At 38.9% G+C, this 144,179-nt stretch overlaps 1 protein-coding gene across 1 annotated transcript; it reads left to right on the top strand.

The window, feature by feature from the left end:
• Positions 1-32,322: 32,322 nt before the first annotated feature.
• On the top strand, positions 32,323-137,571 carry TRPC6 (transient receptor potential cation channel subfamily C member 6; the record flags this gene model as incomplete). Its single annotated transcript, XM_082304994.1, has 12 exons — positions 32,323-32,465; positions 97,354-98,128; positions 106,034-106,219; positions 108,361-108,525; positions 113,228-113,441; positions 115,299-115,526; positions 120,269-120,533; positions 123,371-123,566; positions 125,233-125,436; positions 133,767-133,850; positions 135,810-135,885; positions 137,420-137,571. The coding sequence occupies 12 exons, from the start codon at positions 32,323-32,325 to the stop codon at positions 137,569-137,571; spliced, it is 2,688 nt and encodes an 895-aa protein (XP_082161120.1).
• Positions 137,572-144,179: the final 6,608 nt, after the last annotated feature.

Here is a 144,179-nt window from a genome sequence, read left to right as displayed (position 1 = left end):
GTTTGTTTCAGAGTGTGTCTCTACAGGCATGTAAAGACATAACTACTAGATGTGATCCTTCCTTAGTTCAGAAGCCTGTAACAGCATTGCCCTTGTACTGAGCTCAAGATGAAGCAGAATCGTACCCCTCCTTCGTTATGACCATAGCACTTCTGGAATAGCACAAAGGAAGCATATCAGCATGGACTGATTTGATTTTTCGTTGAACATACGTATACCAGCTGGTCTTCATATTTATTACAGTAGGATTTCATGGATTTACTAACCTCAGCCTTACATAGTTGGTGACAAAAAATATGCTTTTTCTTAGCAAGCAGCTATATCTTAACAGAAATGTTTTTCAAAAGCTCCCTGACCACTTCTGTACTGCATATTTGAATAGCTGTTCTCATGGAGATTAAAGGCAGGTAATAGGAAAAAAAAAGGAATATTATAAGTGATGGATACCCTTCTAGACTCGGCGCTTTCATTATTCTTGATTTTTTTTTTTTTTTATCAATAGGTTTTCATTCAAAGGGGATTGCACCGAGAAATTTTAACACATATTTGGGATACTGCAAACTAATGCTGGGTTAGAAGAACGGCACTCTGACATAAAAAATGCAGGTGGGATCTGCATAAAACTTTTGAGTATTGCACAATAGAGTCATGTAGATATGAAATTCATGTGTTGTGGATTGTGGACTGACAAAACAGAACCTCTGAAATGCCTGCAAAAGTGAGCTCTGAAAAAGAGATCCCTATTTGTGGATTGCCACAGCAACACATACCAGCTTGTAGCAATCAACACTGAAGTGTCTCTGGTCATACTCAAGAAATCTCAGCTTTGATAAACACGTTCAGGTTTTTAAGGTAATTCTCTTGTAAAACAGAAGAAAAGGAAAAAAATGACCATGGCTAATAATAATTTACATATGCTGAAGATATTTAAACTAGAAAATGCTTTTAATCTCACACCGTACTTGTGAGATACAGTGTCTAGCAATTTAAGTCAGAAAAGGTTGAGCAATGGGAAGATTGGCATATAACTGTTTTACAACAGATTGCCGAGAAGGGACTGGCCTCCATGAAGGTGAACGCTGCTCAGAACCACTGTTGGAAGGGGATGGAGATGGGGACAGAGACAAGTGTGTGGCTTTATCCCTCCATAAAAATATATGAAGCTTTTTAAGAATAAGAGGGAAGTTGAAGAAGGCAGATGCTTTGTTCAAGTGTACCTTAAGAATTAATTAGGCCATGATCTCTTTGTTAAAATGTACAGGCCAGTACCCTGCAGAGAACCGGTGCACCCTCAATGCCAAGAGCCAGTCCTGCAGGTTCTTATTAAACCTTGGCTGCACAGACGAGTCACTGGGCTGACCCTGGGGCTGACTGGAAAACATGAATATTGTAGGGCCACATATTTCAAGAACTTATAATTGGTTTTCATTCTGTAACAGAATGGAATTAATCTCTTTTTTTCACTTTTTAATGAAAAATCCAAGGAAAGCCTAACATAGCTAAAAATCTTTAGTATTTCTTTGCAGTACAGGAGAATTAGGATTTAGACTGGTGGTTTGAACCTATATTTTGTTTCTGTTGTGGATAAACATTGGATTATTGACTCTTGTAAAGATGTAACATCAGTGTGTCTTGCTGGTCTTTCTCACTTCCCTTTTTCCCTCTCTTTCATTCTCTTATTTTGACTAAAATCTTCATCCAAGACATAACAAACCTTTTCTGAACAGAAAATTATATGTTTCAGGGAAACATTTTGGTTTCATTAAAGAACAAGTTTTCTTCAGGTCTAGTTGACATTGCAAGAATATACTCTCCCCAGACCTTCTGGAAAAAAAAATAAATCTAGTTTTAGACAAATACAGCAGAAGAATTCATCTCTTTCTGCTCTTGACTCACCCATTGATGGTTATCTTCAGGGTACTCTGCTTCTGTTTCTGTTAATGTCACTGATTGCACGGGGAATTGTTGAAACAAATCATTTTGCTTTGTTGAGGCAATGCTGAAATGTTTTTATTTTATTTTTAAATCAATACAAAATATATGTTTTAGGACCTCTTCACCACATCAAGAAGTAACATTTTGCCATTATCAGACTAAAGTTTTTCAGTGCTGTCCAGTTTTTCATGGTGGAAAATATCAAAATTTTGATCATGCATTCCAATTTGAAATTTAATTTTAAATGCCATTTTATCTTGAGATTTTTTCAAACTGTTCTCCCACTGGGGGCAAGTTAGATCAACTTATTCCTGCTGTGAGAGGCACAACATCTGAGAAGAATTTACTCACAAATCTATATGAGCAGTTTTAGTAGTCTCCTTCTAGAGTCTTCAAGGCTATATTACTGCCCAAGGCTGTCTTAGGTTCCTAAAAAGAGGAATAGGCAAGTTGAGGAATTGTTATAATCCTCTAAAAGCATTTAAATACTTAAACTACTTCTGAAAATTCCACGGCATGCTTGTTTTACATCATTAGATACACATATGCTTTTGAAAGACTTTCCGTTAGGAATTAATAGTATGACCACTTTGTTAAGCTCACATTATCTCACATGTGTTTATAAAAATGATACATATAATTTGGGAATTCTGTATTTGTAAATTATTTTATTAATCATAGTTCATACAAGTTCTGTTCAGAAGAATGGCTGAGCATATCTGGTAGTTTCTTTTTGAATTGATTCAGTTTGAGGCTTCGAGTATCTTTTGTTTCTTAGAAGATGCACTTATGAATATTATCCTTATGAAAACAGATGTTCTTTTTCATTTTAACAGTGTTAAATCCCTTGAGTGCTGGGACTGCTCTTTTCTGCATTTGGCTGACAGTAGAATCATTACTTTTATGGTGGTTAATTCTTTCTCTTTTAAAAGATACCAGGTAGACAAAAATTGCTATTTTTCGAAGGCCTTAAGAGCTAGTCCTTTACTGATGAGGATAAACATTATATATTAAAAACAAAAAGATATCTTATCTTTCAGGACACCTTAAATACTGTCTTAAACTGGATGTGCAAAGTAATTATTTAGCACTTTTAATTTTTTAGACTGAGTACAAACATCACAGTGAAGATCATATCTTACTAGAATATATTTTCTATTAAACACCAATATTTTGACATGCCCATCTATGACAATGGATTTCTTTGGAATCAGAGTTTTTAATCTGAAATAATAGCATAAAAGATTGTAGAATGAGTACAGGCATGGAAAATCAGAACTGTGTGATCATTTGATATTTCAGTTTTTCCACAAAATTTAAAACAAAGTGTATTTGGTTCATTCAATACAAATTGTCTCAATCAAACAAAAAAAAAAAAAAAAAAAAGAAGCCACCAAAAAGGGATATGTTCTTGTTTGGCCCAGTTGCTCATAATGATCAGTCAGGAAGTTAAAAATGTAGGATCAATTTTAACTCATTTACCAAGGTATTCTTAAAAGTATCTTCCTTCTCCTATGAAAGTGGTCAAAGAGACAACGTTATTACGAGACTCACATTTCTGTGCTTTTTGTCAACATTAGTCCACTGTCTGAGAACAGTTAAGCATTCACTGGGGCACTTAACTAGGCACTGAGATCCAAGTATCTCCCTTCCGCAAGGCCTGAACTAGTGGGGTACGGTATCATTCACCTTTTATTCCCCCTGTACTCACTGAGCGTTTTATAAAAAATCTGAACCATTCCAGCAGAGAAATTGAAATTAATACCCAACTGGCTGATGATGAGATGTACATAAGTGACGGAAGATGTAAACTTTCTTAAATACAGAAGAGGAATTGAACCTAGGTCTCCCATATTCTGAATATGTGGTACAACCTATAATTGTAGGATAATAAAAGGGCAGCATCACACAGAGGTGAGTCCAAAACCTTAATTTAGGTGCCAACATGTGAGCGAGGTGTCTAGGTTCATATCAATGGGATGTCTAGCCAACAGGGAGCCAATGGACCCTGGAGAGTAATTAATTTGTCTTTACAGAGGAATTCAAGTGCTGCATCCTTCATATTAGTAGGAGACTGGCAGATGCAACACAGGTCCAACAGGAGAGTTGTATCCTTCTGGAGTGACAGGGAGGCCAGGAATGACGTAATGAACTATTTCAAATGGCCCGAGGTAGCGCTGAGTGAACAACTTTGAGAAAGATCTCAGAGCTCTCTGGGTCTCTTCTGAGCACGATGACCATATTGCAACTGATTGCAATGGGAGCAATCCCCAGATACGCAGCTCAAAGGTAGAGGGATTAGACACAAATTTATATTGATAATAGAAACTGCAATTTGATTAATAGTAAATTTAGCTACAACATTTTGTCGGGCTTGCGCAAAGTGAACGAAAGCCTGATAATAAACTGTTATAATAAGCGACAATTTAAAAGTTATTAGGGGATGCTTTAGAATGAGTATTATCTAGTTTAAGAGTAATTTTTAATCTGAAAGATGTAGTCAATAGCACTTCAATAAAATTTGGAAGCTAAGCCACAAGGCATTGCTAACACTAGTTAGGACAGGACACCAAACACAGAGGAGGCACTTCAGAAAGGAACGTAGCAGACTGTCAGGAAACACGTCAGACACTGGACTACAGGAGTAAGTGAAAGCGATGTCTCTTGGATCTAGGAGGTGAACATTAAGAGTTAGTGATGGGAGCATTCTGTCATGCAGGAACTGAGTGAACCAAGGAAGTCCCCTGTCTTCTGAAATGTCACTTGTGCTTCACAGTAAGAACTGAATGTTTTAGGGAAAATACAGGGATTTGCCTTCACTCTAAGACTTATGAACATGTTCTAAAAAACAGGATCATAACTGGTTTTTTACTCAGCTTGACTCTTACGGAAAGGTCTTCCCTGCTCTGCTAAAGTAATTTCCGATGTAGGTGGTGTTTTACTTCTATCGCACATGACAAGATGCAAGATTCGGTTCATTTACCCAAGAGAAATCTATACATGGGTTAGTTTTGTGCCAGGCTGTTGAGTTAAATCAGCTCACGGAGGGATCTGCACAAGTTGCCAGAGCCAGCAATAGGCAAGTAGATGGTCAAGAGGATGGAGGAGCGTGGAGCTGAGATGAGGGACGGAAACTCTTCTGCTTGGAGGCAGGGAGCAGTTTGGTTAGCTCATCCCCTTTCATGAAACAGCATCTAGAGTTAGGTGGCATAGATGTTTCATGCCCAGAACTGGATTTGTAACTTCGGTTGTCTGCATCCGAACAAGAAAGTCCAGACGTGTGGCAAAACCGCTGTAAATGATGAGCAGTGTCCAGGTCCCTGACAGATGCTGTAAAGCAGACTTCCTGGCTCAGCTCTGAGGAAGGGCAGAAGTGACAATCATTATAGCTTGATTTTGCTAAAAATCAGAGAAGCATTAATTATTACATTTTGAATAGTCATGTATAAGTGTGTACTATTAGGTACCCCCTAATGATCAAATGAGATTCCACAGAGACTTTTTAAGAAATCATTTTTGTGCAGAGAAGGTCATAAAAGGTTTTTCAACTGAGAATATTGGAAAAAAGTTATGCCTGTATGTACATGACCCCTTCTACACATCTGAAGATGAAACACTGAAGTTCAAGACAGGCACAGATTTGTAATTGCTGCTGAGTTTCACTAAACTATAATAATAATATTTTTAAACCTTCATTAGGCATTTGCTGCTTTATGTAGTGTTGGGGAGTTTTGGTAAGGTTGTCTTGGAAATGTGCTCAGCAGAAATCCAAGAAAATTAATCACAAAAGTGGCTGGCAATGACATGTGATGCGGATATGAAATGAAATAGCCTTGGGCTCCTCCCTCCAGGTCCATTTCCATAAAACAGAGCAAAGGTAGGAATCGCCTTGTTTTGCTGGCCCTGCAGCAGGCTCTGGGATGTGGGGATGGGACTTGTCCTGTCCCTTGGTTCAGGTCAAAGTCTCCACAACTACAAAAAAGCCCAGCACAGTGGAGATGGGGCAAGTGGTGCACAGTGAGGGAACTGTAGGCAGGCAGGGCAGGAGAAGTGCTAATGCTTCTAAAGAGTTTTTATTGCCAACTAGCAGAGTTTCAAAGTATGCTTTGGTATTGGGGGCTGTGTAGTTACAGAGAGCTGGCTTTTCTCCAGGGAAGTTAATCTCCACTTTTCAGATGTCATTGCAGACTTGAGCACTTTCATATCAATTTGCCTTTTTTAAAAGGCAAACTCTGCTCCTATGAATGGAGAAAAAAATCACAATTGTACCATGATGTACCTGATAAAGTCCCACTGGATAAATACCGTCTTGTTTCAGGCCTGAAGAAGTTTGTTTCTTTGTGCAACTATTTCCTTAGCTCTTTGCCAAAATGTTTTAATGAAATATTTCTCTGTCAGAACGGCCACAGGCATGAGTGGGCACTCTCAGCTCTCAGCCCACCCTCTCTGGGTAGGATGGGGCACACTGTCTGTAAGACAGGGTGACTTCTTTGCGTAAATTGAACAGGAATCAAGCGTTCTCAGAAGAATTAAACATTTTGGGTTAATCTGAAGTTTTCTGGAGTTTTAAAAAAGTGCTAAAATATTCCCATTTCATATCAACTTTGTTTCAGCTGCTGTTCTTTTTTTTCTCTTTGTTTGGGCACTGAACTAAAGAGGCATTATTCATACAGCTGTACATTTTAAGTCACTTGTATATATTACGGCACACATACCATCATTGAGGATAAAGACTTTTGTCTCTAGTCCTTTCTAAACATTAGATCATATTGTGTTTATTAAATCCAAGCCAAGGAAAATAATCCAGAATTTGAGTATTATGATATTTCCAGGATAGATGAGTATTAGTATCTCTGGATTTGCGGGTGGAATGCCTGAAATCCCCAGAGATTACGGGACTCACTCTGGGCCACACAAATAGCCCAAATGGGATTCTGCATCATTTTTCTGGCTTTTGGCGTAGCACGCAGTCATCTGTGTTTCCTTCTCTGTTGGGAGTGTTTATGCAGATAAAACTTCAAGTACACATTAGCAAATGATTTTTTTTTCCCGAGGTGTGGCTCTGGGAAATCAACCTAAACAAGCAGCAAGTAACAATCTATTTACACTGAGTCTTTACTAATGCCCGCCATATTTTTTTATATTGTAAATTTTCTTTATTTTATGGCACTCTGCAACTTGATGATTTCGATAGGAGTACATGCGTAGTTAATTTGGCTCAGAAAATGCACAAAGCAACAGCCTTTCATCTTACTCTGTGAAAAAATTGTTTATTGTCTGGTTTTCAAGCAAACAGGCTGGTGATGCGTAGAAGCCTCATATATTTCTTTATTCTTGTTACTTTTACCTTTCACTGTAGTATTTCCATGATCAACAATTTGATTTATATCTCTCAGTTGCTGTTCTTTTCCTTTACAGGCAAAAACATTGTTTCAAGGCTCTGTTCACTTTACGTGTATTATGGCCTGCACATTTCTATCCGTGGGATGCATTTTAAATTGTCAGATGAAAAAGCACTTCATGAAGTACTAGAAAAACAAATTCAAACATAACAAAGTCTCTGTCAGCTTGTGAAACGTCTCATTTTGGGAATGTTTGTACAAAAAGGAAATATTGTGTTTGAATTTTCCAAAATATCACATGATTAACTGAAATGTAACTGTAGCCTGCTACTCTTTCAAGGCACCACTACAACCAGAAAGAGGAAGGATAGGTCTGCCAGAGGCATTCCTGATTAATCATGGGTAAATCATGGCACTTTGCTCTTTCTCCATTCTTGGTTATAGACTGTAGATAATCTGGACCTCATAAATACTTGACATGCTTAGAAATATTTCTTTGGAATCCCTTCTTAAAAGTGGATATAGAATAAAGTTCAGCTGGAGTTGAATGATTTTTTCACATTAATTTTTCATGTAAGTATGACCTTTTTTAAAAAAAATCAAAGCTTTTTCAAGTTTTATTATTCTTTTCATAGGAATATCTGCAATGTTGTACGTAAAAATTTGACTATAACTTTACCAGAAATCTTTTCTCCCCCAAAATTCTGAGCTATACACAAGCCAAAACCAGATTTGTATGGTTTGCATATTTTGCATCTCAAAAGTTAATGATCTGTAAGTCTCACCTGATTTTGAAAGATGGTTTGCTTGTGTAAAATAATAGAAAAAATAGTAACAATGATGAAGATGAAATTTCTGAATTTTCTTTCTTCAATAAAAGATTTTAACAACACCAAAAATGCTCATCCACATCACAGAACTATAAGCATTTCAGAGCAGTAGCAGATCTGCAAGACAGCACAGCACATGAAATAGTTTCAAGAAATCTGCTGAAAATTATTCTAAGGCATCGAATGCTTCATCAAGTTGGGGAAATGAGCAAAGATAAAGAATAGTTAGTCAAATCAGACTTTTGTAAAATATTGTCATCAGAAAGTCGAATTGTTGCATAAAATCAATGGAAACAAATGTGTTCTTATCTCTCAGTGCTTGAGTTGCTGTTGTTGTGTTGGTGCATCATCCACAAGTCTGTATGCTAAAAAAACAGGACTGAGCTTCTGCATCAGCCAAGTAAGGGAGTTCTCTGTTCCTGCTGCTGTAAAGGCCATGAGCAGCTCTGACCAGGGCAGCGCTTTATGCCAGAGGCCAGGGGGAGATGACAAGGAAGCATTAAGATATATCCCATTAGAGGAGAAATAAGTCTGGAAATGGGATTCCCCTTTTAAGAAGTTGTTCTACACTGGATAGTGGATATCCAGCCAGGGAACAATTGCTATTATGTGTCTGGGGTTGGGATTCACTTCATCCAGCCTCAACTATCTGGTCTGTGCAAGTTGTCTAGTGTCAACAACAGAATCAATATGGGAGAGGAAAGGAGCTATGAAAAAGTAATGGAAACAGAGCAAACTTAATCCTTGTGTGCCTGACTGCAGCTCTCAGGCCACCAAAAGAGAAAGCAGAAACACTTTAATAAAGTTTTAAGGTTTACTATTTAAAGGTTCTTTCTTAGCAAAATGAACTTTTAAAGTTCCTTTAATAAAACATAAACAAATTTACTGTGTCCCATTAAGGAGTTGGTAGTGTTTATCTAAGTCTGTGTGCGTCCACGGGCTCGTGTGCACAGACACTCATATAAACACATGGAGACAGCTCAGAGGTTCTTCCTCAGCCTTTTCACACCCAGAACTGAGAAATGTCTGAAATGAGTTTCTTGTGCTTGAAGACCTGTTTTCAATGGTGCCAATAGTACAGGGCAACTAGTGCACTGCCTTCAAATTGTCTTCCATGTGACATAAATAGGACATTGCTGTTCTGTACAGGAGAACTTTCTCAACACACTGGTTGCTTTTAAAAAGGCAGCGTGTTAGAAGTACTTAAGAGGTAGCAATGTTTTTGTATACTTTGAATAGGAAACAAAGGTATTTCTCAAGAAAACAAATCTAATTTAATGAGCAAAAGCATTACTGTCTTGAGCAACTGTAATGAGATCAGACCTCTGCTCTTGAGTTTGAAATTATCTTTAATGACACTCATTGCCATTTTGAAAGACTACAATAGGATGAAAAATGCGGTGTTCGAACTAAGGTAGTCACCTCTCATGAAAGCTGAGATTGGCTGTAGCTTTTATTGAACAAGCCATTACATTAAATATTTGGACAGATTACTTTATATCTAAGTCCTCTTGCACATTGCTTTCTGCAAAGTGCTCATAGCTTGATCTGTTTTAGCAGAGACTGCAGCATCCTTCAGAAAAAAGCAGGATGGGGAAGAAGGATGTGTGCAGACCTCACAGCATTGCTTTATAAACCTCAGTAATGGGGGACATTTACAACCTGCTGCTTTCTAGGCTTATTGACAAAAAGTTAATTGTCAGCAATATTTGCTTTTCTTTGCAACAACCTTTAGAAAGATAAAATTTTTAAATTCTAATTACACAGTATTATTGTGAATTATTATGAGATTTGATAAACCATTCTTCTTATAATCTCAGACAGCCCAACTGGAAAATTTAGCTTTTCTCTAAATTAGATGCTTAGTTTGTGCAAATCACACATAGAGCATCAGATGAGCAGCGTTTCTGTTTTTCAAAAGCTGACTACTGAATACACAGATACCTATTTGCAAGAAAATTTTGAAAGAGTAATTGTCTAAATCTCATGCTTTTCTGCTATTTATTCCTAGGTGGGAGCCCAGAAGAGACACAAATGAAACATATAGTTCAGTTTAGATTAATTCCCTAAGGGTTCTCCCTGCACCTCTGGGGTCTATGATGATGCTGTTGAATCCCACCAGGCCCCACATGCACAGGGACCAAGTATCTATTTATTAGCTCCTCATCCAACCTGTTGGCAGTTTGAATTTCAGCGTTTTCCTGGAAAACTTTCAGAGGAACCAGGAAATTAGATTCACAAAGAAGTAGCTCAACTCTTCTGTTTTTTTTCCTGTGATTCCAGTAGGGAAGCAGGAATGATGAATTGTCTCCGGGGTCTCTGCAGATTAATGACTTCAAAACACGTAGAGCCCTGGATGTGTGGTGGATTTAGATGTCTCCACAGGTCTGTGGAAAGGTCAAAATGAAGCAAAGAGAAAAATGTTGGCTTGTTTCACCTTCTCTTTACTTCAGATCATATTCATATAGTGGATGCCTGCTGCACAATCATCTGGACATGGAATAAAGCAGAATATGAACCTCAGAATCTGATTCAATACTTCACTGTTTTAGTTGCATAATTCTGGGGCCTTCACTTCGGTACGCCAAATATGGCTCTAATATGGTTGGAGTCTCATTCCCCAAAGCTAAATGTGTGCTATTCCTCAACACTAAGAAGATGAAGAGATGCTGATGAGTTGATTGGTAATTGAGTTAATTTTGAATGGCTTTGGCCTGATCATTTTGTTTTGTTTTAAGAACACTTTTTTTTCAGTCAGAAAACAGAATTTAATTGCTAACCAGAGTAGGTCTCCTGAATTTAACTGTGATAATTTTAAGCAACTAGTTTTATCCAGATATTTTAAAGCATTGATTGCTTGTCTGAAGAAGGTCCAACAGGAGAGTTGTATCCTTCTGGAGTGACAGGGAGGCCAGGAATGACGTAATGAACTATTTCAAATGGCCCAAGGTAGCGCTGAGTGAACAACTTTGAGAAAGATCTCAGAGCTCTCTGGGTCTCTTCTGAGCACGATGACCATATTGCAACTGATTGCAATGGGAGCAATCCCCAGATACGCAGCTCAAAGGTAGAGGGATTAGACACAAATTTATATTGATAATAGAAACTGCAATTTGATTAATAGTAAATTTAGCTACAACATTTTGTCGGGCTTGCGCAAAGTGAACGAAAGCCTGATAATAAACTGTTATAATAAGCGACAATTTAAAAGTTATTAGAGGATGCTTTAGAATGAGTGAGTATTATCTAGTTTAAGAGTCATTTTTAATCTGAAAGATGTAGTCAATAGCACTTCAATAAAATTTGGAAGCTAAGCCACAAGGTGTTGCCAGATATTTTAAAGCATTGATTGCTTGTCTAAAGAAGGATTTAAATACATGCGTATGGACTACACAGCATTGCACTAGCAAATGTGCCTGTGTGTAACAGCTTTCCTGGCTCCACAGCCTAATGGCTGTGAAGGGGCAATTCAATCTTTTTTTCAATGTATTTGTTTAATTGTTTTCTTTTTTTTTTAAAGATATCTTTTTGCTATATAGATGACTACATTTTTCATAGATTCCTTGACTCTCAGATTTAGGGAAAATAGATTGAAAATTGACTGAAATGTGTTGCTTATTATTTTAATTAGCATAATTAGAAATGTGGTAGCAAGTACCCGTATCCACTCTTTGCAAACTTTCTATCGGCATTTATCACTACACTGGTAAAGGAAGCATCTCTCAAATCATTTTCAACCTTCCACTGTGGACACTTCAGAGGGAGCAGGGAGGTAGATTCACTCAAAAAATAACTCAGAAATAATATAGGCTCTTAAGGAAACTTCAGCTAGCAGCAACAAAGACAGAAAGGTGTAAAAGCCATTGATTGTACTGCCAAAGGGTTGCTAAATAGGCATGAAGGATAAGCTAGCTAAAGAAATGAGATCCAGACCTGCATAGAATTCTCTCAGAAAGCTTGCCATTTCCACCATGGTCACTCAGTGTTACCCCTGCAAGTTTTCAAGCAGTTATCTTGCCAGAGTCCAATTAAAAGTGCATTTTTATTCCATACTTAGTTAGCCTTACTCTCATTTGCCCCACTAACTGGGCTGGGGCAATGCAAATGCAGGATGTAAATGATGTTTGCAGTCCCTTTCAAACAGTTTTACATTGCTGAAGTGGTGGGAAGGGCTCCTTGTAGGAGAATCAGGCCTGGCATATTTGTTAATATTTTGTTATAAATTTATTGTGAAAGAGATTATCACTGGAATGGGTTTCAGGAAGCCCAGCAGGAATGTGCTTGCATACAATTGGGGACTGCTGCCTTTGAGAGGCTTTTCAGGCAAAGACTCATATATTATGCGAAAGATTTTAATACCGCATGGACAATAGTGGTAAGTCATGAAATGGAAGGAACAGGGAAAGAGTTAGTATTCATAACAGAAACAGAGAAAATGTATTTGGGTGAGTTGCAAAGACAACTAGGAGTCTTGATGCAGACAGTGCTGTTCTTCATTCTGCTCCTCATTTGCTATTGAAATTTAGCAAATCAAAATTCTTCTGTGTCTTCATTTATCCATAATTCATTCCTGGCTCCCAAAGTTGCTTCAAAGATTCATTAATTAATTGGTGTTCATGTAGCAATTAAAGTCCTTAACTGAAGTAATTTGTAAGTGCTGTCATGAAAGAAAAAATACATATTGGACCCTGTAGAAACTGATGGGGGAAGTTCAGTGATAGTGCTTTTTATCAAATATCAAAACAAGGAGTGTGGGATTGTGGGCAGTTTTATTATTTGGATTGTGTGAGAATGGGACTGTCAAGTTCAAAAACATGGATATAAAATCAAGCAAGTAATTGTATGTGATGAAAGTTAAACATAATAGCACACTAGACTTGAATTTTTTTTATACAAGGCATCTCTGAAATGCTAATTCCCCAAAATTAATTATTTAACACAGATGATTGAATTATTCAGATTTAACAATATAAAGCCATGCACAAAACTTGTTGCGTGTTACACAGGAGGTATTAAATCCTCTGGGACAAGCCCTGAGATCTTTGCTCAGCCTTCACTCAGCCCGGACTCTCATAGGAAACTTTTAGTGGAAGCTTTGTTGAGTGAGGGCCACACCGGAGCCCTCTGTGAGGATTTTGCAGTAGCTGGAGAAGGTTTAGGTGAAAATCAGTATCTTTTGTTTAGAGTTTGATCATTAAGAGAGGAGAAACAAAGTTCTTAAAACTTCTCAGATCTAAGGATTTCACAGGGAAATTAAAGTTTGGCCAGGCTGTTCTTCCAATACCTTAATGCTAATTAAGAATTAAGCGTTTAATGTGACAGCTTTAATGTGAATATGTAAACTGTGATGCAGCACTAAGTCAGTGTCATAAAACACTGGAACAGACTCGTAAAACATTGAGGAAGGAGTGCATAACAGCTTAATACTATGTTTCAATATCTTCAGAAACAGATTGCATAATGATGACTTACTGCTAATGGATGATTAATCAGGAACTTCGATTGCCTTATTTAAATACCATATATCATGAAGTCACTTAATTAGGACTGTTGAATGCGTTCACTCTTTACTGCATACCAGAAGTAACATCTAATAGCCTAGTAAAAACCAGTCAATATGCTTGGGAAATGGTACAATGCTATGAAATACCACCAGCATTTCTAGGCTTTTGTCACAGCCTCAGAACTGCCAGTGGTTTCTGCCTAAATGATACAATGAAATAGCTAGCAGTATTTTAAATTTTTGAGGGTTCTTATTCAGATAAACTTTGGTACTTCCTTTCTTTCCTTGAATAAGATGAAAAGAAGCAGTTAGCTCTTTTTCAGCATTTGTTTTCGTCATGCCTGAGAGTGTCACCTGTGTCATACAGGTGGAGAATTTAAGGCGTGGAGAAACAAAATGATTTGCAGTTAATGGCAGAATTCGGAACAGTTCCCGAGTCAGGTGCCAATAGGTCCCAAGACAATGTTCAACCCAGTAGACTCTGTTTCATCTGTTATGAGCTCCTTTTGTGAAGTTCAAATAAATGGCTTCAGAGGGACTGAAGAAGAGAACGGGAATCCTTTCCATAACTCTCCTGAATGAATACTTGGTAATCCCTCTGTTGCTATGGTGGTAAACGAGATCCTGTGCATCCTATGAAAAAGAAGGATAAATATGGTAGTCAGAGATCCATTGGCAGATGTCTTTGTACCAAGGCAATTACAATACTTACACCTGAATCTTGGTGTTGTAGAGATGACCTTTTTCTCTTTTGATTCAGCCTGTTGCTAGCCTTGTCACTAGCCTTGTCACGACTTGTCATTCCCCAGATGAGTGCATTGTCTACAGTCAGAAGGGAGGCAGGTGTTGGTGTTCAAATGAATCATATGAAAACCAACATTACCACCAAAATAGCTTGGAGAGCTGCCATACGCCTGTTCAACTCACCCCTTCGCTTCAGGAAGAACTGCTACAAGACAAGGTTTTCCAGGTGGATGTTTCAATTCTGAATGGGAATGTAGGAAATTTCACTTCAGGTAAAACTTTCAAAAGTATCTAAGGTACAGTTTCAGAAGCCAAGCGGCAAGGCAAATGACCCTGTGACTGTACCATTATCGGTACTGGAACTGAATAACTTAAACCTAATGCCTGTAGTTCTTTAGTACTCTGTCATCAGAGATGTCTGATCTGTACATGTTCCTTAGGAGATCAGGGTGCTTTCATGCATTGGTCTGTGCAGAGAAGTTTATCCCACCTTCAGTTTGACTTGGGCTCAAAAATGCATACATCATTTTTAAAATTGTGTATTGAATGTCTAAGTCAGTTCACCACTTCTGAAAATCTGTCCAGGATCTGTTTATCTGGGAGGGAGACAAGATACAAAAGAGAATTCCTGACGTGTGTCATGCAAATCCCACGAGTATCATATTGATTTTTGTCACAAGGGGCAATTGTTTCAGTGAAGCAGAGCTTAGCAACACATTAAATCTAAAACTGAAATGAGAAATGTAATTAAGGAGCAGCAGGAGAAGAGGGAAGGAGCTGTGACTATAGTGGCAGTAAGATCAGATTTAAAATAGAGAGAAAAGAAATCTGGGAAAGGTGACTTCATGAAACACCTTGCTAAAGTATATCTAGACTGCAGCTGGGTTATGGGATCATAGCGTCTCAGCTAGATTTAACCAAGCTAACACAGATACTGATGATGATGACAAGACAAGATCATGAGTTTCATCACAGATACCATCAAAATACCAAGGAACATCAGCTTATATTCACAGCCTATTCCAAAGCCTGCGCTGTTACCTGGGCACTCAGTCCCCTTCGCATTCCCCCTGTCACAGAGTAGATGGATGTGAAAATACTTTTGTAGATACAGATGACAAGATGCTCTCATCTTTTCATTCTCTTTTTTTCTCCAGCTTGCAAGGTCCCTGTCTTCTATAACCCAAATGAATATCAGTACAAACAGATATTGTCAAACATAATAGCTGTAATCTGGCTGGATGACAGAATAATAATAATTTCCTTCATATTGGGAAAAGAAAAAGATCAACAGGTAAGTAAGTTCTGCTAATGTGCAAGAATGGAATCAGTTGGAACAAACAGAACCGTAGCATTTAACACGCTACACAAGCATCAGTGATGATATATTGTTAACAAAAATGTTAATTCTTCTCCATCTTTTCCATACAAACTCTACTTGCTGTTGCACCTGCCTCTTGATGCCACAATTTTGGCATCTGGAGTTTACACAGCTAAATCCGATCCATGTTTTTTTAATGTTTACAGTCCTTTTTGCTGCAATAACATGGGCATATTATGATTATGATTCAGCATTATCAAAATCCATTACATCAATTTAGAGAATTTGTATAGCTTGCAAATTCCAGTTGGATTTTATGAGCCAGTGCTCTTATCCTTTTCTGTATTGAAGAGGGATAGGAAGTAGTTTTCCTGCTTTCTGAGGATTTTCAAGTTTTCCAACATTTTCTTTTTTGTTTCAGGAGGAAATTTTTTAAAAGTTTTCCATGAAAAAAAGTGAATGAAAACAGTTTTACACCTCTTGGCTGAAAATGAGATTCAAACCCCTTCTTCAGAACAAGGACTTGTGTTTGACTGTTTCACATATCCTTTCATATTTTTCTCTTTTTTGTTTTCTTTCATTTTAAAAAAATTCTACTTTCCAACCAAAAAAGCTAATTTCATTTCAATGGGTAAACCTCTACATTTTTTACCAACAAATTCCCAGCCAGTTGCACAACCAATTTTTAACATTGTCTTTTATGGTCTTGTCTTTGGAGACAGCAAAGAAATGGTCTGGGGTATGGTAGGCATGGGTGGGGTGGTGAGCAGCCAGTTCAAACCTACTGCAAATTGAATAGAGCTATCTGGAAATACAATATAGTTCCAAATGAAGATCAAGAATGTTGACAAGTACGTAAGGAACAGGACCACGTGCTGAATCACCTAGAGAGAATTTTGATCAACTGATGAGCCTGATCACTTAAAAGATGTGAAAAAATCTCAGTTGGCTTTCTGTGGTATGAAATACTTTTTCCCAGACAGTACTGATTGCTGGTTGCAAGACAAACAAGACGGCAAACACTCAAGCTACATATATTTGAAGAAAAAAAACCCAAACAAACCAACAGGTACAGGGAAGAGACCTGGACATCCAACCAAATCCCAAAGAATAATTTTGAGTGGTGAGAACAGAGAAGCAACAAATGATATAAATTGTTTAAATGGTTTTCACCAGGTCTTATGATATTCAAAAGAATCAATAGCTGTGTTAGAAATCTTTGATGTGATGAGATTTAGCTAGTACCTGTCCCTGGGAATACCTTTACTTTAATGCCATCTGGTACCTGCCCTTGCCACGGGGGCCCAGAGCAAATGGACAGGGAGTGGGGACTCCTGACACAGAAATATCCCAGAAACACAAAGAAGGCACGTCAGCTCGAAATGCAAGTTTAGCACTTTTTGTGAGTGTCCAGGCAAAGGGTCAGGACTAAAGCTGTTAACACCTGTCCTATTAGGGTTTTTCAGGTAACTATTACAAGACAGCAAGCAAGTATAAGTGGGCTCACAAAACAATCATAACTATAGGAATGTATCCCATAGCTGTAAGAGCTTTGTTCATTCCTTGGCTTGGGGACAAACTTCTTTTGGACTTTTGATCCACTTGCTGCTTATGGCTTGTACGGGTTGTATCTATTTTCTAGAACAGGGAATTTTGCTCTCAGTTACTCATGAGAAGACAAGGCGCTGGGGGAGGCTGTGCAGCCTCGCGGCTCTGGCACAAGAGCATTGGTGACACAGGCCAGTGTTAATTACAGAGGCTGCTGCTCCCTCAGTTCCCCTAGAAAGTAGTTCTGGACTACATTATCACAGTTGTGTTTTAATCAGGATGAAAGTCAAGAGTGTAGAAAAAAATATTTACTAGTATTGCTAAGAGTGGAATTTGGAACATATGAATTTTGGACTACCCAGTTGTCAGAGAAATAAAGCTTCCCGAACACAATATTACATTGTGTATTATTCTTATATTTCCCACTTGCATCCCATCCAATGTAGCAATATCTCTGTGTTTGGAAATTTAGACTTTCTTCTGTCCTTGAGCAGCTGCTACCTGTTCTCAGCGGGATGGCATTATATGTTGCTTAATGTACAATTTTAAAAATAACTGTATATTTGTATTTACTACTGATAAACTGTATTGATTTTCTAAACCTATTACAACTGATTGTCAAAGACCAAGTTTAAGACTTCTCAATTGCACAACTGGAGATCCAGCTTTTCTGATTTAAATGCCAAAACCTGTCAAAAGAGCATCTCAGCTCTTCTCAGTTGCAAGAAGAACTATTCTCACTTTGAACACAACACTTCATAACTGAGTGGAATTTAGTGCTAATTTTAACCTATGTGGAAAAAAGAGCTTCTTCTGGAGTACTGTTGACAGAGCTTGAAAGGCCCTTTCATTGCTGCATCACTGGGTAAGAACAGAGGGGACACACACAGGGAACTTCCCAGAACTGTTGTCTCCAAACTGGAGGTCTACTGCATTTATTTTCCCCTTATAACTGGAACCAATTCCGGCTCCACTTGAAGTCAAAATTAATTTTAACATTAAAACCTGAAAATTATTTTTAACATCAATCCCAAGAGGAATATGAAGTGGATTCTTATTTTCAAGTCTGCCTTGCAGCCCAGAGCACTAGAAGCTTTTTTCAGTGAGAACTCTCATGCAAGTAACATGACCCCAAGAGATGATGGGTGAAGAAGATGAACAGATGCTTTAAGACTCAAGTTTCTAAATGGCAATCTTCAATATGCAACACTGCTCAGAGACAAATAACAGCAGCCTTGTGGTACAGACAGCAGTACCATAGGAGTTTTATCCAAGAATTTATTTAATAAATCAGTTAAGCCACAACAATTTATTGTCTCCAGTGAAAACAAACTTCTGAAGCAAACTGTTGCCTGGAAAATCCTCTCTAGAATGCTATTGCGGTCTTGGCAACCTCAGCACTTCTTCGAAATCTCAGTGTTTCAGTCAAAAACTGAAGGGGACAGAACTTGAGGATCTGTTTTTGCAGAGATTTCCTGTTTCCATCCCTAGAGCTCGTGTGTTCAGTTCCAATGGAACAACGTAGACTCTCAGAAACGTATCACAGCTGAAATGACTTACAAACTTCTATCCACTGTATGTACCTTAGCATAGAAAATGGATACAACTCATTATTAAATATGGGATTTGGGGAGCAATTCCAAAGACCTTCAGTCCAGCAAAGATGATGTATTTAGCTCTATTGATGTACGTAGTGCCACCACAGTGAACAAGGTTGCCTATATAGACCTAAAAAACCCTGCAGGATTTCAGGTATTACTAGGCATAAAATGTCATTCTATAGAAGCCCATTAGGTCCTCTGGAATTTGTTGGCTTTATAACATGATTGGATTTATAATGATGATTCTGAAAGCATCCATTCAATGTTCATTATATTACAGAATATAATATTGCAATAATTTTCAAAGTAATTTTCAACAGTTCCCAGTAAGTGAGGCCAAACCAATAAAATGGAAGTCCACTGGGCTGGCTCATACTTGTGGGAGAGTTTTTGGTGTTATTATGAACTATTAATAACAGAAAGATGCTGATCTAGCTCATCCAGACAGCTGAGATTTGCTTAAAGCTTTTGTCCCAGTCCTGCTAACACCCAGGAGAAACTCTTGGTTCTGTTGTGGCCCATTGATGGCACAATTTCCATGGATTCCAATGGGCTCAGAATGTCATATCAATAATTAGTTTCCTGGTGCACTATCTATGGAGAGTGACAACCATTAATTTGTTTCTTTATCAGTAATTCAAATAGTTCAAACTAACTGTCACTGTCTGAAAAGATAAAAATATTCCAGTGCTTAATTTATGGGAAAAAAAAACAGGTTTCTTTGGCTCCTTGAAGTATTTCACTCTGAGAGGGTTTAAAGTACTTCATTCTGATTTCAAATTTTCAAATGTAATTATGAAAATTGAAATAATCACAAAAAAATATCAAGGGGATACATTTTGAAGTGATCAAGAATGGCTGTTTTTCAGTTGGTGATTTAATTGCTTTCCAAGAAAAAAAAAAAAAAGGAACTGTCAAGTAATAACTGAACATTTTGGAGACACTGGATCTGCTGAAAATTGACAAAGAAGAGTTTTATGTGAAAAGTTTCATCAGCTTTAGTCAGGATATAATTAACATTAAGCAGGTTAACTCGTGTTTCTTGGATAAGATTCAGCATTTACGTATTTTTTAATTCTTCAATATCTTTTCTGACTCTTTCTTAGAATTGTTTGCTCAGGACACAAATTGCTTTGACAGAATACATGTATCCCTTTTTGTATGAGTTTATTGATATTAGTTGATATTATGAAGTAAAACAAAGGGTATTGCCTGCTAGACACAATATGGATAATTTTGTGGGTGTTATTTTTCTCAGGTAAGTTTTTAGTTTGTCCTTGTTATACACATTTTTGTCAGCTAGGTGAGACCTACCAAAATAATCTTGGTACAGAAGAATATTCTGTTAGTCATATTTTCAAAGACACCATATAGAGTTAAAAATACCATGTTCATCTATTTATAACAATGAGCAGGATTTTTCTAATCCAAAAGAGGAGATTAATCCATGGTGTAGTTTGGAGGACCCAGACAGGATTAAAAATATATCCTACGACTGTGGCTCCATATAGATGGCATGGAATTTAACAGTCTGTGCAGGTCAATTACAGAGTTTTTATTGCAAATGTGCTCCCATTGGATCTCAGTAAAATCTAATTCAGTAAAAAACCGTCTCAGAATCGAGGTGAACTGTGCAGAACAAACTGTTCCACATAGCTGATCTGTGTATAGCTCTGTGCAGCAGACCACTGCTGTAGTTTGCATACATTTAAGGTACTTTTTGCAGTCTGTTTTCTTAAGCACTGAGGAATCAGCAGTCTGGCGAGAAGCTGAGAACTGTGAAGTCTGGGACAAGATGTTTTGCAACTGTAACTTGTCTTGCAACTTTGGCTTGGTGAAGAAAACGCAGAGACCTGCTGCCTAAACAATCAAAAATCTGTTAAACTTTACCTGGAAATACTGAGTGAATAACTTCAGCTTGTTTCTCAGTAGGCCTGGTTTATTCAATATTATTTTTTTAAACTTTTTTTTGCCCTGAGAAAATTTCTGTGGAAGAATTTCTTCAATGTATTGAACATCAGTACTCTTTTAAACATTGATCATGTCCGTAAGACTTAACTTTCAATCCAGTCTTGCTTTTTACATACATATTTATCCATTCCTCATTAATCCTACTTGTCAGGAATGAACTGAATACCCCAGATTCCTTTTGTGGTGTTTGTGCATATTGATACTTTGCAGAATCTCATTACATGTGGTACATCTGGTCTCAGGGGATAAAAGAAGATCCCTGCATATTTATTAAAAAGCAAATGAGCATAACAATTAAATGCATTCATTTTCACACTTTATTTCTTTCCTAGCATTATTTACAAATACACCAACCGTGCGGACATTTTGCAAAGCCTGAACAAAAAGTATCCAAACAGATTTTAATATTGCCATTTTATGAATTATTGCTACCAAATGTAAAAGATCAGTATTTTGGAAAGATTTCTTACTGCATGTCAATTTTCATAAGAAAATGGTAAAAAAAACCCCGAAACTCTAAAGATGTAGAATTTCTCCAATTCCTAATGAATATTTTTAATCAGAACAGGAAAATAGTATTCCTCAGAGGTGCTGTGTCTGTCCCTCTACCCTAACCTCATCCTACTCCTTTAGTGGCCTAATTTTACATTAAAAAGAAACTCGGCTAAATCCTAGAATTGCCTTTTTTTTTTTCTTTTGAGGGTTAAATGACTGTGGCATGAAATACAGATAATACCTCATTATAGCCATTTGCAAAAGAGGAGTCTGGAAACAAATATTCCTGTTTAACACGTTTCCCAGTTTTGTGCAGCATGACTTCATGGGACGTGCATGCATCCGTTACTACAACATGATCTAAGTTTTATGTGACGACCATTGTGTGAGGGCCTAAAAGGTAATAGGTGAATGCTGAACTGTGGAGCAGAATTTATTTTGCTTAACTTCCATACATTTGCAGTGTCAAACCCTCTACTTCTGGGGTTATTATCTAGGCTTCCCTGAAGATCGGTGGGGGAAAACTTCTGCCTGCACCGTGCAACTAGCCTTAACCTGCACAGATAGACAATTACCTATAGAATAAGCCTAAATAGATATATATCTTTGTTGTAAACATCTAAAGGTAAGTAAAAATGACTCCCCAACCACATGATATTTTTAAAAGCCCAAGGATGATGTATCTCTGCTTCCAAACATGCCTCCCCTCTTCCATACCCAGCTGGTATCACTTCAGTGATACTGCAGATGATAGTTTGGTAAAGGATTAGGCAGATGAACACTGCGATGCATTTTGTAAAGTCCATCAGAAGGAAAGTTTTCTTTAGAGAAACTGCAGATGTGCCATGATCTGTTTTATATTTTAACTTTCCTAGATTGAAATTGGTTTTACTTACATGATGCTGTGTTTAATGAATATATTTCTGGTAGCTTTCCATGGACTGCAACAAATTTGTATGTGCCTTAAACTTCTGTTCTATGTTATGGTGTTATCTAAATCCTTCCATATTATCAGAATTTTCACAGAACAAATAATAGCAAATGTCTCAAAGCAAACTTCCTGACTACAAAATGGTAGTGATCCAGTTGAAAAGACGTGTCTTGTATCCTGAATGGAAATGAAAAGTCTATGTTAAAGCACAGTCCGTTTTGTGGGCTCTGCCCTTACTTCTTGGAAATATTATGGAAGGAAATCATCAAACCATTAGACTTTACCATTGCTTGTAACACCATAGTTATGCCAAAACTAGAAGCAGCAAGCTCAAATCTGTCCATCAGTTAAGCCAATAATACCAGCGTAGTATATATAACACACTTCAATACTGGAAGTAGCTTCATTGTATCTAACAAAGCAGTACGAGTCATTGTAATTTTTTTAACTAAGTGGTTTGGCCTGGATCAAAGAAATTTCACAAGCTGTATAAGTAGTGACTGTCATTCCTGAAGGGCCATGATGTAAAAGTAGTGCACAAATGTTATGCATCCTGGTGTGGTCAAACCAGAGGTCTGTGACACCTGTGAATTACTAAAATAGTGTAATCAACAACAGTGTGAAGTATTTTGTGACACTGTGGTGGCATAGCCAGACACATTGAATAAGCATCTTGCACAAGTATGTCAGCGATGTAACCTCTGAAGGGGATAATAATTTAATGTTTCAAGAATGATCGTGTTTGACAAGATCAGGTAATCTGTCAAACGTAGCGTTCTGCATCTGACAGTAATAGATGCCTGAAGACAGTGCAAATAAGGCAAACATAAAATGATATCTCCTTTTTTTTTTTCCTAAAGGTCCAGTGAGTTGTGTCTCAGAAGCATTTCTGGAGTCAGAGTTAAAATCCTTTTGCTTAGTGAAACTTGGTATTAATGCATTTAACTAAAAACTCAGCTGCCCGATTAGCATTGTTCTCTGATGATAAAGACTGAGCTTTCGCCATCTGGCAGCCCTACAGCGCCCATTCGCTAGCACTTACACTGTCTCAGGGATGCCCAAGACAGTAAGGCTGGCACTCATGGAATAAGGTATATGATTTTCCCTCCCAGAGGTGCACTGATTGCTAGATCTGTCTCCCGGGAGCAGAGAAATATTCCGAACAGCTGTGATCATAGAATCATAGAATCACAGAATGCTTTGGGATGGAAGGGACCTTTAAAGCTCATCTAGTCCACCCCCCCTGCAATTGGCAGGGACATCTCCCACTAGATCAGGTTGCTCAGAGCCCCATCCAGCCTGGCCTTGAATGTTTCCAAGGATGGGGCATCTACCACCTCTCTGGGCAACCTGTTCCAGTGTTTCACTACCCTCATTGTAAAAACTTTCTTCCTTATATCTAGTCTGAATCTACCCTCTTTTAGTTTAAAACCATTACGCCTTGTCCTATTGGCCCTGCTAAAAAGTCTGTCCCCATCTTTCTTATAAGCCCCCTTTAAATAATGAAAGGCTGCAATAAGGTCACCCCGCAGCCTTCTCTTCTCCAGGCTGAACAACCCCAGCTCTCTCAGCCTTTCCTCATAGGAGAGGTGTTCCATCCCTCTGATCCCTGCTTTCTTCCTCAAGATATATATATGGCTCCATTATATATACTATATATTATATTTTATAATTCAGTCCATAGAATTCAACAATTAATGTATGCAAACAAACTTCATCCCAGAGATCTGGGTTTGAGTTTTTTTTTTCCTAAAGTTACAATAAGCAAATAATTATCCAAGATTTACGGAATTATTTCTTCTTCATGAATGCATGGTGGAACTTCCAAAAAAAGGAAAATAATAACAGCAAGTAAAGGATAGTAAATGTCTTTTCTTGAACAATCTCGGCCACATGTAATCACTGATGTGTGATTGCAAACATGAATAGTCTCTCAAAACAGTTATTCAAACAAACTCTTACTAATCTAGAAATATGTGAATGCCAAATAATGGAAGCCGTGAATGTAGAGGAACCAGAGAGTCACTCAGATGGGAAGGCTGATGGTGCACCACATAACGGAGGAAAGCCCGTGGCCCTCAGGTGGAGCTGTTTTAGGTGGCACATCCTTTCGTGCAACACAATATCCTTTTCCTAACTCACTTTTCCCTGATTTCTAAACAAAACAGATCAGGCCAATGACGTGCAGCAAGAACACAAAGACAGGGTGACAGAACTACACTGCAAACATATAAAATACAGGCCTGCCTGCAGGAGCCAGCAGGGAAAGTCTCTCTGATAGCTGGCAGATGTATAGCATCAACAAACAAATAAAAGGACGTTTCTGAATTCAAAGACATTCTCAGCTTGATTCCAGTCAACACTGCATCATGTTTTCTCTGCAACACTGATGCTCTCAGACCTTAGAATTACAAGAAAAAAAAATCAGCATCTTATGTTTTAGAGGGTGGAATCCCCTAAAAAAATTCATGCCAAGAAGCATTGAAGTCCTCTACTCTACTACTGAAGTCACTGAATAAGATGGTGCAGCATCTACTTGTAGCAAAAGAAACAGAAATGCAAAATGGAATATAAATCCAGACTGGATTATTTTATTTCTTAGCACATTGCTAACAAGAAACTTAGGGTAGAACCTGATTTACTGTAAAGGAACATGATGCACATATGTTATTCAGAGAAAATATAAATAAGAGATCATTTGTGGATAACTTAGAAAAGACGTCTTTAACAGATAAAGTGTTCTGAGTTATTATTTTTAATACAGTAGGATGAAATCAGGATATCAATGATTATAAATTCCATCTTGAAGGCAGCATTGCAACACTAACATCCATCATGTCAGAATCTCTAAATGATAAAGTTGACACAGCAGGAGACATGTTCAGGAGGTACTACAGTTAGTCTGCTTTGAAATATAACAAATCTCTTCTATTAGTCTCCTGTCAACATATTTTTCACATTTTGTGTTTTTATCTGTTTCTCAAAGGAGGCAGAAAATTGCTAGTGTTATGCTGGGCAGATAACTGATAACCGTTATATGAGTATCATCAATAAGAATGGGGAACCCCCTTCCCAAAATCACAAAATAATATCCCTATGCATGATATTTGGTTTGAGAGCTAGAGTAACCACTGGTGTCATCTCTTAATATGACATAGAGACAAACGTGAATGTTAAACCAAGAGGTTTAACTCAAGATTTCTAGTACTCACCAGAAAAAAATGACCATTCTTTTCTCATTATTAGAAGCTTCCCACCTTCAACTTATAAAGATCACTTAAATTGAAATGAAAAGGAAACAGAAAACGAAAATGTTACAACCATTATGAACCACATCATTTTCATGGCTGTATGTGATCACGTCAAGCTAAACTTGTTTGTACAAACACACTTTTTTGCCAGTAAAGGTTAAATGTCAGCAATAGTTATTTGAATTTTTAAGAACCTCTTTTTGTTAAAGATCTAATTTATTTGTCACTATTTCTGATACTTGTTTATCCTTTATACATTGGTAGGTCTAAATATCAAATCTCCAAGATGAGTATCATATTTATTCGGTAAAATATTTATGTGAAAGGCTTCAATGTATCACTTTCTTTACTTCTGTGATAAAATTAGGTGACAAGTGGGGATGCTTTGAATCACTTGGGCAGTACACAGAAGTTAATATAGTATCTTGAGTGAACACGGAACCCACATAGAAAAGCTCTTATGTTAGTCATTAAAAGGCAAAGGGTTATTGAAAATATTTTCTTTCTTTATGTAATGACAGAAGGTAGACAAAGGAAAAAAATCTAATTTTGATCTCATTTATACTGATTTAATAACGTTGTAATTCTATTGATTTCTGTCAGACTACTCTTGCTTTTCACAACATACATAATCTCTGGACCAACATCCCTTTACAGATACACTCTTTTTGGAAGGTTAATACTTTTCCACTTCCTTGGAAACTAGCAAGATATTTTCCACTTAATTCTATCTAGTTTTGACTTCAAATATCCTCCTACTCACTTATAATACAGAAGGAGTATCTTATTATCTGTAATGGGAATAGGGGTTTGATGACTAGTAGTGTTCTTTATCTTTGAGCAGCATGCCTCAGACTACTGGGTTGGAAACATGGTATTTATCCAAAACCCACAAAATTATGTGCAATGAAACTGCAATGGATTTAATGACAATATTTCAGTTGCACTGACTTTCACAGTGTAGATACAGTACAGGTGGGTGTTAGTGCATTTCAGATTTTTAAAACTAATTGACAATAATTAATTATACCATGTAAACCACGGCATGACAGACCTTGTGTGAAAGTGCATAGAGAAGAACTGTATGTTTCTGACAGCAAAAAAAAGGATAGTGGCTGAGTGGGATCCTGTAAGTCGTGTATGCATACACGTGTAAGTGATGGTTGTAGGAGCATCCCTTGCAGTCCAGCAACCATGATGGTCCTAGAAATCTCTGTCTCCCCACAAACTGGAGTCCTGACTTTAAATGTCCAGGTAGGAACACGCCCTTAAATTCATCCCGTCTCATCACAGACCCTACTTCTCTCCCCTTTCTCTTAGAGTGCAAAAGTCCTTCAGTATCTCCGGCCCCTGAACACCCCAGAGTCTTCTTAGCTGAGACATTTTGGACAGCTTTTGAAAACGTTTCTACTGTTTCTGTGATCCAGTCCTAGTACTCTCATCTGGGTGCTCATATCCACCAGCCATCTGAGCCCACCTCCTCATTGAGCTCTCCTTTGCAGAAAAAAGGCCCAGCTGTAATTTCTGACACTGCTTAAAATTTGCACTTCAACTTCAGAAGTGTATCCAGGCAGCATTCTGTGGGAAGCAGCACAGGTATGAGAGCCGAATGTGAAGCAGCAGGCTGGATCGTGGCCAGAAGAGACTATACTAGGGAAGATTTTTAGACATAGAGGTTTCCTGGTGGCACAGCATGATTCTGTCCTCTTTCACATTTAGACAAAGGCAGAGGCTAGTTGTGATTAGAAATAGTAGCTGACAATGGTTATTTCATTTTTTTTATGGACAGAACTAAGAAAACTACTGAGTAGCAATGGTTCACTTTGCTGGCTTTATAAAAGCAAGTCTTGAGTCCTGTACTATGCAGTAGGAAGGAATTCCAGCAGGCAGGTTACACATCTTTCACACCTCCAAGAACTAGCATTCCTTCGCTGTATAGCATACTTCTTTTCTTTCCAAGTGGTGCTCACACTCACAGCAGTGACACAGCTTAGCCATGGCACAATTACACTGACTTGCCCCTTTCCTGGTTTATTCAAGTGTATCTTTGACAGTATTCCCAGCGCAGAACAGAGAGCCAGGAAACTACGGCCGTGGCGTCTGCCGGAGTACCCCTGTGAGTGCAATCTAACCAGCTCACATAACAAGCCTTTGGTTAAACATGAGCAACTAAACATCATTCTATGAACCCTTGAAAGCTTCCGGGCTACAAGTAGAGGTCGATGTTGCTGCTTCCTTTTGTTCCTAAACAGGTTTAGATTAGTCTGCAAGTGGGCAATACAGTTGCGCCTATATTTTGCTGTATTGAGATAACCTTTACGTAAGTTATTCAGTGAGGCTGAATCACGGTACTGTGCTATTCTGCATGGCTGCTTTTGCAGCTTTCATTGCCATGGTACCCAAGTGACTTCTAGTAGTGCATTAAGCAATGTGCCTGTCACTCCTCAGGCGAGTTCACTCTGTCTCTCATCCTTTCCCCTGCATAGGGAATAGGAGCTTTCAGTTTCTGTTTTTCATCTTTCTGAGTGAAATACCTCAGTCGCTATACTTGATTGAGTGAACGGTGATGGAACAGCCTGTAACTTGCTGTCTGTAATAAAACCAATTAAGCCAGCTCTAAACTAACATTTCCATTTCATACTAAATACATCAGTTCTTTTTATCTGAGAAGACAGATGTATTTTCAGATTATGTAATAAAAAAGGTGCACGTAAGGGAAATATTAAGCAGGAAAATATTGCAATTTTTGTATCATCAGTCACGGTTATAGATTTTTTATTTTGAAAGGATGAAAGGTTAATATGTGTACAAGTCAGACAAAGACTCAGAAAAAATAGCTCCTTTGTCTAGTTCCATATTCACTCTGATTTAAAATATATATCTGGGTGGCAAAGACTGCAGTGAAGGTCTGATAACTTTTTCTAGGACACGTACAGCAATTTCACTGTAATTAGATTCGCAATTTAAATGTCCAATGAAACACTGCATAAATATCAATAATGGGTAATTCATTAAAAAATAGCATATGTTGTTTATCTTTGCAACAGAAAGAGCAAGTCATGAGAAAAGCCAGAATAATATATAAATTTCATTTTGGTGCTGGAAATACTTGCAAGAAGTGTAATGAATAGTTAAAGTCACACTCTCTGATAGGAATCTCTTTTCTTGTCTCTCGCAGAAGGAAAGGACCGCTCCCTGCTTCTTCATCCCAGCATCTTGCCATCCAAAGTAATTCGCTGTAACCTCACTAGCTTTCAGATAGTTACAGAATGGATCGCTATCCCTAGACCATTACTCAAAGAAGGAAATACACGCAAGTTCACTCCTATATCCTGAACCATTCAGACACAAATGCATCCAAAGGACCCTAGGTGCAACAGGACACACCAACTTTCGACAGGGTTTCCATCATCTTGTGAGTCTTGGAACATCCACTGACCTCAGAAGGTGTGTGCTTGTCTAACCTCTAGTAGAAGTACGGCCCACTCCCAAAGGTCGGCATGTTTTCAGTCTGTTAGTGGTCAATGGAGACTGCACAGTTGCTACAGTTCGTTGAAAGAGAGTTTTTTTTAAATGAAGTTGTAAAGATTCAGAGTTTCAGCTCAGCATCTTTTTTTTCTTTCAAGGATGATGAACATTTTTTGTTCCTATGACTCGATCTCCTGATGTTTCTGAAAATCACCAGTCCTTGAAGAAGTGAAACAAAACTGCACCATACTGATGTGGTTTCCTAGAGTTAATTTGTTCTTGAAAAGCACGTAGGGACAGAACAGCATATTTTATTTATCATGGGAGTGAATACAAAAAGACAATATAAATACAAGGTTTTTTTCACTGTTCCCAAGATAATAGGTGCTTTCTCTGTTCTAGAGAAAATGTATTGTCCAGTGCCTATTCAGTTGTCTCTCTGTAACGATTCCTTTTTCTAGTTCATTTTGACAGCAGTGCTATGAAACACAAAGGGCCAAAACAACCAACCTGTATCACAGAAGTCATGACCATGACCATCACATGCTGTTAATCTGAAATCATCAAAAATCTTCTATTGCAGTGACCAAGAACTGGAAGAGTTCACAACGCTGCCACGTTTCTGAGCTATCAAATACTCAGAAGCAGCTGTTTGTGGTTAACTTTCAGTAAGCAGTCACTAAAAACACTGATGTAGGTTTCGCTGTCGAAGTTGGTTGACATTGTCACGGTATATCAGTTCTACAGCACGCACAAATAAAAACACCATATTGTTTTATTTCACTTTTCACTAGTGCCACTGTTGCAATATGATCTGAAAGAAACCACGAGAGTCATCACTGCAACTTAGGAGTGTGGCTTCAGAATCTGTGGAAGATTTGGGATGGGTGAGAAAGTAAGAGTGCCTGGGGTGATACCAGAGCTTACGAGGCTGAAATGAGAATGAAGACCAAGGAAGGCTTGGGATCTAGGAAGGGAAGCACCTGAGAAACTGAGAAATGTCACCTGGAAGCTGAGTCAGATGCACAAGTATCAGGGGGAAGATGGGAAATAATCCTAGGGGCATTCAAACAGCAAGTAGAAGATTGAAGAAAGGAGCAGAAGAAACCAGAGAAAGTGGCTGAGCAGGCTCTGAAATCAAAGGATCTGATAATCCATCACTAAAGTAGGATGGTATTAGTTTTAAAAAAGAAGTAAATACACCAGAGGGTGAGCAAGAAAGAACAGAGAAAAAAAATAAAGGGACCCAGAAGAGAGGATTTTGAGACACCAATCTTGTATCAAATAGAGCAGTTGAAATAAAATGGAGAAATAAAAAAAAAAAATCTGCAAATACTTTAGGAACATACAAAAAAGACCAAGTGGAGAAGCACTATATAACAGAGTAGGACAAGTGAAATGAAATGGTTATGGACAAGAGCAGTGGAACACATCAGAATTCCCCCCATCGCAGTGTACTCTGTTACTGGCAAACAATTTTCTTACAATTAAAATGTGAGGTATTATCAACAGCATATTTCTCAAATGCAAAGCCTGCACATAATTATATAGTATCTGTTTTTATACTAATATGAAATAAGAATTAGCATGAGAAATATAAACTACACATGGTAACGTTGCTACTAAGTCTCCTATTTAAAATAAAATATTCTTTAAGAGAAAAAAAACGTTTTGCAAAGAAAGGAAGATTTCTAAAACCCACTAGACTCTAATTTTAAGAGCCATAACTACGAGGACAAAAGAAATTTCAGAAACTTTGAGCAACTGTGGAATTGCCTTTGACTGCAGGTATTTCTGAACCTCATCTAAAGACCACGTACTGCTGTCGTAACTTCAGTGAGCTGTGGATCTCTTTACATACCTGCTCCTCTTGCAGTCCAGGAGGTGAAACGAGTCTCGGTAGCTGAGGCAGTCACTAAAGCCATGGTCTGGCACAGGCTGGTGGAGAGCACGGGCAATGTCAGCCTGCCTGCGGGCTGCGTAAGGGGTTGTGCTGGGGTTTGCCCAGTTCGTTTCTCAGCATATCACCAAACTGGGGGAAGGTGTGCATGCCTGAGCAGTACAGGGCTGTGCCACTCAAATACAAACACTGGCGATACTTTAAATATGTGAACACGGCTGGGGATGAGGGAGAGATTTTATTTGGATGCACTCAGTTTAGCTGTACAACATTTAGTTATAAATATTCCCTTATGAAATAGTAAGTCTATTATGTTTAATGTGAAAGATGCCTAGAGGTCATACATTATTTCTTCAGTGCCTTACATTTTTTTCCCTAGAAGTTTGTAATTATTTTAGTAAATTTAAGCTATTACAGTCTACATCAGTAAAATAAGAGTATCATCAAAGTGCTGCCAGTGAAGCAGAACTGAGAAATACAAGCAGACTGAGTTCTGCTAAAGTGTTATTACTGCAAAACTATTGGGCTTTTTGCTAAGGTAGGTGATATTTTGCCCCTGCTCTTATCTGAAATTATTCGAGGAGATAAAAACAAGTTCTGCTGTGAAACAGCATTTGTGGAAGGACAGCGGCACAGCGCACACCCTATTTCCAAGCTACAATGAAGGAGGACCCGCTCCTGCTTCCCAGCCGCGGCAGCTCGCCGCCAGCCGCCGCCCGCAGCCGGGCCAGGGTCCCGGGGGAGCTCTGCGGGGGTCTGAGCCCACCGCCGGCCCTGCCGCGTACGAAGGGGCTGAAGGCGAGCGCTTCCCCGCCGCGGCTGTCTGGAGGATGCGGCCCCTCTGGTTTGGGCTGCTCGGGCGCGCAGGTACGCACGGCTCCGCTCAGGCGGCTGCACCCTGCCAAGCGCAGGTGAGACGGGGCCACCGCGGCGGGCGAGCCGCCGGCCCGGCCGCTGACCGCCACGGCGCTGCGGCGAGGCGCTGCGGGCCCGGCGGCGGGAGCCGGGGCGGGGCGGGATCGGCTGGGAGCCGGCGGCCCCGGGCGGGAGCCGGAGGGGGCGGCGGGACGGCGAGGGCGGCGCGGAGGGCGCCCCGCAGCCCCTCAGGGGAGGCGAGCGGAGCCCGCCGCCCTCCCACCTCCCGCCCCTTCCCGCCGGCCGGGCACAGCCGCGCCGGCTGACGCGCCGCAAACTTTCCTGCCCCCGTGCCGAGCTGCGCCTCGCCTCCGGCGCGGCGGGCGGCGGCTCCCGGGGCGGCGGCACCGGTTGACTGAGGCACCCCGCGCCGGGCTCGGCGGGGCGCGGAGGCAGCCGGTGCGGGGCGCGGAGGGAGGCGGTGCTGCGCGCTGCCCCGCCGCCGCCGGGGGACGCGGCGCCGTGAGGAGAAGGACCGGCAGTGCCGCGCTCTGGCCGGCTCCGCGCTGCTTGCGCGGCGCCCCGAGGGAGCCGCTGCGCGTCCGGGCGCCTCAGCCGCGGGACACCATGAGCCAGGCGCAGCCCTACGCCCCGCGGAAGAGCAGCTCCCCGGCGGCCGGCGCCCGGCGGAACGACAGCCAGGACTACCTGCTGCTCGACGCGGAGCCGTGCGAGGAGAGCGCCCTGCCGCCCTACGCCTTCTACCCCGTGTGAGTCCCTCCCTCCCTGGCCGCCTCCCCGCGGGGAGAGGCGGCGGCGGGACAGGTGCTGCCGGGCGGGGGGCCGCTGCCCGCCCGGCGGGGGCAGAGCCCGTGGCGGGGCGCGCTGGTGGGCGGCCGCGGTGGGGACCTGGCCGCCTTCCCTCCTCCTCTTCCCGGTGGAGGAGCGGGGTCGTTGTGCTTGCGAGGGGCGGAGGGGCGGCGGTGGCTCCCGTGCCCGGCGGGCAGAGGGCTCCTCCGGGGCGCGGGCCGCGGTACCTGCCCCGGGTGAGGGCGGCGAGGACGGCTTCGGTTTGCTGGGGATGCGGAGCGGTGCCGGCGACCTCGGTTTTACTTAAAACTAGCGGTATCTAACGGGTTTAATATAGTTACAGAAATTTTAACTCCTACGATCAGTTGCTCCCGCAGAGAGAGTGCACGTTACAGGCGTGTTCATAAGCCCATAATCCTTTCATTACTGCATTTTGTCAAAACCATGTAGCCTCGTGTAATTTCATTCTCTAAGTTTTGCCAGATAGTTATAATTTAAAGTCAGGTGTAAGAGCATATGCAATAAAAACGAAATGAAACGTAAAGGTTCCAGGAACTGCAATTTTTAACGTCCAGGTCAGTTGACATTCAGTGTTGACAGCATCCCTCTGGTTATGTGTTGTCAGCATGACTGCTGTAATTGCCGCTTGTTAATGCTTCTGAGGAGAAGCTATCCCACGGAGGGGGAAAATGGGTATTAAGCAATGCAAGGTGAGTCCTGAAATCTCAGATGATTACCAGAAGATGTGTACTTTCTTTTGTACAGATTTTATTTTATTGCTTAACTGATAAATTGCAGTTATCAACCTCTCCTAATTTTTGCCGTTTATCTCTGAGCAATTTACCAGCCACTTGCCAACTACCTGGATATAGGGAAGGAATAACAGCAACGAAACTGGCAACACTCACAGTGTTTTATTATTTATAAACTCAGCGAAGAACAACCAGAGTTTTCAGAATTCACTGTTGTATTGCTATTCCTAAGTGTCTTTGTAGAGTACTAATTCAGTATGCTCATGTAGCTATAAGAGCATACATTATTGAACATTGGACTTAAACCCCATCTCAAAATATGTGGATGCATCGGTCTAATGAATGCTTTCTGAAGAAAAACCTCATGATGGTTGGTTCAGAGGTTGGTTCTGACTAGTGAACTTCAGCTTTGAACTAATATGGCAATTCTGAAGTTCTTTTGCTATGTACTCATTCAGAATGATTGTGCAGCTATGAGAGGATATATCTTGCGTAAGTGATTCAAAGCATCTTGTAAAACAAAATCTGCAGGCTGTGGGGTGCTTATATTTTCACTTTGGCAGTATAAGCCTATGCTAGCAGCTCTTGGTCCAGCACACAAGTGTGGAGATGCCTCTTAGCATCTCACAGTGGCTATAAGGAAAGCCTACATCCTAATCAAGTTGCTTTGTAGAACTAGGGTAGCACTAAATGCAGGTATTTATCTCCAATTATGTCATGTCAAGGCCTTAGATGGCTGATTCTGTGGCACAGGTAGGTCCAGGACCCCGGAGTCCCTCCCTGATCTAAGGTGTTTCCATCAGTCTTTGAGAGAATAGACAGAAGCTACCTGATACCCGTGGCGTGTATAAAATTGAGGAATGTGTCCCTTCTCAAATTTATATAATTGCTACTAAAAAGGGTGCTTTAGTGGGCCGTGCTTGTTTTTTACATGCATGTTACGCATGGGGAAGCTGTCCTTTGGGGCTTCTCTGGATGTGGAAAGGAGCCAGTTCACAGGCACCCGTTGACTCTGCCTACACGCAACCGCTGCAAGGTCTTCCTTGGCTGGCAGGGATGAATGCAGTGAGTATAGGCTCCTCCAGGGTATCATGATTACTAAGCACAGGTTTTGAATTTTCCTGCCTAAATTCCACCTATGTCATGTTTTACGTATGTTTTGCAGATCTGTCTTTTCAGCCAGAAGTCATTGGTTTTACTAGTGGCCTTCATATGGCGAAGAACATAATCAGATGGCCCATGTTTAGGATATAGTGTTTATAATTTTTGTTACCTACGCAGTAAGAATACTTTCCCCTACTTTATTTGAAAATCCTCAAATGACCAGTATTTCCTGATATTATTATGGTAGAGTATTATATGAATCTTACCTTGTATCTGTAGAGTCATAAAGTCTCTGGAAATCCCGAGGATACTGCTGATGAAGGGCATATGTTACCGTGACAGATAAATTATGTAAAATCAGTATTTCATGTGCTGTGAATCTACTTGGACTCAGTGTGCGTGCCTTGTCAAGTCTGTCCATACATGGTTTGTCAGTGTTTATTCTTTAGCTCCTTCTCCAGAAATATGGCGGCTCAGGAAGCTGGTCGTGCTGTCAGGTGCCATATTTGTCCTTGAAGTCCTTGTATGAATCTTGGGTGACCATTTGATTGTAAGTCTAAACCATGGGGTTTGTGGGTTTATCTGTTGAGATAGAGCTACATGTCCCTTGAGATTGAATGGTATGTCTGCGCTTAAATACAAACACAAGAAAATAACCCTCCAGATTACATCAGTTGGTGTATTAAAATGTTGTAACTAAAGCTACTTACATTTCACTTGGAGTATTTGTTGGTATAACCAATTGCTAAAGGTATTTTTTTCAAACTGACTGGAAAAAGATAGGCATCATGTGCACGTGCAAAAATGCCCCAAGAACATCTTGTGTGATGGTGATTAGTGCAGAACAGTAATGCAGAGTACAGCTGAGGCCCAAAAAAACCTGAAGTGCACCTCCTTTTAAACAGTACTGAGAGCGTAACACGTTGATGTAATATGGCATGTGACTGTCGCTTGAAAAGTAGTCTGATACCATGGAATAGTTTTCCTTGAGTGACGATTTAGTGCTAATGCTGATGTTATTGCATGTGGTGTTTGTAGAACATGTTTTTCATGTGTTTTGTGACTGCCTTTCAGTGGTGTAGTGGCTGGATTCTAAAATAACCATTTTTAAGCAAACTATTTCTTGTATTTGTAGCTAAAGCCCTAATCCATCAAACTACTACTTTAATTCAGTGGTATTACTCCTGAGCCTTGATACACAGTCCCTTTATAGCAGCAAATAACTGTCTGTTTAATAAAAGACACTGAGTTTGCCTTTTTTTACTCCATATGATTTTTCAGATGATTCATTAATTGTAAAATAGCATGGTCACATTAAAAATCAGAATAATTGTCAGTGATCAACCCAGCTGGCTTGATGTTGTGTCATTGAGTTCAGCAGTGCTGATTGGGTTATTCTGTTACGTTTAGGCTGAGACAGGATAGTGTGCTTAGATATTACATCACCTGTAAATTGGGAAAATATTTGAAATGCTGACCTATCGATGTTAACTGACTCTGCGAGTAGCAAGAAACCTGACAGACTTACGCATACATTTGAGGCTTTCTTTGAGTTTCAGCACTCATGCTTAACAATGTGCATCATATCGAATGAGTATGAATTCAGTACCACTCTTTCTGAAGAACAGCTTTACTGTGTCCGAGGTAGCTGCCACCTTTGTCACAGACAAGACTTCAGCAAGGTACCTTGGGCTCAGCAGCCATGCCAAGTAGGGTCACACAGTCTTTTGGCAGTCAGTGGACTGAAGACTCTTACCTTTATTTGTAGTATGGTGCAAAACGAAATTCTGGTGGGATTTTGTGCTGAAAAATCTTGCTTTTCAATTCAGAACCTTTGGTAGGAAAAACACACTTCAGGCTATCTGCAGAATTTGTAATTAAATGGTTTCCAAAAGATGAGGCTACTTTTTAGAAATTTAATAATCGTATATTAGAAATGATATGCAAGTAAACACTTTCTAGTGGTCGTCTTCCATCGAGTTGTCAAATCTGTCCCCTAATGTATCAAAAAATACATTGTGACATACATGTCAGAAGATTGCCTCCTGAAATACAAAAATGTGGATACGTTTTTTTTTTTCCCCTCTTGTGCAAGTATTTCATTGGCAAAGAGCCTGGTTTTGTACTACTTTAAAACAGGATGGAAAGTGCATTTTAAGGTCTAACCCCAAATCTGAGTGCTGATGTACAGTGGGATTTGAAAGTGATAGTACTTGTATGTAAACTCCCCTGCTGAAAAAATTTTATTGAAGAACAGATTGTCAGCGTACTAAGCTAGTGAGAATACGCTAATTCAGTCAGACATCTGGTTATATTGCTTATTTATACTTTGAAATATTTTGCATTGTGAAAAATAAACATATTTTCTTATACGTGTGAGGAAGGACAATTGTGCATTAAAGTGTCAGTTGTAAAGTAAATGAGGCACACAAATTATCAGATGAAAACAGGGGAAGAAAGGTTTCTGATGTGCATAACTGCCTTGAGGCGCAGATTATTCCTCAGCTTTTGTGGTTTTCAGATCAAGTGTTTCTCGGCACTGTCAAACCCAATGCGTACTTTAAAAACCTTTCTTTGTTAAGTAATTTGTTTAATAATTTCTTTCCTGTCTGCAATATAAGGGCTTCTGCTATTGGCATAACATCATTTTTGTCTCCAGCCTCAACTATCTTGATTGAAATGACCTGTAAAATTATCTTCCAGACTCTTCATTAGACATAATCTCTTCAGGGAGTACAGTGCAATGTGGCAGCTGTGTTTCAGATTGCTAGTCTCTTTGCTGAGATGCTATATCCTCTGAAAATACATTGCAATAGTTTTGTTGACAGCAAAAGGTGGAAGAGTTAGTATGGAGGGGTGTAATTTCCTTTTATAGCCTAGTGGATGGAACACTTTCCTATGAATTAGGGCTAATGGATCTACTTCCTACTGGGCACAGGAAAAAAAATCATGTCTGGATCTCTCATATTCTGGGTGACTGAATTTAGTCCCTGAAGTCTTGGGTAAAAGAACATCACCATTATTACCAAGCCGCAGAAAATCCAGCTTTTAGTTCCCTCTGCATTTCCTACAAGTATCTAGAAGAGAATGCTTCACTTTGAACTAAAGATACGCTTAATGTTGAGTTCTGCTTTTTTTCCCAAAGTACTTTTTTTTTTCTATCTAAATGAAGAGTAACAAATAAATATTTTGTTTTAAATCAAAAGGAAATATATATATTTTGCTATTTCAGCCTGACAGGTTAATTAGGAAAAAAAAATCAATCTTGTGGTCTGATGTTTCCTGCCTCATCAGAAATGAGGAAAAAAGAAACCATAAGACATTCAATAAAGGTTTCTTTTAAAAGAGCAGCAAAGCAGATGGACAATATTTATTTCACCTTGGAGAGCTGAGGTCTGTTGCTAGTGAGTACTGCTCTAGCTTACCCGTGCAGCTCAGTCCATGAAGTGCATGATACTGGCCAGGGTTAGGTGCTGGTTTGGTGGTCTTCAACATGCTCCGCTCTGGCACATCCCTGGAGCAGACTCAGTATTCTGTACAGGGAGTTTTCTATCAGATCGTTTTATACTTTGAAGCTGTTTGAAAAAACAGTGAGCTTATGCAGAAACTGGTACACAGCCTGAAAATTACCTCTCAAAGGTGAATTGAACCACATATGCTCGTTTTTGGTGAAGACCTGCGGGATTTGTTGGGTTTAGTTGTTAGGCACTTTTGTATTCACTGCATATGCTCACTAATTTAACAGTGAGCTTCCTTTGGTCAGCTACATTACCTGAACAGTTTCCTATGCTAATACTTCATAATCGATTTTGCTTGTCCCATTGCAGTATTTCTGTAAGTTTATTTATACTCATTCTTAAGAAAAGGGTGTATTTGTGGATCACTCTTACGTAGTTACCGAACAAATGAAAGTCACCTTCCTGTGGGACCTGATTTTATTAAACTGGAAGCTTTCCATGTAAATATAAGTCATTTGTTAAATTTGCATGAGGAAGGTAGAGTGGTGATTAAGAAGAAATGTGTGGGATATATATGGCATGCTTTTCACTGTAAATGTTAATAACAACTGTGTTCTTTGTCAAACACCCTCACAGCAGCATTTGCCACCACAGAAGCTGAAGGTTATAATAACTGGCTACTTGAAGAATTCCTGCCAACTATAAGTATCCCCAAATAAAGGTGACTTGGCATGGTGGGTCTACCTCATCATGCTGTGTTTAGGCTTTCTAGCTCTGCAAACATGTGCAAAAGAAAGTTTTGGCAGTTAAACTGTATTCGTCAAATTCTTTATAACTTGGTTTCATACCTCAAACTGTGATGCAGTGCAAGGCAATGACTTAGCAAAGGGCTTCAGTCTTAAAGTGCATGAGTCTTACATACATGTTTGTGCACCTACTTGTGAATGTAGACACTCACACACAGAGCCTACTCAACAGGAGGCTTAAAGGATTTACATTGATAAGCAGTATTTAAATGTAAGTTTCGATAATTAAGTGTGGACAAAAAGCTTAGCGATAATTAAATTACATGCAGTTTTCTCTGTAATGGCTTAACGTTTTTATCTTGCAGTAGAATGGTTATTTGTTTAGCAGTGACAACTTAAATACATAATCATGTATGCTATTTTTAGCGAAATAGAAATTATGGAATATAATGTGAAGATGACTAATTAAAGTCTGGGTTTATTTTCTGTATCCATTTCCATACAACTACACTTTTTCATACCATTAGTATGATTGACAGCATAGCTCTATTGTCCCCCTCCAACCTAATATATCTAAATAAATGTTTGTCGATATTAAAAAAAAAAAAAAAAAAAAAAAAAAAAGGCAAGCCAAGAACCCCAAGTAAGTGGAGTAGAAGAGGAACAGCATAACAAGAACTGTCATTTTAGGTGTGTTCTCAAAGCTATGTGCGATGTGTGGATAGCTTGTTTTCTGCAAGAGTTGACTGTAACTTCCTTTTCTTTAAAAAAGTCACTAATTTGACCCAAATGGCAGTGTTGTGGATGTGGATTTGCTGGGTGAAACCTTTGTTGTGGATGGGCCAGTTTCTTTTAATGTGGAATAGTAGTGATGAAATAAAAATGACAGATAGTAATAATAATAGTAATCGTGAATCACCAAGAAGTAGATGTGATGCCTGCCTCCTCACTCAGACATTCCTTCAGTAGTGCCCTTAGTCCTATCGCTGTTAATGTTCTCCCTTATACCTCATTAATTAAAACCAAAACCAGCCTTGCCTGCTGCCAGCTCAGAAGAACATGACTGGAGTTCTTTTTTGCCCTTAGAAATTAATTAAATACTGTTTTTGATGTTAGTATTTACCTTAGTGGAGGTTAAAGAACTGAGGGTTTTTAAAAATTATTTAGTATCTGTGAGGCCTTCCCATGCTGGTAGAAAGAAGGATCATGACCCAAAAGATCACGATTGATGCAAATTGGATTTAAAAATACCCCAGAAAACAGAGTACAGATCACAAGGTCTGTATGATGCAGCTCTAGCAATTTTACAGAATATTCAGACTGGAGAATTTCCGTGAAACTTTGCTGCTTTCTTACCAAATCTTGAATGAAACAGTGCATCTCTTACAAACGGCACCTCATGTTCTTTTGAGTTAAGTCGCCATCTATTGAAGGTAGTGGGAGTTTTGCTGGATAGCCCGGGTGTTTGGCAGGTTCATATTACAAATTGACCTCGGTTGTAAATGACCAGCAGCAGCCACCCCTCCTGACTGTGTGCACAAATAGCTGATCCAACAGACTTAGGCTTAGTGCTGTTGTGGTACGCTGATAGTTGTGCACACGGCAGATTGTAATCCCTGAGCTGCACAGGAGACCTCATATATTTCTAATCAGGTGCTGGTTAATTGCTGCTAATAAGGGCAAACTACTATGGAGCCAGTTGAATTGTGACTTTGAAAAGAGAGGACCTTGATTTCACCATGACACATAGGGACCCACCACATGCAAGCAGGCAGCGTCTAACTCGGAGCTGGGCAGCAAAAGGCCTGAGACCGAGGAGGTGTTGAAAAGACTTGGCAGCCACAGGTGTCCTGGTTCCTCCTGAAACGTTAATTTTACGCATCCCGATCAGCTTAACTAGCAAACAGGTATGTGCCCAGCGGACTGACAGGGTGGACTACAGTGCTGGTCTGTTGCTTCCAACCTTCTGTCAGCACGGGTGTTAGTTCAAATGGACATTTGGTTGTGCTGATTTTCCTCTTGGCCCAGTCTGGGTTTCTCCTGTTGTGCACATTGACTGAATGTAGAAATGATGACTGATTTCTTAGAAGCCTTTCAAAAGGGAAGATTCTTCTTCTTCTGTAAGATTTTTGCCTGTGGTGTGCATGTTTCAGCTGTTCTAGACATGATTTTTCTCCCTTTTTTTAGAACAGGTAGCCAGGTCAGACTGCTAAACTTTGTTCGTCTTACTCCGGGTACACGTCTTAGGCCTGCCAAGTGGTAATAATCCAATACTTGGCACTTTTTGTAAGGCTCTTGAAGTGCATTGCAAACAGACGCGTTGCACACAGTCCAGCTGTCAGCCTTCCAGCCGCTGGGTGCTTGGCAGCAGAGCGAGCGGTTCTTAAAACAGCAGTGTTGTAAATGACGGATTGTGTCAGTTAAACACCTCTACAGCAGCTGGCCCAGCGCAGGAGGGCGTAGCAGCGGTACCGCCAGCGTGAATCCAGGAAATGCTTTTAACTGAGGTGCAGCTTGTGGGAGGCTGCTTTGGAGACTGGCATCGCAAGGCTCAGAAGCTCTGTGCCATTGAGACTCGGGCCGTGAATGTCATGATTACCATTTCTCCGCTCATCGTGGTGTGGGAAAGTGCTCTTCCTTCCCCACGAGCCCACAGACATGCCGAGTCACACGTAGCAGAAGCACACTCATGAGTGGGGGCTTGTGATGGGGATGGTGTTTGATATGTCTGATCACCTAGCAGTGGGCTCCTGCGTCCGTCCCACATGAAGCAGCTGAGCTCAAGAGAGCTGTGCGTTGACTTGCAAACCCCACCACACCGAGAGCTTAGTGCCGTGAAAGATCCAGGTATTAGTTAAAATGGTGGATTGTAGGGCGTTTTTTGTCTAAGCATTTGCAGTATGTGCCAACATTTACAGTCACATTCTGTGAGTTTCTAACCATGTTTAGTGATTTATGTGGGATCAGAACTGTTGTATTGATTTGGGGGGGGGGGGGGGGGGGCTAATCCTTTCAGAAAACACAGTGAGCATCTTTGAGAACTGTTCCTAACCAACTGTTTTTCATGATCGAAGACTATAAACCAATTTTCCCTTTTGTTTTGCAATGCAATAATTGTTTTACTATATTAGTTTAGTTCCACTCTGATAACCTTTGTTTTTATGCATTATTTCCTTGAGCTAATTTAAAATTACTTTAAATTTTCCAGTGTTTTTTTGAATTTATTAATGAAATATCACATATACTAGAAATTTCTAGTTTATTATCTGCACTTGCTAAGTTTGTTGGATTATACATGAGTTGAAGACATATTTCTTTTTTTTTTCTTGCTGGATTTATTCATTTATCGTTAACTCCAGTAAAGCATTCTCACTTCAGGATCTTAAAAACTAAAACCACACAACATCACCATCACTGGAAGGTTTGGGCTGCAGTCCTTGTTAGTGTCCTGAGTCCCATGGAGGTCAGTGAGGGTGAGAGTCTGTAACAGCCTCTTGCTGGCCAGGAAAGGCTGGGGAATTACAGCAACATGGCAGATACTGTCGAGGAAGAACAGCCATATCTTGAACTGACATCTAAGCAACAAATAAACCAAGCAAAAATTAAAGTGGGAGGGGAAGATAAGTTTCTGAAGATATGGTCTATTCTATTTAAGACATTTTGTAGAGCACTGCTAACAGAAAAGTCAGCAGTAGCAGTATCTCTAGGAGGTCTCCAGAATTGACCATTACCTGTGGTATGAAGTGGCAGAAGTTAATGTTCTCCACTTTTCTTCAGAAAAGAATTTTGGAGGATTAAGTCAGAAAGCTATTTAATCATTTAGCAACATCTGATGTGAGCACACTGGTAGATAAACAGCAACTGATGTGATAGTGAAATTTCAGCACTGCTTTGTATGATAAAATAATAATGATCTTACCTAACAAGTTGATATATAAAATATACACTGGGATTTCTTACCCCACAGCCACTTCCAGCCTAAAATCAGCAACAGCGTTAATACATAACAGGAAGGGAAACTTTAAAAAGAATCTAGTGAGGGATTCACAGAGACAGCAAGGCTAATGCCTCTAGTCTTACACAGCTGTTGGAGGATATTTAATGACCTGAGGTTTCTATGTTATTGATTTTTACATCAAATCTGAAAAACAGCAGAAATTTCCCTTGTTATCCGTGAAAGCATTGGTAATGCCTTAAAGGGAAAGAATATCCTTTGTGGATTAACCATCTTCTGTTCGTGCAGGATTTGTGACATGTCTCCATGAATCAATGAGGAAGGTGCTGGTACAGGGGTAGCCACGCTGATGGGCATCTGTGTGCCTTTTCTGACCTCTGGCTGTGACAAGACTGACTTACTCCCAGCATGCAAATTTTGATATCTCCAGAGGGTCAGAAAAATCGTGGAGGTACACAGCGAGGAGGAGGGGAAATAGGGGGACGCACTGAGGGGGATATGGATATGGTGCAGTTCCTATCTGGATTTCCTTTTCATTGAAACTCGAGTAGGGGGTGGGATGGATGGTGCATGTCCAAGTGTCACCCCAAAGACAGCAGGCATGCATACAGGAAGGTTCAGGAACCTGGGAGCGCTCCTAGTGTTAGTAATGTATAAGCAACTTCCAATTGCTTCATGTTCCTGAGTTTTACTTCTCTTGGAAGTAGATTTCATGAGTCCTGAACTTCTGGGTCAGGTCTTTGGTATTGCATATTGTAGATCAAGCATAGTAGGATTGACAGAAACTCCACATCCATCCATGGTTTGTTTTTGAATCCTTTAGTAAAAACGTCAGGAACTTTACCATCTTCTTTTGCTTTTGAATTAGATGTGGGATTTGAGGTTGGAAGTTGGAAATCCTGCTGGTACCTGCTTTCATCTCTGTGGTGGTCTTCAGGCTTTTCCCTTAGTTGGAGACTGCTGCTGGGGTGGCAGGAATGGCAGCAAACGCAGGAGAGGCCGAGGGCTTTGTTTGAAATGAAGCATCCAGCCTGCCCTCCTGGTCTGGACTCCTTTTATAGTGCGTGAAAGAGACAGGCCCCTTCAGGGGCTAGTTCATCAGATCTGTTTCAGAACTGGGTGAATCAGCCGGTGACTAAAATATTGTGGAAGGGCTGTTGATGAATAGCAAATCTATATTCCACAACACGTGCTGACATCAGTGGGATTTGTGTTCATATGCCCGTGGAGAATATTATCCTCATTCTTCAATATCCCTGAATATATATTTTGTCCTGTTTCACTGTGTTGTAGTGTATATCAGTGATTGATAATTTAAATATGGAAGACAAGATGATGTATTTCAGGAACAGACTATAGAAATGAGAAATATGTGATACACAGTGAAAACCGGCATGTAATTCTTTGATTAAGGCTAAATTCTGACAAGTGTATATATGGATGGATTTTCTGACCATTGGCTACTGAACTATACAAAATTTAGATCGACTTAATTTTTTTCAGAGAAAATTTCGAGACAATTAAGAGGGATATTTTGCATGTTAATCATCTCCACTGCATTAGTGAACAGAGGCAGGAAGAAGAGCATGATATATAGACCCTAACAGCTTTATCTTTTAACAAAAAGAATTTTGTTTCAAATCTTAAATTAAAATTTGAGCCAAGCAATTAGAGCTTAATCCTTCATTTTCATTAAAAGCTTCACTTAAAATTTGCAAAAGTATTAAATCTGATTATTTTTTAAATAAATCATAATTATAGATTCCATAAGCATCACAAAAGATTTTGCAGTTGATCAGCAGGGATAAAGCAATATTGTTAGTAGTGAGGTAACTTTGTCTCAAAATAGCATGCAGGTTATTACCTCAGTTGTAAACAAGAGAATGTACCTCAGTTTTAAACAAGATTTTGCTCCGCAATTATTTAAAATTATAAAACATTAACTGCATAAAATTTGCATAAAGTTTACATAGAAAACAGGAACATTTTCTGTTCAAGAATGAATGAAGGTCTTCATTTTCAATATCTTGAAGACCTGAATGTTCACCCAAAATCATTTTCCTCCATTCACAAAGTATTTACATGTATACAGGTTTTTGTTTCAAGTGGCTAGCAGCTGTTCCTGGAGTTTAAGGAAGGATCTTGCCCACTACTAATCATAGGGTAGTATGCCATTTTCTCCTGAAGGCTGAAAGACACCGAAGATAGCAGTCTTATTCAGAGACATGAGGACAGCTTTAGAAAATCAGAGCTGCATGAGAGATGCAGTAGCAAAATGTCTCTTCTGAGTGAGAGGTAATTTCTGAATATTTATTACTTTATCAGGAATAGTTTTTTTAAATATATCTATATTGTATTGGGAGAGGGATAAATATATCAACATTGTATTGGGAGAGGAGGAACATTGTCCCAAATATGAATTACCAGCCAGCCAGCCTCTGGACAGTGGCACAGTACAGATGGCCGTTTCTTATTTTAAGAAAGATGGAGCAAGATTTGGAGTGCTGAATGCTGCCTGAAAATTCAAGTGCATCCTTCTTTGCAAGCTCACAGCTGGACTCAGCAGCAGGCTGCTGCTGCTCCTTGGCTCGTGCGGGGCCTGGGGATGGCTGAGTTGGGATCCTGCCTGTGTACCTGCTGCGGTTGTACTGCCCTACTGTGCGATGATAGGAAAGTCAAGATTGTTGCAGCTTTATCAGCGTAATATCCCACCTGTTTATACTAGGCAAGCATATTTTTCTGTGATGCTCCTTGGGCATGTTCACACTTAGCTATACTTACAGTGTTTGTCCTGAACATAGGCAGCGGGTTGTTAGTAGAATGTCTTCAGTGATACCCACTGCAGTTTTTGCAGTAATGGGATGGTACAGTTCAGCAGTATAACCGTCCAGCCTTTGCCCTTAAGAATGATTTGAGACCTTCAGTTGTGAGGTGTGGGGTTTTAAACTTCTGAACTGTTAGCGTCAGTGTAGCAAGCTGTTATTTCATCACTTACTATCCTATGGGAGACTGAAAATTAGAGATCCCATTGAAGTTCTGAATAAGTTAGCGTGATCCCATTTGGCACAACCAGGGAATCTCTTTATAGTCTTGGCTGAAGAGTAGGATCACCTTACCTCTTGCTCTGCTTAGTAACTTCTGAGCTCAAGACTGAGACAGAAGGTGGAAGAGAACAAGAAAGCATCATTGCTGCTAGGTGTACCTGAAAGTATCAGTTCTGAGAATGTAAGAGGCAGTAAATACCAAATCATGACTGCTAAATACCTTACAAAGAAAAGGCAAGGTGCTAAAAACAATGTAACTGGAGGGAATGTTTCAAAGGAATGTAGAAAGTTAGGGATGTACAAAATAAGAATGACTTTTTTGCCTCCTGTCTCCAATCATCAGTCAACATTTTCCTAAAGATACAAGGTTGATTCCAGAAAACAGCAAAGCCATCTGAAGCTGTTGTACATTCTCGTGCCCTGGAACTAGACATTGCAGAGTGGGGGAGAGGGACTGTGAAACTATTTTCACGACACTTTTCATATGCAGCATCTAGAGAAACGATATGTTGACTAGACTAGCTTTATATCCCAGAGATTATTTCTGCATGAGAGCATGACTCTCCATTCCTCACTCTTCTACACTTACTGCTGCTCCAGAGAGTACGTAGTATAACACTTACCAGAGGATCGGGGGGAAAAAAAACCCTAAGTAAACAAAAATTGTAAGTGAAACTCTGCAAGTGCATGTTTTTTTCTTTTTTCCCCCCCTCTCTTGTTCTGACATGTAACTTCGTAGACTTGGCAAAACAGAACAATTTTGTTTTCCAAGAGAGAATATATATGAACACTGTTCCCTTCTTCCCAAGTCCTATGTAAAAGTAAAAGCTGAGTAAGTTTGGAATTTCTGTTCACGTGAAACGTTACTGTTTTCTTATCTGTTTTCATAGCTAAAAAAATTACAATTTTTTTTTTTTTTTTGTGAAATAAGTCTTGACAACACTGTTCTCAGAAATGTTCACCATTTACATTTTTATCCAAAGTGTTTCAATATGTCTGAAATAAGAATGTTTAACTTTGGCTTGTTGAAGCCACCCTAAATCATACGTGAGTCAATTCGATATTAACTGCTTTTGTTTCCTCCCCGGCTGACCATATAGAGGGCAGTTTCAGCTCTCTGCTGAACTCTCTTTCCCGTAATGCATGCGTGATGTGACTCCCTTGGCAGGCAGCAGCATTCAGAGCGTATCTGTGTGTTTGTGTTCAGCCGATGGTGTTCTCTCTCGGGAGACCAGCCCAGGCAAGGCGATTCTGACCAAAACTACAGTTCTGTCTCCCTTCGTTAGGAAAATGTAGTTAATTGTTCTGTGGAGCTGATGCAAAGTGGTACATTACAGATGTACCATCTGAAAGCAACCATATGAATGCTTTCTTCTCCACAATATTAAGGTTTGGATCCAAGTAACACAACCTCCCCTTCACCCCTTCATTTTAATGTATTTGGTTAAAATCTGGTAAGTGAAGTTAGACAGTTAGACGAGCAAGAAAAATTCCTGTTGAAAGTTTTTGCTTTTCAGAACCTGTATTCGCCACTGGATAAATTAAAAGGCCGCTTTGATTCTCATTTCTCCTGGTTTAGTTTATTTCTCCAGCAGAAGAGTTTCCTTCCCTCCCAAAGAACTGACGCCGTATGGGTCTTAACTCTGCTAGTGTACATGCAATTTCGCACTAAAAAATGCCTTACATTGTTATTCTGGTTCAATTCACCAAATTCTCTAGATGTTAGTGTTAAGTGATAAAGGCTGACGTTTCTATGTAACTAAAAGTTTTAATTAAATGATAGTTCTTCTCTAGAGTATGTTGCAAACCCAGTATAATTTGATAATAAGTAGAACCAAGTAAGAACTGTTTTCGGTTGGTATTTACTGTTGCACCGCAATGTCAGCGCTCCAGAATCTGCGTTTGTGTGTCAGATTGAATAAATACCCCTTAGGAAGATTTCTTATTTCTTTATCTCACCATAGTGAGTTATTTAGCGGTAAGGTACGTTTGTGGGGTGTCAAAGACTGAGTTGCAAGGCCTGTTTCAACTCAGGCAGAACAGAAATCTCAATCCACCATTGCTACCTCCCACAAAAGTGTCAGGAAGTTGGAACTGTTCTGTCTGTTCCTTGGGTTTCTTCTTGAAGATAAAGGTCTCGAGGTTTTCTCAGTGTATTTGAAACTTTTTTTTTTGCACTGTGAAAGTGAATCTCTTGATTTCCATTTAGATCTAATAACACTCTTTGTCAAGTGGTTGTAAAAGCCTCCTTGTGTTATTCTATTATTATCACCTAACTGGACAGCTACAACAACTGATGATATTGCCATATATACTAGCTCAGGGATTTTTTCTGTTCTGTCAGATCAAAGGCAACACAGTGTTCAGTGGATGCCAGGGCTTTTGACTCTCTTGAGTGGTGTGGGGGGGTGGGGGGCAGAAGGTTCTTTAAATTTTACAAATGTCACAGGAAAATATTCTGCAATTATGAAGTAACAGTAACTGTTAAAGGTCTCGTTTTATGTCTTTGATCTATCACATCAAGTCTCTATTTTACATTGAGACATGTATTGGAATCGTTATTACATCTCAGGTCTGAGAAAGGCAAATGATCTTTTCCTGCTGGACTTGCGTGTGTGACTTGCCACCAATTCTGTTTTCACTAAAAGTGTCCCTGAGGTCAGGATAGCAAGTACTTTATTTGTGCATAGCAGGGAACAATAAACATTGTCATTGTTTCTTTATTCTTATAAAGTAATTACTTTTTAGTAACAGTAATTACAGTTATTAGAAGTAAACCAATGTAATTACTTTTTCTACATTGTTTTCCCTTTTATGTAAGCACACATTGAAATGCTAAGCACTTCTGCAGTGACTCTTCTTTGTCCTGAAGTTATATTACACTGATTTTTAGTGGAATTGTCTTTTTTTTTTTACAGAATGCATATTCTTTCAACCTACTTTGCAGCAGATAGTAAGTAACATCTACAGAAATAACTCTGCTCCCTCCTTCTTTTCATGGAATTCAGTTTCATGCTTTTTATCTCTTTTTAATTTTCTTCTGGGTAACACCACTCAGCTGTTCTTGTTGTCGAATACCGCTTTGTTTTTTAAGCACTTTTAAGGTAAATTTTATCATATTGCCTTGCTTCTTCCATTTAAGTAGCAATACATCACATTTACGTAATGAAAATGACTTCTTCCTAACATAGATGCAGGAAGAGTATAGATAGGCTCATTTCATTATTTTCGCACAAGCAGAGGAGGAAAAAAACGTCTCCTGTACTGGAACTAGAATTATTGCTGAAATCTTTATCCAAGAAGGAAAAATTGGGTTAGATTTATTGTTTTCTCTGAACTTGTTAAAAAATAGTGTTGCTAGTTAGTGTCAGCATTTCATCATTGGTTGAGTTACAAATGAAGCTTTTCTGGGAAATTTTCATTTTGTAGAAATACTTGGTTAGACCGACATTCACATTAGCTGATGGACACATTTCATTTTGTTACAGAGTATAATGAATGAACAAATCATTAAACATGTTAAGGTCCTTAATCAGTCAAATGTGACTGCTAGAATAATCATACCTGCTGCCTTTTTGGAATTCTATTTGATGTATTATTGCGTATCTGTTTTATGGGAAGCACAATTATCTCTAGGTTAATGGCTGTCGTTAGTACAGTTATATCCTCTTCTGCTTTTTTGCAAAGCGCGGACAACTTGTTGTCTGTTCTTCCTCAGGTGCTGAGCGGGACACGTACATGCTGCTTCTGCAGAAGGGAGTTCTCCGTCACTACACCCTAGTCACTCGTCTAATTCCAGCAGGGTCTCCTATTGCTATTTTCTTTTTAGGCATTTAAAAGACCTTTAGTGCTTTTTCCCTTACTCTTAAGTAGTCCTGAGGTGGTTGGTTTTCATTTTCCTAATCAGTTGTTTACATGGCTTTCATTTCCTATCAGTCGCTTTTATCCATAATTGCATCCACTCATAACTTACCATATTAGTCTAGTTCTCCTTCAATCATGTGAGACATTTGGAGGATCCATGATGTTAAAGTCCGTATTTTTCTCCCAACCTTATTTTATCGGCAATTTTCCTCAGTTCAGAGCCCTCACCCGTGATAGGTCAACATCAGTGAGAGACGTACAAAGGAGGATATCTGGAAAGATATTGTATTTTAAAAAAAATACGATCTGAATAACATTTCAGTGTGAAGAAATCTGAATTCAGGGGCTAGACATAGAAATTGATGCTATTTGATGACATCTTAGGATTGTTATATTTCATATCTGCTGTTCTCTGAAAAAATCAGACACAATTATCATCAATGGTAGTGATGAGTGGGTTAGATTAATTTCAGCTATATTTGATGTTAATAGTCAGATTTTCAAGAAACAGATAGAGACTGAATAGATCTCCTGAGGGTAAAAGAATTACTCAGTTTTTAGTTACAATCCAGAAGCTGACAAATACGATTAAAGCACAATTTATTCTTATATTGGAGTGTTAGTTCAGTGCTGACTGGAAGGCATGCTGATCTGCCGTAGCCCTGTTACAGGCTCGCTGGTTTGTGTCATACACTGTAGGTTTTATGGGTAAACCATGCAGGTGTATTTCCCCTCATTCAATTAATATTTTTTTTAATTTTCTTCCACTGTTCTATCTTCACTTGCATTGCATGTGGAAATATTGGGGTGATTTCAGTTGCCGTATTGTTTCCTGTCTAGAATTCATACTTTGCTGCTTCATGGGTTTTTATTGTCAACACTGTGCTATAGAGGATAAGAATTATTCTACTGAGGATCTTAATTTTTGTGCATATTTTTCTTAAAAGATGCCCAGTAGTCTTGGTTTAGGAAAAGCAATAAAAAATGTGAATAGCTAAAATTAATAAAGGTTTACAAAAATAAAGTGAAGGTACCTTAGACTTCCTACCTTTGGCAGCATTTCTCTGACCAAGTAACACAGGAGGCAGCTAGCTGAAATGTTGTCTTTTTAAGGCATTTTACATTACTTTTATCATCCTTTTTATAATCCTCTCCAGCTCTTCTGTTGGAGATGATTTTTGTGTTTCTCTGACCTTTTTGCTGATACTGTACCCTATTGCCTGGACCTACAGCTCTGTACGATAAACTGCGTGCTAAAGGTAATGGTTAAAATTGTGTCTGACTCATGCCAGAAGTAACTCACCCGGCTAGAACAGGGAACAAGAAGAAAAGGCGACCTTGTGAGTTCGGTCTGAATTTTGTGCCAGTGTTTCACCCTGTGCTTGAATCTCCCCATGCATTTCTTGGATTGCTGTATGACAATTGGATTTAGATACATTCAATGACTGGGGTGAGCTCATTAAACTGTTCTGTGTGATATATGTTTGGTTTCCCTCCTTTTTTAAATGTATATATTATATAGGCATTCAGTCATACACATTCCCTTTTTTCCCCTTTTTGAAAATAGGTGGCATTACATGGAATTAAAGGAAATTACCCCTTGTCATTATATAATCAAGGCAGTGAGAGCTCAGCAGAGCTGTTGGCAACACCGGCACAAGCTTGCGTTACCCTGTCAGCATAGCGTCACGTTCCTCCTCATCTGCTGAAGAGTTCTGTGAGTAGGTGGTGGCTGGACCTTACATGGGTATGAATGGTGTGAAGGCAGTCAGGAGTTTCTTCTCCCTCCCCATCACACAACACCCCCAAGGGGAATTACAGCTTCTGAGCTAAGGAAATATATGGCACTGCTGCCAGGGTACCCTTCGGCAGGGTTACCGAAAGACTCAGAGAGGGACAGGGAGAAGATAGGATCATGTCTCTGTCCCACAGGTACATAAAAGGGGTGGCCAAGGTAGCCAGCCTTGTGGGATGCAGAGCAAGGGTTGTTTTGCACCTTGGACATACAGAACTGTTTTATCTGGGTTAGTTTTTGAAATGTGATGTTAGCCACCACATGCCAATTCATATCTTTTGAATGCCGATTGATATCGTTTAAAGGCTTGGCAAGTTTGAGCATGAGTTTATGGGGAGTCAGTGTGTCCTAACATCACACCTTTTAAATACAAGCCCACAGAAGGTCTGAAGCAGAAAGTCTTCTCAGTGCCCAAGCATACCCTTGTTATTGCAGTAATATGGGTAAGTGCCATGCTCTAGCATTTGGCAAGTGATTGCAGACATAAGCAAAGCAGTTGAGTCAGAGTATGGCATTTTCCAACAAGGCCTTACAGAGCTGAAGACACAAATAGTGACTGCTTGAGCTTAAATCTGTTGTCTGGAAAGAAGAGTAGACTCTTGGGTTTTTACATTGACGAAGCATAAAGTTGGGAAGGGAAAAGCCGGCGTCTTAGCAAGCGTTATCACAGACGGGTCTTGTTTGCAAGCCTGAAATCAGTTTTACTTCCTCTGTTTCAGCGTATACTGGCTAATATTTTCATACTTTGTTGCAGTTGCCAAACACAAAGATGTTATCTGTACAACACCCTGGGTTGTTACGGCTAGGAAAAGATACTGCTCTGTAAAGCTCACCTACTGCTGGTAGGTCATGACATTAATCAGGAGAACAGTTAAATACTGTTTAAATATTGGAAAATAAGCATATGTTGAAGAGGTTGATAATTGACGCATAAGAGATGCAGCTTGTGTACTTTTTTAAGAGAAACGTACTAAACATGGGACTGCAGTACTGAAGATGAAATCCAGCACAATTCCATAAAATCCAGTGTGACAAAAGCAACAGTAGCTTTATAATGCAAATGTTAAAATGGAGGGTGCCACAGTTTTCTATTTGGTTTGCCCAGTTTCTTTGTTCTGCTTAATCACAGATGCCAGCCAGAGAGATTTTTGTGTCTGGGGAGGCAAAAACCTAGGCCGGGAAGGGGGCAGGCAGTGTTGCAGAAGCTGCTGCCTGTTCTGAGGCTGTCTGTGAGTACGGGGGCTCCATTCAAACAAAATAGTGATTGATTCCTGACTAGGAAAGTATGAACGGATTATAGTTAGTAGTTTAAAAATGTGAGAGGACTATAAGGCGCTTGATAACTATTAGTTTGTTTTGACAAATGTAATTATATGTGCTTAAATCACAGCTCTGTGGAACCTTCTTTTGCTTTTGAATTCATCCGTACGCAAAAGGTGTAGGGAACAGTGGGAGTAATACGAAAATGTAAATTGTGTAAGCCTATCTACAAGATTGAACACATGTTTAAGACTCCTCCAATTCAGAAAGCATTTGAACTTGTGATTAAGTCTTAATGGTGTTAACGGAACTAAAGTGTATTCTTAAGTGAAAACCACAGAGCTTCTTTTATCAACTTAGACTTTAGCTGCAGAAGAGGAAATGGAAAGAACCCATTCTGATGTTTTACTACTCTCATGCTCCTACAAAAACATTTTTTTTCTAGTTTCACATGTGTGGTATTTTCATTGTACAGAGCTTAAAGAGAAAGATCATTTAGAATATATCAGAATCATAGAATCATAGAATACCAGGTTGGAAGGGACCTCAGGGATCATCTGGGCCAGCCTTCCATGGCAAAAGCACGGTCTAGACAAGATGGCCCAGGACCCTGTCCAGCCGAATCTTAAAAGTGTCCAATGTTGGGGAATCCACCACTTCCCCCGGGAGATTATTCCAATGGCTGATTGTTGTCATTGTGAAAAATTGTCCTCTTGTGTCCAGCCGGAATCTCCCCAAGAGGAACTGGTACCCATTACCCCTCATCTTTTCCATGTGACTCCTTGTAAAAAGGGAGTCTCCATCTTCTTTGTAGCCACCCTTTAAATACTGGAACATGGTGATAAGGTCTCCCCTAAGCCTTCTTTTCTCAAGGCTGAACAACCCAGTTCTCTCAGCCTTTCCTCATGTGGCAGGCTTCCCAGTCCTTTGATCATCTTTGGGGCCCTTCTCTGGACCCCTCCAGCCTGTCCACATCTTTTTTGTATAACGGGGACCAGAACTGTACACAGTATCCCAGGTGTGGCCTGACAAGCACTGAGTAGAGTCGGATAGTAACTTCTTGATCTCTGCTGGTGATGCCCTTGTTGATGCAATCCAGCATGCTGTTGGCTTGCTTTGCCGCAGCAGCACACTGTGCACTCATATTGAGCTTGCTGTCCACCAGGACCCCCAGCTCCCTTTCCACAGAGCTGCTCCCCAGCTGGGTAGCTCCCATCCTGTGCTACACTCCTGGATTATGTTTTCCCAGGTGCAAGACCTTACACTTGTCCTTGTTGAACTTCATAAGATTCTTGTTAGCCCACTCTTCCAGCCTATCCAAGTCTTCCTGCAGGATGGCTCTCCCTTCCAAAGTGTGCCTTAAAATAATTGTTTTAATTTTCCTGGTGTGTATTTTACGTCACATTCCTGAACATGATTCTGGCATTCTGTGCTTTTAAATTAATTACTTATGCTGATATTTTTCTTTTTTCTAGAGTTTCTTACATTGGGAAGCAATAAATTAAATTTTCTGTAGTATTTATTTGAATATTAATCAGTCATTTAATCAAGTTGATAATAATGAGTCAGAAATTTCCAGACATAAAAATTTAAGCTCCAGTATTTAACATTAGTGAACAGTATTCATATGATATGTTAGAAGGATGGGTAGGCAAAGAGGTATTATACATGTATTGAACTAACTTGTTTTCTGTGTGTAGATTTTACAAAGCATGTTATAATGCTTTAAAGCACTTGTTGGTTTTGCAAATGTAAAAGGGGATAAAAACACGAGTTAATTTGCATAAATAGAGATTGAAAGATGATTCAGCATAGATGAGTGGTAGGACTATCAACTGTAGATAGGTTCTATCAACTGTAAGATATTAGAATGAGAATTAATTTAACACAGATGCTTTCTTTCTGCTACCTGCGACGATTTAAACATGTCAGCACTGAGTAGTGGTGTTAACTGACAGCAGAGTCAATGGAGAGAATCCCAGTGTTTCATGCCTAGTTGAAGAACAAGTATTTGAAAATGAGGACTTCTGACTACAGGAAAAAATCAACCACGCATTTAATTTAGAAGGGCAAATAAGAGTACATAAACACCAAAACCCAAACCTAAATATATCTGAGGAAGTGTTTAAAAACATAGAATTTATCTTGGCTGTAGTCAAGTTGTTGAAGTATCAACTGCCAGAACTTCAGCTATTTTTACAGAAGACAGACAGTGAAGATGGGAACATCAGTGCTGTAGTTTTATAGCTCTCCTGAAGTAGCCTTGAAATTTGTGGTTTATGTTATAGATAAGTAAGTTTCAGCTTAATTTAGCCATCTAGCATCTCTTCAGTTTATTTATTGCAGGTGAATGTGATTTGACTAGATATTGCTGTACTTACACAAGACTTTATTTTCTAGTTATAAAACATGTGAGATGTTTTCTGCACCTCTTCAGATATTTACCGGTTGTCTTCTTGTGTAGACTGAAAGTCTGCATGGATTCCTGATTACCTGGATGACTTTCATTCTTACTGATTAAACTGCCTTGTGTGTGTGTGCGTGTTGTGGGGGGGTGTTGTGTTTTGATTTGAGAACCTTAACAATTTGCATTTTTAGCAATTAAATATGACTGGATGACTTGTAAGTTGTAAAACTACAAAAAAATAACTTTATTGTGTTCCACTTTCTTTAATGACAGTTCAGACATCTTTATGGTTATCTTTAGAATTCCTGTCAATTTACAAAACCAATTCCTTACGATAGTGGTACAGGCAATGTCATAAATGCAATTGAGACACAGATGTATATTATGGTAATAATTGGGCATTTATGCATGTCAACGTAACTGGGAAAAGATCAGTGGTTTTGTAACAGCTTATACCATCTGGAGATCACCCTTATTTATGGCATTGACTGGGGGAAGGGAGCAGTGCTTGAACAAATTTTAATGGATGGACAACATTGAGAAACATTTTCTTTGAAGACCAAAATATTATGAACTTAAAAAGCCATTTTTTCATACATGAAAAGCCCCCAAATAGTACATTTGTTTTAAAATTATGAAGATTAGTCTTTCTGATTACAGATGTTCATTTTGTAACATCACTTTTAGAACGAGGAACTTATTTTATGGGCAAGTCTAACTACTGTGAAAAGAAATGCCTTTGATTATTTGTATCTGACACTGGATTTATGCGATTCCTCATTTTGAGAGTTACAAATTAATTTGCTAAAGTGAGCTTCAAGGTTTGATAAAGTTGCCTGTGTGTGATCATGGCAGTATTTTTTTATGTGCATTCTGTCAAAATTTATACTGAATCTGAAAATTATAAGTACTAGTCTGTCAGAAATTCAGTACTCACTTAGCTATATTTTTTCAGTTACAAGTGTGATAACTTCAAGGAAAGTTAATGGTGACCTTCAAGTGTGAACAACACTGAAACATTCTTTATTTTGAAGTTACATCTCAAGATGTATAGTATACTTACAAGCTGTGAGCTTTCATTAGGGATTTCTATACTGTGAGTTGATCTAATTTTGATTTTGGGGGTTTCTGAACCAGATGGAGGGTCATTATTTGTTTTTCTACAATAGGTGAACTTTTTCAGCTCAGAGCAAATGGATACTCTTGACATCCTTATCCTAGGGCGAGTTTAGTGAGGCAGATATTATCTATGCTTTCTTTATCCTAAAATACACATTTCAGTATGACTAAAATTCTTGTTTAGGGCCTGGAGGCATCATCTCACTCAGCACAATAATTAGAAATGGAGTAATTAATTATATGCTGCATGACAGTATCTTTCCACATTTGGCCTTTGTTTAAAGTTTACAGTATTTACTGCACATTGCACAGAAACTGGGGCAATTTTCAATTAAAATAGGTCCTACTTCTCATTCACAAGGCTAATTCTGATCCTTTTACTTATGTTGGGAAGACCCAGACCCAACATATGCCCAGTATAATACTTGGGCAAAAGGTTTATTTGTTCCCCAGTTAAGATGTCAGGTATAGTATTTCTAAATGAGTTTCTTGGAAAGCATCAGAAGTACAATTGACATTTCAGGGACTTTGGATTTGGAAGAGGCTTCTGAGGTCAGTGGCTCAATTGGCCAGTGCCTGGGAGAAGCTTGAGAGTGGAGTCAAGGCATGAATGCCTTGCTCGGTGCATGAAACTTGACAGTTCTGGACCAGCTGCCAGATGACTTGACTATGAACAAAGGTGAAAGAGAGTGAAGTGTATATGGCAATGTTAATTGTATCATTTGGTGAACTACTCAAAGGTGCTGAAGTGCTACATTGAGGAGTTCCAAAATATTGCTTAAAAGAGTGACACATATTCAGACTGAAAATATCAGAAAGTTATAGTGGTTTAAATGGTAATACAGTAATAATTAGCAGAGCTAAATTGTTATAAAACCAATCATGGGTGTCTTCACAGAGCAGTTCTCTGATTTGAACTTTCGTCATCACTGGACATAACTTTTGTCATCACTTTCCTTAAAAAAAAAATGCCTTGCAGTGTGTTGTACATAATATACTTGATCATTGATATAATTAATTGGACGACTGGAGTTACCCTGAGGTCCCTTCATAATCAATAGAGAGAAATAGTCATTTTTAGTGCACGGTTTACATCACCCTGGATGTAATACTCTGAGATGTCTAAAATAGTGCAAAATAGGTGAGCTGTACCCCAGGGGTTTCTGGTTCTTTCAGTGACAGTGTGAGCTTGTGGTCTAGCTCATGTGCCCCTTTCCATGTTGTACTTACTATGTATATGTAATAACTGTATAGAAATGCAGAGCACAGCATATCTCAATGGTGGTGTAACACTCAAATGTATACATTAGTTGTGTTTAAATTTATCTTTCAGGCAAATCAAATGGAATATCTGAACTTCTGTGAATTTATTCCCGCTTCACAATAGAAAGGCTCTGTAATGCATTTTCATATGGATAATGAAATGTCCAAGGGTCATGTAGAACACCCTACTAGGGAGCCCGTTAAAATTAGAAGATCTTTCATCTTGAAACAATCTTGAACATCTTAAGTATGTTCAAGTAGAACAAGACCTATGAGAGGCTCAGCTCTGCCACTTTTTACTCCACTGTGTCAGTTAAAATGAGACATACTGAGCAATGTCTGTTTCAAAATAAAGCCTTCATAGCCTCTTTTTTGTCTGTATCTTTGCATTTTGATTGTGAATCTTTGCTGCCTAATTTAGACTTTTCTCTTTTTTAATATTATTAATTGTGATAGGATCCCTTTATTGCTTTATTATCTTTTTAAAATTGAAGGTTACTGAAGACTGATGCCAGTGGTACATTAACTCCTTTGGGATTCTTAGACTCATCCATTGCATCTCTCCTTTGTGGTGGAGTAGTGGATCACGACTTGTCTTGGTTCCTTCCTTTCTCTTGATTTGTTTTTGAAATAATCTCTGACTACTCTTCAGGCACTTTCAACCTGTTTGAATTTCATTTTTTCCCCATACTTTCTGCTTCTATATTCTCTTTCTGTGTTTGTATTCTTTTGTAGCAAGCTGTCACTTCTTGTTCCAGTACTTTCCTCTCATGTGTCCAGAAAGTCCCATGGTTTGGTCAAGATAATCTATTAACCTTTTTATCTTCCATGATAGAAAACTGTATATTTGTCCCCATAATAAATATTGGCTTTATTTTTAATCATCTCCTAATTCATGTTAACTCCTTTTCCTTTTAGAGATTTTTCCAAGATCTTATTTACTGTTTCTTGAAATACTTGCTGCTGTAATCCACTATTTTTGTTTTGCCATTATACTTCCTTCTTGTATTATAACCATTTCCATTTATTGACAAGGTTTTCATTTGCATTTGGTCTAAAAGTACATAAAATTAATTTCCTGTTGCTCTTTGACTGTTTTGTAAACAAAAAAAAAAACTGGATAGGTGATTGAAATGAATTTATCAAATGTGATCAATAAAAAATAAGCTACATTTCAGTCAAATAGGAGCTCAGAAGAAGAATTATAAGACTGTCTCTTAAAATGAAATTTCATGTTGGTAGAGTTGATTCAAAAGATTTTGTAAAAGGAATAGGGAAAATGTTACAATCATTTTTCCAAGGCTATCAGAAGCTTTCAGTTTCTAAAGGCAATCTGTCCTTTGCCATTTCAGTTTTTAATAGATCTATCAAATAGGGGTGATATTTCATGACTGGTGAATGGCAGATGTACTAACCCTGTTTTAAGTTTTAGAAAAAAATTTGAAGGAAAGAATAATTAGACAAAATTAAATAAAATGCATTGCAGGCTAGTACAAGACTAGTTGTATATGAATAGAAAGGACAATAGAGTTAATTTACCAGAACTCAATAAGCATTTGATATAATGGTCTATAGGAAATTATTTGCTAAGTTGGAAGAGATTGTTGTGATTGAAGAAATTGGTTTAGTGGAAGGCAATAGAGTGTTGAGTTCTGGTTTCCAAATGTTTAACTTTTACAGTTTTTCTTGATGTAACTCCTTGCCGACTGCAAGGGAATAGTTATTCCTTTCCTCTGTGAAGCATTACCTATCTGAGAACTTTTTTGTATAGTGGAAGTCTTCCCAGATTGAGAATAAACAATCCAGTTCCTTCAATCTTTTCTCAAGAGCTCTTTTCTTGACTTCTAATAATTTACTACCACACATTTGCCTGTGATGATTGAGTCCCTATTCAATCATTTGCAAAAGAAGTTGCCTCTCAGAAACAGTTCCTGTTTCTTATGTTTCTGTGCTTCCAAAATATACTTATTTATTAATTTTCTAGGTGGAAAGGGAAGCTACCTTTATAGCGGTAAATGAAACAGCTTCTGGAAACATTCCTGGGTACTGGAATGCAGTCATCTATATTATTAAATTGTTCATAGAGTCACCAAATCATAGAACAGTGTGGGCTGAAAGGGACCGGTGTAGGTCATTTAGACCAAACCCCTGCTCAGAGAAGGTCCGACTATATCATGTTGCTCATGGCATTGTTCAGCTGAGTTTGAACAGTTCCAGTCTCCAGCAGTGGAGATTCCATGAATTCTTTGGCCAGTCTCTGCTACGGGGAAGAATTCTTTCTTTATATCAAATCTGAATTTCCGATGTTGCAACTTCTGCCTGTTGCATCTTGTTCTTTCACTGTGCACTTCTGAGATTAATCTGGCTCAGTTATCTTTATATCCTTCCAGTAGGTCTTTGTAGAAAGCAGTAAGATCTCCACCTCAGCTTTCTCTTCTTCAAGCTGATCAAGCACAGTGTCCTCAATCTCTGCTTTCATTTCTTGTGATCCAGCACCCTTTAGCACTCACTGGACTCACCCCAGTATGTCCATGTTGGTTTTTTGGTTTTTTGTTGTTTTTTTTTTTTTTTTTTTGTCCTGATGAGTCCATAACTAGACACAGCACTCCAGATGTGCCCAACAGCGTCTCACCAGTGCCCAATAAAGGGGAAGGATCACTTCCCTTGACCTGCTGGTAGCACTCCTGCTGATACAGCGTTGTGCATGGTTGATTGCCTTTGCCACAAGGGCACATTGCTGAGTCCTCTTCACCTTGAGAACCTTCAGATCTTTCCTGGAAAGCTGCTTTCTATCCAGTTTTCCTCCAGCTTGTTGCATCGAGTTAATCCATCCCAGACATAAGACTTTACAATTGCCTTTGTTGAAGTTTATAATGTTCCATTTGGCCCATTTCTCTAGTCTACCCTCTGAACAGCAGCCCTACCCCCCAGTGTATCAAACGCTCCCACCATCTTGCTAAAGGTGCGCTCTGTCTCATCATCCATGTCATACATTAAACACTATTGGCGCTAGTATCATTCCTGGAGGGATGCCAGTGGTAACTAGCTGCAGTTGGACTTTGTAGTGCTTATCACTGCCCTTTGAGCCCAAACGTCCTGTCAATTTTCTGCTCACATTATCATGTCCCTCTCCAAACCATATCCTGCCAAAATGTCTATCCCACTGTGGGATCGTGTTAAAGACCTTGCTAAAATCAAGGTTAAGCGGCAGCCATTTCTCTCCCTCAGTGCAGTGAGCCCATCGTCTTGTCACAGAAGGCAATCAAATTGGTCAGGTATGATTTGCCCTTTAGTAAATCAATACTGGCTATTCCCAGTCACCTTGTTATCCTTCATGTACTGGAAATGTCTTCCGGGAGAATTTGCCTTCCTGAGGAACTGAGGTTGGGCTGATTAGCCTACAGCCCTGCATATCCTGCCTCTGGGGAAGCTGTGCTTTGAAAATGGATGTGATGTTTGCCTTTTTCTAGTTGTTGAGAATCAGGAACCTTTCCCGATTGCCAAAACCTTTCAAAGATAATAGACGTCAAACTTGCAATGTGGTGGTGAGCTCCCTCAGCAACTTTGGATGTGTCTGATGTGATTCATTGAACTTATGTATATCCAATTGGCTCAACTTAATCTTCTTGTAATGTAGATAATGCTTCACTACCCCAGACTCTGATAGTTGGCTCGGGGATCTGAGGGGCTTGATGACAAACCTTGCCAGTAAAGACCGAAGCAAACACCGAGTACCCCAGACTTATTCATGCCACTGCCCCATTGAGTAATGGACTCATGTTCTCTTTAGCCTTCCTTTTTCACCATTGTATTTGTAAAAGCCTTTCTAGTTGCTTTTCACATCCTTTGCTAATTTTAACTTTGCCTGAACTTTGTTTTACCTAACTCCATCCCTGTGTGGTTGGGCAATATCTTTGTATTGCACTCAAATAGCTTGCTCCTTCTTCCACTATCCCTGTGCTTCCTTATTGCACCTGTGGTCAGTCAGGACTTTGTTGTTCATCCATGCTGACCTTCTGCCATGCTTGTTTGACCTTCGGTACATCACAAAGGACTGTTTTCATACTTCTGAGGAGGGTGTCCTGAAGATCAACAAGTTCTCCTTGACTTCTTTGCCTTCCTACAGGATGCTGCCAAGCAGGTCTCTGAACAAGCTCATGTTTGGTGTCCTGAAGTCTAAGGCTTTAATTCTGCTGTTTGTCTTGCTGCCTTCTTTCAGGGTTTTGAACTGCACAACGTCACAGTCCCTGCAGACAAGGCTGTCGTTGACTTTCATATCTTCAACCAATTCTTTGTTTGTGAGTAACAAGTTGGAAAGTTCCCTGGTGTGCTTTTTGCCTAAGCCATCTACAGTCTCCCAAACAATTCCCTTCACAGTTTGGGAATTAAGAGTGTTGCTGGAACTGTTCCCAGTTGTTGGCTTTCATGCAGCCAGTCTGTTTTTAACAGTGATAGAGTTTACTGGAACTGAGCACAGTGGTCATAGTTGTGGGCTACTAGATACTAACTGGCATTAGTGACCTGAAACATTCATGGGCATCTTTACTAGTGTAGACGTAGCTGAGGATTAGTCTCACAGGCCTGCCGTGCAAGCAGTTGACTAAAATCCTGAAATACGCTGTACCAGCTAGTGCCAATGAAGAGAACACATTTTTTTGTTCTGCAGAAGTAGACTTTTAGCTAAAGAAGCTAAAAAGGAGAAAGATACAGAACAGATAATAGAGAAATTTGAGAGAGAAATTTGAGAGAGAGAGGGAGGGAGGGGGAGAGAGAGTGTCTGTGTGTGTATGTTTTCTCCCAAGCACTCAGCCAGTCCTGACCCAGGAAAGTTGTAAATAGAGAGTTTGTTGCTGGTAAGAGACAAGTGGTCTGTCTGATCCCCCAATACCTCTGTTACTATACTGGTTTTCCTTGCTTCAAAAGTTAAGTTTGCTCCATGCTGATTCTAGAAGGAAAGCCTGAAGAAGTAGCTGATACACTTTTACTCTGTCTGAACTGGTCCATACACACTTCCAAAGCCCTGCATCTAAAACATGCCCTGGAAACTTGCAGGATCATGGTTTCTTCCCCCCCCTCCACCTTCCCCACACCCCTCCTGTCTCCTTTGGTTTTACAGGAAAGAAACTCTTACATGCAGGTTGGGAGGGACCCATAACTCTCTGGGGTTTACTCAATGCTGAGTTTTGGCTTAGTCTTAATAAATACATCTCCTGTGACACTTTAATTTAACTGGATATTATAGCCACAATATAACCATTGAAAAAAATAATCTCTGACAGTACACTGAAAGGGAATGTATTTATAGTTGTACGATAGAAGTGTAAATGTGTCGTTGAATCCTAATAAAATAAAAATATGTCACGGTAACAAAAAAGAAAAGTTGGCCTGAGGAACACTTATGAATTTATTGCATGATAGTATTTAATTGACAAGTTATTCACAGTGTTCTGGGTAGAATTTATTATTTATTATTTATTTATTTATTTATTTACTTTTTGCAGTATTTTCACTGGATGTTTTACTTCCATTAACTCCTCTATACAGTACTTCTTAAACAGTACCCCCTCTATATGGTACCCTCTCTGTAAGTTTATTGAAACTACTTATGAAGTTTTTACATTTGTAGTGCTGAGGTTTAAGTCTGTATGTTGATGTAATTCTGTAGTGATGGGCACCTCAGTCTGGATGGAGGTATCCTGCTCTGCTGTGGCTTATACTGAACTGGAGCTCGTGAGCGAGGGCGGATCAAAATTGGCTCCTGCAGAATGACCATCTCGGCACCAGTCAGCTGTGCCGCATAGGCATAGTGGCTGGATACTGTGTTATATCTATGTACTGGCCCATGTTTGCTCCATTGCTGAAGTCAGTCATTTCTCCTGTATCCCAGAGCACTGGAACACTGCAGGAGTCCTATGGACTCAGTAACTTCAGTTATTGAGCCAGCATGGTAGCTCTAGGCTGGCTTTGTGTAGTGCAAGCTATATGTCTCTGCACCACACTCCCACTGTGCATATTGTCACGGCTTTTCATTATCTTCGTAATCTCAGAGCGCTGATATGCTGCTAATGGGAGGTTGGCTGTATTAACTATGTAGAAATACTGGTTTGCAGGAAATGAAAATTGCTTCTGTGAAAGGATCATGGAATGAGATTTCCTGAAGATTCAAGTAGCAGCCAGATCATGACTGAAAGAAGTATCATCCACGGGTCAAGATGCATGTGAGGCTCATGTTTCTTTGTGCTGTGCAAAAGTTTCTTATAGGAATTTTTGCTTGTTAAACACAGATTATCTTCTTACTGTTGTGTGTGGTATGGACATTCCCCTTGTTAAAAACAGGTAAGCCAGAAAATATTCTGAAAGGGAATGTCGAGACAGGTCATAGCTAAAGTCTGCAAACAGTAACAGAAACAAGGCTCGTCAGTCTAAAGTCTAATTGATCCTGGGGGACAGAAAAACGTGCTAGATGAATAATGGTGAGTCTTGAAAAGACTCTCACCTTCTACCACTACTCTGTTATCTCCAACATGAGAAGCCACCTAATACCCTCTTTCAAACCATGTAGAAGAGATTTTCAAATATTTTCTGAAATACTTTGATTTCATTTAAAAAACGTTCTTTAATTTCAAACCTCAGATTTCAAAAGTAGTTTTTTTAGTTTACAATTTTCATAGGCATTTGTGGTTGACTATCTTAGGACTCTGGTTTCAGTGGATAGGTATAAAGAACTTCAATCAGAAAGTTGTTCAAGATTCATCTTTTCATATAAATAACTTATATTACATGAGGCTGGATTTGAATGAGTACCTCCAGCGTTTCATGGTAACCTAAGAACAAGCAGCACTGCAATAAAGTGTAAGAATGAGGCAATGAGAAAGTTAAGAATCTTTTCCTCCTCCAGTAAATTCACACCTGAAAAGTGAAGGCAGGTTTCTTGAACCTTGCCCAAAACCATTCCCTGAGGATTACATAGCACCACTGAGATTCTGTGGTGATAGGATACAAGGATTTATACTTCAATATAACCAATTCAAATACAGTCCATGCTATCAAAAATGTGGGAAGGATCCTTGCCTAGCTAAAATTGTCACACTTCATGGAACTTCAGGAATCTAACTTCAAAATTATTAGTAGCTTCTTGCTCTGTATTCATAAGAAATTACTTGGAATGCTCATTTTAATTCCACAGGTACTATCAGCATATATGCACTCAGTGTTTGTTGGCTGTCTGCAAAATTAGGTATTTCATATGCAGAGTGTAGATGGCTTACTGTTCCCATAGAGAAGCTCTGGATGGATACGTATACACAGTCCTTCACATGTGGATGCCAGCTTGGCCTGAACTTGCTCTTAGCTCATAAATGCCATTGGTATGGTGCAGCATTTGGGTTATAAACTCAGCTGGAAGACAGATGGCTCAGACTGAACTTTCGGGTTAGCTGTGGTTGCTCAGCTTTGCAATTGGTGAAGGTTCACATCAGGCCACCTTAGAAAGTCAGCAGAACGAGCGCTTGCCTGCAGGCAAAGATTATACAGATGCCAGAGTGTCATTTTTGATGTCCATTAATGTATCTGCCCAGGAACTTCAGTGTGGGTATTTCTAGCGCATGAAGAAAAAGGAGACTCTCCAGTGATGAAAGGTGTATGATCTATTCTTCTTCTAGCATTACCTTAACTATAAATAAGGCACTGAACTGCCACTTATCAATAACATATTGATTACAATCTTTTGTCCCCACCAAAACATTCCTTTCCTTGCAGTTTTGTTTTGATTTCACACTTAAGAACATTTTCAAAGCCTTTGTTTCTCTTACTGTTCTATTTTTCTACTCAGCTCAGTGCTTACCTTCACGAACAGGTGAAAGATTGCAAATTACCTACATAGGAGGGTTCGAAAGACCCAAAGGATCCTGACATGGCCATTAGTTAGGATGAAATTGCTGTGCTGTCCTTTTTGGGTGAGTTTTGCTCACTTTGTTTCATTTTCTAGAAAATGGCTTAACATATCATTTAACAATTGTAGTCTTAGAGATATCATTGTTGGTTGAAGTTTCAATTTCTTTCAATTGTTTTAATTTTCTGTTCTTCAAACTCCCTCTGTTTACAGAATCTACAAGTTTCACATATGCATTAGTGCAGATCCTTCCCTTCTTTTATTAGGTTACAACCATCTTGTAATTGTAAAATAATATTTACATATTTACATTTTTACATTGCAAACAGCATGTCCAGAAAAAAAAAAAGATGGCTACGTTTTTTTCTGATAGGTGTAAATCTGAATTGATTAAAAAGGAATCAAGGAAGACTGAGGAAAAAAGCTGCTGCTTCTTCTTGTAGAAAGGACTTTTTTGGTTTTAGGAACATTATACATTTGTAATGGTCGTGAGACCTTAGGCTTTTTTGTCTCCCTCTCCTCTCGAACTCATCAATAACTGCACAGCACTCTTTCCTCCTCTTTGTTTTGTGTCATCGCTTGTCCTTGGAAATATATGGGGGGGGGAAATCTTGTCATTCAGCTAGCCATGTTTCCTGGGATATGCAAGGTTTATTATTTGTTTTGGAAACACAGGAGCTTTATTAGGGTTATTCTTGGGCATCTGCTCTCTCCACATTTTTCTTTCAGGACCCAGTGTGCCTTTTTCAACTTTTTGTGAGTACCCAGGAGTTTCACAAAACACCTGCAAACAGAATCAGTAGGTACTGGGAATTGACATGAAATTTATATTTTTGTCTCCCTCATAAACCTGTTGATCACAAAGGTACCGTGTTTTCTTATGTCTCTGGACAGCATCTCACACAAAGGGTTTCTGCGCAGTGACTAGAGTCCGTAGGCTATGTCTGTACTAATAAATGAATAAATGCCAGGGAATGTTCCTGGGCAGCAGAACTCAGTCGTCTGTATGGCTGAATTGTTAGCATGGTCCCTGGTATGTTTTTGGGCTTAGCCAGCTAACACTCCCAAATATTCCCACGGACTGCTCAGGAGTTAACCCAGGCCATAGAAAATTTCCATTAGGTAGTCTGAATGCTGCCACCCTGTTTTGGTAACTAACAGGGTTTAATAAAGGGTCACGGGCTGTTCAGTGCCAGTTCACTTCAATGGCCCCAGCACACTTCACTTTTTAGTGCAGATACAGTCTTAGAGCTTTTACCAGTTCCCAGATGTGCGTCTCACTGATACTTTAACTCCATGTCACAACAAGACCCAAGAACTCATAATTTTCTTCATATTTCCCTCCCACATCTTGAGGCTTCCAAAGAAAAAAAATGACTCTGCTGGCTGGAAGGCAGCTATAGCATGCTCCAAACAGGTCCTCAATCTGGACAGGGACAGGACCGGGACAATGGAGCACGCAGCAGAAGGCACCTGCCATTGTGTTTCTCTGTAGTCTTACATAAGGTGTCCCATTCTAAGCATAAAACAATTATTTCAACTCGTTTCCTGCATTAAAAGGGAGGAGTCTACATCTTCTTGGGAAATTACTTGTATTGCAGGCACTTGAAGCCTATCATTCTCTTCAGGACTCAGCGTGCCAGAGGCAGCTCATTAGTCTTCCCTGTGATCCAACAACTCACCGCACTTGGCATATGAGATCAAGAAGTGTAAATGAACAAAACAGTATGGCAAGCTGAAAGCACAAAAATGAATGAGCTTTATCCTCTCTACCTGGGATCCCATCTGTGAACATTTATATCTTAATTATAAGGTTAAGGTCAAGTGCACACCTCTACCAAAAATGTGATATGCAAAATTTTTCTAATTTTACACAGATTGACTTATGTTTTACATAGTGCAGCAAAGCAGAATACATTCGTGTGGAGTTGTAATTTTGATCGTTGCCAAGTCATACAGTGAAATCCCAGCCTCATTAAAGTGAGCAGCAAAACTTCTGTTGTCTTCGATGGAGTAAGAGTTTTATCCTTGTTGAGTTTTTAGGTTTTTGTTTTGTTTTGTTTTTTAACATTGATGTTCTAATACATTGTAACTAAAGTAAGATGGCTGCTTATTTTAATAGTGATTAATCTCTTCCAAACAGATAGTATTACTTCATCTCACCACAGGACTTTTCAGACCCTTTTTGACCATTAAAGGTCCAGACCAGTTCCCACACAAGTCAGTAACACTTGGATCAGATCCAAAGAGATGTTTGGCTTTATCTAGCTTATGCTGACATGGTACAAATGCAGCTGCTTGGGGAATTTTCACAACATTATTTGAGCTTTTTCAAGAGCTTAGATTGAATATCAGAAAACTATGTTTTTAAGAGGGCATTGGTTCTTATATAAGCCTCTGGGATCCATGCTTTCAATCTAATTTCTGGTACGACTTCAAGCATAAGTCTCTGTATTCCGCTTTATAGATAGAGGTGCACAGTTTGAAAAACTAGTATGCTTCAGGTTCCAATGGCAATGTTGTTATGGTCATGTCCTGGTTTCAGCTGGGATAGAGTTGATTTTTTCTTCCTAGTAGCTGGTATAGTGCTGTGTTTTGGATTTAGTGTGAGAATAATGTTGACAACACACTGATGTTCTAGTTGTTGCTAAGCAGTGCTTACACCAGTCAAGGACTTTTCAGCTTCCCATGCTCTACCCGGTGCACAAGGAGCTGGGAGGGGGCACAGCCAGGACAGCTGACCCAGACTGGCCAAAGGGCTGTTCCATACCATATGGCGTCATGCTCAGTATATAAACTGGGGGAGTTGGCCGGGGGGCAGCGATCACTGCTCGGGAATGGGCTGGGCATCGGTTGGCGGGTGGTGAGCAATTGTATAGTGTATCACTTGATTTGTATATTATTGTTGTATTATTATTATTGTTATTACTACTACTACTACTACTACTACTACTAGTATTCTATTTCATTTTACTTCAATTATTAAACCGTTCTTATCTCAACCCATGAGTTTTCTGACTTTCACCCTTCCAATTCTCTCCCCCATCCTACTGGGGTGGGGGGAGTAAGTGAGCGGCTGTGTGGTGTTTAGTTGCTGGCTGGGGTTAAACCACAACAGGTTAGAATGACTTAAGGATGCTGGCAAGATAAGGTTTGTGGATAGAGGTGATACCTTTCTTGGACCAATTAGTGTAGACCTGAGTCAGAACATGAAAAAGTCTTAATCTTCTCAGATAACTTTAGTGAAGTATATGTAGGTATCTGCATCTCAACTATGCATGCTTAGCTCATTTTATAATCAGAGCGTGCTTAGCTCGTTTTATAATCAGTGGAGATAAATAGGCACTTCTTATGTGCAATTCAATTTAGACATTTACTTGGGGCAATGAAGCATGCTGTGGAAGGACTTATTTCTGTCTGTCAACAGTGTTGGAGGTTTGGGGTGCCTAGCCCAGTTGCAGATGTCTGCATTGTGTACATCTATATTTAGTCAAATCAATCCCATCTGATTGTGTCACACATAATGGGTATGATTAGATATTATCTTGTTTTCCAAGTCAGTTCTGGTGTCAACATGAGTATAGTCCATTAAAAGCCGTCAGATTATTTTCTACTGTGCTGAATGACTAATGTTTAAATTTTTTGAAGAAAACTACACCATACTGACATACAGTATGTTTCTTACTAGTGGATTTCTTGTGCAGCTTAAGTCAGGAAGGTCTAGTGTAGTAATGTAGACTGTGCACAACAGGAGAGAGCATGCTTGACAAAAGACCTCCCTCCACATCTCATTAGTAGTAGAAACGTGAATGACTCACAGTCCTGAGTCCTTTCAGGGAGTATTTGGAAATGCCTGGGGCATTCTCTTCAGGTGTGTTGAAATCTTCTGTGTAACAGTATGAGGACCAAAGGCTTTCCTTCAAAAATTCTGCAGCTGTTCAATGGAAAGTGATTAAAGATTAGTTTGATAAGTTCTATTAAGAACATTTAACAAAATCAAAAGAAGAGCTGGTAAGGAACTTGTTCTTTGAGTTGTAATTAAAAAATAGAGCATTAATTTAGAAATAAGACTTATAAAGTTATAGACTTAATCATACCAAGCTCTACTAAATCTGTGACTTGAAGTTGATGACATATGTAGGTATTTCTCCCAAGTTATTGCTCAGTGTCTGGACTTCAGCATTGGGAACAACTACAGTACTTGTTCCCTAGACACCGGTTTTCACATCCTGATTCCTGCACACCCTGTTAATACACAAGTGCATAGGCATCCCTTCCTTGCTCATTTCCCCTATCTAAAAGTGAAAATGTTCAAATACAGGTGTTAAAGCAATGAAATGGAATCCACTGGTGAACAGAAATTTCCTGTGGCCTAAAATGGGTGTATATGGTAGTTTTAGCAAGGAGCCTATAATGCCCTCTAATGAACAGATTGACGAGATATTTAGAGATGTTTAAGCAGAGAGGTACTTGTGAGGGTTGCCCCATGTTGTGTTGGCAGGTGCTCACACATGAGTGCACCTACACAGCCAGTTTTTACTCTCTGAAGTTAGATGATACTAAGAACACCTCCAAGATAATAAAAATAGAAGTATGTAATTAAAGGAAGTTTTGGGTCCATAAAGAGGATTATATCTCCCCTGCTCTGATTCACCCTGGGGCATCTCAGGGCCTGGGTCCCTGGCTGCCGCGGGAGGTGCTGGCGAGGCAGGTCATCCCACCAGGGCCCAGCAGGAGTGGTCATGCGTAGGGCAGGCAGTTTGAATTTGGCTCTTGATGAGCTGAGACATACATTGAGCTGCTTACTTTGGAAATGGAGATGATGATAAAAATTTATCATGGGAGAACGTTCTATGAAACCTCTCAAAATGAAACCTACAGAGAAATAAGATAATTAATGATCATGAGAGGCCTGTATTTATGTACATGCTTGCTTGCGGCCGTGCCGTAAAATGGATCGAGGTGGTGGGACATATATAGACAACCTGCTGACAGCTGTGACAACTGATGGCTGGTTTTGATTTCCAGTTTGTTGTCTTTGAAAAAATGTTATCATGATAGATGGTGATCATAAAGATATAGATCAAGATTCCTCTAAGATCTTCTGAGGCTTCCTGGCTGGCTGTGGAGCAGCCAGCAAAATAAGAATTAGGAGGCTTTAGATGCTACATCAGTAAATAATCATAAGGGCAAAATCTTTCTCATAAAATGAGTGAAATTCATTTAGTTATGTGCAGTATTTTCAAATAACTTTTGTCATGCCATTGAATTCAGTGCACATGAAACGGATATGAGTTTTTATTCTGGTATAGTGTCAAAAGGGGTTTCAGTGGACGCAGGCATAACCAGCTGTGGGTGCCTTATGCAGAGAGCTGTGGCTGCCCATCACAAATGCAATTTCAGAAGCTCAGGAAATAGAACACAAAAAGTAGTGTTTCACAAAAAACAGGACGTTTATTAGTTCTTAACCAAGGACAGCATTTAGGACATACTTTTCTAATCCTAGCAAAACAGGCAATTTGGGAACATTATTTAGCTTCTGACAGTGTTCAACAAAAAAACCACCCTAGACATAGCAATGCCTACTGCCACATAGATGTAAGAGGTTGCATTTTTCTCCAAATTTATTTTATGATATTTATGATTTAGTCCCTAATAGTTTTGCTTTTGCAAAGCCTGAATAAAAGCACACTGTTGCCCAGGGATCTGGTGACACAATGATATTGTTTCCAGAAGTGAAAGCAGACAGAAATAGATTTTTACATCTCAGGGCCACTAACACCAAGTATGAGATGCTAACACAAGACTTATTTTTCCTTTTAAGGCAAAAAAAATGGCAATTTGACAACTAGAGTTTGACCTTGAAGATCAGGATTTGAATGTGTCCTTTTGATGCTGAGCAAAGCACCTAAGACTTTTTTAAACTTTGCGCTGCTGGGCCTGCAGAGAATCCCAAGTTAATATTCAGGTTTTGCTCCATGCCTGCAGTCACTGAAACCTTTCATTTCCTCACTAATGAACTTCAGGACAAAGAAAGTTGTTCTCCTAGAAAATAAGCTGCTTCATCCGTTAAGTTCCTTTGGTCCTATCCCAAATGTGTTAACATCAATGGGAATCTTTTCCTTTGTTGTCTGCGGGTTTTGGATTTGAGTTACTGCTGTTTTGAGGGAAGCAGAATCAGCTTTAATTGTTACTTTTTTGAGAGAAACAGAATCAGCTAGCAGTTATAAAGCCAAATGGATTATGGATGTCCAGGTCAGTTCCAAGTTCCAGTAGTGACATTTGCAAGTTTCTTTGTTGCAATTTACTTACTTTCTTTTTTTTTTCCCCGAAAGACTAACTCAGCTGGAAGGTCAGCTTGCAGGTTTTCAGTATTTTTGTGGAAGTGATAATAGGTGTAAGAAGCCTTTCCTGGGTACAAGGTAATGTGAATTTTGGCAATCTAAGAAAGCAACATGTTCAGACTGTTTCCTTATTCGTCATTGATGTTGGCCATGATTTCATATGAAAATAAAACTGAAATGCTTCACCACTTGCTGTTTCATCAACTTTTTTGTGCTGCACACAGAGACCCAAAATGGTATACAGTATAACTGTAAGTAGAACCAGTGTAGTTCTGTTATGCCAGAGAGGGACTGAAACTTCAACCAGGAGCTGTATATTCATTCTTTTTCTTGCAGTCCATTTATCCACAAGGGTTCCTACATACAAGCTTGTGCAGCATGGGTGTTGGGGAGTGGTGTTTCAAAGATGTGTATCAACAGATCCTTAAATCTTTCACTATTCTGGAGAAGCATGTTTAGACCACCTTGTTCCTCTCTGTACTTCCAGGAATAGAAAATACAAAAGATGATTTTCTTTTTCTTTGTATCATCTCTGTAGATGTTTGGTGGTATAGCGTGAGGATTCCCTGCTCTCTGAATATGCAGATGTGATGAGTTTGGACAGAGTACTTTCACTGGCATGGAAATCCAGTGAAATGTTTTGTAGGGCACATGAATTCTTAAAGTAACACAAGAAACATAGGGTTTGAACAGAGCAGACCGGAATGTTTTTATTTCTTTCCTTTTTTTTTTTTTTTTTTCCTGTGGAGAAATGTTGATTTAATGATGCAGAAGCAGAAGGGGAACATGGAGCCAGAAAGGGCCCAACAGTGCACTTGCCTGGAGTGTGTATGATCCAAATTCAGGCCGTCTTTGACACCAATGGGTTATAGTTTTCATAGAGTCATAGAATCATTAAGGTTGGAAAAGGTTTTACAGAGAAACATCCAAGATCTGCTTCAGGAAACTGAGTTTCTATTTGTGAGTAATTTCCTGACCTGAGGTCCTGGTTGTTAACTTTTCCTTGATTTTTCTCACGCTCTCCCCTATTTAAAGAACATTTTTCCCCTTTGGATCAACCGACTGCCATCTTGTCATTTTTTAAGTGACTTAAATAATCCAGGTGCCAGCATGAGAAGTATGTTTATAAGTCAAATTTCTTACATTATTTTCCTTCTTGTCAGCAGTGCTTTTTGATACAGCTGTGGAATGATAACACAGTCCTTTTAGGTCATTCAGCCAATTTTTTATGGGCCAGTCTAGCAAGTCCTACTGAGAAGACTCTCTCAGACTTCATTCAGGTTTTTTTTCTCTATGAAGAATTCTCAGTGAAGACTGATAATTGTTGAAGTTGTTTCAATGATATTGTTTGTTATTATTTATTTGTATTATTTATTTCCAGTTTTAACTCATTTAAAAATGTTTTTCCCTTCCCTGCCTTATTTTAATGTTTGCTTCTCTTTTTTTGTTAATTGAAATGAGTGAAAAACTTGAAAAATTATACCTCAGAGGCAGCAGAAGTGAAAGGAAATATGTGGGCTCTGTCTTGGGATTGTTTTTCTTCTCTAATCAATTTGTGATAAGTTTAACATCCTTTTAACAAGTTCATTATTGCTATTGTAAAGCTGTCGTGATTGCTCTAGCAATTACAGTAAGCAACAATTTCAACAGAGGTACAGTATACATGAAAAGTTACGCAGAGGAACACTGAAGAATTAGACCATGATAAATAGGCTGTTATTGTTGATGATGCAGAGAAAGGGAATGTAATGTATTAAACTTATTTTCTACCTGCTATGGCAACTAAAACACACTGATTTTCTTGGAAAAGATGAGGTTGACACAGCATATAAGCATACTTTTGCTATTACTGACCTGTCTATAGAATGAAATAAACTAAAAAGAAATACAAAAAATTCAATTAAAATATCTGGCCTGATTTTTCAGAAGGTTTGTAGGACTTATGGTTAGAGACCAATGTAGAAACAGATGAATAGAGAGCAGGAACAAATAGTACAATTTGTGTATGAAGGCCTGAGAACAAGGTCCCTACATTTTGTATTTGTGAGTAATTCTGGGGCACTGTGCTGTTCTCCATGCAAAATACATTAATCAGGAGAAAGGTAAAATTGAATGAGTTTTTATAAGCAACATTGAATAGTCATCTCTTTGTGTCTATTCTGTCTGCTATTTCTACTTTATTTCATCTTTTCCTTTTATTCAGTCTTGAAGTTATTTTTCATTTGCTCTTAATTCTTTAACTGTTTGTGTAAATTTTGTCATAGCGGGTAATAGAAATCTATTTTCTTCTGCATGATTCTTCTCAGACTCTCTCATAATGCCTGTCCTTTTTCCCCAGTAGCCTTTTCCGTTATTGTCTTATGTTTTGAGAAATAGAAAACACAATATCCAAAAGCATGCAGACCTCAAAAAGAAAGAGCTGAGTTCATCCACCTTATTTTTAACTTACTTCCATTAGCGCCAGGCATTGCACAGCTTTAAGGGGACACAAAAGGTGCTTCAGTAAGAAATTCATCCATTCTGAAACTAAAGGTAGCATTAAATGAATCTGTTCGCTTTTTTGGAGAGCCAAACTAGTTTTTGGACAGTGAACTTGGCCCAGATGCTTCATATCACTATTACTTATTTATACGTAAAATGTAAAGTATTTTTAGAAAAAAGCAAAAGCTCATTCTTTGCTTACAAGAGTTCTTTATTTAGGTCACATAAAAAGAAGGAAATGGGAAATTTTATACAATATACATGAAATGTGGATAAGGAAATGTAGTTCTGGCTGTGTTTCCAAAGATACCACTCTAAATTCAAGCTGCAATGAGATTTGTAGCAAGGTAAGGAGAGGGTAATGGTTACAGCAGACACTAGCTTCTTTCAGCTACATTCAACAAAGCTCTAGGTGATCTGGATTACTTTTTCTGCTTCCACAAATTAGATCATTTGATACTTTTTTCCCCTTGAGTATTAAGTACTGGAATGCTTTCACTTTGGTTTTCTGAGTAGAGATCATTTTCTGTTGCTTTTCTTGTATGTGGAGATATCAGGCATCTCTACAGAAAGGTTTTCGTTGAGCAGTGTGCAGGTGGTACGTGAGGAGATTTTGATTTTTGGCATAATAAACTAAAGTTTAGACTTTGGGATGGTTCTCTTTCTCTGCTTACTGCTAGAAAAAGCAATTCAGGGTGAGCCTGGACTGTTGAACAGCTTGAATAATGTCAAATAAGCTGGGCAGTTGAATAGGTTGATTAGATATGTTCTAAAATTGCCCAATATGTTTGCTTAATATTCTTTGTCAGTTTAGAATTGATGCATTGCACAAACTCCTAGAGTAAAACAGCAGGATTTTTTTTTCTCATTCTCTCCTAGTCGATATTCTACTGTATTATTTACATATCAGACTCTCTTGCATCCACTGATTTTTCTGCGTACAGAAACCAAGGTACCAATGAACCAATGAAAGTCAAAGCCCAGCCCTCAGCAAGGAGGTGGAGTGGCCACTCCACTGGCTTCTGCTCCAGCAAAGTCTTCTGAGTGGAGTGGCCTAGGCCTGTGGTGCTCTTCTCCTTAACAGAAGGTTTCTAAATATTGGGAACCCTGTTTGATGACAGCTTTTGTGGAGACAATTACCTTGCTTCATCCCAGTCTGTTATATTACGTTGTGGATTTTTTTCACCAAACCTGGCCAAAGCATAAGTTCGCTTTTTTATTTATTCCTGGAAGATCGAGACTCACATGGATTTTGGGTAGATTTATTGTTTGTATTATGAGACAGATTTTTAGTGTAATGCAGAGAGAAATCTCCTACAAGGCAGAACAGAGGTGGAGATAAACAGCAGTCGTTCAGTTGTTCTCAAATACAGTTTAACCTTGCACAGCCTGAAGTACTTTAGAGTGCCTTTTACTTGCACAGGTGATGTCAAACTGATTCTTTTCAGTCTCCATATACCTACTTCATCTCTATATCAATTACAGTTGCATGTTCATGAAGTATGTTCATGATGATGGTAGGTAAAATCAGGAATTTGCATCAGGAAAATCCAACTAGGGACCTGTATGTTCTGATTCCTCTGCATCACCAGTAATCTGTGAAAGCTCAGTCAAAAAAAGGCAAGAAAATTGAATGCTTTAAAAGGAATAGGGAGTGGATGTATTTTTTATAAGCTTAATTAAACAGTCTTCAGAACGGATTGCTTGCGGTGGTTAGTAAATCTAATGAAGAATAATGATCGTGGTTCTTTTTTCGCCTTTTTACTCCACAGAGAAAGTAATGATTGTCTGAGCTCAATATAATACCCGTGTTCTTACTTAAAAAATGGTCAGTAGCGCTAGAAGATGACCAGCTCTTTGTACAGGTTTAGCACTGCTTGCTGTAAAATGTGTGAGTGGAAATTTGGCATTCTTGGAAATGGAAAGTGAATCCAAGCTCTGTATGGCAAGTCCATCTAGACACACAGCTTGTGTTCCTCCTGTGTTATTTCCAGTTCTTGTACTTCAATGGCCATCTTGTATTCTGTTGTTGCATTGTTCGAAGGGAAAGAATGGTTTGCGGAAAAGCAACTATATACACTATATATAGCTATAATATTTTAATTTGATAAATTGTTTGTTATATGAACACTCTGAAGTTTCTATGGTTTGAGGAATCGGAGGATCCCTGAAAATACATAATTTATCTAACAATAGCCAGGAGAGTTTGAAAACAAGAGAGCATGCTGTGTTAATTTTCTGAAGTCCTTTTTAAGTCCCATAAAAATGTTGCATCAGATAAGTGATATTCCTTAGAGATAGCATATTTATGTTTTCTAAAATCACTTGACAAGATTCCTCGCTGGAGATTATGAGCTGTGGTAAAATGATGTTGAGTGAAGGATGAAGCAGGATATTGGCTAATTCCCAGGAACCGAGGAACAGCCATAGATGGATCTTTTCATAATGGAAAGGAGCTGAGAATGGAGTAACCCAGCAGCCTGTTCCTGTCAGAAGGGGGATTTTATTATACTGCTGGGCTTCTCCCTGTCTCAGAGGGGAAAGACAGTTGACAAATAGTAATAGCACAGAGAGGAGAGACAAACGCTGTCCGGCATGCTGAAAAAATCGTACTGTGTGCTCTGGGAAAGTCAACATACCCTCCATATTTCAAAGAATCAGAAATGGAAATGCTAGATGGGCTTTTTTTGCTGAAAATGTAATCTGGTTGGGATTGTTGGATTTTAGGGGTAAAAACTCTACATTTATTTCTTACAACTACAAGGCAAGAGATTTTGAGCCCTGATTACCTGGGTAGGTAGTTTTCTGCCTGCTGGAATCTGGTGTGTCTCCATGCAAAGTTTGTGCAACTTTTTGCCTGTGTGTATTCCCTGGGGGATTTCCAAGTAGGGTGCCTTTTCTGCATGTTCTGGTTTGGTTGATTGTTAACAGCAGCTATCTTCTAGGCTCACACCATGTAAAGTGCAGCTCATTGCTGCCCTAAATAGCTTTCATTTTACACATGAAAATAGAGAACCCAAACGACTGGGAAGAATGGTGCATTGTTTTTCCATTTTTGTTCCAGTATTTTAATTTTATTTTATATATAATTATTTCCAGACAGTTCTGGAAATATCTGCTGGAAGGTTTTGAATATGGATAAAGTAGGTGACAATATTGTCTCTAATGAGTGTTGGTTTAAAAATAAATGAAGGAGTTAAGAAGGTGCTTGGGGAGAAGCGTTTCACAAATGAGGTTAATTATCACATATGTCAGTAAGCAGAGTTCAGTTTATGAAAAAAAACCAGCAGAATGAACAAGGACTGTGGTAAAAGGTACAATTAAAATAAACTGAAGAGGAGCAATACTAGCAAGAGTGTGAAGTTTCTCTGCTTTTAAAATGTCTTCCCGAAAGTGCCAGCTTTACAAGCTGAAGTGAAATTAATCTTTAAACATGCAACTCCACTGTTATCGGAAGACTAATGCCTCAGGACCATAATAGGACATCTCTTCATATCTGAGGCATAACTTAAATAATCTTTCCCCAGCATTGCTCACATTTTCTTTCTCCTTTCCATTTTTTTTTGGTCAACAGTGTTCAACCAGGACTTTTTCTTGTTCCTCTCTGCAGTCTCCCACAGATCTGCCTATTCTAGCAAGCAAAACAGAATGCTCCATGAGATGAGGTTACTAAAGGCTGCTGAGTTAGGTATACCCATCATTTCGCAGATTTAGGCAGTCTCTTACATGCTGCAACTACCTAAAGTGTTCAGTTGTGGTCATCTGGAGTCACGGCCCCTGCAGTTCCACAGCTGGGATTTTAGAATCATAGAATCATAGAATGGCTTGGGCTGGAAGGGACCTTAAACATCATCTAACTCCAGCCCCCCCTGCCATGGGCAGGGACACCGCCCACTAGACCAAGTTGCTCAGGGCCCCATCCAACCTGGCCTTGAACACTGCCAGGGACGAGGCATCCGCAACCTCTCTGGGCAACCTGTTCCAGTGCCTCACCATCCTTTGAGTAAAGATTTTTTTCCTAACATCTAATCTAAATCTCCCCTCTTTCAGTTTGAAACCGTTCCCCCTTGTCCTATCGCTATCTGCCCTTAAAAAGAGTCTCTGCCCCTGTTTTATATAAGCCCCCTTTAAGTATTGGAAGGCCACTATAAGGTCTCCCCGGAACCTTCTGTCCTCCAGGCTGATTTTGCTGGAGAAGATTTTGCTGGAGCTCGTAAGTGTGTAACTGTACTCAAGAGTCCTACCTCTTCAGCCCTTGCTCTTTGCTTTGGGGATATGAGCTAGTGACTACTGTTGTTGACTACTTTCCTTGTTGACAAGAGATGGAGGCAGACAGTCTTCCATTAGTTTGTAACTTTTTTAGTAGAAGTATTGTATGTGGCACTTTTTTAAAAGAAAAAAATAGTTTTGTGTGAGTTTTCTAAAATTGTGACATCATGACAATCAGGTGAACATATGGTCTTGCGCTACTGAAATCATTATTTTTTAAAATATTAATAGGACTAGATGACGTTTAAAGGTCCCTTCCAACCCAAACTATTCTATGATTTTATACTGATGGTGTCACTTCCCTGACTGCAGACAGCCTGAAACTGTAGCTCCACGAAGTATGAACTGCCCAGTTATTCCAAATTAGATATCTGAGGTTTACTGCCTTTATTTCAAGGTTGCCTGATCCCAGTAGCGTTAAGCCTTACAAGTAGTAAAGCGCTATTAAATGGGATTAAATGTACCTCACTGAAACTCCATGTAGTTGCATCTTGTGTTTGATTTTTTTTTTTCTCTAAAGGTCAAGGTGTGCTATGCAAAGTATGTTTCTTACATTATTGTGTGTACTATTCAGAAGAGGCTAACTACTTTTAGAGAAAGGTTCTGAGCTGCACTGTCAGATACTTTAAAGGACTTGAATTTCAAACTGGGGTTGGAGGACACAAGGGAAAATTGTCCTCAGCTGTATTTTTTACAGTTAATTACTCTTGTAGGTAGAAGTTCATCATCAGAATCATGAGGCTTACATCAGTGTTTGCTAGCTGCGAGCCATAGTTGTATGCACAGTTTTGCAAAAGCAAGAAGGGTTGGATGTAGAGAATGATAGATGACGGTGTAGTAAATCAGTGCTGCTGCAGAGTTTATAGGCTGTTGCTGCAGCACCAAGAGCTCATGCCATTGAACTTTTGACATTTCAACTCTGGAATTTGCTGATGAAGAATGGACTGCTGCAGAGCTAATCAATTAATGGTTGATCTCCCTGTCTTTTTGATACATTGTACTCAGATGTTAGTGTCTTTTAAAGCTGTTGTTTAATTTCAGACATTGATATTTATTAGAAAGGAACCTAAATCAAGATCAGCTGTCTGAACACTTGAGTTCTTCAAATTCTAAAGAAAAATTGTAACTCAGGCCAGTTTCTAAGCCTTACACTTATTTGTGCTAATCTCTTTAGTGTATTTTTCTCTTAGGTGTGAAGTGGTTTTAGAAACATGAATCCATTAACTGTAAATTACCACTCTACTAAATCAGATTGCATGTCTCCATGATAGATTGTGGCTTTACTCAGAGGAGCAATACAAATGTAATTTTGTGTCTAGTATATAGATGTACTTTCCTGTTGCCTAATTTAATAATTTTTATCCATACTCAAGTTTATGTGACAAAATGCTCATACAGAAATGGATTTTTATTAAGCTATGCACACATCTATGTGATACTTACAAATATTAAAATTATTGGCCTAAATCCAAAGCTATTCTAAGTCCTGGTCAGAGAATGAGAAAAGAAACAGTCCTTTGAAGAGATTCCTGTGCTTTTCTTGTTTATGAGGCACCCAAAGGAAAGCTGTTCACCTCTCAGGGTAAGCTGAACAGCCTCGAAACCCTAGAGAACAGGCCACTGCAACGTGCCCTTTAGTGCTGTGGAGATCACAACAGATTATAACAGAAGCTGTTGGAATCTGCTATGGGCAATGCAAACAGCTACAGGTATGGGAGTACCTTTACTAAATCTTTCTGGCCAGTGTAAAGGATTCAAAAGAGAAGCTAGTACCTCTCCTCAGTTCTACCTGTGGTTCAAGAAAACCTTTGAGTCAGACAGCTGTATACAATTATATATATGATTAGGTATGTATGTTCTTTTATATATAAAAATGTATATAAGAGGGGTAAATTATAGACCTTACAGTATCCTGTCTACAGCAGGGGCCAAAAGCAATGTCTAGAAAAGAATATGAGACTAGTGAAGACAAGAAGCCATTCTTTCTCAGCTTCCTGCAGTTTACTGCTCAGAGACTTCAGAAACTTTGCATTTCATACCAGCAGTGGATTTCTGTTCACTGAATTTGTCTAGTTGCTCCTTGAACCTATTGTTAACTTTTAACACCTGTAGCATTGTGTGGCAGGTTCCGCATACTAACTGCACAGGATAAAGGATCACCTCCTTTTGCATGTTTTGGACCAGTTATCTGCTAATTTACTTACTGCTCTATTTTCTTCAGTTTCCTTTGTAGGGAAGAGTTACAGTCTCTGCTTGTACTTGTTCTTGGGAAAAAAAAAGGGAGGACAGGCAGTGTAAGTCATCAGCTCTCCCTCTAAGTGCTATTTAAAAACATGCCTATGTGTGGTCAAAATGAAAGAAGACATGACAGAAGGAAAATACACACTACAGAAGTGCAATGTGGCATTGCCAGATAGTTTTAAACATGGTGTTCTGTCAGTTCATTAGCATATGCTCTCTAGAGGGAAGGTGTGTATGTATGTATGTATGTATATATGTGTGTAACTGGGGCTTTGCTCTCTCTAGGCTCCCGACCATTCTCTTGGATTCTCAGTAGCAGAAGTTCTGTAGCTGCCTTATGATGACTGAGAGATTTGAGCAAGAGCTGTGCATGAGCAGACCTGGGGGCAGGGAATCAGATAAGGGGACCACAAGCATATACATTTATGGACTGGAGACAGTGAACAGATAGTAAAGCATTAAATGCTCAGAAAATATCTTGTCCCTTCTGGATCCACAGGTTTCAACCTGTCTTCTGTTTAGTATTCACTAAACCTAGAGATGTAGTTGCTTTCGGGGTTAAATGCAGATCAGCTGAAGGACCACTATTACTGATTTAAATATGAATAATATGCCCAGGTTCTGTTTATGCGGTTGTGACATGGGCCACCACAACACAGAGCTTGATAGAGAAAATCCACATGAATTGATATTGTCTATACTGCTTTTCACCTGACTTCTAGATCATCTATCTATTCACTTGATGAGTGAATACAAAATGTTGATTGAAAAAAGCCTCCTATTTTTTGCATCATACCCTGTTGTTCCAACTAATAGAGCTCACAATATAAATATAACATGAAGCAAAACAGGGTGGTGCAATGGACGGGGGAGAGGACAAGCAAACAACGAAGTTGTAGTAAGCAACTTGGTAGACAGTAGTCTTTGTGGCACAGACCGGTTTTACTGTAGATGTTTGTTAAGTAGCATTAGTGAATAGATTTCCATACACTTCGGGGTGACTTTAACAACCACTGTCACCATGAGAATCCAGTCTCCCTCTCTCTTCACTCCCTGCCACTGATTCCTGTCCTCACACTACCTCCTACCATGGGCCAGCACAAGGGTTTGCATCTGTATGATAAACTGGGTCGGAGAGCTGGGCTTAGAGTAAGCATTTTTTTTTTCCCCAGAAATGTTAATTTTCATTTAGATAACCTCCTTGATTGAGGTCAACCTGGAGATGCCCCAGTACTTATGTCAGAATAACAAACGGCATGGTGTGAGAGTAGCAACGAGCAGCCAAAGCAGAGCAGAGAGTTGGGAGTACTTCTGCAAGAATGTACATGAAACAACGTCCTGACCTAATTTACTAAGCAGTTAGCAAAGCCACTGCACCATATAAATTATGACAGTATAGGAATTAATCTGCTTAGTTGAATATAAACCAATTTTAATCCTTTTGAAGCTAAAAAAAAAATTTATTTGTCCCTCCATCTCTATGGGATCAACATTTTGTGTCACCAGATCTGATCTGGAGAGGTAAAACACTGAACCTTGTCTGTAATTTATAGTTTGAAAGAAAATTTCTCTTCAAGAATCACAGAGTTTCCAACAGGGGAGTACCAAGATCAAGTTGCTTGTATATAATAGAACTTTGCTTTGTTTGTATCCAGTTTTAGTATCGGTACAAGTATCCACGCTCTATTTTAAGTGCTTTTATTTATAACCAGTGGGACACAGCACTAAAGCACATACTACACGGTAGCATAACATTCCAGAGATCTATGTGAGAAGTGGCTTTTGCTTTTATTTGAACTTCTTGTCACTTTGTTCCTAAGGAACTCTGAGAAAATAAAAAGGGCTATCTTGTTGACATCTGCTACTTCATTACTAATGTAATAATGTTTATAGAGGCATGTTTGTCATAGACAGCCAGCTGTATTTGTGTTACAGTCATTATATTAATTGTGATCGTTCTAACTGGACAATATTTTCACTTCATTTTAAAAAACATGACCTGTTAGCTTTATAGAATCATAGAATCGTCAAGGTTGGAAAAGACCCTTAAGATCATCGAGTCCAACCGTTAACCTATCACTGCCAAGTCCATCACTATACCATGTCCTCGAGCACTGTATCTATCCGTTCTTTAAATACCTCCAGGGATGGAGACTCAACCACTTCCCTGGGCAGCCTATTCCAGTGCCTGACTGCCCTTTTGGTGAAGAAGTTTTTCCTAATATCCAACCTAAACTTCCCCTGGCGCAGCTTGAGGCTGTTTCCTCTCGTCCTATCACTTGTTACTAGGGAGAAGAGACCGACCCCCACCTCACTACAACCTCCTTTCAGGTAATTGTACAGAGCAATTTAGTGATTTAGTCTACAATTCATCAAGAATAGTCTTATGATAGTAATAATGAAAGAACAGTAATAGAAAGAAGTGACGTTAGGAGAGTTATGGAAATTTCAGTGGTGGATCTAATATGAACTAGATAGACCATTCCAGTGGGCTTGTACCTAGGTAAACAAATGGATCCTAAATTGCCATCTCGGATAAAGTCAGACCTTGAATTTTTAGATTGCTAACTGCAGTAGCTTATTAACACAGAAACCCCAGTGATAATTAATGGAAAGGAGAAGCTTGCTTGAGGCAGCCAGTCACCTAGCAATTGTTATCTACAGTAGTCTTCGTGGTAGCAGCAACTACTGACAGTCATCTCGTAACGAGGTGAGTAATGAAAGCCAGTAAGTCACCAGAGATGGTGAGCACAGCAGACTGCTTGCATAGCACATCTACTATACAGTATTAATAGCTCTGTAAAAGATGGCTTGAACTGGACAGCAAGCACTTGACCAGAAGACTGAATTTCCGAAAGGGGAAATAGTTTCCAGCACTAACAGAAGGAACCTCAAAAAGAACCATCAACTGCAGTAACAAAGTTAGACACTGCCTGGTAACTGAGGAGTGAACAAAGCACAGGACATTCAATTTTGCAAAACATGCAAGCTCAGATAGACCTATACAAATTGTTTAAGCCCCAGCTCCAAAGGCATATCGATACCTTGGGAATTGCAGAATGAATTTCCTTCATCTCAAAATGGCTGTTCATAAGACTGTGGGAATAGATACAGAATTTAGCATATCCTTTGGAATATGCTGGAAGTGGGGTATCTCTATAAACACATGGCAATGAAGGTTGTGATGTACTTTAGGTATTCCATATATGAAACACAAATTAGCAAAGTAGCCAGCTGTTAAATTTATGCTAAAGTCATATGTTGTATTTCATTTGCTTCTAACTTTTCTTTTTTTCCAGTTTTGTAGCTAAAATGCTAGCTTTAATTTGAATTATTAAGACTTTTTGTTCTTTGTTTTACTGTTGCTGAAACCAATAAACTTTGGATGGTCTGTCTCCAGAGGGGTAGAGGATGTAAGAAAAGTATGCAGCGGGCACCAGAAGGTACTTCCTGGAAAACGTGTAAGGAATGTGTACCTATAAATTTTTCATTAAGAAGTTGGGTATAGAGGGGACTACTGGTGTTATCAAGTGCCAAGCTTAGTAAGGAGTTCCCTCTGGTGGGCACACACCGGTATTCTTTGCCACCTTCTGCAAGAAACCGGGGAAAAAAATGCTTCCTGGCTTTAAACAACCTCAGAGTAGCACATTGATCAAATAATCTGTGAAACTAGGCAATTACACTTAAATTAAAATGTATTTTAAAGGGTGAATGCATTCAGCAGTTTTTTTACAATTGAGGAAAAATGTTTTAGTGGGTATGTATTAGATGTAAAGGAACTAGTTTTGCAGACATAGCTAGACACCATTCTGAGTAAGATCAAGTACTTGAAAATGGCAACTCAGGTTTTCAATAATGACCCTAAAATTAGACTTCAAAGCTTATATTTAAGGCTTATTGTCAAAAGTTTTCAGCAGCCAGCATGAAATGATGCATGTGCTCAGGTACAACAGGATTTTCAGACCTACAAAACCCGGTTCCATAGTAGTCATCTAAAGCTTAAAATTACACTAATCCCCAAAGAAAAAGATGATAAAAATAAAAAGCTATCTTTTGCCCCCTCATACTAAGCAGTCTCAACCCATTTCTTAGTGTCATCTGTCCTGCCTTACCATCCTATGCTGTTTAATCTGCTCTGTTTTCTTTGCCTTGCAAGTATGGTATATACCAGGTCCTGGGCTCTCTTCTCTCCTTTTTCATTCTTAGGAAAGAATTTAAATCCCATTTCTCTGTTTAAAAGCTTCAAGCAACCTTTTACTTGTTGTTTCTGATAAATCTCCTTTAAACAGACTCAGTTACAGTTTTCCAAGTTACCTTTCTGCCTTAGACCATTTTTCTCCAGACACTGTTTTCTTAATCATTTCCCTAAACTTCTCTATTTACTTGTCATTCCCGTGTCAGTGGTGGGCAGCTGCTTCATCAATAGTAAGCCACCAGTTTTATTGCTAGAATGAAAGAGCAGGGTAAAAAGTAGGGAGAATGACAAATGAAATGAGGAGCCTGGGAAATGGTCGTTTGCCCTACGTTGTGTGCTTTCCCTCCATCAGCCATTAAATAGCCACTGAACTACTTTCCAGGGGAGAGAGAAAAATCTTTTGCTATTCCCTGAAGGAAATGTTTGTGGGACCCTTCCTGGTTCACATCAACAGATGTGAACTTTTCACCAAGCTGTGGACAAGGAAATACTCTCTAAAATTAAATTGGTTTTATCTGCTTCTGTACAAAAGCATTTGCACAACATAATAAATCAGCTTGGAGAAAACACTTCTCAGCAGTATGTAAACAAAAAGCTATGACAGTTCAGCTCTCAGAAGTGCCTCCAGGGCAGTCCCAGAAGACACATCAGTTTCAACCATAATTTCAAATAACAGTCTTAAAGATGACATATTTCATACTTGGCGTTAAATGTACGTCGTCTGATAAAAAAACCCCACACAAGTAGAAATACTCTTATTTGTACCTTTCGAGTGCTGCACGATGAAATATTTAAGGGATGTTCATTATGGGCTTTTCTCACTTCTAATGCTGTCATTGATTATTTGGAAATTTTATTGTAAATGTCCACAGCTGGTTTTGGCTTGTTACTTACAGCGCTTCAGCTCTAGCCCACTTACGTTTTAGCACCAGCTTCTAAGGGTTATGGAGGAACTGTGTGCCTTTATACCAAAGTGGATGTTATTAAGAGGCCCTTCCCATTATCATGAAATAGATCAAGGAATGATCAAAAATCATTCCAGTTAGAAAACACCAGCAAAAGAAGCCATCTTGCTACCTGTAAAAGATAAACATCTCTCTGACACTCTATGGGTGGTGGCCCCACAAGCTCCCCCAGCTGTGCTGTGCTGAGCTCAGACCTGGGGACAGTAATAACCAGCGCCTGGACTCAGTGTCCAGGCCTGTGAAACGGGTCTTTATCAACACTCAACACTTTGCATACCTTCAGTTTGTACAGACTCTAACTTTGACAATCAGATTCAAGCCAGGGAGTTGTCATGGCCTGTGGTTTGTTGCTAATTTCCTGAGAGAGACATATCTTGTGAAAGCTGCATGCACGTGCTTTGTAGCAGTAAAGGATGTGGGCCTGTCATCGGCTTTAGTGACTGACTGATGATGGAGAACTGCAGAAGAAGTCTGAGTACTGACTAACATGGTCTGAGGGGTTTGTCTTCTCTTGTGAGACAGATATGTCCCTGTTAATAATTTGCAGCATCAAAGTGTAGACAAAGCTAGGAGAGACATGGACATCTTAGCCAATTCCTCTCCACCGAGCAAGGTCAGCTGTTCCATAGCCATTCCTACCATGTGTTTATCTCAGCTGTTCTTCAAGATCTCTGGTGATGGAAAATCCAATTTTTTTTCAGATATTTGCTTCTGGACATTCACTGTCTTTACATTGAGAATTTTAATCTAATCTTCCTTTCTACAGCCTATCGCTTTCTGTGCTATAGCATGGCATCACATACAGGTTCAGACCATGCGTCTGTCTAAGCTCACATCCTATCTCTGATTGGACTAAGTATATATTATTTAATTTTATACACATTACTATGTATTTTATATATGTCTCAATATATAATTTTATAAAATATGTCATGAAAATTTTATGTATTAATATGTTATGTATTACATATATTGTTATCTTATATACATATATGATAAAGAAGAGTAGAAGAATAGAACATCCAAATGATCCTTTGGCCTCTGAAATATTTTCTCACCGTCAGGTTTTAGGGACTTTGGAGTTATAGGTTGCCTACAAATCCCAGACCTGAACAGAAACAAATTATTCCCTTCCTTTTACAAAATTGCTTTGAACACTATCTATCTTCCTTCAGTCTTCTCTAGATTAACCAAAACCTACTTGTACTTTATTTCATGTCTTCCAGACCTTTGATTAGCTCTGTAGTCATTCTCTAGACTAATGACGGTTGGTCTGTATTGTTCGCGAAGTGCAGGGCCTGTGTCACCACAAAGTTTGTGGAACACCAATATTATTTCGTACCTATCCCAATTCCAAACTAACCTAGGCCATTCCTATCTTTTAATGTGTGCTTTCTTATTCTTACTCAGGTGCAAAACTTTTTACGTCCTGTTTTCAAATTGCGTAGCATTTATTTCAAATCACTTCTTGTCAGGCCCATTCAAAATCCTAACCTTGCTTTCCTCCCGCTTTCAATCCCTCCTTGACTAAGTTCCTGTGCAACTGTAAAACATGGAGTTTCTCTTCCATCATCCATCACGTGTAATGAATATATTAAGTCATACCAGATCTAAGTCAGATTTTCTGAGCTGCTTGTCTTTATAACTTTGGATTGATAACTACAGGTTTCCAAACAACTGTGCTTCCTCTTCGTAATTTCATTCAGCCTCTTTCTCTAGTTTGCTTGTTAGAATATCGTGCATGGCAGCAGCAGTTGCCTTACTGAAGACCTGTAACATATATATGGGTCCTGCCTGGTTCACACGGCTTCTTATTCTGTCACAGAAGGAAATTAGATCGTTTCAATATAATTTATTCTTGGGTGTTTGGTGTTGATGGTCTTATTTGGTGTTACTTCTTATCTGATCTCCTAGCTAATTACTAATTATTGACAGTTTACCAACAGCATGTGAGAATTAAATTTTACAATTATTGATTTAGTTTATATTGGCTTTTTTCTTTTTTTTTAAAAAAGGTCCATGGCTGTTCAAGTTTCCTGGAAGCTCACCCACAGAGATGAATCAGAAGTGATTACTAATGTTTTCAACATTGTTTCAGCCAGTTACTTGAGTTTCAACAAGCAGTGGATACTATTCTCCTGCTTAGTAATTGGCCATTTTTCAAAATTCTTGAACTTCAGGAGATTGAGGAGCTTGTGATTAAGGCAGTGTGGTGACATAATTCTACTTTCTCCATTTACTTTGCTCTGAGAGTATTCATCTTTATGACTTTAGTATTTTTCTTTAGGATGCCACCAGCAGTCTCAACCCCCTTTTTTCCTTGCCGTTCTTCCAGCCTGTAGATTTGTATTGCTGGCAGTATATATGAATACATGTTTATTTTCTCTTCATGAGAACTACAGGCATTATGTCTGGTTTTGCATTAATATACACAAGTAAGGGACTTCAGTGTGGTGTCTCTTAATAAAGCATGGTCATGAAGACAGAAGCATAATTGGATTTTGTGAGCTTATATGTTCTAACTTCCTAAGAAGTTGTATAGTCTTCCTCCAGAGGTAATAAATTTTTGAAGGTAAGCCAAACCACAAGTTTAAATGAGTTAACAGGGTACTCTTACACAGTAAGTTTAGGGTATAATAAACTCTTCTACGTGAGTAAAGGAAAAAGAGGAGGTGGCTATCCTGTCACTATGCAAGCTCATTCAGCCTGTAGCAGCTATTGCAGACTCTCCTAAAAAGCTTTTTACTTTGTATTATAATGCTGTGGATGCTCACAATTGTTTCCCACTCCCAAACTTTTCCAGCTCCACAACTATTCATAGTGAAAGTTGAGTTGAGGGTTGAAATTGGATCTTCCGTCACAGTTCTTTCAGGTCATAAATCAGAGACTTACTGTCTGACACCTGATTAAGGAAGGTCAGCAAAGGCAGAAGACTTCTCTCTGGCTCACAGGGGAATCTCTAATGCCTAAATGATTTCTTGGATGTAAATGCACCAGAGAGATAGCCAAAGATGTACATTTTAATACAAAATGGTTGCTAATCGTTTCACTACAAACACTGACACATGGCATTACTGTATAGTTCAGGAAGGTGTACTCGGGCGGGTTTTTCTTCTGTGGCTGGTTTAACTGCATGGACATAGCAGGAAATGAGATGAGCTTGATTTAGCTCAGCAAAATGAAGGTTGAAAGGGGATATGATTGCTATTTGTTTGTGTGTTGCAGGTAACCATTGTCAGGGGAAAGTGCTACTTAATTTGAAATACAATTCTGATTCCTAAACAAAAACAGATAGGTATAAATTGGCCATTATTAAAATTAGGCTGAAAATTAGCTGAATGCTTCTAACTGCTGGCACAATCAAATTCTGGATTAGTCTTTCAGTGGGATTAGGGAGAGAAAAAACCAATTCCAGCAAGACAGCAATTTCCTTTAAGACAGAACCTGATATTTTAATGGGAATTATTTGAGGTGGTATCTGTACTTGTAAGGGACTTGACTCCATCGTCCTTCTGTGGTCTATGTGCCTACTAAATTATATCCATTAAAGGAGGCCTTAACCTCACCTAATCAGGTAGGATTCTTTTTTAAACAATGGAAAAATGTAGGTGCTCCACATGAAAATTTATGATACCCTAAAATAAATATTAAAGGTAGACAGGAGAATTCTCTCTCCTTTATCTACAGAGCAGATCAATATGACTAATTTATACTAGAATCCTACTGTTTCTATGGTAGAAGTGAGATGAGTGGAATATCACCCTATATAATTCACAAAATCGACCTTACGTGCTTAAAGTGGAAAATACAGTAGAGACTGTGTGACCCCTGCTGCTCTCTTGCATTTAATTTCTTATTTTGTAGAACTCCTTCCTGTAATGTGGTATCCAAAATGACAGCATTCCAGGCTTGGTCATGCTGGCTCGTAGTAATAAGTAGTAATAAGTACAGTCATTTAGACTGCATTTCCCCAAAGTGCATTAATAATCTGTTGCAAAAAAAAGTTATTCAGTAGTCTGGGAAGGCTCAGGTTTCAAGTGGCTTTAAGACTTATGTGGCCAGAATCTGTGACAATAGGTGCTAGCATGGGCATCTTTTTGATAAAAAATGGACTGGAAAGACCTTCATAAACTTGAAATAAATGTAAGAACATCAGAACATAACAGGACCGAACATACTCTTCTGGATCATCAAATTACTTTCCCTGCTCTTGGAGGCAATCAAATATCTTCTATTCTTCTTAACAAACTCCTGAATTAATATTTACTGTGTGTATCTAATTAAGCAGAAATAATAAAGTAGAATAATTTGCCTTTTCTGTTATAATTAAACATATTTGCAGTCTTGTGCTGCAGGAACCGGTCTTAATTATAGACCCTTAACTTTAATTAACTGTAATTGCAAATGAGCAAAGCAGGAAGTTTATTTCATACATATAAAATACACTGATGCAGGCAAAATGGATTACAGGGAGATTCTAGAGCTCTGCATCACACGTGCTACAGTCCAGCAAACAATGCAAAAATCTTCTATTTCATTCTGTAATAAGTTCTATTCCAGAATCATAGAATCATAGAATCATCAAGGTTGGAAAAGACCCTTAAGATCATCGAGTCCAACCATTAACCTAGCACTGTCAAGTCCATCACTATACCATGTCCTCGAGCACCGTATCCATCCGTTCTTTAAATACCTCCAGGATGGAGATTCGACCACTTCCCTGGGCAGCCTGTTCCAATGCTTGACCACCCTCTCGGTGAAGAAGTTTTTCCTAATATCTAACCTAAACCTCCCCTGGCACAGCTTGAGGCTGTTTCCTCTCATCCTATCACTTGTTACTAGGGAGAAGAGACCGACCCCCACCTCACTACAACCTCCTTTCAGGTAGTTGTAGAGAGCAATAAGGTCTCCCCTCAGCCTCCTCTTCTTCAGGCTAAACAACCCCAGTTCCCTCAGCTGCTCCTCATAAGACTTGTGCTCTAGACCCTTCACCAACTTCGTTGCCCTCCTCTGGACACGCTCCAGCACCTCGATGTCCTTCTTGGAGTGAGGGGCCCAAAACTGAACACAGTACTCGAGAAGATGAGTTAGTGTCTAGGGAATGCATGTACTTAATCTTCCATTTAAGCAATGATTTTCTTCTAAATAGAGGCAAGGAAAGAGGAAATGCTGCTGGACAAACAGGCTAATTCTAAGTATTCTTCACTAGCAATGATTACACTTTGTTTTGATAAATTATACTGAATGTATTGCTGGAATAGAAATATAATTGGTTTCTATTATTTGAAAAATGAAAGAGAAAGTGTTTAATGAACTGGAGGTTTTGGCTGGTTAACTGAAGTTCAGTTGACATCTCAAGAAAAAATAATGACTGTGATCCTGTTGAAGGGTTGTTTCACTTTATAAGGATCGAATGCTAGCAAAATAATTTTATACTGGATTAGTTTTGCAGGGCAGATAAAGATATATATTTTAAATCAATGATATTGTTATTGTCAGTTTAGATAAGATCTGAATCTACATTGAATGCATCTTTATTTTTTTGAAGGAGTTTTAAAAAAATATGATATTTTTATGGGCTGAATTTATTGTCTGTTAATTAACTTCATTATAAATTATTTAAATGATGTTTAGCAGTAAATGATTGCTGTACACATCATGAAGAAAGAAGCAGTTCAAGACAGCTCAAGACAGTTTGCCAGCATGCTGCTCAATAGGATGGTTTCCGCATTTCAGATTATTGCGCTACTGCAATTCAGTGATTAGTTTATTCAAAACTGCGAAGCCAATGGGGAGCTAAGAAAGCTGGAAAACCTGTTTCCTATGAGTAAAAATTCCCCCAGTTGCTATGCACTTTAAAAGGTGATAGAGAGCAGCCTTGCAATGACATCTGCCAGCTCCCTCTGTACCCCTGGATGCAAGGTTTCAGGATTGTGGGTCCGGTTGGCTTAATTGTAGCCCAGGTCAGTCTTCCTTGAATGTAGGTGATGCTTCACTCTGCTACTTGGCTGGAGACCTCTGAGGTCTGCAGGAAGACCTTACTGGTGAAAACTGAGGCAAAGAAGGTATTGAGTACCTCAGTCTCACCTATGTCCTTGGTCACTGGGTCCACCAGTCTGTTGGACAGTGGGTCCACATGAATTTCCTTAGCCTTCCTTTTGCTTCTAGTGTACTTTCAGAAGACATTTTTGCTGGTCTTCACATCCTTTGCTACTTTTAACTCCAGCTGAACTTTAACTTTCATAACTCCATCTTTGCATGCGTATGTATTGTGTCAAGGTTTCTGCCAAAAGTGAGAATCAGAAGGATAAGGATAAGCAGTAGAGATGGGTTATTATCATGAGTTGAGCAGGTGTGGGGAATTTAGGCTATTTATCTTAGGCTAACATAAACATACCTAATGCTAACCATTCTATACGTGGTAGATAATCTGCAAAGAGATGGAGTTGCTGCTCTGAATCCTGGTCTCATGGTGTCTGTTTGCCTTTACTGACTGTAGGAGTTGGAGAGATTAACCTCATTAAACTGAACTCAGTCTTTGCGAACACTTCCCTTGCTATGTAGGAGATGCAGCATGCCTTTTTGGATAGGACATATTAGCAGGAGGAGCTTTCATGTACACAGTCACAGCCCACATGGAAGGAATGGGAGAGAAACTGGTTGAGTAAGGATTGAGGGAGATAGAACCATGATACCAGTTGGAGCAAAACAACAAATGTTTCTTAAAACATGGTGGTTTGGGTCTTTAGAATGAATTGAGGTGAAATAAGGTAGAGGAAGCATAGATGCTCTGGGGATTTCTAAGGTGAGAGATACTGCAGTGACTTTTGTTAGAAGATGGTCATCACATCTTAACGCCTGACGAGTCCATGGAGAGGGAAATTGCAGTAGCCGCGATGAGAGTTAGTAGAAGCACAGGCAGTAGAAGTGCAGATAAGGACACTTATAGCGGCTGATATGCTGACATCTGCTTGTGTTAATTCAAATCTCTCAAAGTTTTCCTTTGCTAAATGTAAGAAATAGATTAAAGATCAGTACATGATAGACATCGGTTACTTTACTCATTGCCTGCTCCTGCTGCCAGTTGAGTCAGCTGCAAAACTTGTGCTGAGAAAATGTCAACACCTATAATGGCTTTTATTGAGCAGAGTAAAGAACTATGGAAGAGGCTTAATAGCTTCAGAACTGATCAGGATATAATAGAATTTTTTACTTTAATTTCATTAATTGGACTGGAAACTCAAACCTGCATGATGTGTCATTAACTGCTGTAGAACATGTCCTGCTATTCCATTTCAGCTGGAGTTCTCTTACTCCATGGCAAACACTGAAAAGAAGTACCACTCGTTTGAATAATAAAACTTGCATTTTCTTATTGTGATAGTGCTTACATTTGACATAAAACAACTTAAAGAGAAACTGAGCAACTGGTACTACAAAAGAACCTGACTGTAACAGTTTATTCAAGTCAAGAGCTAAATCGCACAGTGACTTCTCAGACAGAGATGGATGTTTTCACCTTTTGCTACCCTAACTTGCTTAGCCCTGTGGAATCCAAGCAGCATTGCAGCTTCTACTGTAAAAGAAGTGGTAACAGGAGACACAAGTCAAATATAAGTCAAATGAACAGTTGACTATATAATATCAAAGCAATCTAAATGATGGAAGCACAGTTATAGCTACATGTAACTATTACATATCATAATAAGTTTAATTATTTGATATTTTGTAATAAAGAGTTTTTCCAAATTGTTAGCAGAGAATCATTTCCTCTTCTTTCAAATAACACAAAATATTTAAATGCCAGCAGGGCAATATTTAGTTCTATGTGTAAATTCCTTTTAAAAGCGAACTTTTTTATTAGTAATAAATACAAATCTTATGAACTGTGGAACTGTAGCTCATAAAAAAGCTATATGCTCTTGTTTTTATATTTATCCTAGTTTTCCTGTATATATGGGTTGAATCTTGTAAGCTTGCTATATTCTTCTAAACTGATATCAAAAGTATTCCTTTTTAAGGTAATCACTTTAGATGTCACCTTTCTTATCTATATTTCATCTAGAAATGCTGGTTTTGACCAAGCCATGCTTTATTCTTCCTGTTTGTTTAGGGCTGCCTCCTATGGTGATGTTACTAACTGCTTGCATTTCTACACTCAGCTATAGAATGCCAAAAGGGCAAAGCAGTATGCATCAAAGAAACAATATGATTGTTCATTAAAAAGGCAGTAGAAGAAAAGAATAATTAAAAAAACATTTATATATCTTACTGACAACTGTCTGACCCAGGTATACTTGCTTTTCCAAATATCTCCTAAGAAGGAGTGGCAATTCACAATTCAGTGAACTGCCATGATATCGCATTTGTTACAAATCTTAAAAGCAGTACAGTCAAGGTTTTTGTATCCATTTTTAAATAAATTTATGTTACATTAGAGAAACTTTCATTTTTATCAGTTAAGCTCTAAAACCAAACCATGTTTAATTAAATTTGGTAGAAGCATACATGTACAAGATGCGTAACTACAGTATGTATTTGTTTTTACTTCAGCTCTAGTTCATTTCACAATAAAAATGTATTTTTTTCCAAGCATTGCACATTTTGTATATACAAGGGCAATGGTGGATGAAAATCAGTTCTGATCAGTTGATCAGAATCAACTAAACACTTTCTCTCAAAATTTTATGATTATTACACTGATCCTCTTTTTTCCAGGAAGCCATAAAATTCAAGAGAAAGAGACATATAGCCCAATTTAAAACCCTTGACTGTAGGATTAACTTCATTGGCATATTTAAGTCCTTTATTTTTTTAGAACTAACTCTGTTGTGGAAATTAGGGAACTTGTCTCCCTGTGGTCCTGCTATGGTCATCTCTTAAAAGTTATTCAGTGCATAAATCTTAAAACCCAGCAGGTTTTAAGATTTCCCCTTACATTCTTTTCTTTCTCATTTTTCACCCCTCATCTTGTCTTTAGCTTCCTTCTCTTTCCTGTCTCCCATCTGATTTTCAGCCTACCGATACACTCTCATATTCCATCTTTGAAGAAACTTTTCAGAACTACGTTACAGCCCTTTAAGATATAACTTTTAAAACTGGGGAGTCTGGCGTCTGCTTTCTCTGCTGTGATCTCTCCTTTCTACCATTTCATCCCCGTTCCAATTTAGCACACACATTTCCAGTTAAACACTTGTACGTATATCAAAAGACTGGCTTCTATGTGGTGAATTTCAGTTTTTGGCGCCAATATTATCGCCGATACCAGTAACATTTTCATTCTTTCAGTTTTCATGGTTTCTATTAAACCTCTCCAAAGGCTGTCTTTTCAACAAATATGAATATTTTTTCTTTTAAAATATCTGGAAAAATGCATGGAAAAATTTCAATATAGCATATTCACCTTTAAGACATTAATGTATATCCATGCTCTCTCATATGCTTTGAACCCACAGTAACTTGAGATAGCCGTCGTAGAGATCTTGAGGAGTAGAAGAGAATGGGATCTAACTTTATTCCATATTATGAAAATAGACATAGTCCAAACTAAGACTGTAAACTTGCCATTGTAGCACAGTATTAGTTGTGTCTGAATACTGAACAATGTTATAGTTGATGTATTCCGCATTCCATACCTGTGATTATCTTGCAAAAAAATTGTCATTTTGGATTTAAGACTTGGGTAATTTGAAGCATTTCCAATGCTGCAGAGGACTATATCTCTGGAACTGAGAAGGCGAGAGGCAAAAAGGAAATTCATACTAAAGTTAAATATAAACAAACTAGAAGAAATAATATCTTGTAATGTTACTTTCTGTGAAGACATTTTGAGTCACAAAGGACTGATTGTTTTGTTCTCATTTAAATACTTAAATTCATATTCATTAGTAAGTATTTAATGAATAAAATATTGCTCGTGGTTATTATTTTGTGGGAAATACTGGAAGTAGTGGAGTGTATTTGAGCATATGGATGTAAAGAATCATTAAGCTACCATTCAAAAAGAAAAAAAGATGAAGTTGTAGTGAATATTATGTAGTTTAGCAGAGTAATTCTAGGAGAGAAAATGATTTGCAATTGAGTTTCTATTGAGGACTAGGATCTCAGTTGACTGAAATAAGTAATGAATTAGATTTTCTTCTTGTTAAAGAGAATGTAGCATATTTTGTAGCATTCCTCAGCAAACTTAGCTTTGATATGGTTCACTTTATGTTTTGATAATTAAATAATTATTAATGAAGCAATTAATAATTAATATAAGAGGTGAGGAATGGCTGAGGGTTTCAGTAGTAGAAGAATGAGCAACATTTCAGGTCTATCACAAAGCAAGAATTGGCAGGGTTTGGTGACAAGTCACTGAGTGGAAGAGTAAATAGGGTATCAAGGTTATGAACTGTAATAATGAAAAGGATGGTGGAGACAGGTGGTAACAGATGTTGTACAATGTAGTCGATAGGCTTTTATCTTGTACAGATTCAATTTATAACTGAGCATTCAATTATAGATGTCAGAAACGCATCAGCAGGGTGAAGAGGTGAAACCAAATCCAAAATGTAAGTTAGATAGTTGCTGAAGCAGTGATGGCAATAAGAATAATAAGAGCAAGTGAAGTCAGCCTGCTTGCTTTTCTGAGGCAGAAGGAAATTTAGAGAGTTTCCACGCTTGTGTTCCCTGCTGTGCTCTGCAGTCCCTCATCCCTCGTCCCGCGACTGCTGACTCCTTTCACACCGTGACTTGTCTTCACTCTGAGCTGTGACTTAGCACCAAAGCAGACCAAGTAGAGAGCTTTGGGTGAATGGCATCCTGAGGGGATGGCTGCTTTCAGAAGGGCCGCCTGAGGGCACCTAGGCTCATGTGGTGTCACTGGGGCTCTTCCTACCAGCTCAGCAGATGTGCGCTATTCTCACTGTATTGTGATGTTGATACCAGCTGTCTCTGGACTGAGGCAGTTATTGCATGTCATCACTACTCTCCAGGTTATCTATCTTTGTATTTAAAATACATATTTAAACAACGAACTTGAGATCTGATGTTCTTCTTTTTGATACTCGGTTGTTCCAGTGAAGTCCTTCAAATTATCTGCTAGGTCTAGCAAAGGTGTCAGAAAGTAATACATTCATCCAGAAAAAACGTAGGTTCGCTCTTGAAGCAATTCTCAAACGTATCTGAATGTTTTATGTTGAAAATATTCTTGTAATCAGAAAGTGAAATCTTGGCATGTAAAAATGTTATAATGCTTTTGTCTTTCCTAGATTAAAATAGGAAGCACTTTTTTCATGAAGTGACCATACATGTCAGGGGGATATATGGGATGCCAAATGATGATGAGTAGTTTGGATAGATGAGTGCTGGAAAAACAGAGAGGGATTTCTGTGTAAACCTGAGAAAGAACCTTACCTTTAAAACTGTTACTCTATCACCTATGTAACATGATGCACAATCCAGCTTCACTAAAAATTATGCAAAAACTGTGGAGGATGAAATAAGGAAAAAAGTGTAGTCTTAAATTATGATTGACTAGGGCTTTTTCTTCTTGTTGAAATAAAACAAGTTCATCAAAGTCAAGGTTTCTGGTCTCCCTGCTGCATTATAAATATGTAGCAGATAAATGATTAAAATATTTTTATTAATTATTATTTAAAACAGATACGCCCTTGCATGCAACAGAACTAATAATTTCTCTATTTCCCCACAGCCGAGGCAACGAGAACAGACTAGCGCTACGACGGCAGACCATTCTCCGGGAGAAGGGGAGGAGGCAGGCCGGTCGAGGGCCAGCGTATATGTTTAATGACCACTCAACAAGTCTTTCTCTTGAAGAGGAGCGCTTTTTGGATGCAGCAGAATATGGAAATATTCCAGTGATTCGCAAAATGCTGGAAGAATGTCCCTCACTCAATGTGAACTGTGTGGACTATATGGGGCAGAACGCCTTGCAGCTGGCAGTTGCCAATGAGCACCTGGAGATCACAGAACTCCTGCTGAAGAAGGAGAACCTGTCTCGGGTTGGGGATGCCTTGCTTTTGGCTATTAGCAAAGGTTATGTTCGGATAGTGGAAGCCATCCTAAACCATCCTGCATTTGCCGAAGGCAAGAGGCTTGCATTGAGTCCTAGCCAGTCGGAGCTCCAGCACGATGACTTCTATGCATATGATGAAGATGGCACACGGTTTTCCCATGATGTTACACCAATCATTCTGGCCGCTCACTGCCATGAGTATGAGATTGTCCACACTCTGCTGAGAAAAGGAGCTCGGATCGATAGGCCACATGACTATTTCTGCAAGTGCAGTGAATGCAATCAGAAACAAAAGCATGACTCTTTCAGCCATTCTAGGTCCAGAATCAATGCCTACAAAGGTCTGGCCAGCCCTGCTTATCTGTCTTTGTCCAGTGAAGACCCTGTAATGACTGCCTTAGAGCTCAGCAATGAGTTGGCCGTGCTTGCCAACATTGAAAAAGAGTTTAAGGTGAGTAGAGGGATACCGATTCTAACAGACACAGAATTGCAAAGTCAAATCAAAGGTCTTTCTCCCATTCCTTGAACAGCAAGAGATCAGCATCATCTTCACAAATCAGCAGGATAACGTGGGAAAATGAATAATTGTTTAATGAATGGGAAATTTAAGTCTTTGGGAATGTCTTATTGCTCTGTGCATATTGTAATTCATACTGCTTATGTAGAAGGTGCCAGTGAACTCATTTTCCACTTCCTATCAGGCAGGATAGTAAGGGAGTCCCTTCAAACCCATGAGTGAAGCTGGCTTAGGACAGATGAAAGAAGAGACTGAAGTGGGACACTTTGGTCACTTATGCAAGCCAAATTGCATGGTTCTACTAAATCCTCATACAGTCTCATTATTTTCTTGTAGTTGGACTGATGCTTTCTCACAATGTTTTACAGTAATTTACTAAAAAGACTCTTAAGTAATGTCATTCTTGCCCTTTTTTAATGTGTTGCTTTTCTCTGGTGTTTCTACTAACCTCTTCCTCTTTTTTACTTATTCATGCCTAGTTATATGTGAACTCTGTGAAGTTAAAGACTTTTTCAGTGTTATGTAGAATTTTTAATGTTACAAAAATGCATGATTAAAAAGAAAAAAATAGTTGAGACCCAGAGATTCAAGGCCACTTAGATCCTTGAAGCATGAATGTTCTTTGGGGTTTTTTTTAATTATTTAGATACAATGTTGCAAACATACGAAAATATTTACCACAGTTTATTTGTGTTAAGACAGTAAGAATATAAACTTTTTGTTCTCAGTAAATGCAAAGTCAGGCCTTGTGCCAACATGAGCAGTGTTAATTCTGACTTCAGTTAGCTAAAATCAGTTGGACTGGGTTTACCTTATGGGACCCTGTTGAAAGCAGATGCTAGTCTATGATACTGCTGTGACAGAGCAAGATATCTAGACTTCACTAGCAGGGGATCAAACCCCCTCCAAAGCAGTAAGAAAATAATTTCCAACATTGTGTTAGGAAGAGTTTGAAGTTGCCATGATCAATATTTAATGTTAATCTTCTTAGCAGTGGCACAGTTCTCAAGGCTGTGAACCTGTCTCTGCTCAGCCAACCTGAGCTGAGATGCTGCAATTCTGAATTAATTACTCCTGTCTTGTCCTCATAGGTGTACCTTTGTGGCACCAATCTGTTGTTGGAAGCTGAAATATTTCTTGGAGAGGGAATGTACGAGGACTTCTTAAAAACAGCAGCTAAACAACTGAAATAGGAGCAGAGGAGAATTTTTATTTTATATCAATAAGACCAAATTCTGGGAAGGGCATTTCAGCTTAAAGCGGAGGATGAAAGGCTGCCCCATGAAGTCCCTGGCAGAAATCCTTAGGACCTCAGTGGACTGAGATTTCATCCAGTGCTTTCATGTACAGTTCAGAGAAGAGTATTTAAACATACTCTTGTTTCTTTCTCTTTAGCAGCTGCTGAAGATGTGAACAAAAGGACTTGATTAACTTAAAGGGGGGTAAATTTAGAACAGAACAGAAAAACATTTTTCATACACCATAAATGCAGCCTGTTAAGTTCACAGCTATGTTGAGATAAATAGCATGTCTGATTTGTAGGGACTGTATAGCTCTGTTTACTGAAGTTGGAGCGACACAAGCTAAGATTATTATAAAGATAAATAAAATCATCATCTGGAACTGTCAGCAAGAAGTGTCCTTCAAATGTATGCTGCAGTACACAACTGGCGAGGTGAACTAGGAGTGCAGTGTTTGTCCCTGGTGCCGCCAGGGCAGGGAATGGAACACACAGGTGAGAAAAGGTGGGCTGGTTCAGAAAGCAGGCTTCTGCAGCCTGCCCTGAAGTGCCACGAGGAGGTCCGTCCTCAGCGTGACCTGGCTCATGCCTGAGTGACTTTTGGGTTTTTAGTTCCTCTTTTGCCTTAGTTGCCTCCTCTAAAATTAGAGCTCTAATTCTAGTGTAGTGTTGTATAAAGAATTACAACAGAGATGTTGAAGTACTGTCAGTAGATACAGGAGGCTAGACAGAGACACAGCAGCTCCATATTGCTGGGCATTAATCAGGCTCTGCTGGGGACGTATGTACTATTTAGAGTAGAGTGAAGGTGAACAGGAACAATGAGGAGCAGGAGCACAAGGCAACACAGAAATTTAACTCTCCCTTAATTTAAGGTTTCACCAGGAGCAGGCGGCTGGCAACATAAGGTCTTTTGGGAATGTTTTTGTAGGTACTAAAATCATGTGGTGGTTCTGGGTAAATATTAAAGACAAGGGAGTACATTTATATGTGCATTGATGAGAGTTAACATTTACACTATTGATAAGTGATGACATTTACAATATCTAGACAGGCTGGGGGCTTGACGGAGAAATACCTGCCTTAGGTTCAGTGCAGCCAGTAGGAAGGCTGTGTGTACAAGCTGCAGGAAACGGACGCTGTCGTCTTCACTGAGCCCGGGCTTGTTTGTGCTCCTGCAAGCTCATACCCCTGCTTGCAGCAATTCATCTAAAAATTCTTGCCCTTACTTTATTTCAGGAGTTTGCTACAATTATCCAGATAGTGTAGTCCCTGCGTAAAAATGTAGTTTTCATAAAAATGTTTTACGTGTGTTAGTGTAAAAAAAATAAATATATTTTTAATGCATAAATTAGCTGGACATGGCAAATCTTTAGCTTCACCTAGGGTTTGCCTGAGCCATTTGAAGTATTTAAAACCTTGCCTAAAGAAAAATTGAACTTTCTAGTAATACACTGTTTTAAAAGTGACCTGTTTTATAGTGCTGAGAGGGTATTGTTTCAAGGGAGCTTCCTAGTGGGTGCCTACAGCAACCAGTGGCACAGACAATTCCCAGGTCTTCCTCAGAGGCAATGGAAAGGGTTGATGCTGAACTGTGATGCTGGTTGCTTCATGACTGTCTTATAAATTACTTCTCTCTCCTGTCTTACACCATCAGTTAAGCTTAGAGATAACATTGACCATGAAACTGTGATTCACGCAGAATAGGAAATGCCATAATCAGTGGAAACCACTGTTCTCTGGAATAAACGTCTGTCTGCTTCAAACCTCTAGCAATGGTATCTAGCATTACATGCCTGTTACATTTGGTTGCAGGTATTGTTTTACAAGTGTTTTGGAGGATCATTCTTTATTAGGAGTGAAAATAGAAAAAAGTAGATGACTTCTGAAGGAAGACTAACTGGACAGATGTGTTAAGCAAAGTGTAGGAATATTTCTCTACCAAGCAAACAGCTAATTCAGGCTTCCTGAGTAATTCTGAGATCTTCAGGATTTTCTGAACACCATTCAATTTAGCTTTTTATGACATGGCTAAGTGTGCAGCTTTACAAGGTTTGATACTATGTAGAATAGTATAGATACTATTTTGGGGGATTGCGCTTGTATTTTCTGTCATCAAAATTGTTTGCCCACCCTAGAGCTAATATCTCTACTATGTCCATAAGGATGTAGATGATATCTGACAAATGTTGTCCTGCAGAGATGTGGCCTGGAGTTTTGAGAGGGACAGCTGTGGCCCAGTGCTGTTCAAAATGGATAAGATTTGCATCTAGTACAGAGTCCACTGCAGCTATAATGGCAACACACTGTTTTATTGTTTAACGGGATGGAGTGGAAAAAGGTATTTTTAAAATAAATGTAGATATGTCACTGTTTGCTGTAAATTAACACCCCTAATAAGGTAATCTGAGTTTGCTTTTCCGTTGAGAAGCAAAATTCAATGTATCATCTCAAAGTCTGATTTTCTGTTTGTTTTCATTTATACAACCCCCATTACAGAAATCAGGTCCCAGTCTTCACTACGGGTATTGCCAGCGCTCTAAGAGAAAAGTTAACATCACTTTTTAGTGAAGAAGAGCTGAGGCACTGAAGGAATAAGAGCCACCTTTGTAAGGGGAATAATGTGTTTATCTACCTACTAGGATGCCTAAATCTAACATTTACATTCATAAGGCGCTGTGAAATCCTAAATCCTCATATAGCAGTACCCGTGTTTCTGGTCTTGGCCTCTACAGTTCACTAGGCAGGGCCAGGACGTGGTTTAGAGCACTGCTCCATCTCATCTGTGGGGTTCAGCGTCAGCCTGCGTCCTGAGAGCGTTTCCATCCCAGGCACAGTCTGGGGGACAGCAGGAGCCTGTGACTGGTCACAGGAGGCTGCGTGGAGAAGCCCTCTTCCTTCTGGGAGAAACGGCTGTGTTGATGCTCTTCTGCTCTCCTGGCCATGCTCTCCTGCTTACATGGTCAGAGGTAAGGCAAATCATGGTCAGCTGAAGTTTTCAGAGTGACTGTGGCCTGCTTGCTCCCTTACCGGGGACACCGAGACAGTCTGCGGCTGCTCCTACCACCAAGGGCAGGTGACCCCTCTCAGCAGCAGCCACTGTCACCCCCACCCCTCCTGTCACTCCTCTGCCACCAGCATCTTGTTCCCCTGGTTCCTCATCCCCCACAGCACTCACCCCAAATCATCACCTTCCTTTTGCAAAGTGGGAGCAGCCAGTGCTGCCCCCTTGTCCTTGGTGTGCCAAAATTTGGCAAAATCGTGTTTTTCTTAAGCTGATGAGGAGCCCTGAACCAACGTTGTCACATGCGTAAAATCAAGCACACACGTTCTTTATTGCAGAATTAAGGGCTGATGCTTTTTAGAGCCTCCAACTGTAATTTAATTACTAACTACCTTCTCAAGTCTCCCAGGACTGGTTTTTAAATTCATTAAGTTTACAATTTGCAGTAAAGGAGAACTCGTGGAATTATCCCTGTGCCTTTGGCCATTTTCAAAAATAAGTTAATAAACAAATTACCACATTCCCTTGGCTCACATTAATGGTAAGAGACGTGAGACTCTGAGGGAGGAGGAGGCTTCTGTGCACGTGTGACAGAGAGACACTGAGAGGTGAAGAAGAGTGTACTGATCATTTTTGCTGTCACTACATGTTTAAGTAAGTGGACCAAAGAGACAAGGGGCAAAAGGCAGCCTGTGCAGTAGTCTCTGCAAGTTAACACACTTGATTTCTTAGAAACAAAGTTGCTCAGCTAGAGCTGCCTTCCCTGTGTTCAGACTCTGACAAATCTTTCCGTAACAGTGTAAAAGACATTATCATCCCATCTGTCCTGCATAACCTTCCCTGAAAAGATAAATTCTTCATAAGGGAATGCATCTCAAGACAACAAACTGTGAACCGGAGCAGGGATGTGCGTTGCCTTCAGCCGACTCTGCTGTGTTACAACCATCCTGTGCCGTGGCTGGGGCGGCGGCGGCGGTGCTGGGCACCGCTCCGTTCCCCAAAGCTCATTTGCTGTAACCTGACCACTGAGGAGATTTCAGCTCAGCTGCCACCACCGATCACAGCTGTGGCAGTATTTCACAGGAGGGGAAGCTGTTTTATTACATTTGCAAATGAGAAACCGATGGAGTTTATGGATGAATTTACTGGGTGCTAAAATACACTGTAATACTGTGTACAGAACCTAAATTCAGAAAGGATAATTCTGCAAAGTGTGAATGGGGGTATCTGGCTATTTTTAAAAGCGTCCATTAAGTATTCATTTTGGTAAATAGGACTACACTCAAAAAAAAAATCATATTCTTCATTAGAATAAATTATCATATATGATTTTTGTTTTGAGACTACCCAGAGGCATTGGACTCCACTGTGGAGTAATGGTCTCCTTACATACTATTTTGAAAATCCATATCATGTCTCAGTAACCAGAGCTGGAAAATACTGATGAAGAGTGTGTGTGAGTGTGCATGTATGTATGTATCTTCTACCAGAAAATGCGCGCATACCAATATATTACAAATATATTACAATATTTTGTAATAGTTATTTGAAGGCCAAATTATTTTGTTCCTAAACTTATTGAAAAATATTCCTTTTTTCCTTTGATGTTCAAGGGTCAGATATCAGTTTGGAACAGTTCATGGTACCTAATCTTACAAGGGTGCATAGGTTGACTCTATGTTTCTCCTTTGTGAATATCAAATGGCTACTTTTCCTTTAACTTTGAAGAGGACATTTATGTATTAAAATGACTGAATACTGAATCTTATCTTAGCTGCTGCTATAAAAATGAAAGCCAAACAGGTGGTGATATATTACTCTCAAAAAATGTCTGTAGTGCCAAGAAGTCAGGATTTTGGTTAATCTCTATTGTTATTCTTCTGAAGAGAGGGAAAATAAATAATGCAATAATAAAACATACAGCATGTCATGAAGTGGTTAGTTCTAGTATTTAGCTTCTGTTGTCTTTGTAGAGAAATGACATTACATTTCCTTTCTCTTTTATGACAGATCTGAGCTATCTTGCTTATGTTACATTATTAAAACAATAAATCACTAGCAGTTTTATGCAGACATACAATAGTGTCTATAACTATTTGTCTGTGAATGTTTGCATCCATCTAAGTAAAGTGAAAACTTGGATGCAATCCTTTAATATATCCAAGTAATAAACTGGTGTTGTGGTGTTGTGGGTAATAAAGCATAAACATGCATGAAGTACACCCTCGGCAAATAAATTAAGGTATTCTGTATACTCAAAATAATGGTTTCTCTTCCAGGGTATGCATTAGATAGCAGTTAGTATGAAGGAAGTAATTAAAAAGAAGGGACCAAAGAGAGACTAAGAGTGGGAGAAGGGGGAATGCTATGAACAGACCAGAAGAGGGGGAAATGTGTCACTGTAATAAAAGCATTCATAGAAAGTTACTTTGAACATGAAATAGAGACTACATGAGCCGTCCTGTATGGTGTGGGGTGGTTGGGTTTTCTTTATTCTTTTGTTTGGGAAAAATTCTACAGTAATTTCATCTCTTTACGACATTAAAATTAGCAGAGATCACAAAAATATCAGAAGTTGTTGACACACATATGAGTAAATCTCTTTTAAGATCTAGGCCAGGGGCAATATATCTGTACACATTTTTTAGCTTTAGATATACATCTATGTCTATATCCATCTAACTCCCTATCTGTCTATCTATATTCATCTTTTATGACCCGAATGCAGCTGCAAGTAAGGAGTGGTTAATGAACTGTGGATTGCAATCATCGAAATATCTTTTTGTGTTTTGACTTACAGCTTTTGGAAAACAGTGACTGAGAAGAATATTTGGTAGTTAAAACAATAAGCAACTGAACCTGCAGTTGCAGAGCAACGTTTTGGCTCACACGGCAAAGTCTGTTGTGAGATATTTGAGCTAGAGAGCATTGAGTTGAAGTTAGAGATGTGATATCACCATGCTATCTGTAGCACTGCTGACACTGCTGCTGGAAAACAGCAATTGAATCTTCTGTTTGCAAGCTAAAAGAGATGTTGGAAAATGAGAAAGATAAGATTTACAAGAATAATTCAAGACCTAAGAAAATTCGATATATTTATGTCATTCTCAAGAAGATTGGGAAGTTGTTTAGATATGTTCTCTGTAGGGTACTCATCTTGTCCAACTGAGATCTCTACAGTGTAACTTTCTACATCTGAGCTAGTTACCTAGACTTCTGTGACAGTCAGTGAACAGAAAAATTTCCCCTGTGCTATTCATCCAACTTGAAATAGTCATTAAAATATGTCATACAATATTTCTGAAAGTGTATTTTTACTTTCAATTGGCTCTGAAGCAAGTCTAGAGAAGTAACTCAGGTGTAAAAATTGATAATGTAGATGTCCAAGGTAACCAAGGTGAGACGAATCCTACTCTCTGAACATTCAGGGGAAGTAGATGCCTGATAACAAAGTGCTGTTAATCTACCAGAAAAAAAATGTAACAAGATGCAAACAGATTATTGGTGCTCAGAGGTGTGTAGCTGGGATGTAGAACTATTTCTCTCATGTTAGGCCTAAACAGCAAGTTATCTTCTTTCTTCTTTTCTTTTCTAGAATGATTACAAGAAATTGTCTATGCAATGCAAGGATTTTGTAGTTGGCCTCCTTGATTTGTGCAGAAATACAGAAGAAGTGGAAGCTATTTTGAATGGTGATGTAGAGATGAGCCATAATAATGGAGAACGTGGTCGCCCCAGCCTTAGCCGCTTAAAACTCGCCATTAAGTATGAAGTTAAAAAAGTAAGCAATTATGTTGATCAAACAGACATGTCATGATAGTGGTATTAAATTGTGCTATTATTAAATGTTTATGTTTTGGTAGCCTCTGACACTTAAATGAACATTTGGGCCCTTCTGCACAGTGCATTTTACAAACAAAAGAATCCTTGCCCCAGATAGCTTGCAATATAAACAAGAAGTGTTGTGGATCCGTTCAAGGTGGATATTGGTCACAGTAAGTATGAGAGCAAACGGCTCGAAAAAAATGTGTAGCTATATGCAAAATTTGCAGATATTTACTTGGTTTTAGTTTTAATCTATTTTTTTTAAAAAGATGGAAGAAATTTGCACTACTTCTGCAGCCTGGAAAAGTGTCAGATTTAATAAAAACCAGAGGGTAGCACAGCACTCCTGTGCACTGCATGATCACAAATATTGATACACATTTTTGTCACGCTGTTGTGTCTTACTCAGAAAGCTGAGAAAACTTCGTGAAATTGTGTCTCACAGAAAATGTATATTTGTCTGGATAGAGGATCAGAGACGCAATCTAGGAGTAATAGTACTGTGGTTCTCACTTCTGAAGAACAGCAGGCTCCAGACGGTGTTGAATACAGGAGTAACCGTCCCTTCTTTGGCTTACTTTCATTTCTACTGTCAGTTTAATACTCTGGTCTGTATCAGAAAAGTGCTTAGTGAAACCAGTTGAGTTAGTAGCTGCACCAAGACCCTTGAATTACCATAAAACTTCTCTTGGATAATAGAGGTTGTAAAGTCCTAGGTGACATGTGTGTGAACCAGGGAGAAATGATTTGTGTGATGAAGTTTGTCCGACCAAAGATCAAGAAGATACAGCTCAGGAATATAGTTCGAAAGCAGGTTACCCTGAAGTAGAGCTATCTCCTGACAGAGCAGCAAGACCTTTGATAAAACTTTTCCTGCATAATGAAATGGATCAGATCAACACTGTGAAAATAAACAATATCTTATTTTAACAACAACAAAAAAAATAGATAGGGAATCAGGACTGTTAAAAATCCAGTATGGACTGAATATACAGATCTAATTTATCAGGCAAGAGTTGCAGATTTTTTACAAAAGTTGAGTTCACATCTCTGGGGGACGCCTAAACCATTTTTATGTGAGGATTATTTATGTGTTCATGAAGGGAAGAAAAGAAGAAAACCATTTTGACTGAAGAGTGCCTACCAGCATATGAACACAAACCTGCAAAACACTTGGCAAGCTACAGTTACTAAAGAGAGCTGAAACAACTTTTGAAGAGAAGATATCACAGTGACCTTGTCCTTCATAGTATTTGAGTCTTAATCTTTCCTTGAATGTGAACTTTCTTTCAACACTTTCTCTTGCCTGATAGACGTTTGTTGCACCTTCAGCCAATCATCCTTTAAATATAGAGAACTATTCTAGAAAAAAAAATACTAGATTCAGTTAAATTTTTAATTGTATTTCCAGGTCTAGACTTAAAAATTTATGGTGCACAAGAATCCACTGTTTATTAATATCTACCTTTGTAAGACGCTTCTTATGCTCTCCAGAGGTTTTGACAGAAAAGAGGATATAGGCCAAACTTCTCAGTTTTGCAGAGTTTGTCCAAAAGATTCCAGAACCAAGTTATAAATAGTCCTTAGCTGATTTCCAGCAAAAGTGACAGCTGTTTTCTTATGCCAGCTGAAAGAAACGGTATTTTCCATGTTAGCATGTGAAAATATGGCATATTCTTTCTTTCATAACTAAAGACTATATAACATCCTTTGCAGAACAGAAAGACTTAAAGTTTTGGAATTTCTGAAGTAGTAACATGGAAATTATAAATGTCAGAAACAAGTAGAGTTTGCCCAGATAAAGTTTATCTTTAATTACTGTTAGATGGAAATTAATAGTTTGTGATGGAACACAGTGTCAATAAAATAATAGTTTTTTAAATTAAAGGATTTCTTGTTGCTGATAGCAATATGTGTGCATGCTGGGAGATTATGATCATCAGAAAACTTTTTCTCATACCCTTGTTAATGCTCCTTTGAATATAACCTGAGTTGTTGCTATTCCCATATTCTTAATGCACTTCATTTAGCTGTTATTTTAATAAAAGATATTCTGATAGCAATATTATTTTGTTGTGCTCCTTTTCTCTGTTACAGTTTGTAGCACATCCAAACTGCCAGCAACAACTTCTCTCAATCTGGTATGAGAATTTGTCAGGTTTACGGCAGCAGACGATGGCAGTGAAGTTTCTGGTTGTTCTTGCTGTTGCGGTAGGACTGCCATTCCTTTCAATGGCTTACTGGATTGCTCCTTGCAGTAAGGTCAGTCTGTGAAATCTTGTAATGGCCTTTTATTAACTCGTGTATCATCTGTATGTAGATTCCTGTCTGGCAAAGATGAAGCATGAGTATAAATTACTGACATGCTTAAATAATACTTCAGAAATGTGTTATTTTAAAGCTGCGTTAGAATGGAACGGCTACGAGATTGTATGTTCTGATAATTGTAATTAAGACAGGTAAATGTATTGTGTTAAATGCAATGTATATTAAATTAAATTACAATGGTTGAGCAAGAGTTGCCTTGTAGAAATTGTACTTTAGAAACAACGAATCAAACTTTTTTCCATTTAGTTGTTGCCTTAGTAGGCAGATGCAGAGGATCCTCATTTCCCATTGATTCAGAGCTAGACTAAGTTCAAGCTGTGCGTTGATTCCAGTTACCTCAAAAGCAATTTTATTTTTGATGATTAAAAATTAATAGATAAAAGTTGCTGAAACATGGATGCCAGAAATTAAAACAATCATCATCAGTTTTCTAGAATTCAAAGTGAACTGTGTTGGCTTGTGAAGACAGCGCTAATACTCATTATCACAGCCTCCCCTGCATCCATTTATAATGCACTGTCTGGATTTGGATGCTGTATGTGTTTTGGATGATATATAGTATGGAAAGCCTTTCCACTGAAGATGGGTTACAATCTCTGACCTCTCTGAACTTTGTGTTGAATCTCTGTTTTAGCGGATCACTATCCATTTTAAATGGACACTGATGGAAAATTTCCCGTGAGAGTATGTTAGAGGGAACAAATGGGATCCTATAAGGATTATTCAACAGGTTACAGTATAACATCCATGATTTTAGCAGGCTGAATCCTATGCACATACAATGATTCCAGGGGAAGAGGAAGGTTAAAAGAGAGGACTGAGGTCTTTGTGGTTTGTTTGGGGTTTTTTTTATTGTTCTCTGAGAGGAGAAAGGTGGGCCTTTTTTGTATTTTTCATTTCTTTTAGTCAGGGCGATAAAAATAAGTTATATCATTTTCACTTTTTGTACAGTGACTAGGATTTTTATGAATACTTTTGTCTTAAAACATGCCTTGAGATTCAACATACTTCAGTAACTGGTTTTCAACTATAGCAGTGACTTATCTATTTGTCATTTTCCTTTTTCAATGTTTTATTGGATTTTAAAGTAAATTTGAACCATTGTACATTCTGGAAAAGCTATTTCAAAGTAGCTTTTTAAAGTCAAGGTTCAAGGGACAGCATCCTTTAAGGTTTCCCTTCCTCTGTCACTATTTAATTGTCTCATCGTGTGATTTATATGTTGAATGCTTTTTGTTACATTATATTCTGCAAATGTAAAATCTAATCCACCTTTTTCACCAGTTGCCATTTCTTACCTTGTGCTTTGCTCATACTTCAAAATTTGATTCTTCTGTTTTTTGAAGACAAAAATGTTCACTGTTTAATTTCAGGATAGGATGGCTCCAATACAGAACATGATCTGTAGCAACAGAGTCCATTCCGTCTATGAATTGATGGAATTTTATAAATCTCTTCTCCTCCTACCAAGATAAAGTACCCATTCTTTTTCCAGGTTTGGCACTATAGGGCACAGTGACACAAGACAGAAAATACGGTATTTGTGGTGAAAATAACAGCTTGCAGTGGAGTTATTCTGACACATTTCTTTATATTCTTGTGCCATGGCTCTGGGAAAGGCAAAAATGTCTTTACGACATTTCAACATCTCAGTCAGTTACCTGTATAGCTGACCAGTTTCCTCTTTAGGAAAAAATTAATTTGAGCTTGGACCACAGATACTGAATTGAGAGTTTCTGGTCTGGAAAAAAATTCGTAGAAATATGTGGACAAAGTCCTGTTGATTTGGCAGGAATTCACTAGTGTCAGATGTCGAAAGGAATTACGATTGCCTCTTATTTGAGTTTCAGCCAGCAATCCACATGGAGGCACTTCAAAGTTTTGTGAACTGTTTGCTCTGCATTTCTAATTGCTAATTCAGTCTAACTACTGACATAATTAACTCAAAACTTCTAGAATACTGTTTTATTACATGACATTTTGAAAGAGTAAAAACTTTTTTCAGTTATGTCCAAGAATCTCTAATGTCTGTGCTGTTCAGCTCTAATTATTAATAGAATTTAGATTTTTAGCTTTATGAATTCATAAGTAATTCAGTCAGCCCCTGGCCAAGATGAGGGATCTGAATTTGAAACTGAATCGTCTTTCACTGTTCCCAGCCACCTGGGGTTAGCATTTCTAAAGAAGTAACTTGATAAGTCCCTACGTGCTTTCTAGAAGCATGTTCTGAGGGTTATAGACATTCCTCTTTTGCACTGTGGTAGAGGAAAAGAAATTGAACATCATGTCCAGTATATGAGGAGCTAGGAAATTGTCCTTCCTAAAGAAGTATATGCATTATGTCTTTTTTGTTATCAGGCCTTTTCTCCTTTGTGATAGATGTGCTACCTGGAGTCCTATTTTATCAATTCTTTATCAATGCCATACTCCACAATGTTACAATACTGATTGTTTCTGCAGAGTCACGAAGGTGGAATAACGTGAATCACTGACTTCAGTCCCCAGCGATTTCAGATTACCCTATATACAGACAAATACACGTCGAAGTATCCACAATATAACTATTGTATATCTTGTCCTAACCCAAACCAACCTATAAAAAACTCTCCAAAACTCTATAGCAAACGAAAGACCATAGCACAGAGGATCAGAAACCAGAAAAAAACCTAGAACAAAACCCAAACCCACTTAAATTATAGAAAGAGATTCAGAGCATTTAGAAGGTCATGTCCTTGATCTGTGCAATGGGAGGGAATTTATTATGTCAAAATGCACAGTGGAAGTGTGTTAAGGAGGGACTCTAGCTTATAGAAAAGTCCAAACTTGCAAGATTATGGCCTTGTCTCTACATGTTGTTCTTCCTTTCCCTGATCCATATTTTCTGACCTATATCTTCTCCATAAAGAGATTTGGAATTTTAAAAGTGTCATTTCAAGATTTTATTGGATCACTGTTATATGGCAATGTCATAACAACTTCCAGCATTTGTTTAATCTGTTCAACCGTAGTCAGTCCTGCTTCCGGGGAGATTTTACTATATATATATGTAAAAAATACTTTTCTGTCTCTTTTGAAGGGGTGGGAGAGGGAACGCTAGGAGTTCAGTCTTTTAAATTTTGTATTTTTTGATCAAGGGATATATTAATCTTACCTCCTTAAGTATTTTTTCTTCTTTTCTGGCTATGTGTCTTTCTGGCTTCTGTCTCCTAACCCATCTTCGTTTGTGAACACAAGAATAATGCATTTAAAAGGACACTGTCAAGGTACTTTATAATTTTCCAGCTCTGCTTTATTGTGTGTTGTTTATGACTGTTCCTTCCTGGCTTGAAATAAAATCTTTCCCTATGATATTTACCTGTTCGCTTTGTAGTTAACAGAAAATAATTGGTTGTTGAAGTTCATCTCATGAGGCTGACAGAATATTTTATTTAATAAAAGATAAATTAATTTTATTGAGTGAGAAACATAATGAATGGTATGGGTTTGCAAAATAATATAAAAAAGAAAGAAGATAAAATTTTGTGCCTGCTAACCTTGACAGTGTTCCTTTGACAGTATCTTCTTCTTACATTTGTCTAGTTTTCTTAATGTTATCTGTATTTGAGACGTTACCATTGCATCCTCAGCTGCATCCTCTTATTCTGTGTTTCTCTAAAAGCTGACTGTAAGGACAGCAAATTCGGACTTTGATATTGAAACAAGTGTAGCAAAAATGCAAATACCAATAACTTATCTTTCTGCCTTCCCCTCCCTTTCTCAGACCACAGATTGTTACATGTTTCAGCTAAGATCCGTGACACTTGCTTTCAGTTCTTTCCAAGGAATTTTTGTCAGATACAGATACTGTCTTCGTCTAAAATTAAAAAGTATTTTTCTGCAGCTGCCAACTAAGTGAACAATCTAAGACTTTTACTATTAATACAGGCACTCTCAAAAATAAAGTAAATAATTGCTAAAAGTTCAGCCTTGTGTGAGTTTTTATGGAACTTTTAGGTTTTCCAAGTGTTGCACTAAACCATTTTAAAGTTGTTCTTAGTCATGACAAAGTTGAGGACATTTCCATTAAAGGAGTCAGGAAGGAAATTAAGACACTACAGAACTATAAACATAACCATTTGAGGCCTCATGACTTTTTTTTGGAAAAGAAAATAAGTTGGGAAACCTGCACAATAACTGTGCTAAACTGAGTATCATGTCAGTCAAGAAACAGAATCCTTTAGTCATAATTCACTCCTGGTAATAATTTAATGCTTTATAGGATGTGTCAAAATCTCATTTTCTTTGTTGCCTCATAAAGATGACTAGCATATAAGAAATTCAACAACTATAGTAATTTTTTCTCTTGATTACCTATAACAGACACATATGCCCCAAAATAATTACAGAATTATTTCAAAACACTGAGTTAAAAATACATATATGGTGAAACTGAGAGATTATCCCTCTGAAAACAGTAAATAAGTAGAAACTTTTAAAGGTGACTTTCAGCATGGCATCATAGTATACAAGTTTTTCCAAATATTTGTTTCTGTGTGTTATTGAAATATATATTTCTCTGTGTTACTGTTCTTTTTATACATTTTTATTTTGGAAGAAGGCAATGCAATATCCTTGTGTTTCATAACCTCTGTTGCAGCTGGGGAGGATAATGCGTGGACCATTTATGAAGTTTGTAGCCCATGCAGCCTCTTTCACCATTTTTCTTGGTCTGCTTGTCATGAATGCAGCTGACAGATTTGATGGCACCAAACTCCGACCTAATGAAACAACAGGCAATGTAAAACAGCTATTCAGGATGAAAACATCCTGTTTTTCATGGATGGAGATGCTCATTATTTCTTGGGTAATAGGTAAAGATTAATTCTCACTTAACTTTGTCTTGCTATGATTTCAGTGACGCTGGACCCGATTTAATCCTTTGCTATTAATGTTATGTGTAAAAATTGCAACAAAGGGGGTTTATTCAACTGGCTGCATTCCCACATTGGCCTCATGTTTCTTATTGGATGTCAGCAGGGTTCGCATGTGCCTAGTTAATCAAAAACACTCAGGTTAAGGACTTAGGTGAAATCTACATCATCGGAATATTAATGAATTGAGTTTTATTATTTCAAAAGAAAGTGTCTACCAGTTTTCTGGATTTTTTTGAGTCAGGCTGTGTCAGCTCCCAAGGAGAAGGATTTCCACATCATGGGCCAAGTTTTTTTGTGTCCAATTGTCCCTTTCTGCTAAGATTCTCTTACTTTGCAAGCATGACTGCAGAATTAATAGTGTATAGCTGAATGTGTTATTGACAAAAGAGAAGCAGAATATAGACCCCTGAACATTCAGCGGTAGATTTTTCCATCCCAACATAGGATGAACTGAATACTAGGAACAGTACTCTGAGCTGCCCCATTCAAGTCGGTGATGAAGTACCGAACAGCATAAGAACTTGAGCACAGACCCTCAAAAATATTTTAGCTGTCTGATTCTTATTTGCAAGTCTAATACCATTTATTCCAATGGGGTTTAGATGCTGACATATTTTAAAGATCTAGGTTCTGGTTATTAAGACAGTAATATGGGAAAGTTAAATTCAAGTTAAGTAAAATCTGTTTCCGTTCAAGAGCTTATGCATTTAAAATATTTTGCTTTTATGAGCTCTCTGTGATTGAAATTGCAGCCATTTGTACACCAACTGATTCTTATAGCTCTAAAAGATATTGACAATCTTTATTTATTTCCTCATACAGCTGTATATAAATTAATATAATTATGTATTATGGGAATAATATGGCATTTAGGTTTCCAAATATTCTGTAAGTATCAGTGTTTTCATCTGATAATAAAGGAGCAAATAATAATTTTCCAATTTAAAGTTCTAGTTTGCTAATTTAATCTATTTTTATTTATTTCAGTGTCATGCATAAGATGGTTTATTGAAAATTAATTCAGTGCATACAGATGTAGCATTGAATTTAATTACTGTAATTAACATTATAATTGTCCTTATCTTAAAATGATGAAAAGTTCCTTCAGACAATTCGATAAGTGCAAAAAATAGTGACAGTATTCCAGTTCAGTTTTTTATCAACTGTCTTTAGAATCCTAGAAATGTATTTCATGATTAAATAAATTTTATCTTGAAAAGGAGAAGAATTTGCTCAATAAAAAGGATGCCATAAACCAATATTGTACTCCTATATTTTATTATTAAGGGGGAATAATTAGGAATCAAACAGATACCTTTGCTCTATTGAAGAAGCATTAGGTCTGATTCTTACTTTTATGATCATTTGTCACATATATTTGCAATTTCAGTAAAATAGACTGTACCCAGGGTACTCTGCAAATAAGAAAATGTGAGTTCTGCTGTTAGTTCTACCACTAATGTTCCACCATCATGCCAGAGCATTTCTGCTCTTTCAGTCTCTTTCTGTGTAACAGATGATAATATTGACAGCCAGTTCTTCTCTTTGAAAGATTTTGTAGTTGTACAGGAAAAAGCAGTATGAAAGATTATTATTACTCACATGAGAAAGAAGTACTGGAATGTATATGAATTGGCAGGTTCAAGGATTTCAGTTTGTGTTCGAACTCCCACTGACCAAAATGGTTTTGAGTTTGACTGCAACCAAGAGCATATCCTATACATAATAAAATATAAAATAAAACAAACATGAAGATAAAAGAACACACTGTTTTCTCTGTTCTGTCTTATACAGGCATGATATGGTCTGAATGTAAAGAAATTTGGTCTCAAGGTCCGAAGGAATACCTTTTTGAGTTATGGAATATGCTTGATTTTGGTATGTTAGCAATTTTTGCAGCATCATTTATAGCAAGGTTTATGGCATTTTGGCATGCGTCCAGAGCCCAGAACTTCGTTGATGCAAATATGAAAGATCTGACAAGTCCAACACTGGAGCCCAACATAAAATACTACACCTTGGGTGAGTTGATTGCACATGATTAAGACTTACTTCTTGGGCCAAGATGAATTGATTTGCTGTTAATAAGTCTCCAATGCTTTAGTTCCACAATGTACTGCTAAAGAAATTCCCACCCCTTCTTCTCTTTCTCATCCCTACTATTTGATTACAGTTCCGTTGGCTATGCTCATACATCTCTTTGGGGACTGTTCTAGACATCAGGCACTGGAATGATCTAAGATCAAAATAACCCCACTGTCACTCTACCCCTATTCAAGGTTATTTTAATCCAGGTCGTTTCATCTGTTCAGTTACACAATGCCATACCGCAAACACTTGTGTTGGCACAACTGTGAATGTGATGTACTGTAATGCAGGGGCAGAACTAAGCAATGAGATGCAGAAACTTCTTAAACCTGCTTTGCCAACATGACCAATGTATCTTTTATATATTCTTTGCTCAGAGACTCTGTTATATTATTTTAATATTTCTCAATCCACTGTCTTTACCAGTAAGAGATAAAAATGTTAATAAACTTGTTTGGCATATGTGAGAAATGACTAGAAGCTATTTTGCCCAAATGAGAAAAGATTAAGCTCTGTTTACTTGTGTTCACTCTCAACACCACTACATCTCTCTTCCCTTTATTAAATATTTTTCTCTAAATACTGAATTATATTGGTTTCTATCTCTAGTCTATGCCTCAAATATTATTTCTGATAAGCCTGCATTTCTTCATTATCCAGGCTGTAGAAAGAGCAGAGCAATTAATGTACATATTCCGAAACCCATTAAATTGTAGTCTTATAAATTTTACTAGAAAGTTACAAATTTCATGTAAGTTATAAAAGCAGCTAGTTAAATATTAATTCAGTTTTCAGTAACACCCATTTGAAGAATTTGCAAACAGGGACTGTTTATGTTCACAGTTTCTGGGTATGACAAGCACAAGTCTTGTAACTCATTTATGCTGTATAATACTGTATCATCTAGCGAGACAGCTTCCGTTGACATCAGTCATGAGTTGTGACTTTGTTATGCATTTAAGCAGTTGAGTCATTTTTTAGTGTATAGAATCATAGAATTGTTTGGGTTGGAAAAGTCTTTTAAGATCATCAAGCCCAACTGTTAACCTAGCACTGCCAAGTCCATCACTAAACATGTCCCTAAGCATCACATCTACATGTCTTTTAAATACCTCCAGGAATGGGAACTCAACCACTTCCCCAGGGAGCCTGTTCCAATGCTTGACAACCCTTTCAGTGAAGAAGTTTTTCCTAATATCCAATCTAAACCTCCCCTGGTGCAACTTGAGGCCATTTCCTCTTGTCCTATCGGTTGTTACTTGGGTTGTTACTTGAGACTGCGACCCCCACCTTGCTACAACCTCCTTTCAGGTAGTTGTAGAGAGCAATAAGGTCTCCCCTCAGCCTCCTTTTCTCCAGACTAAACCACCCCAGTTCTTTCAGCTGCTCCTCATTAGACTTGTTCTCTAGACCCTTGTTGCCCTTCTTTGGACATGCTCCAGCACCTCCATGTCCTTCTTGTAGTGAGGGGCCCAAAACCGAGGTGCGGCCTCACTAGTGCATAGTACAGGGGGATGATCATTTTCCTAATCCTGCTGGCCACACTATTTCTGATGCAAGCCAGGATGCTATTGGCCTTCTTGGCCACCTGGCGACACTGCTGGCTCATGTTCAGCTGGCTGTTCACCAACACCTCCAGGTCCTTTTTCGCCAGGCAGCGCTACAGGGTTGGGGAGGAATGGCTGGAGAGCAGCTCTCCAGCCACTCCTCCCCAAGCCTGTAGCACTGCATGGGGTTGTTGTGACCAAAGTGCAGGACCTGGCACTGAGCCTTGTTGAACTTCATACAGTTGGCCTCGGCCCAGCCAGCCAGCCTGTCCAGGTCCCTCTGTAGGGCCTTTTTACCCTCATGTACACTGAATTATGCTTGGAGAACATCTATGTATGGTCATACTAACATGGATAATATTAAAAGTGAATATTTCATGCCACAGCTTTCATCATAGGCTAGCAAACATAACTTGGTGAACGCCAGGTTGAACATGAGCCAGCAAAGGGCCCTTGTGGCCAAGAAGCCCAATGGTATCCTTGGCTGCACTAGGCAAAGCATTGCCACCAGGTCGAGGGAGGTGATCTTTGCCCTCTACTCAGCACTGGTGAGGCCACACCTGGAGTCCTGTGTCTAGTTCTGGGCTCCCCAGTATGAGAGAGACATGGACATACTGGAAAGAAGGGCCTGTGAAGGGCCACAAAGATGATGAAGGGACTGGAGCATCTCTTCTGTAAGGAAAGGCTGAGGGAGCTGGGACTGTTCAGCCTGGAGAAGAGAAGGCTCAGGGGGGATCTTATGAATGTATATAAATGCCTGAGGAGAGGGTGCAAAGAGAACGGAGCCAGGCTCTCTTCAGTGGTGCCCAGTGACAGGACCAGAGGCAATGGGCACAAACTGAACACAGGAGGTTCCCTCTGAACATCGGGAAACAGTTTTTTACTGTGAGAGTGACCGAGCACTGGCACAGGTTGCCCAGTGAGGTGGTGGAGTCTCCATCCTTGGAGATATTCATATGCCATCTGGACATGATCCTGGGCAACCAGATCTAGGTGGCCCTGCTTGAGCAGGTGGTTGGACCAGATGACCTCCAGAGGTCCCTTCCCACCTCAAACTTTCTGTGATAACAAAGCTCATCTGGAAACCTAAAAGACATCTGGCTACTAGCCCATACTGAAATATCTGGCATCTTTGATTTTAGTTATCCATGAATTCTGAGGTAAAGCTAACATAGGTATGTCTGCTTATGTGAATATGTGCCGTCTTTGCCATACAATTTTCTCTTTTCAGTATAGTGTGTAGTAGGCTTTACAGTGAGGAGCTCAATAAACAAAAGAATATGCACGTACCTACATGAAGCACACAGCAGCTAACAAGGCAATGTATGTGTGCTAACTGAGCCTTGTTATGCCTAAAACCAGAGTCATTCATTACTTTGTCATGATACATGAATACTGGCATGGCAGTAAGTTCCTTGAAGAATATAGTCTTCCGATACTTTATTAAATGGTTATTTGTTAGTTAACATCTCAAATTAGTATTTTTCCAAATGCCAGTGTTTGCCTTCATTACAGTATAAATTGTTTGTTTCATTTTTTGGCATTTACAGTAGAATAAACTCAAATGACAACACTCTCCTGGGATGTAGGAAACCCATCCCAGGTTAACCTCTTCTCTTTCCTGAAGCACAGTAGTGAATTGAACGTAGGCCTTCCACCTCATGGGAGAATGCCTTAATCTCCAGCTAGGAAGTATCCTGAATGGTATGGCTTTGGATTTCTCCTTCTGACACTTTTCTATAAATATTGCTTTAAGTACAGGTTTGAACCTGAATGTTTCCCTCTTCAGTTGAATGTGTTCCCTATCAAACAGCAGTGTCACATTCACTCATGATCCAAAGGATGTTCAAGTAATTCACACAAGTGGATTAGCTTCAACAGAAGAGATTGATAGAAATAATGACAGAAAAGGTGATGAAATGGGTGTTTGGCCTGTGTCAGAAAAGGGCCATTACCATTTCACTATGAGTAAAAAGATGGAGTAAATAGAAAAAGTAGAGAAACATTGTTTCCACAGTTTTGGAGTTGTTGATGGCATTTAATGATTCCATATCCCCACATCAAAACAGTTCATTTTGGATAGCTCAAACAAATCACATTTCTAATTTAATTTATTCAGTTTTCATCACCTGACACTATAAGCTGAATTTTACTTAAATTCTCTAATAGGTTGGGATTCAACTCCCAAAAAGTTACTTCAGTGATCTTACAGCCCACCTTTATAATCAATGGAGATCTAATCAATACAGACAGTGGAGCTGTGAAATGATTTTAGGGCTACCTGGCTCAATTCAATTGGCCAAACGTAAGTGACTATGGCCGTTTGAATCGCCAAGGTGCTGCTTCAAAAAGACCTCGCACAGATCTGTACAAGCAACCTTGGATACCCTGGGCATCTCAGATGGCAATGGATGTCTTTATTCAGGTGTCTGAATCAAACCCCAAGTGCTCAGGAAGCTGCACAGACTATACCTTCCATTTGGATAGCTGTCTGTAGGCATCTTAATCTCAAGCTGAAGCCCACTCATTGTTTCTTCTAATTAAAAATTACATTTCTGATGAAGGTGTAAAAAGAAGAAAGTAAAACATAAGTGAAAAAGTAAAATGCTTCCCCAGCCCTAGCATAGTAGTTGGAATAGTATCCCACTTGTGTTTCAGTCTTAACAAGGTATCTTCCTTTCTTTCACTTTTATTTCTAGCAGCATCTTCATGTATGACATTCACTGAGCACTGTGCTGTAGCGGACAACCACTACTGGCACTATTTGAGCAGTCATTCTTGGCACATGGAAGCCCAAGTTAATACCCAAGTATTCACAGCTCTCAGTGAGGAAGTGGATTTTCTGTGTGCTTTTTAAGTTTGAAATGGTAGAAAGTAACTGCTCCTTACTTTTAGACAACAAATTTTTTCTGCAAGTGAAAGTTGCTGAAAATTATGATGCAATGTACAACAAAGGGAAAAAAATCCATGAAGACTGCATCTTATCTGTTCCAAACGAGCATAGAACCATTACATTCAATTTCAGTTTACCCTGATTGTTCATTGTTACTAACCACAAGAGAGTACTTCAGTGAACAGCCTAAGATGGACTTTGAAAAACTGACCGGAATTCTCATCTTTTGTTTCTAGCCAGAATAAACTGGGATCCATCTGATCCTCAGATCATATCTGAAGGCCTGTATGCAATTGCAGTAGTATTAAGTTTCTCCAGAATAGCCTACATCTTACCAGCTAATGAAAGCTTTGGACCACTGCAGATATCACTTGGCAGAACTGTGAAAGACATCTTCAAGTTCATGGTGATATTTATCATGGTGTTTGTGGCTTTCATGATAGGCATGTTTAATCTCTATTCCTACTATCTGGGGGCAAAACAAAATGAAGCATTCACAACGTAAGTACAACTGATGAAACTGTAATGATTGTGGGCTATTTTTATGGAAAGTTGTTTGCTTGCATTGTATGTATTAAGTTTACTAATTGTTTTATAAGGTTTGTGTATCCTAAAAATTTCTTTGTCTTGGATTAAGCGGTAATTTTCTCTCTTGTTCTGGTGCTTAAAAGATATACTTTAAAACAGAGGATGAGCTCTTGATCCCAACAATACTATGATAAATCAGGAAAGACAAGCTGGGAAGGTGAGATGTAGTTGGCCTTTACGTGAGAGAGCAGCAGGAATGCCTGTGCCTCTGCCTAGGGATAGATGATGAGCCAGTGAGAGCTTACAGGTCAGGATTAGAGGGCAGACCAACATGGGTGATGTTTTAATGGATGTCTGCCACAGAATGCCTGATCAGGAAGACAAAGTAGATGAGGCCTTCTTCAGACAGCTGCAAGAAGCCTCACACTTGCAGGCCCTGGTCCTTATGGGGTTTTTTAACCACCCTGATACCTGCTGGAGGGACAACACAGCAGGGCACAAGCAATCCAGGAGGTTTCTGGAGGGCATTGACAATAAATTCCTGACACAGGTGATTGGGGAGCTGATACGGAGAGGAGCTTTGTGACACCTGACTTTTACAAACAAGGAAGAACTGGTTGGGTATTGGAAGGCTGGGAACAGCCTTGGCTGACCATGAGATGGTGGAGTTTGGGTTCCTGAGAAGAGAGAACAAGGCAAATAACAGGACCACAACCCTGGACTTTGAAGAGCAGACTTTGGGCTGTTCAGGGAAGAATCTCATGGGATAAGAGACCCTGGCTGATTTTCAAGAATTGCCTTTTCAGTGCTCAAGATTAGTCCATCTCAATGGGCAAGAAATTAAACAAAGGTGTCAGGAGGCCTGTATGGATGAACAAGAGTGACTGGTAGGCCAGCTGGTTGTGATGCCACTCAGAAGGACCCTGACAGGCTGGAGAAATGGGCTGACAGAGACCTCGTGAATTTCAACACAGGGAAATGCCATGTCCTGCCCCTCTGGAGGAATAACCCCAGGCACCAGGGCGGGCTGGGGCTGACCGGTTGGAAAGCAGCTTGGCAGAAAAGGACCTGGGCGTCCTGATGGACACCAAGTTGACCATGAGCCAGCAATGGGCTCTTGTGGCAAAGCAGCCCAACAGCCTCCTGGGCTGCATTAGGCTGGGGAGGCTTATAAAAAGCCACAAGTACCTCAGACCCTTTGCACAGCACTGTACATATGTCAGATGACCTGTCAGTGCAATCTGTTGTTCAGGGATTTCAGGACATAGGCTGGGTCAGACCCTGGGCTGCAGGACAGCACCCTGCCTACAAGGGTGGTCAGCGCCGGCACTTCAGAGCGCAGCGTAGCGGCTCCCTGCAGCACGTGGGAGCAAGGCTGGTTCCTCCATCAGCTGCTTCTGTCATCTGTAATTGAAGCAGGCTAATCACTACAGTGTGATACACATTATAAAATACTTGTCATTTAATTCAGACTACTCTGTATATTCTTACCAGAAAAAAAAATGTAACCCCTGTTTTAAGCTCTGTCTCCATAGTTTCCAATGGCAATAACCTATTCCATTTTGAGAGAAGAAAATGTATTCCCTTTTTTTTTTGGCTTTTCCTTGGCTGTTCTTTTTTTCTTCTCCCACTATAAGAGAAATTTTACTAATTTTACTCTGTCTGTCAGGAGTTCTTCGGTATAGATTTGTCATACGTCTCATTTCTAGCTGTGATTTTAAGATAAATCGCTTGAGTGGAAACTCATTCTTTTCCATGCTCTGCAGCCCTTGCCCACTTCATTTCTGGCTGTCATGATACTCAGGCTGTAGCTGTTAACGAAGTATACTCAAACTTGGCCATGAGGGAAAGATTTGTTACTACTTTTTTTATTACTATTGGTTCACACAATAGATAAAGTACCTAAAACTACAACTCACAGATGGAATACTGATAAAATATGATAAGCAGAGAAGTAAATTCATGACTAAAAATTGCAAGCTTCTTTTAAACTTTTTTTTCTTAACAATAACGCAATAAAATCCAAAATGTGCTTTGCAATGCTACTGCATTTTTGGATATGGGGAACTGAGATCTTTTCATCAAAACAAGAGAAAATATGTCTTCAAACAGGTGGAGATAGATAGGAAAAGATACCTCAGAGGTTTGGACTTATGTTTATGCATGTATGTATATATGTATATAAACTGATTAAGAGGAAATACATGTATTTAAATGAACTAACCTGAAAAAAACCAGTATCCCCGCACCATGGCTTATTAACTTTACCCTGGATCTGTGGAACAGTGAAAACTTAACTGGAGAATTATGGTCTGTGAGACTCATTTTTTGAAAAATGCTGGTTTGCAGTCAGACATACTGTCTTCTTCACAGTTCCAGAATGTTAGTCATATTAATGGTGAAATAATTCATACTAAGTGAACTAATGGTGCAATAAAAATAAAGTATTTACAGGTTAATTATTTTTGTTATTTATATTCACATTACGGGCAAGCATGTAGCATGTAGATTAAAGTAGTTAACAAGTGAATTATTGTACTATTCTTTCGAGGATGTATATATAATTCCTAAACTGAATCAGGTGGTTTTATTGTCAGTCCTAAATATTAGGAATCTTATATTATGAAACAGCCTGTACCTATGAAATTAGATAGTCTGCTTGTTCTGCATAATATCACTATGGTAGAGTTCTGCATTATGATAATGGAAAAATTTGTATACTGTATAAAAATGGTAACTGGCAATTTATACAATAAGAATATACAGCTTTTCTTCAGTAACATATGCTTGTGTTCAATTTCTCCTTTTAGTGTTGAAGAAAGTTTCAAGACATTGTTCTGGGCTATATTTGGACTCTCGGAAGTTAAATCAGTTGTCATCAATTATAAACATAAATTTATTGAAAATATTGGTTATGTCCTTTATGGAGTCTATAATGTTACCATGGTCATTGTCTTACTGAACATGCTTATTGCAATGATCAACAGTTCATTCCAGGAAATTGAGGTAAAAATTCCATTTATGATGAAATATCACCACATTTACTGTTATAGCTAATTGTCTAAATGTCCTGAAAAATCGTTCTTGTTGATATCTTATTTAAGAAAAAATAACACATAGGCTTTTGGAATATATTAGGAGAAAATATTAATTCCACTGTACATTTTTTTTATCAAATACCTGGAAATTACCCAACTGCATGTCCTTGCAATGGTAAGAACTAGGCTGGACTAAGAAACAGCTGTTGAACTGTGTTATGTTCCTGAAGAGGATGGGCTACATTGTGTGACTTTGTGAATCTTTCATTTGCCTCATTTGTGGTTATTATTTCAGTAGTGTCCCTCTTGCTGCAAGGGTGTTCTCGTTCCTATGCCTTGACCTTGCAAGCAAGTCTTTAACATGCTGGTTTCTTCTTTTATTTAAACAACTGTTGCTCTAGTCCTCTGTAGGGAACAAAACTTTACTTGACAAAGTAATCATCAGAGCTACTGAAAATCAGCATGAACTTTTGCATGCCATGGAAAACAAAGGCCTAAATCATTATCATTGTTTAGAAAAAGAGGAAGCAGATCTCCAGGAGCTATCCCAGCCTTTCCCAGGTGATGCCCTTGCCACAAAGCAGCAGACTCAGGTTGTTTGATGCCGCTCTGGTTCCAGGTTCTGGGTTCTGGTTTGGGGCTGTAGTGTTGTCCAGCTTGAGCAAGAGCAACACACATTCTCTAGGGAGGTTCAGATTCTTCTGACTCAGGAGGCCACAGAACAAACTATCAGGTTCAGAGCAATAAAAAACAGGTTATTATCAAAAAATATGGTGACTGGATACAAACAGCTTCTAAAAACAGCTACAGCAATATTGAGTCACGTCCTTGAACATGATGTCAGTTCTTTCTGCAGAAAACCCTCTTGAACTTTACAGGGAGGAATAAAGTGAGTGTTTTGGCTATCGTAAATGTTAAACATAAACCATGGTGATGATAGCATACCTGATTTAATCTTATATTCCAGCAAGTGGAAGGAATTAGGTAAGAATCACGTAATCTTTTTTAATTTCATGTTTAAAATAATAGAGTAAAATTTTCATTTAAAATTCTGATACTATGTCTTCTTCACAAAAAAGATAATAGATTGATTACTACAGAAGAGACCAATAAGATAAGAAATCAGAGCTGGTAGACTCATTGAGAGATTTACATTCTTGTTATGTTACCATAGGATTTTTCCACTTTATTTACTGATCATGACAGCGTTGCAGGCAAGCAACTACTCAGTCAAGCCCTAACAGATGAGTTTGAGTGTTGCCGAGAAGCTCTAAATTGGGCATTGTATTGTGTGCTTTCAAGTGATAGCTTTCATTCTCATCAGTGTGTTTACAAAGAGCACCAAAGAGGTCTGTCTTTGTGATCCTGTATTGCAAACTATTAACATTCACTCTGGAGTAACCAATGTTTAAATCAAATCCACTTTGTTCTTCTGTAATTGCGTTATTTTAAAAGGATTAATAAGAACAGTTCCATTCACTGAAATTTGGTTTTCACAGATTATAAACAAGTTCTTGATCTGTTTGAGATTAACTTCAGCCAATTACATTCAAAACACACATAGAGTTTAGCTTGAGCATCTTTAATAGTCAAGGTGGTAACAGTGTATTAACAGCTGTGTTTCTGTTTTACAGGATGATGCTGATGTAGAATGGAAATTTGCAAGGGCTAAACTTTGGTTTTCTTACTTTGAAGAAGGGAGAACTCTTCCAGTTCCCTTCAACTTAGTGCCAAGCCCAAAATCTTTGCTGTATCTCCTACTCAGAATCAAAAAATGGATTTCTAAACCATTTCTGTGCCAAAAGAAAAGCTTTCAGGAAGATGCAGAGATGAACAAGGTAATTGTGTAGTGTGTATACTGCCTGCTAATTTTAAAAGATAAAACCAATTTTAACTTCATTTTTCTTGTTGACCTGTTTTTCTGATTAATTTCCCAATATACTTAGTCCGTACTGAAGTCAGTCACTACGTACAGGTTGAAATTCTTGCTTTGTTTTTTAATATAAATATTTGTCCACATCTGTAATCAGTAAAGTCCAAAAATACCATTGTAAACTTATAGTTCTTCCTGCTTCTTGTTACAGAATCAGAGAATAATTCAGGCTGGGAGGGACTTCAAGAGGTCTCTTGTCCAACCCCCTGCTGACAGCAGGGTCAATTCTGAGGTCAGGCCAGGTTGCTCAGGGCTTCATCCAGTCAGGTCTTGAAAACATCCAAGGATGGAGACTGCACAGCCTCTCTGGGCACCATGTGCCACCACCTGACTGTCCCTCATGGGGAAACAGTTGCTTCTTCTACCTCTTGTTTGAATTTGCCCATTGTCTCTCATCCTGCTGTCCTGCAGCACTGTGAAGAGCCCAGCTCCTTCTCCTCAATGACCTCCTTGTATGCACTAGGGGCTCCTCTAAGGTATGCCTGAAGCCATCTCTGCTTCAGGCTGAACAAGCCTAGATTCCCCAGTGTCTTCACAGGGCAAGTGCTCCAGCCCCAAACATCTTGGTGACCTTCTGCTGAACTTGCTGCATTTTTTTAACATCTTTCTTGTCTTGTCCCCTAAGTCCCTCAGGTCCTTTTCTGCAGAGCTGCTCCACAGCCAGCCAGTCCCCAGCCTGTGTTGTTGAAAGAGTTATTCCTTCCCATTTGTCCTTATTGAAATTCACAGGGTTCCTGTCAGCCCCATCCTCCCGTATAGCATCCCTGTCCTCAAGCCTATCAGCTTCCCCCCACCCCCCAAATTTGGCTTTGTCTGCAAACTTGACAGGAATGTGCTCCAACACTTCTGACACCTGGCCATTGATAAAGATGTTTAAAAGGGCAAGTCCCAGGACAAGACTCCTGTAGTACCCTCTGAGCACAACCATCCAGCCAGGACTTTGCCCATCTAGTTGTCCACCCATCCAGACAGTAACATCCTAATGTGGGTACAAGAATATTCTAGGATACAGTGTTAAAACCTGTGCTGAAGTCAAGGTAGATGACATCTTCAGCTCTCCCCTCATCTGCAAATCCAGTCATTTTATCTCAGAAGGCCATCCAGATGTCAGACAGGTTTTACTTTTCATAAATCCACACTTACTTTTCCCAGTCACCATCTGCTCTTCCATGTGCCCAGAAATGTGCTCCAAGAGGACTCAATCCATTATTTTTCCGGTTACCGAAAGGAGGTTGAGTGGCCTGTGGTTGCCCAGATCATCATTTTGACCTTTTTTGAAGATAGGTTTGACATTTCTCTTTCTCCAGCCTTTGGGGACCTCTCCCAATCTCCGTGATCTTTCAAAGATGATAGCATGTTTGCAAGGACTTCATCTGCTCTCTCAGCACCCGTGGATGCAGCTCATTGGGTCCAATGGACTTGCCTGGCCAGGTTCTCTCAAGGAACCCCTGACTTGACCCTCCTCCACAGCTGGTCATTCTTCTCCTCGAATCCCTTCACTAAGCAGAGTCCTGAGAGACTGTTGGCGAAGACTGAGGCAAAAAAGGCATCATGTCCTTCAGCCTTACCTGAGTCTGCTGTCACTAAATCTCCTGCCTCACTGAGAAATATGCCCACATTTTCCTTGTTTGGCCTTATACTGCTGTTGTGTTACTGCCCTTGCAAATGTCAGCTGAAGGTGAGCTTTGGCTTTCCTCCCACCACCCTCACATCCCTGGGCAGAGTTTCTAAATTCCTCCTTTGTAGCCTGTCTCTGCTTCCATGGAGGATGCAGCCTGCTTTTATTGTAAAGCATTCTGTTACCCGTTTTATTTACATGACAAGTACGGTAAAAAGCACTTGAGTTGATTCCTTGCTATATCTCAATTGCTTACTTAAAGAGTTTATACTCAGTCTGTTTTTCTTGTAGTGTCTTGGTATGAATCAAATTAATTGCTTTAGGAGAACACGGGGCATAGCACATGGTGTTAGCTGGTACTGGAAGTGTAAAGACTAGCACTACTGTAACACGTTAGGGAAGAAGAGCTTTGCAAGTAAACTGATGAGATGTGAATAGAAAGGTGAGCATATGGTAGCATTCACACATAAAAGAAATTACAGGTTTGTCATGGTGGCAGAAACAAATGTGTCATTTATGGAAATTCTAGTGTGCCAGGATCTTTGTTAAAATAGGCAGAAGTCTGAGCAGAGGCCTGTTGAAGGTTAGGAGTTCTTGAGTCTGTAGTCAAGAGTCATTAGTCATTAGACTGGGGGCCAGAAAAGAATTTACATGCATCTGTCAGCTCTCTGTCATCAATGTGACAAGCACCTTTTCCATCACAGTTATCAGTTGAAGGGTAAAAGAGAAAAGAAAGAAGCTGGTTGCAATCCTAGAAGGAAAAAATGGAGCTATAGGGAAAAATACTGTGCCACTGACAAGCCTCTGCCTCTGGCTAAGTTCGTAATAGTTTATAAAAACAAACACAGATATTACAAACACTGTCGCTGAAGTCAAGATTGTTATTAACTTCAGATGTCTCGTGTGTGCTACTGGTAATTCTTCCAGCATTTCACAGATCTCACTTAGTTTTATTTGGGAAATCTAATCCTAATGTATTTAAGACCCAACAGAGGTGATACTGCATTTGCTCAGGTTTTTAATGACTCCAGCATTTGCAAAACTTTTCATCAAACTGGTTGATGCAAATTGATTTCACAATTTCCATGAGTGATAAAGTCATCACTGAAAAATCATGACTTTAAGGAGATGCATATAAACTTCAAATTGAGTGATGGTGAGAAACAACAGATCCAAGGATTTTTTTTCTAATTCACTTAATTTGTGACTTTGAAAAGCACGTAAGTAGGTTAGAAGCTTATTTTTAATGGCTTTTTTAAATGAAATTTATGTTCCCATAAAACAGGTACTCTTAAAAATCCCATTCTTACACCCTAAGGAAAGAAGCTGGATTTTTATCATTCCTTTCCAAAATTATATTCAAACCTAGCAATTCAGGTGGTGAGAAAGGTGCAAAGTGTAATAATTACCAATTCTAGATAGTAACAGTTGTATCTGTTTTTACAGCAGTGCCTCTGAAAGAGAGCTGTAAGGATGCAACCATTGTTCATCAGATTTTTTCCTAAGCCTGAATTAATTTTTAGTCTTCAAATATTAATGCTTTCCACTCACTGCAGATTGTAGTATAACTAATGCTAAATGAAATGTGCTTACTCCCCAGCCAAAGAAGCTATAAAACTGCAAATCAATTTAAAAAAAAAAAAGCTTTTTGTTGTAGAAATTAAAGCAGCTGAGTCGCATCTATTAATTCCTCAGCTTTTCCAGCACGGTGACTGATATTGCCAGATCATTACATTTTTACTTACTTTTTGGACTGCCACATACTGTGGAGCTGACTTTATGTGAATCTATCAGATGCTGCCATCCTTCCCACTTCTAAAAAGTAACTAAAATGTTTTCGCGTCACATTTTGACTTGCTGTTGATGATTTGTTATTGTTGAGGCTGTTTTATGGGATCTTCTCAAAGGCATTCTTAGGCTTTTGGGGGTTTGACTTTGGACTCGTCCTGTGCTGAGCAGGTTGGTGCTGCTGTGACTGCTGAGTGAGGAGCTACTTCTGCAAGGAGCTACTATAAACACAATGAGCTGTGCAAAGATAAGATTTGGCAAGACCAGCCCCAAGACTTGGTGGCTGTGTCTGTGCTAGTAAATTAACTGTGACAGGGAGCTTATCTGGGCACTGAGGCCAGTTCAGGAATGGCTTGCCCCTATTCACGTAGTTTTCCTCCCAAAGTAGGGTTGCTGCAAGCTATTTTTCCCCAGGCAATTCCAGTTGCCAAACTGTGCCAAGGGAGAGAGCCAGTTGCTCTGGTGCAAGTCCTACTTGGGAGGACACTAAAAGTTTACTGACAGAAGACATTACATTGCAGTACCCAGAAATGTTAACACATGCTTGAGTTTAATGATTCAGACCCAGCCTGTGGGTTTTCTCCTGCAAGGTCTGCATCTTCTTAGTGCAAAAGCGGCAGCAGCACCAGGGTGAGTGTAAAGACAAGAAATAAGATGGGAAGGGGGGAAATTCTTCCCCTAGAGCCAGCTCTGCCCTGATTACCATTGGCAGAAAACAAAGCCAGATGCCAGCAATGCTAAACGTCGAGTGATTTACATAGCTGTGTTCAAAGTGTAGCACGCAAGAAATAATTTCTTGAGACATATCTACATATAATAATAAAGGCTGTGAAGATGTTTTCTTTCGGCCTGTTGATTTAAACCCACAGATTTCTTCTGTTTCAGACTAGAATTGGTGTTTTAAACATCAAGTGAACCAGAAACTCAAACCAAAAAAGCGGAGAAATAAATGAAGAAAAAGTAGAGTTTTAAAGAAACCTACTTTGAGTTTTATTCGAAATTGAAAAATTGCCTTGTGAATAAGAAAGTTTATGGTTTAAGAGTCACAGAACTTATTCATCTTCCTGAGCTAAACAACAATAGTGGCAGATGAGCTATTTAAGCCTTTTTCTTAAAACATGGCCCTTCAGAATAGAAATAAGGAACAACTAATTATTGAAATAGCTTTAAACCCTCACTCAAACACTAAAAAAATCTGTTAACTTTTACTTTCCTAGTATAAAACAGTGTTTCTGAAGTTTCCACAAGTGATCTCTGGTTCTGGAAGTGCAAACTGAGTCATTTTCTGGGAACCTTCCCTTCAGGTCCAAGCATGTACAACTTACTGGCATTCCAAGTTGTCAACTGCTTCTGAAAACTGGGATTTAAGACGTTTACAAAGTGCTGCACAAAACAGCTGCAGTAATTACATTACTATTCTGATTGCATTGAATTCTAAGTAATACTAGAGAACAATGAAATGAGAAGCAAGTTTAAAGAAGGAGGTGTTTTCTGAGAGCAATGGTCCATGTATGCTGCGTTTCTTCTTTCACACAACACTCCTGGAGGAGAGTTATTTTTGTTAGGGTTTATATAATTGTTTCATTTAAATTACATTTTTTCCCCTTAAGTTACTCATGTGCAGATATTCAATAGATATTAACCTAAAAATATGAATTCTAGTTCAGTCATTAATGTGACAGGCTGAGTTTACTCCAGTAGTAATTTTGGGGAGAGAAAAAGCCATAGGTGTGAAGCTTAAAGAGAATTTTAAAACTTTGTGTAAAAATGAAGTTATAATGAAATCTCGGCAATCTCTGCCACCAAGTGGTCATTCAGCAATGTGCAATAGATGTTCTCCTGTTACTGTTACACATAGGCAGATTTAATGAAGTTACACACTTCTGATTTACTTGACACCTGTCAAGGTGCAGTCTGTAGCTAATTAAAAGTATGTTATTCTGTTCAAAAAATGCAGCATGCTGAGGGGTCAAAGTTAAGATAAAGATGTTACAGTGTGTCTGGTTTTACAAGTTTGCAGTGTCTCACTTAACTCATTTCACCACATATTACCGATTTTGCTATTTCAAGTGAAAATCAAGTTTTACTTAAGCATTGGATTAACTTTTGAAGTGAACCAATGTAACAAAAATTTGAAACTGGTAACCAGCATGACAGACTACATTTAAAATACATAATAAAATACATAATAAATATTAAAAAATACATAATAAAATTAAATGCATTTGTAGGTTATATGTAAACTGATAAGTAACAGGATCATGAATGGTATCACAGCTGCGGAAAAAGTCAGAGACCCAGAGGGGCTGAGACACCAGCCCCACAGCTGGAGCCCAGGCTCACGCCCTAGAGCAGCTTTGGCCAGGGCGACTTTCCTCTGCCACTGCAGAGGAAGCATACTCCTCCTCTTATTCTACTACATTATTTCCAAAAATTCTGTATTAGGAAACCACGAGCTGAAAAAGCAGGAAGATTGTTTTTCTCTTTTAATCTAGTGGTAAAGGTGAGGCCCAAGAGAGTATTATTAGTTCTAAAATCCTGAAAGACATAGTGATTACACAGTCGTGTAAACTCACTAGCTACTATTTTTTATTATAAATCCGATACATAGTTTAAGTTAAAACATTCAGATAAGCTTCTGTTTTCTCATATATATTCAAAACATTTAAGGTAGCTTTATTCAAGCAAGATAAAGCAACAATAACTAGCCCTTTTTATACGTCTTTAATTCAATTTCCGTCCAAATTCAGGTTAATATGTTAGAGATAAATATTAATTATTTATATATCTATTTAGATATTTCCATATATATTCTCTTATTATTTTTGCTTAGTCAAATAAACACAGATATATAATGTTTTTTCAAAGCATGTGTATCTAGATATTGTGAATCTGTCTAAAGAACAAAAAAAAATTCCAAATTCAGTGTAAACTTTATGTTAATTGCAAATTAATACATTTTACCATTAAGTGTAATCGTTTCTTCAGGAAAAAATATCAAAGTACAAACCTGAACTAGTGAAAGATGTCCCTGCCCATGGCAAGCGGTTGGACTACATGATGTTTAAAGGTTCCTTCAAACACAAACCATTCTGTGATTCTATGAAATGCTAAAAAAAAATCTAAAAATATTTAAATTATTCCCTGTTTGCAGATTCATGAAGACTTATTTGCTTTACTGTTAAAGTGAATATAAAGTTATTTGGAATTCTAGAAAACTAGGATACTTTTAAGGAGCAAACTCTGCAGCAGCTGGGAGAATTGAGAATTTTAATTGATGTCCTCATTGCTGGTTAAACAACTGAGTCTGATGCCTCATTCAGCCGTTTCATACCTATACAATTCCCAGTTTTTTATTTTCGCCTTAGTGTTAGTACATGTATGTTAGAACGAAGCCCCAGTAAAGCTCTCTGCTGAGATGTTTTTATCATTTTCTAATTGACATCTGGTGAATATTTATCACATATTCCGTATTCCTACTTCCATTTATTATCAAAGTTCAACCATGGAAGTTCCCGTTATACCTCAAAAGGTTATAATGATTTCAGCTGCAGGAGAAATGGCTACATGACGGCTTTAGCCTTCATTCACATCAGGCATTGTGTTGTGGGCTCCCTTGGTGTGTGACATGCCTGTACAGCCGCAGAAGCATCTAACCCTCCCCTGCTTTCCTCCCCACCAAACTATATCCCAGCGTATCCCACGTATTACTTACCAGGCTTCGAACTGCCCCAGTTTACTTATCTGTAGGTGCTCGATGCATTAAGACACAGAGATAACCAACATGGAGAACCTCACTGGAAGTACAACATGATCCCACAGGATCTGAGACACTGCAATGACAGCCCCATGCTTTAAAACAGTAAAAATGTTGTTGGACCATGTATAATTACAGAGAACTGACTTTTTAGTGACAGTCCCACTTATTCCTCATCCAGATCAATCATGATTTATATTTCACTTTTTTCTTATTTCTTGCACTACTACTCATTGAACTGGCCCCATTATCAGTCTAAAGTAATATCATTCATTTCATTTTGACAGTTACTATTCACTCTTACTGCAGCCTAGTCATTCAGCTTGAGTCTCAGTTCACCATTTTGCGATGCACTAGTCCTTCTCAAAGATGTAAATGAGTAATGAAGCCTGCAAATTGCATCCTCGGTGTTTCATCGGGGAGTGATGCCCTTTCCTTTCAGCATGTGTAGTCAAGAAGATACTACTCAAAAATGTCAACTGGTAATTTTGTGGTCCCTGGCATGAACTGTATAACCGATTGTCTTCAGCCATTAGTGCAAGTCAGGGGAGAGGCAAGCTCTTCATGTATTTTGAGGTAGTGGAGGTCACATGAGTTACGGGCAAGTGCTATGAATGAAAGGAGAGGGGTAGTGCTGCCTCCTCTCCTTCTTCCTTGGCTTCTCCCACACTCTGCCCTGGCTCTCCCTCATCCATTGCCTACAAAGCTGTGTCGCACCAGTGCTGCCTTCCTCCTGATGTGGATCCCCCTCCTGTGCACCTGAGGAGCAAGGGAAAGCCTGTGGGGAGGTGGCTGCTCTGCTCCGGTCCCTTGGGCATGTTAGGAGCAGGTGAGAGGCAGAGAAAAGGGAGAAAACCTCCCAGTTCTCACTTTCCTACATCACAGTCTGAAAGGGCTTGTTTCAGCTCTTGTGATGAAATTCTGCACAGGTGCGAGGGTTTTACCACAGTAATTTAATACTCCCCAAATTGAGCTTAACAGTTAGTGTTCTGTCATATGATACATGCATGAGGTAATTTAACCATATTGTTCTTCTATTTATTTTGTACTATAAATAATGTTTCCATTTCAGCTTGGTCAAAGGAAGCAATCAAGTATAAGAAGCTCAGATGAAATCCACTTAAACAGTTTAAACAATCCTCCAAGGCAATACCAGGTAAAAAACAGTTTATTTTTAAACAAAATCAAGAAGTAGTAGAACTGGCAGACTGACAGCATAAGGACAGTTCTGAATTTATGTTAAACAACATGAATCAAGAATAAATCCACAGACCTTGTATATGTCAGAAATGAATGCAATGATTTAGGTATTTGCAGTACAATCTGAGGGTGTTTGTCTCTCTTTGTTTCTTAAATGCTACCCTTATAGTGCAATATTTTAAAACGCTTGAAAAATGTTTTTAATTTTAGAGACAGGTTGAGTCCTCAACTGCACAGTGCAAATTAAGAAAACCAAAAAGAAACCCCAAACCTTCCCATTCCATCTGCTGAAGCAGCTCAGCTTATTGTGCCACACCTCTATATTCTAATACCTCAAGCACTGCAAATATCTTTCAGCCTTTATGCTATCGATACAGCCTGTTTATTCTTTGCCTCCTACACAACTGCAATGAGCCCTTGTGCAGTTAAGTATGAAGAGACCCAGCACAGTCCACATAAAGCTTAGCTGTTCTGGTCCAGAGGCTGCTCCTTTCTTTCCTGTAATACTACAAAGCAGGTGGAAAGGAAGAAGCAAGAGCTGCCTGGGCAATAGAGCAAGACCATCTGAATGCAAAAGGGTATAGAAAACAAGTATACCCTTTTTAATCCTAAGACAGAAAAAAGATTTTCCCCTTGGGCAGGCTAGCTCTGCTCCATGCTTCCATTATGCAGTGTCTGCACAAGTCTCTTCCAAAAACTCCCTTTTTCACAGCCAGTTTCATTGTGGTGCAGTGGCAGATATTAAGATTACAAACTTATCCCATAAATGTGAGGATGTGTGGCTTTGTATCTGAAACATTCTCAGGTTATTAGAATAAACAGTACAGCTGCTGACCTTGCAAGCATGACTGTAGTGATGGTCTGGAACCACTTAATCTGGCATGATTCACCTCACAACCACCTCTGGTGAGGTCTATTACTGTGCAGACAAAAGCAGACACATAAACCTATGTATATTTTCTATCTTGTAGTGAAAACCAAAAAGTATTGTGTTGTCATGGATTACACCATATGAAAATATTAAACCCAAAGATAGAAAGATAGATCCTCAAAGGTAATTAGATACCTTCTTCTTATTCAAGTAATTTGAAGTAATGGGAGAATCAGGGGCAAAATTCATTTATCCTGGAAAGGTAAAATTTACATCTAAATTTGCTGGCCTGGGTTCCCCTTATTATTAGCAGAGAGGGTAGTCATTCTAATGGTGTGATTTATTTGATCGGTTTCAGTTGTCTGAGATGAACTGTGCTCTCAGGTTTGCGTTTTCTGTCCATAGAGGGAATTAGAGGTGACTGCCACAGATACATATATTTACATTAGAAAATATCTGTATTCGGTTAGATGAGTCCCAGCTGAGATGCTTAGATGACTCTGAGAATTGTGGGTCCCATTTTCTCTAAGGCTCACATTGGGAAAAGATAGCTTATCAAATATAATATGAAATAGATTAAAATAAACAGATGGCAAAAGAGTTTAACTATGAGCACTGCTAATCAGGGTCATTATCATTTTCTGGTGGTAATAAAGGCTAGATGGTTTCTTCCACATGAAGGTCAAAGCTGCAACTGTTAATCATTTTCATAGACTCCAGTAGGCTAAGCTTCGTGAATGATAACATTCATAATGATAACATGATAACATTATAACATAACATAATGATAACATAACATGATAACATTCGTAAGATGTGTTTAGTTTTCTAACTTTCATGTACATATATGTGCAGAATCATAAAGTTTAAATATCTACTGCAGATGAAAGCAGAGATTTTTTACATTATATTCCGTTAACCTGGCAAGTCCTACACTGAAATGTCTGAATGCAACAGAAGGTAGCAGAGCTCATATTTTGAAATGTCACAGCAATACTAGAACGTCCAACTAAGAAAACTCTTTTTTTTCTTTCTTCTCTGCAGAAAATAATGAAGCGTCTCATTAAAAGATATGTACTGAAAGCTCAGATAGATAAGGAAAGTGATGAAGTCAATGAAGGTGAGTATGTTGATGAATCGTATGTTTACCTCTAATGAGAGAATAAAAACAAACTAATTAAAGTGGTTACATATGCCGATTGAAAAAAATATTTCCAAAATACTTAATCCACTTGACATGTTTACAAATGCAAGATGTAAAATTAACATGAAATTGAAGTTAAGGAAGAGATGTGGCTTTCTGTCTCTGCTCTCCCATCAGAAACTATCACTGATCTGACAACTTCTTGTGAAAAGTGTTGCTACTTCTAGTAATGCCCATGCATTTCCCATGGTGAGGCTGCATTTAATGCAGCAGCTGATTTGGGGCACTCCCGTATGAATTCTCCCTTGAGTGGATATGTGTTCTTATTGGGGATTCATATATGGAGATACACATGCTTCAGCCTTTTTTTGGTGTGACTTGTTAGCTGGAAACAGCTAGTGAATGCACTTCAGAGAAATGATCTCATCTGTTTGCACCCCTCTCCTGGAAAGACACTTAGTGCAGCAGGAAAAGGAGAGGACCGCTCTCTTTTGGATAGTGAGAGGCCTTGTTGCTGGCCAGGAGGACTCAGACACCCCTGATCTGCACGATCTGCAGAAAAGGACCTGGGGGTGCTGGTTGACAGCCAGATGAATATGAGCCAGCAGTGTTGCCAGGTGGCCAAGAAGGCCAATGGCATCCTGGCTTGTATCAGAAATAGTGTGGCCAGCAGGACTAAGTAAGCGATCATCCCCTTGTACTGGGCACTGGTAAGACCACACCTCAAATACTGTGTTTGGTTTTGGGCCCCTCACTACAAGAAGGACATCGAGGTGCTGGAGCATGTCCAGAGAAGGACAACAAAGCTGGTGAAGGGTCTAGAGCACAAGTCTTATGAGGAGCAGCTGAGGGAGCTGGGGTTGTTTAGCCTCAAGAAGAGGAGGCTGAGGGGAGACCTTATTGCTCTCTACAACTACCTGAAAGGAGGTTGTAGTGAGGTGGGTGTTGGCCTCTTCTCCCAAGTAACAAGCAATAGGATGAAAGGAAACACCCTCAAGCTGCGCCAGGGGAGGTTTAGATTGGATATTAGGAAAAACTTCTTCACTGAAAGGGTTGTCAAGCATTGAAACAGGCTGCCCAGGGAAATGGTTGGGTCCCCATCCCTGGAGATATTTAAAAGATGGGTAGATGTGGACATGGTTTAGTGGTGAACATGGCATTGTTAGGTTTACGATTGGACTCGATGATCTTAAGGGTCTTTTCCAGCCTAAATGATTCTATGATTCTGTGATCTCTCTTGCAGCAGAACAGCAGCTTCCATCTAATGGATCATTTGAGTTTTGTGAACCGATGTGATCTCTCACACTTTTGCCTTCAGATTTGTTTGATTCCTGAACTGCATCTTCATATTCCTATCCCTAAGCCAGCATTCACCAATAGGCAGCAGAACATCTGCTTTTTCTGTTTCAACAAAGAAATCCAGAGAAAACCCATGATAACTGTGAGATATTTGGATATGCTGTTTTTTCCTTTGTTTCTCAATAGTGTGATCTTCTAACATCTGTTACAGGTGAACTGAAGGAAATTAAACAGGACATCTCAAGTCTCCGGTATGAACTCCTTGAAGAAAAATCTCAAAATTCTGAAGATTTGGCAGAACTTATAAGGAAACTTGGGGAAAAGCTGTCAATTGACTCTAAGGAAGAAGAAAGCAAGAGATAACCTAAATGTTCAAGAAATGCACCAGAACGTTAACAATTCACTTAAAGCCATATTTCTGTTTTTCTCAAGTCTAGCTCACATTTCTACAACAGATTCAGAAATTAAATCATTACAATTCTTTATTGAAAAGCCACAGTGGCAAATCCTCTGGGTCTAAGATAGGGAAGAGATGCCACTTGAGTAAAGATACTTATTTATTTTTTACCCACTAAAGAAGAGTTAATTTGAGATCATTTTAATATTCAATGTACCTCTTTTAGTATTCCAGTGGAATCTTGATAAGCCCAGTCATGAAAGATGAAAAGCATAAATCTAAACTTTTCCTACATTAACTGGTTATTTTTGCAAATTTCCTTTTGTAGACATTCTTACATATATTTTAGTGATGCAAAGAGGAAAATTCCAGGCTTTTACATATTTATATCAAAAGTTATTTAATTTTTCAAGCATTCCCAACTAGCAAAAAAAAAAAAAACAAACTAACTACCTTTCTTAATAATGTGCAGGATATTAAAGTAATTTATTTGAACATTTCCTTGAAGAGAGAGATATCAGAATACCCAGAGCACTGTGTTATGCTTTTCCCTACTTATCGCTGTCACCACTGGACTATCCTGAAAGATACCTAGGTTCCAATGGGAGTTAGTGCATTAAGAAAGAAATATTTTTCACCAAGTTTATTGAAAAGCTATTGCTGAGGCCTGAAGAAAACTTTTTAATCCAAAATAATTAATCCTTGAAGTTCTAATCTGTTCCAGAATTCCCAAGTTCTTCAGCTTTTATGTCTTGAACTAAAACATGCAAACTATGGGGTAGGGGATTGAATGTAAAGCTGGTAACATGTTTATTTAAGGTGGAAGATACTAAAATGTTAGGTGCAAACGGTCTCTCTGAATTCTGGGAACATCATGCATTGGGGACCATGTTTCCCCACAGCTGTTTTAAATCATTGAATTTTGTTCAGATCTATCCTTAGCAAACAAAAACATGTTGTTCCAAAAATTCATGAAAACTCATCTTCTGTGGGTTTGCATCCCTTGTCCTTTTTTCCACTGGAGAAAGGTCAGCTTTTGTGCTGTAATCCCTAGGGCTCCTTCAATGAAGAATCTTCACTCCATGTCATCAGCAGAAGACTCCAGCGCTTCCACCCTGCCCACTGCAGTACTTCTTCTCTGTCTCCTTTTGTTAAACTGGAGAAGAGGTAGCCCTTGCCGTGTCTGGCTGGTAGGTGTGTGACTGGCCTGCTAATCCGTCCATGCAGGACAGTCAGCTGGTTTCTGTCTCTCCAGATAGATACAGGCTAAATTCCATCTAATTTTTCCCTCAGTTAATACAGTAATTTGGATTTCTCTCTTCTGACAATCACCAATTTTGGGACTGTTAGAAGCATATATTACATTGGGGATCTCTGCTCCTCTTTAAGCTTGGTTGAAATTAGTGAAAGGGCTGTGAAAAATTGTAACAGGAACATCAAGACGTGTAACGCACATGTAAAAGCCTTGTATGTTTAGGAAAAACGGCTGAAAATGGCTTGTCAGTAATTGCTTTTAAATTAGCTTTGTGAAACTTATTTATTGTGGAATGTATCAGAACGTTTCTGCCTCTCCCTTTTAGGCTGGAGGTTACTTTTTAATGGGTTTAGATTAGTTTCTAGCTGAATTTACTGATAGTCCTTTTTTAAAAAAAAATGTTGGTGAAATCACTGTGTATTTTCAGGGAAAAAAAGTGTATTAGAATCAGTTTTGAAATCACATGGAGACAAGTGGAGGTGAGGGGCTGCGTCCTGCCTGGAGAGCAATGGAAGCCACTGTGGAGGTCGGCCTGCCCCGAGGGTGTTTGTCATGGTTTGGGGGAACTGCTCAGCCTTCTGCTTGGCCCATTAGTTTAGCCACAAATGGAGCGTGTGGGACAATCTGTGTCCTGTGAACCTCAGGCGTAATGAACTCAGGGTTTAGAAGCTTTTAAGGCTTCTTCCTCTGAGGGAGGAGAAGGAAAGTGAGATTTTCAAAGGTAGTAGAGCAATTTGTATTAAAAACCACAGTGTGCTGGCCTGAAAAGCTATGAGCTACAAGATAACCAATTTCATAACTCACCTTTGATCATGAAAAAGCATTACCTCATAACCTGCAGTACTTCCTGCGGTAATCAACGGGGGGTGCTGCGGACTCTGAGATGACCCGACTGGCTGGTCTTTGGCAGAAATGCTCTGGTTTCTGTGTCAGCCATTGTGTGGAAAACGAAGGCATTTGTGGTGATCTTGAGCTGGAAGGCAGCGTGATGCTTATTTCACTGCCTTTTGGCTCCTAGATGGTTCCTCCCATCTCCCTTGGCCAGGACTGGCCACTGATTTTGAGTTCCCGCTTGAGTATTTTGGGCCTGGTTTTCTGAAGCAGTGAGCACTTACTACAGCTCCACTGAATGACCACGTTAGAGGCCATACTGCTCAAAGCACATCTTCCACCTTTGACATGCTCTTTGGAAAACCTGTTGGTCAGAACTTCAGGTAACAAGGACAGTCAAAGTTTGCTTTCAGTAATCAAAAGTCTTAATTTTTGGTCATTGTAATGTACAATTTGGATCTGCAGTCTAGTGCTAGATGATGGTAAAACCTTCAGTCTCCATAAACCCAATGTAAGGAAATACATAAACAGTTTATGATCCGGGCACTTTTAAAGTGAAGATGTTTATTACAGAGGTAAAATGGACACTGTGAATTTGTTTAAGCCCAAATTTTGACATACCTTAAAACTATAAGATCGTAATGTATATATTGTATTTCATGAAGAAAATACATACGGATTTTTTTAATTCAATTAAGATATTTTATATGTAGTTATTACTAATGGAACAATTTGTTAAATATATTTGAAGAGGTCTATTGCCAAAAGTAGTGTGACAAGCAATGTATTATTTAAAATGAGCACAATACCAAATATATTATTCTGATAAAAAAATTAAATGTACCAGACTCAAAATACCTTTGTGATGCATTGTGTGAACACGTTGGTCCTTCACTGGGAACCTTTGGTTGCTCTTGCTTGGAAGACAGCAGCAAGACAAATATGGTAAAAAACTTTAATTTCCTAGCAACACTAGAACAAAAAAAAGTTTCACAGAAGGAATGAGGGTCTTTTCATACTTGATTAGACTCAAGGTCAATTATTTTGTCTGCTGTGACTAACTGTGACTGATGCTAGATGTTTCAGAACATCTCTAGTAGGTAACATAATTTGCATCCTACATAGTTCTGGTTTCTAATAAGACAAGATTGACACAACTTTGATGACGAAGTGTTTCCAGAATTTTTTGTGAATTATTAGGATAACAGGATAGTCTTGCTGCCTACTTAATTGTTTCTTTAAATCTTGTTAATGTTTTGAGCTCAACAATTCACAGTTTCTGCAGCAGCAGCTTCCACATCTAAACCAAACCTACTATGAAGAAGTATTGCCTTTATTTTTTTTTTCCCCTGAATATTTCTTAAGCTTGAATTATGAGACATGGTGAGTAGAATCTGTCATCTCTTACACATTCTCCTTTCTGTTCATGCAAACATATTTCACTAAAAGGTATACAAGGGCTTAAGAAATTCTGAACAGAAGAAAATACAGTAAGAAAATCCCCAGACCAACAAAGCTTCGCCAAAGGGTTTCTCCCGCTATTCTGCATGAAACTGAATCATGCCTAACTATTGGGAAGGAGCCTTATACATCATGAAGGACTGCAGATATTAGAGAGCAGTACTGCAATGCAAGCTTGAGGTACTCAAGGTTTACAGTAACAGGTCCTGAGTAAGAGCTACAGGGTTTCACATATAGATTCAGATATTCCAGGTTAAAATCTGCTCTACTTCACCCTATTTTAGAGCGCTGCCAGACCAAGCCAATGAATCCTACTGGTTTTAGAAGTGGAATCTAGAGGTTCATCTGATTTTAGATGCCAGCCATGAAGACTTCTGCATCTGAGCTCATCTAGACTTTCTTTATATTCAGTGGATAGAAATGGTCAAAGGCATGATTTTGTTTCATCTTAAGGCAGACAAGTATCCCAGTGAGTCACATAGTGTGAGTGACCATTTCTCTCCAGTTACTCTAAAGAAGCCACTGTAGCTGTTAGCAATGTTTATAATGAAGTGTGAGAAGTCCCAGCTTGGCAGAAATGAGCACTGCAGTACAGTGCAGAGCCATGAACCATCACAAATGCTCAGCTGCTTGGAAGTGCTTGAACCAATGAGGCCAGTCATTGAGAGGAGCAGGATCTAACCTGCCTCCAGAAGAATCCAGCCCATCCCCCAGGGATGATGGATGAGTATGGTTCTTCTTTCCTCTGCAGCAATATTACACTTTTTCCTTCTTCATTAGTGTAGCGGTGGGTAGGCATAAATTAAAATACCCATTAACTGCATCTACCCCAGACGTGAGAAAAACTGTAACTTACTGTACACATGGCAACTAAATTCTTGTTGATAAACCAGGTGCTTTATGATAAAGAGAAGTTCTTATCCCATGCCTTAGTACATTGTGGTGAGTGTGTATTTTCAATATTATGTCTTTCAACTTCACCATATACCGTTTGATCTTGGCAGTACTTCAGCTACAGCAGCTGTATCGTGTAATTTACTAAGAACATGTTCTCATGACTACAATGTCCCAAAATGCAGTTTAGTCCAATGAAATCTTGTATTCGCCTCCTAGAGATTTCCCTCAAGCTTGAAATTTGTAGCTGAACATTATAATTAATACATTATAGACCACATAATGTGCAACTGTACTCATTTGCAGAACAGTAGAAATTGTCCTTATGTTGAAAATTGCTCATTTTTCATGTAAATATTTAATGCTTTTTTTAATTCGTTAGAAAATGCATGGTGTGAAAATATTTCTAAGCACTTGTGTTCCTGCTTAAATCTTAATTTGGCCTGTGGAAAATAGAACTCATAAATTAAAAAGTTTGTGTTTGGAAAAATGCTTGTACTTCAGGAGCTCATATCAAAAGAGAAGTTAGGTGAGGCTGAGGAGTGTACCTTCAACTCCATGCACTTAGAAGGCCAGGGAATCCCATACTATACACTGCTCTTCCCTGGTGTATATGACCTTGATTAGCTCAAAATACTTCATTTATTCTCTTGTTTCCATTGTTGCAAAACCCAAGTGTCCTGTTCCTCTTTCTGTTCTTGTCACCGTCCTTAATGTGACAGTGCAGTAGGGATCACAAGGTACAATCTTTCAGTGCCTTCTATGTCCAAGCAACTGTATTTTAGTAGTACCTGGTTTTGTTTTAACCTTTTCAATATTCTGTGATTCAGCTCCTTGACATTTACTCTTTGTTCCTTTAATCAATGGACCTCCAATCAAAGGAACTGAAAAAGATCAGATCATATAGTATGCGAAGTATGGTTCAGCAGGTAAATTATTATCAATATTAATAGCAATATTTTTATGCACTTCTATGTATGAAGTCTTTTATATCACTTTGATATTTCATTGTGCTTTATAAACAACAAGGAGTATATTCTGGTAGGTTTGCACAGTCTGTCAAAAAGAGCATAAATAAAATGATAACCAGTCCAAAAAGCTTTTGATTGTAGGCAAAACCTACTTACTCTTAGCTAGTGAATGGATTTCTACAAATAAATTTATTTTCCCATGACCTTTGGCAAGCCAGTTCAACTCTCTGTTCCTCAGCTTCTTCATTCATGCCAGGGGAGAATGATACTAACTGATGTATACGTGCTCGAATAAGTAGTTTGAAGAATTTATAAAAGAGAAAACTTCAATTCTTTCTCAAAGGGAGTATTTCCTTGCTTCCAGAAAAGATTTTGATTAACTATACCAGAACTCCAATGGTGTAATCCACTTCAATAGAGAAAAAAACACAGGATTTCATGAGTTTAATGTCTTCACAGCAAAAGACATTGCTGTGGGATTGTTCTTGAGAACTGCAGTTCTAAAAATTCCAGTTAAGACACTCACTGAGCCTGTCCTGTCTGTAGCCCAGTTACAGTCCCCATCTCCTCATGGTAAACTGGGGCTCTGCAGCTGGCTCGTGACATAGTCACTTTTGAATGGAGAAGATCACTGACAGTAAATTGTTTAAAAAAACACACGTCATGAACATGTCTTTCTGGTGAACAGAAAATAAGGTACAATATCAGGTTGCTATGAAATCATGTTGGTAGTAAAAGATGCAAGACTACTTTGGGTGGTTGTGCTAGAGCACGTATGATTTCTCCTGAGATGGTGGTTCTGTTTTCAAAAGAAAATGTTTCTCCTAGAAATAGCCTCATGCTTGACTTCGTCAGCATCATTTAAGAATACTGTGAGTTTCTTCCCTCTAGAGTGGACCTTACACTTTGCTTTGCACTTTATTTGAGGAAACTAAGCTGCCTGATACAGCCACATCCTTTCAGCAGAGACTTCTCTCTGACCTTACAAGAGGCCATTGACTGTAGTACCATTAAGGGTGTTAAAGCCAACTCCTGGCTGGACCAAGAAAGATTTCTCAGTATCAAGAGTGGGAGGTAACAAAGAGAAAATCACTCCCATGGATCCTAGGGTTCTTTTACTGTCTGAAGTTTGCCTGTGTATTGGGTTTGCCTGGCAAGGGTT

Source organism: Platalea leucorodia (assembly GCF_965183815.1).
Source record: "Platalea leucorodia genome assembly, chromosome: 2".
Lineage (NCBI taxonomy): Eukaryota > Metazoa > Chordata > Aves > Pelecaniformes > Threskiornithidae > Platalea > Platalea leucorodia.
This window is presented reverse-complemented; position numbering and strand designations above follow the sequence as displayed.